Raw genomic sequence first — 143,307 nt, 5'->3', positions numbered from 1 at the left:
TTATACATATATATAAAAAAAAAAGGTATGAATTTTACGGAAAAATAATAAATTTCTTAAGTAAATTGGGAAGTCATATCTGATTTGCAACAAATTTCATTCATTAAATAAAAAATCTCCATTGAAAAAAAAAAAAAAAAAAAAAAAAAAAAAAAAGAAGAAGAAGATGATGCCGGATAGAGGCTGCGCCGAAGCCACCTCCCTCACCATTCACCAACAGCTTTTGAATTTTGATTTGTCATTTTCTTTTGAATAAGAAATAGAAATGAAAGCGATGTTCATGCTATAAAAGATATATATCTGTTGTGCAAAAACACGTTCTTTCAAATTTAATCTTTCATTTATTTTGCTATTTGTGCATAAAAACAATTTCTATTGAAATTCGTGTATTTCAAAAATTAAAAAATAAATTTGAAATAACAGGAGCCTACAATTCTTTTGAATTGCAGCAGATTTATTTTCATAAAAGAGAACGTGTCAATTTTAAAATGTCTTGTGCTTGCAAGTTGCAACTTTTACGCTGTAATTTTTGATAATATAAATAAGATTTGCGTTCACCGATGTTGACCAGACAGACCAGTGGGTTGGTTCGATGAAGCCAATATAATATATCAAGTAGCTGAGTAGCTCCCCTTAAATTTTATTTTTCCTTTCCGAGCTAACGAAGGAAGAGAGAGACTGTCCCACAGCCCTCCAATCAAACCTTGCTATAGGGTGTGCTTCAATGGAGGAGAAATCATTTGTTAAAAGAAAAAAAAAAAAAAAAAGATATGCTCTCAGACCGGAGTTGTCCGTCTCGTTTACTCATTTCAAAAATGAGGAGATCAGAGAGAAGAGGAAAAGAAATTGAAACATGCCCCTACAAACACAGCACAAAGAGAAAGGAGAAGGAAGAGGAAGTAAGAGCCCGAGTACAGTTCCTCTCTTTATGTACAGTAAAATCTACACTTCGATTTGGGGGTACGAATTTCAGAATTTTGTACACTGTCTTTCTTTCGCCACAGTAGCGCTTTCCTCTCCTTCTCTCTTCGATTACCTTCTTCTGAAGTGGATGAACGACATGGACAGATCACGTTCTTCTCCTCTTTCCCTTCGTCGCCGTTCAGATTGGAAGAATTTTTTGCCTATAGAAAATATAAAACAGAAGAGAGAAATAGAAAAAAAAGTATATGTATTTTTTTATGAGTAAAAAGATTTATACTAATAAAAAAACATCCAGCGTTACAAAAGATATGGGAGACAACGATCAATTATGTTAATTTTTTTCAATATTCTTTACTAAATTATAAAAAAATTAAAATAGATAAAAAAAATTAAATATAATAGAAAATTTATATCTATTTTCTTAAAAATATATTGTATTTTAGTAAAAAATAAAAACAAAAAACAGAAGTGGGTTAAGACGGTGTCTCCCATCCCTATTCTAACATTGGGTGGCTTTTGGATTGGTTTCACCCATGAAAATCTTTTTACACATGAAGAATCACAAATATTCTTTCTATTTCTATCTCTTCTTTTTTAATATTTTCTATAGACAAAAAAATCTCACAGTTTGGGGGTCTCAGTGATGAGTTTGTATCCCTGGTACTTGAGGAGCTGAGGTGCAATTTACTTATTGCACCTCAGGTATCTGAGGAATTATCTGAATTCATCAATGATACCATTTAACTGTCTATGTGATTCGTACCTTATTCGATGAGGCGGATATTAATAAGATTTTTAATCAATGTTAACTTATCGAGTATGGATATGAATATCTGTAACAAAAAATTTCGTCAACTTACTAGAAAAGGATATCAATAAGAGCTAATTTTTACCCATTACCTTATATAGTAATTGATTATATAAAATTATAATAATTTTTATATCTATACATATAATTTTATTATTATAATTAGATTGATTTATATATTATCATATATTTTTTATTTAGTAATTTATGATAAAAAATAATATATTAAACATTTAATATAATTTTAATTAATAATTTAAGACAAAATTAATATATCCAACATTTATTAGTAATTTTTTATCAATAATATATTTATTTTTAAATATGAGATGAAAACTATAAATGAGTTAATAATATTATAACTATATAATATTATTAATATAATTAGATTTTTTATATTACATTTTATGTATTTTTATTTAGTAATTATAATAAAATTAATATATCGAACATTTAATATAATTCTTGTTTAGTAATTTATGATAAAATTAATATATCCAACATTTATTAGTATTTTTTATTAATAATTTATTTATTTTTAAATAATGAGATCAAAAATTATAAATGAGATAAATAATATTACAATTGTTTATATTTTGTGATATTAGGACTTAGGTCCATGATGTATTTAATATATATATATAAAGTTCGGCTAGAGTCAAAACGTTTGAAAAATGGCACTTATCCAACAAACTTCAGGATTGTTAGATTAGCTTTTAGATTTGTACTTTTCATGAGATCAGGTCGGTAGTGAGGAGGAACATAACAAAAAATGAAAACTAACGCTCCGTTAATTTTCTTATATAGCTAAGACTAATATAAGTGTGTATGAATATGTAAATATATAGCTCGATCTTACCCATACCATAACAATTGACACCCATAGAACAGTTAATTTGAGCCGAATTATTATTTTTCGGATCGATCTACTGAATCTCAGATTCAGGCTGATATCCTTTTCTCCTGAATTTAAAGGCTCTCTCCCCTTTAAAATCTGAATTTATTCTAACAAATCTGAGTGGATCTGAATTCCAGGCCCCATGCGATGATGCCCACAGATGCAAAAGAGACTACAAACAACGTGACAAATCTTGATATAATATTTTATTGGTAGAGAATAATCTGAGAAGCCGAGCGAGCTGGCCGAATAGCAAAAGCCAAAAGGCAGGGGTCCAATTAAATCTCCTGTGGCTATTGCTGTAGATCATCGCCTATTGCGGGTAAAAAAAGTGACGAAAATCCTACAATAAAATCACCTCTATTAACCTCACCACTTGATAAGGCATGGACTTTGCCCTCGTAAAAGCTAGTGACAAATGAACTCAACAGATTTGTAGCACAACACATGAAAACTATAGTCACGGAAAAATTGTGTGTTATGCTACTACAAAACAAGACCTCATAGAGATGCCCTTTCACCAATGAACTCAACAGATTTGTATAAAATAAAGAAATTCACCAAAACAGAATCTCACTTAATTAATTAATTAATTAATTAATTAGGTGTGCCGCCGAGTTTGATAGAGAAAGTCAATTGGGAAATGAGGAGGAGAGAGAAGAAAAAGGGGCACTCACATCATACTTCCGAGTTCAGTAAATGTGCAGAAGACGATTCAAGCTTTTTTGAGGCATCTACAAACAGACATAATTTCAAGGTGCACATTTTGTATTTTATGTATAAAAGACTTATTTTTTGAAATTTTGAAATTGAGAGCATTAACCCTTGATCATATTACCGAGTTAGATTTTTTATCCAAATGACAGCAATGTCCGTGTCACCGTGTGTATGGCAAATCCAAAATTTCTTGGAAATACCAAACTTGCCCGTTTTATTCATTACGGGCCCTGTTCGGTATTTACTGTTCACGTGAGAAAAAACAAATTCACTCAGACTGAATTTTTTTTTTTCCATGAGAACAGTAATTTTTCAATTCAAAATTTCCCGTTCCTATTCCTATTCCTATTCCCAAGCCTCCGCCGAATAGGCCCTACATGAGTAAAGATTAATAATGTGAGGTGTGACTACTTTGTAATTTCTTGGAAATACCAAAATTGCCCGTTTTATCCAAAATTTCTTGGAAATACCAAACTTGCCCTTTTTTTTTTTTCTTGGAAATACCAAACTTGCCCGTTTTATTCATTTACAAAATAAACAGATAGAGAACTTGCATACTATTTGGTTTGCATAACAGTAACAAGTCCATAATATTGAAACTTTCAACAAAATGAAAAAGTAAATTTTAAGATTTCAAATCAGTGGAAAGAAATCCAAAAATCTGTAGTTCTGCACTCATCCAAAGTTTTTAAGAGACTACAAATTATGTATAGGAATCCATATTTTTATATCATATCCAATAATCTTGCATATCCATATGCACACCAATAACTTTTACACATAAGAATGTGGATTTAGATGGATAATATCTACCTTGGTTGCTAGGTCAAATTGTAAACTTATATTCATTCAAATGCATTTAATTGGTCATCCTCTTACATAAGCCCAAAGTTCAAACCTTTAAATAATTGAAAAGTGATAAAAAAATAGCAAAATTTATAAACAACAAGATGGAGTCAAGAACCTTTACAAATCCCACTAGTATATGCAACTGTGTGCGTACAATATCCACAGACCTTGCAGCTTTCGTACCAGGCAACACACAGCAGTACCGGAATGTGCTGCATACAGCCATTGATGTTTGTACCAACCAGCATATACACTAGTACTTGCCAAGGAAAAAATATGTTAAGCAGAGCAAGGATGGCAAATATATGAGAGGAGGATAACAACATATTATACTTAATCAAGTCGATACAGACTATTAAAATAAAAAAAAGGTATACACAGAAAGGAAAAACAATATTGAAAACCCAATTATATCACCTTAACCCTTCTTAACTACAATCCACTAACTAGATACTAAAGATAACATATTATTGTAATCATAATATAGCATTCACACTAAAAAGGGAAGATGGTAAGAGAGAAAAATGAGTCAAGGTACACCGGGGCCTTGTAAAAGAAATTTTTCAACAATAAAATTTTCTGAAAGAAGGGCTAATCAATAAATTTCCCAAGAGACCAGAATTCCAATAAAACATGCTTAATTGACCTAACAAATATATGGAAATTAACAAAATAGTGAGAACTAATGATCCTACATGACTGGGTCCAATTATGAATAGAGTTTAAACTGAGAGGAAAAAAAAAAAAGCTAAATCAGTTAACCTTATCAGTAAAAAGCACGGAGAGGCTGGCTAATTATCGTGCATTTCCGACAAAAGTTGTTACATCAATATTTAGAAAAAATAATACAGGTGTCAAGCCCATCACAAATAAAAATATAGCTTATTAGTCCAGACAAACCAACAAAACACATTCAATAGACCCTCATTAAAACAGATGCAACCCAGAAACCAACACAAGTACTAACCAATGGATACCAGAGAGGCTGAGACAAATACCAGAAATAGAATAACTACATCCATGAAAAGAAAGGCAAGGCTTCACTTCCAAGTAACCATATACATAACAATGCATTGTTAGATAACTAATGTATGACATTCCATTATCATTTTTTTCTTGACCAGATGATGTGCAAAGGTGCACCCTGAGGTTCGGATGTTATGATCACTCAATTTACTAGTTTATCTTATGAGTGTTTAAGATCAAGTACTCAACTTATCAAATGCAATCTGGAGAATTTTTATCTTGCTACAGAATGCATTGCACTAACCATTTAATAACAACTTGAAAACACAAGAAAACAAAAGGCCAACACAAACCACATCAGGAAACGCTACAAAAATTAGGATATATACTTAGACAACTAGTATCGAATAACAAAAACCTATAATTATTTTCTTCCAATTTATTATAGCATAGTACTATGTTCCTCACAAATCGTAAAGGCATACTGCTAAAACTAAATCCAATTTGAAGTCACCTATTATGATTTATCACTATTCAATTGTTCACCTCCCGTTCGTTCCCTTCCTCAGCCACAGTCACAACTGGAGCTGGTTGCATCAGCATAGAAGTAAAGTACGGATAGAACATAGGCTGCTGTTGCGGCACCTCATGCTGCATCTGCTGCGCCAGATTGATGCCGGATCCAGTAGCAGCGACAATCGAAGGCTCAGCCTGACGGAGAAGCCACTCGATCGTCTCTCCGTCCGTACGATGGTTGAGCTCGCGAGTCAGCTGGAAGAGTCGTGCAGCGACCAAAGCTGGGAGACGGACACGGCGACCACGGCCGCAAACCTTGGTGTGGCGGTCCTTGGAGGAAGTGGTGGAGCGGCGGCGACGACTGGCGGAGACGGAGGTGTCAGTGTCGGGGACAGGTAAGGGTACGATTTGGGAGGAAGAAGTGGCGAGAGCGATCGGGGCGTAGACGAGCAAATCAGAAGAAGACATGGTCGGAGTTGAGATTTAAAAAAGGGGTTTTTGTTTTGGTCTGGTGGTGGGGTCGAAGGAAGTTTTGTGGGGTAGAGACGAGAACTGACACTGACAGGCGACTTTGAAAAAGAAGGATCAATTTTGAATAGAAATACGCACTCTAATGGAAACTCTCAATCAACCGTTCAAATACGTTCTGCACGAATCTCAAAGATCAAATAAGAGCTATCCCCGAATAGGAACCGGACACGTGGGTCACGCAACATATGAGATATCTCAGTGGATACGAACTTATGAATATTAGGGTTATCATCGAGTTAAATGTGGCATTGACTGTTATCTCATTTCATGGAGCAGGTTAATACCAGGTGGCTCAGTTGGCGCTATAGTGACATGACTCGCATATTATACGCGTTTAATTCGTGTATAAAATGTTTTTGAACTGAGTTGTAAATAAAATGAATAAAACGCGAGTCACATATTATTTGCAAAAAAAAACTAAAAAAAAATTTATATTTTCTTTTCAGTTTTTGAAAAAAAAAATGTTGGGTTTTTTTGGCTTACTTATTGTACCGTAACATTTCCGAATTATACACGAATCACGAATTTTTGAATTCGTTGAACCGAATCCGAACTTTTCATTTGTCACTATGGTTGACGCTATTCGTTTAATATGTAAAAATAATTATAATCATCTCCACACCTCTATCTTCTATTTATCTCTGCACTTTTATTAAAAAAAAATTGTACTATGGGCCCCACTAATTATATGGTTTCTCTTTTTTAGTTGCCGCACTCGTTCTGCATTAATCTTTGTAAGTAAATATAAGAAATTAATACTTACAAAATAAGATATTAATACTTGTATGCGTAACTTGATATGACCACCCCTTTTTCAGCTCTCAATGATTCCCGTGTCAACCTTTATCAAATGAAGTAGTGGGGACCCCGCATTCTTGCATCAACATTCCGCAATCGTCCCTGCGTTAACATTTCTCTAACAAAAATAGTTGACCACATAAGTATAAATATGTGAAAAAGTGAGCTATAGAGGCGCCAGCTAGAAGATTCTATCAAGATGGATATGCACTTAAAATGAGAAGCTTGCAATCCTGCACATTTAGTTTTTTCCTTGTATACTTACATTCCTAAAATAATAGAAACTTGGTAGACAATCATGTGTTCTATAAAGGATAGTCTCATCTCCTGTACAAATTATTATTAAAAATAAATAAAATAAGGGAGGGCGGTTTTTGGAGTGCGATGTTATACTGGAATCTATTATGTTTTTGTGACATGGTATCAGAGCCTCACGATGACTTCTCATTCTTCGCCAAAGAAGTCTAGCGACATCATGACTCCTCATTCTTCACCAACGAAGTCTAGCAACTCAACCGAAGCAACCACGTTGCTTGAGCGACTTGCTCAACTTCTTTCGCAATCGCTGCCTCTCAAGACGGAGCAACCATCTCGCTCAAGGACAGCCGATGACCGAACTCCACCAATCTCGGTGAAACTAACCAGGCATAATTACAGCTTATGGGTGCAGGTAGTTGAGATGCATCTTGCAGGCAAGGAGAAATTAAGATACATTAACGACACTTTACTGACTCCACCTACAACTGATGAAGGTTATGCAAAATGGTTTGCAGAAGATTCAACTGTCAAAGCCTGGCTTATTGGATCCATGGATTCTGCCCTAATAGGTAATTTTATACGTTTCCCTTGTGCCAGAGATGTTTGGAAAGCAGTTGTTGTAGCGTATTTTGATGGAAAAGATAAGACCCAAGTGTATAACCTTAGGAGAAAAGTAACTCGACTCAAACAGTCGGGTAGACCACTTGAAGAATATTTCAATAACCTACAGTTTTTCTAGCAAGAAATCAATTTTAGGCGTCCCAACCCTATGGAATGTCCAAAAGATATAGAAAAACATAACTGTCTAGTGCAGGAAGAAAGGGTGTATAACTTTCTTGACGGTCTTGATGATCGTCTGGATAGTATACGAGCTGAAGTGCTCCATATAGAGCCATTTCCGTCCATTGAGGAGGCTTTTGCCAGGGTGAGACAAGAGGATGTGCGACAAAATTATCATCTCGAAAAAGTGGAGAACAACACACCCGTGGCAAAGGAGAACGAGGCAAACCTGATACCCGCGAGAACTGGGCAAACGAAGCCCCGGCCTCCACCTGGCGGATGTACACACTATGGAGGGATCAAGCATACCAAAGAGACCTATTTCAAGTTACATGGGTATCCCGACTGGTGGAAGGACCCGAAGAAGAAGAAACAGCAAGGCAACGACGCTGGCAAAGCCACCATTGCATCAGGTAGCGAAGTTTCATTAGTTCCTTTGGTAAACGGTGAGAATGCCTCATTAATAGAAGGTAATTTTTTCAATAAATTTGATAAATGGGCTGGAATTAATTCTCAGAACTGGACCGAATGTATAACTGAAAAAACAAATAGGCCTGGTCACTTGGTTTCCGCTGCCATGATACAGACTGGGCCTGTTTCTGAAAATCCTGGACCAGATCAAAGCTTGGTCAGTACAAGTTCTGCTTTTTTCACAAGTAGATCCTCCAGAGAAGCATGGATAATTGATTCTAGTGCTTCAGATCACATGACCTTCTGTAAGAATGATATTACAGATAACATAGAACCTAGAAAACGGGAAATTGTAAATGCAAATGGTAAAAGTAGTCCAGTAACTGGTGCTGGAACTGTACACATATCCCCTTCAATGACCTTGTCGAACACCCTCATAATTCCTTCATTAACTACAAAACTGTTATCTGTTGGACAAATCTATGAAGAATGTAATTGCGCTGTACTAATGTACCCAAAATTTTGTCTTTTTCAGGATATCCTCACGAAGGAGATTATTGGGTGTGGTTCTAAAAGGGGAGGGTTGTATCACTTGGAAGACATAAATGAGGGCTGTGCATTTAGTACTTCTAATTTGTTTACAAATTGTAAGAATACAATGCTGATTTGGCACAAACGATTGGGTCATCCATCATTTGGTTATATGAAAAACTTTTTTTCTAAATTGTTTGTGAATTGTGGAGATCATAAATTTGAGTGTGAAATTTGTATCAAGGAAAAGAGCCATATGGTATCTTACTCGAAAAGTCTAAATAAGTTTAGTAGTCCATTTGACTTGGTTCACTTCGATGTTTGGGGTCTGACACCAATTTTCTCAAAAAACCAGCATAAGTGGTTTGTGTTATTCATTGACGATTGCACCCGGATGACTTGGCTTTACTTACTCAAAAATAGAAATGAAGTGATTGATGTGTTCCAAAGTTTCTATAGAATGATATACACACAATTTGGCAAGAAAGTAAATATGGTCAGAAGTGATAATGGGGGGGGGGGGGGGGTTTGAAACGACATGTACTAGAAACTGCAAGAGCTCTACTTCTCGAATACAATGTTCCCAAACAGTTATGGGACGATGCAATTATGGCAGCAATCTATTTAATTAATAATGTCATCCATGGTATTAAAGTTTCAAACTCCTCTACAAAATCTTTCATCTTTCTTTCCAATTCCCTCAATCTTAACCTTACCTCCAAGAATCTTTGGATGTGTTGCATATATTCACATTTCAAAAACACAACGAACCAAACTAGACCCGTGTGTCGAAAAATGTGTTTTTTTTTGTATGGATTACAAAAAAAGGGTTGCATGTGTTATAACCCTACATCAGGAAAGGTATATGTGACAATGGATGTCAAATTTCTTGAAGAGGAAGGCTTCTATCAAAAAACCAAACACCATTTTCAGGAGAAGAATTGTGAGGAAAATGGTTTTATGAATCTGTTCTGCATAAACGTGGGTCCAGTAGATGAGTCTGTTAACCCTGAAATTCGAGTGGAGTTTGTGCATCCTATGCAACCCGCTGAACCATATGCTAGACCAGCGGAACAGCCCGCTGAACAGACACAAGGCGCTGAACAACCCGCTGAACCATATGCTAGACTAACGGAACAACCCGCTGAACAGACTCAAAGCTCGGGTATACAACCTGACTTGGGTCCTAACCACCTCAACTCGGGCTCTCTCCATCAAAGACCGTGTTCTCAGGCCAATACAGATACAGCTGAATTTCACTCAGTTCAGCGCAGGTTTAATCCAGAGAAGGTTTACTCAAGGAGGAAACAGCCGAATATAACCACTGAAAACAGATTTCACGTGCTTGCAGATGAAGAGACAATTATTTATATAAAAATTATTCAAATCATAAGTATTTTATTTTTGATATAAATATTTCTGTACATAAAAATTAATATTTAAAAAAAAAAATCGGTGCTATAAACCTAATGATTTGTTATGCCGGAAATTGAGGATCGAAATCGAGGCTATGCCGGAAATTGAGGGAGTTTGACTGTTGACTTTTGTTGTTTTGTATTTCCTCTTGGTTGATCAGGTCTTTTGCACGTGAGAATGTAATCATATTTTTCTTTTCTTTTTGTTTTCTCTTAGAATTGGCCCACAGGCTTTTACTGTTTTACATGTAATTAGTATAATGTTGACAAACTTATTTAAAATTGAGATAATCATTTAAAATATTTTTTTTACATTTGAATTGTGCAAGAATTAGTATAAGAATAGAAGAAGAAAAATTTAGTGGATGAAAATAGAAAAAAATAGTAATTATTAAATTAATGTGAATGTAATGCTATATTCAAATATGTAAAAATATCTTTTAAATTATTCATTTAATATGGCAAACAACTGTAACCGACTACAAATAGTATTAATGTAGTGTTAATAAAGATGAAAGATAGATAAGAAGAAATAATTTTCTCCCTTTTCAATATTTACTTAGGAACAGAAAATTAATATTGTACATGAACTCACGAGGAGAGACCTTTATAATATGAATACGACTGAGTACTGAGTGCACTCGCGACTATGTAAGTAAATGCCCCCGGGGACCCAACCCGGACCGGTCCGCCCGTGCCCGTGCCCGTGCCCGGACCGGACCGTGCCCGTGCCACGGGTATGCACGGGTACACGGGCACAGGTATTAAACGGGCCGGATCCGGTTTTTTGGAAAAATGCCCGTGAGAACCCGGACCCCCGTACCCGTAACCCGTACCCGTGACGCCCGTGCCTGTGAGCCCGTGCGCCCGTGCCCGTGACCGTGAGCCCGTGGCAGAATTTTTTTTTTTTTTACTTTTGGTCTAAAATTCAAAATTTAAACTCAAATTCTTCCCCCCATTCCCCCCATGCCCCACATCCCCACTTTCTACCTGGACCCCTACCGATTTTTTTTTTCAGTTTTTTTTTTTTAATTCAAAATTTAATCCCTCCAAACAAAATTCTATAAATATACACTCATTCCTTACAAATTTTCACATCACTCTCAATATTTTCATCTCTCATTCTCTCAATCTCAATCTCAATATTTTTATTATTCTCCAATTTTAATTTTATTGTCAAAAAAAATAGTTGTTAATTTAACAAATACGCAAACGCAAACACGCAAACGCAAACGGAATTACGAAGCTATTCTCGAAGATTTTCTCGCGAAATTAAAAAGGTAACATTAATTTTTGTTAGATTAAATTTTGCTAGATTAAATTTTGTTAGATTGAAATATTGAATGTTAGATTTATTTTTGTAGAGTAATTTAAAAATTAGATTTGATGTTAGATTTATTTTTGTAGAAACAATTTAGAATTTAAATTGAATGTTAGATTTAGTTTATGTTAGATTTATTCAATGTTAAGTAATTAGATTTGTTATATTTATTGAATGTTAGATTTATTAAATTTGTTAAGTAATTAGATTTATAAGATTTATTTTATGTTAGATTTGTTAGATTTATTTAGTTTATATTAGATTTGTTAGATGTGTAGTAATTTGATTTGTTTTGAATAGATTAGATTTTATTTTTGAAATTCGGATTTATTTTTAATAGGTTAATGAAAGATGTTAGATTTATTTTTTTGAATATGTGAAGTAATTTGATTTGTTTTGAATAGGTTAGATTTTATTTTTGAAATTCGGATTTATTTTTAATAGGCTAATGAAAGATGTTAGATTTATTTTTTTGAATATGTGAAGTAATTTGATTTGTTTTGAATAGATTAGATTTTATTTTTGAAATTCGGATTTATTTTTAATAGGTTAATCAAAGATGTTAGATTTATTTTTTTGAATATGTGATGGAATTTGATTTGTTTTGAATAGTTTAGATTTTATTTTTGAAATTCGGATTTATTTTTAATAGGTTAATGAAAGATGTTAGATTTATTTTTTTGAATATGTGAAGTAATTTGATTTGTTTTGAATAGATTAGATTTTATTTTTGAAATTCGGATTTATTTTTAATAGGTTAATCAAAGATGTTAGATTTATTTTTTTGAATATGTGAAGGAATTTGATTTGTTTTGAATAGTTTAGATTTTATTTTTGAAATTCGGATTTATTTTTAATAGGTTAATCAAAGATGTTAGATTTATTTTTTTGAATATGTGAAGGAATTTGATTTGTTTTGAATAGTTTAGATTTTATTTTTGAAATTCGGATTTATTTTTAATAGGTTAATGAAAGATGTTAGATTTATTTTTTTGAATATGTGAAGTAATTTGATTTGTTTTGAATAGATTAGATTTTATTTTTGAAATTCGGATTTATTTTTAATAGGTTAATCAAAGATGTTTTTTTTTCTGTTATTTTTATTTCTATTTTCTTAATTCTGTTTTTTTTAATTCTGTTTTTGTTCTGTTATTTTTATTTCTGTTTTTTTATTTCTGATTTTTAAATTCTGTTTTATTAATTCTGTTTTTTTTAGTTCTGTTTTTTTTATTTCTGTTTTTTTTATTTCTGTTTTTTTATTTCTGTTTTTTAAATTCTGTTTTTTAATTTCTGTTTTATCAATTCTGTTTTTTTAATTCTGTTTTTTTTTCTGTTTATTTTATTTCTGGTTTTTATTTCTATTTTTTAATTTCTGTTTTTAATTTCTGTTTTTTAATTTCTGTGTTAAGTAATTTACATTTATTTTTTTGAATAGGTTAAAAAAATGACAACTCCTCATCGCGAGTCGGTGGAAGAAACCAGCAAAAAAAAAAAAAAAAACAGCAAAATAAAACAGCAAAATAAAATAGCAAAAAAAAAACAGCAAAAAAAAACAGAAAAATAAAACAGAAAAATAAAACAGAAAAAAAAACAGCAAAAAAAAACAGCAAAAAAAATAGAACAAAAAAAACAGAACAAAAAAAAAACAGAACAAAAAAACAGAAGAAAAAAACGAAAAAAAAAACAGAACAAAAAAAACAGAACCGAAAAACCGAACAGAAAAACCGAAAAAAACCAGAAACAAAAAACAGAAAAAAAAAACAGAAAAAAAAAACAGAATCAACAAAACAGAACCAAAAAAAACAGAACAAAAAAACCGAAAAAAAAACCAGAAGAAAAAAAACAGAACAGAAAAACAGAAACAAAAAACAGAAAAAGAAAAAAACCAGTCCGGACCCGGACCGGACCGGACCGTCCTACCCCCGAACCCGTGACGGGTACGGGTATTAAACGGGCAGGGCAGGATTTTTGAAAAAAAAACCCGTGACGCCTGGCCCGTTGTACCCATGTGCCCGTGACGCCCGTGACCGTGGCTACCCGTGCCCGGGTTTTGCCCGGACCACCCGGCCCGGCCCGTTTACCAATCACTACTATGTATGCAATGTATTTTTCTGTCAACGCCTAGAAGCATGTGATTGTTTGATGAGGAAGATTTCAATATCTTATATTTTTTATTATATTTTTTATTTTTAAAATTTAAATTGTTGATTTGAACTACTCAATATTACATTCATATTACATAAACTTGAAGATCAAATTCTATAGAAATTTTTTACTATTTTCTAAGATAGATATAAAATTATTGTTTTTGGACCGTTCAAAAAATGTAATTTTGTACTTATCTAAAAAATAGTAACAAAATTTGATCGCCAAGCATATTTTAGTATGAATATCATGTTGAATGGTTTGAATCGACAGTTTAAACTTTAAAAATAAAAATATAAAATGTAAGATATGATGAGGCATAAAAAATATGTCAAATTTGAACCCTTCTCTTGTTTGATATGCCTTATAATAAAATAATAGCATATTTCTAGAAAATAAATAAATTGATTTGGTCTTAAAAGTTTCAGAAAATTGGAAACATGTTTCCAAACATAAATATGGACATCTTTATAGTTCAATTTTTTTTATGGAAGCTGATAATTGTATCTCAAACAAAGTATCAGTGTGCGTTCTCCAACCTTCTAGAATATTGGCGACAAAAAGATTAGGTTTTATTTCATACATCGCAATAACAGTACCAATCTTTCTTTATTGTATAGAATTTCGCTGCATGAAGAGAAAAACGCTCTGTTAAACAAATTTAACAAAAGCACCGCCAAATGCAACGAAACAATCATATAATTTAAACATATAAAGGAAAGCTTTTAATCTGCTGCGTTCAAGTATTTAACTTTCATTGTTAATGAGTTAAATTTTCATTTTTAAAAATAAAAATGAATCGCCGAATTCATCCCCGAGCAAAAATTTACAGATCTAAACTGAAACCAAAATAGGTCAAACAAATCCACATAAAGCAATAAATGGTTGAGGAGCTAGTAATTGTTAAGTGGGGTTCACATAAACCAAAAACAACATAGCATCAGAAAAAAAATGCACAAATAATGTTTGCGTATTGCCTACGTGTCGGATAACATTAAATTTTGTGCAATTTACTTTCAACTTTGTAATTTTTTTACGAGGATGGTTCAAATGCCTTCATTTTTTGTGCCTTCATCATGCCTCCATTTTTAAAAACTTAAATAATTCAAAATTTAAAACTTAAACGTCAAAATAAAACCGTTAGATGTGATCTATATTATTTTCTCTGTATCCATAAAAAATTATCACATTTTGATTTTGCTTTTATATGAATCAATAAGTTGAAAAATCAACGTCTAGAAATTATCCACATTAGTATACATTTTTACAAGCTCAAGATGACAACCAAAACAAAGTTGAAATGCCATAATTTTTTACATGTGCATAGATAAAATAATGTAGTTCATATCCAATGGTTTTATTTTGAATTTTAAGATTTAAATTTTGAGTTATTAAAGTTTTTAAAAATGAAGGCATGATGGAGGCACAAAAAATGGAGGCATTTAAACCCTCCTCTTTTTTTATATGCTAACTCGAGAAAAAGTTCGGCTTTATAGCTCACATAGTTATTCGATTTTTTTTAAAACAAAGCCGGTGATATGTAATAATGCATTAACTTATTTTATTCTAAACCACAAAAATGTTTAAGTGGCGAACTAAAAGTAAATCTCGAAAATTTTATTTCTACCATTTTAAAAGAAAAAAAATAAATCAAAACACTCCGTTTTTTGAGAAATTTTATTTCTATTCAGGTCGCACCGGTATTCTGCAGACCCACATACTGGAGTCCGCATTATGCCGATGTAGCCCCAATTAAAGGGTTGTAGAAATATTTATGAGACTAATATGATTATTTTTTTTACAAAAATCATAAGAACCAAAATGTCATTTCAGTTCCCCCCCCCCCCCCCCTTTTTGGGACCGAATTGTCATTTTGGTCCCAGCCGTTTTCACATATTTGGAAAAAAAATATGTTGAAAAATTGTAAAAATACCTGGAACCGAATTGTTATTTCGGTCCCAAAAAGAAAGAAAAAAAAGTTCGAGACCGAAATGACATTTTAGTTCTTATAATTTTTCTAAAATAAAAAATAATTAAGTTGGTTTTATAAAAAAAAAAAAATCTAATTATGGTTTATAAAAAAAAATCGTCAATGATTGGGGTACATTACATGCGCGCCAATGTGTTTTTTTTTTTTTCAGAGTTCACGTGGCAGTGGAACCCACATCTGTTGAAATTGGATGCAAGGATCGAAAAAACAATAAAAAAAAAAAATGGGGCTTGTCTGGAATTCCGTGGCTCTCTGACTAGGACTACATCGGCATCGTGCGAACCTTAGTTTTTAGATCCGCAGAATGCCGATGTGGTATGAGTAGATTTCGAATTCCCTATAAAATGGAATGTTTTGATTTTTTTAAATAGTATAATTAAAAATTTCGGAAGTAAATCATTCATGAAATCCCATCACATTTCATATGAATTCACCGTATCCGTTATGCCTAAAATAGTAAAATGTGGGCTTGAAATTCGACAATCCAATAAAAACTATTCAAACCGTTAGAATTTGCCCCTTTTTTTTTCCAATATTCTAAAATCTCCTTGGACTGAAAATAATGTTTAGAAAAGAATTTGTGAGAATTTATTGAAGCAAATTATGTAAATTGAACATAAGATGTTGTAATTGGATTCTTCCTCTTGTTAAATATATGCGCATGATAAGAATTTGAGGCCCAAATTACAATGCTGCCTTTATTGATTTATGGGCCTCTTTCCAGCCCACACAAAACGCAATTAAAAATCTACTTGTCCGACTTCTCTCACCTCATATTCAATACCAATGTAAGCAATCAGCAACCATTCATCCAGGAATGTGCACCAATCTTAATGGAATCCAAGGGCGAAGAGAAATGAAAAACTTGATATACATTTAACTTTAACTAAAAATTTATCAGATTCACTTCAAATGATGCATCCACACCGTTAAAACCGATCTACTTCACGAGTGATGCGTTTACATAAATTAACTTAGTATAAAATTAAGCACTAAAAAATTATGAAAAATGAACGCATTAAAATTAACTTATAAGCCATCTTATTTTACCACTTAACTTTATACTAAATTAATTCTAAAATTAACTTATAAACGCATTACTCATGAAATAGATCAATTTCAACAGTTTAAATGTATGGTTTGAAGTTAATCTCATAAATTTTTAAGTTAAATTCAGAAAAAGACTTAGTAAGCTTCAAAACGCCCTTAATTCTACTCTAGTATATATATACATACAACTTATTAGTCTTCCATATCCTTCCATCCTTCTATTTTAAACAGAAATTTTTTTTTTCTGTCCTTTTTTATATCCTTGTTTTTAATAAAATTCTGACGTCTCGCCTTTTACTTTACTTTGTTTGGGTAACTTTTACAGATGCATTTGCCATACAAATTTCTACACAAAAGTGTTCATGATTTGGTATAAACCATTGACTTAAGTGAACCCTTTACCAAACAGTTGAAGCATCCAATTATGTAGATGTCAAGTGCTTATGCATGATAATAGTTATAAACATCTAACATTATCAATATTAGTAATTTGCAACATAGGTATGTTGGAATTAATTTATATTAGGGCTTATATGTGATATAAATATATATTGAATAATAGACTGTCAAATATCTAATTACACCCGTTATGAAGTGATCAAATTAAGTATTAATTTAACGGGTTCAATATGTGTCATGAGAAGTGGGGCCTTTAATGTGTAGAATGCGTATTAATAACTTTATGATTTAGTGATGGTCTAAATTATATAAAGTTTGGAAATAATACAATTATGCTATTGGTCCCTGGAGAACACGATTAAATGTGACAATGTTCTGTAAATAAGGAAATACCCAATACAGGCAAGTTCTGAATTCAGACCCACTAAGAATCCAATAAGATTGTCTAATTAATTAATTAATTAATTAATTAAATAAATAAGGAATGGGAGGAGCCTGCTGAGAAGAGACGTATGTGCCTATTCATTTTAGAAACGAGCCTATTCAAATATTGAATTAAAGATGAAATAAATATATGGCTCTGTCTCTGGCGGCTATGAATCTCTCTCTGTTTGTCAATTCATTCCTCTCCACAAAATAAAAGGTTGAGACTAAGGGAAGAAAAGGAAAAGGGTCTTCCGGTCAAGGACTTGCCATTCGGGTATTTCTCTTGTGCAAACAAAACGTTGTCGGTGCCGCCTCTCTCGCTCTCTCCATCGGACTTGAGAGGGATTGCTCGGAGATCTAAAGGCCTCCGGTGATCAACGGTGATTGTGTCTCTCCGGAAGATCATAGCTATAGATCAAGGTAACTTTAAATTTCAGATTAGGGTTCACTAGAGGATCATGGTAAATCTAGGATTTATGAATTGCGATATGGTTTTGCATGACATTGAAATCCTAACAAGTGGTATCAGAGCCCACTCTAGATGAATCGTTAAATTTTGATTCTGGTTCGGATAAGATAAGGTTTGCGCAAAAGAGATTAATTTTCGGAAGTTTTGATTATGGCGCAATTTTGTTTCTCTGTTATGGTATCAATTCGGTAGTTCTGATCTTCAAGAATTAATGGTCAAAAGTATTAATTTAATCTACCAAAGTTTGGAATTTAATTTTGACCATGAATCTGTTAAGAATAATTTTATTATTTTAATATGGCGCATATATGTTGATATGGTTTGATTAATTTGTTAAGCCAAAATTTCTATTCGGCAATTTGTATATTGTGAATAAATAATGTAATATGCTCAAACGGTTCAGATATTCATAATAATGTAAATTGCCGTATATTTAGGAAATTTTTTTTTATTTGCCACTAAATAAATAATTGCCGCATATTTAATGGAATCTGAATTGGCGCATATTTAATGTAAACAATTTTGATTTGCCATTAACTTGTTTGATTATGCCATTAACTTCCATTAACTTGATATGCGCCTCTGTAAATTCCTGAATGGCTTTTGATTTGTATAAAATAATTAAAAGCACCTCAAACAATTAATTTTGGTATTTATGGCAATTAATTGTTTATGGGCAATTAATGGCGCAATTTTCTGATTGCTAAATCCGATAGCAATTTTGGTAAGACAATTAATATCCGCTAAAGGTTTAATTTTCTGATTCCTTAATGACAAATTAATGCCTTCATGAAATGCCTTGGGTCATACTATTTCACTTATGATTTGGGCTCGTGTTATTTATTGATTGTTTATATCATTACATTCATATAGCATTATAGCGTTATATATGAGCCATCATGATTAATTCGGTTAAGCCAAAATTTGATAAATTTTTTACTTTGGATAATAACAAGTCATTATGAAGGCTTCAGATTAAGATATATTTTGAAAAATGATTGATAAAGGTATCATCTTACCAAAGTAAGCTCTCATACTGGCGTTGATCATTTGCCAATTTATACACAGTAGATATACATATGATGTTTGGTTATTGGACTGGCCCAAAGGAAAGACAATAATCAAATATTGTATGTGTATACTTGTGGTAATGAATGGGTAATAGTCATTAAGTTTTGGATGTAATTAGTTAATCGGCCCAAAGGAAGGTTGACTAATTGACATTAATTGGACTGTTACATTCATTAGCTACACCTATTTATCTTAGAATAATGACTGACTCCAAAGAGCACTTATTATTCGAGGATACTTAGTTGATGGAATATGCCTTATTTTGATTTTTTATTATAATTCGGTAATTTGATTCGTTTCTTTTTGTGAATATTTTCAGCAAAAATTACTGATCTTACAGCCGGCATCAATAGCATTCCGATGCTGACGGGTTCTAATTACAAGGATTGGAAAGATAATCTAGAGATTATCCTTGGGTGCCTTGACCTAGACATAGCGTTACAGGAGGCCAAACCACCTGTGCCTGTTGAAGATAGTCCTGAAAAGGATCAGAATGCACATGCACGGTGGATGAGGTCAAATCGCTTGTGTCTCCGGGTCATGCAAAAGACCATTCCTGAAAGTTTTAGGGGACCAGTTTCTGATTCCACTCTTGCTAAAGACTATCTTAAGGAACTTGAGCAGAGATTTGTCAGGAATGAGAAGGCTGAAATAGGCATTCTCTTAAACAAACTCTGCTCAATGAAGTACCATGGTAAAAGCAATGTCAGGGAGCACATTCTTGAAATGATGCATACCGCTTCTAAATTGAAGGGACATAAGCGAGATATATCGGATGATATGCTAGTATATTTGGCCCTTAACTCTCTTCCTACCTCATTTGGACAGTTCAAGGTGAGTTATAACTGTCAGAAGGATTCATGGACAGTTAATGAACTCATCTCGCACTGTGTTCAAGAGGAAGAGAGGTTGAAGTCGGACAAGAGCGAAAGCGCAAACATTGCTTCTACCTCTAAGGGAAAAGGGAAACAGAAACGTAAGGCAAATTCAGATCCTGCAACTACAAGTTCGCAGAAGAAGCCCATTAAGGACAAGAGACCGGTTACCGGATCGGAGCCGAATAAAGACAAGAAGAAGGGTTGTTTTTTCTGTGGATCTGAAGGGCATGTGAAGAAGAATTGTACCAACTATCACGCATGGCGTGCTAAGAAAGGTATTAATTTTTCTTTTGTTTGTGAAGAAGTTAATGCAGTTTCAGTTTCAATAGACACATGGTGGATAGATTCGGGTGCAACTACTCACATCTCTGTGTCTATGCAGGGTTGCCGAAGTTACCGGAAGCCAAATGATGGTGAAAAATACATCTATGCAGGCGATGGAAACAAGGCAGAAGTTGAAGCTATAGCGCATTTTAGATTACTTTTGAAAACTGGCTTGTATTTGGACTTGTTTGATACTTTTGTTGTACCGTCTTTTAGGCGGAACTTGATTTCTATTTCTGCATTGGACAAATTAGGTTTTACTTGTTCATTTGGAGATAGAAAGTTTGGTTTGTATCAAAACTCCAATTTGGTTGCTTCTGGTTTTCTATCTGTTTTGGATAATCTTTATGCTTTAGATACTATTGCTTCCTATAATGAGACCTTGAACAATGAAACTCGAAACGTTAGACAGAAATTAACACATCAGGATTCAGCTGCACTTTGGCATAAGCGTTTAGGTCATATTTCTCAACAGAGAATAACACGTCTTATTCAAAGTGATATTCTGCGGCCCTTAGACATGTCGGATCTCGGTCCGTGCATTGAGTGTGCAAAGGGAAAACAAACAAGCATGCGCAAATATACAGCCAATCGTATGACAGACGTCCTTGAACTGATACATACGGACATATGTGGGCCATTCCCTACAGCTACTAGAAATGGGCATGTATATTTTATCAGTTTCATTGACGATTATTCTAGATATGGTTATATATTTTTAATTAAAGAAAAGGCTCAAGCTTTGGACACATTTAAATCCTTCAAGGCTGAAGTTGAGTTACAGCTCAACAAAAGGATTAAAGGCGTCAGATCAGATCGTGGTGGTGAATACTATGGTCGGTATGACAGCTCAGGTCAACAACGTCCAGGGCCTTTTGCTAAATTTCTAGAGGAAAATGGGATTGTGCCTCAGTATACAATGCCGGGTTCGCCCGCAATGAATGGTGTGGCTGAAAGGCGCAATCGAACATTAATGGAGATGGTGCGAAGTATGATTTCTCATATCTCGCTTCCATTGAACCTCTGGGGAGAAGCACTTAAGACAGCGGCATATATTCTGAATCGGGTACCGACTAAGGCAGCGAACAAAACTCCATATGAATTGTGGACCGGGCGGAAGCCCAGTCTTCAGCATTTTAGAATCTGGGGTTGTCCGGCTGAAGCTCGGCCTTATAGGCCACAAGAGAAAAAGCTGGACGAAAGGACAGTTAGCTGCTATTTTGTCGGCTATGCGGAAAGGTCCCGGGGGTATAAGTTTTATGATCCCACTAATAGAACAATGTTCGAGACAAAATACAGTTAAGTTCTTTGAGGATGTTATGGTTCAAGGGGGAAATACAAATCAAATTGTCTTTGAAGAGAAACAAGATTCTCCTATACAAGAGGCACCAACAATGGTACCAATTGTAATAAGAATATCTGGAGATTCATTGGTTCAGGATCGTACAGTGAATGAACCTACAGTTAATGAACCTTCAGAAATGGAAGAGAATCCTGTACAAGACAATGTTGATGTTGAAGAGGAACCTATACCACCTCAAGAACTTCAAGAACAAGTGCCTTTAAGACGGTCCACAAGAGAGAGAAGAAGCGCAATATCAAATGATTATGTTGTGTATCTTCAAGAACATGAATTTGACATTGGCATGATGGAGGATGACCCTCTCAATCTCCATCAAGCTTTGGAAAGTGCGAATTCTAAGAAATGGATCGATGCCATGAATGAGGAAATAAAGTCAATGTATGACAACAAAGTCTGGGATATCGTCCCATTACCTGAAGGTGTGAAGCCTGTTGGTTGCAAATGGATATTTAAGACCAAGAAGGATTCAGAAGGTAATGTGGAAAGATACAAAGCGCGACTTGTTGCTAAGGGATTTACACAGAAAGAAGGCATTGACTTTACGGAAACTTTCTCACCTGTGTCTATGAAAGATTCCTTCAGAATAATCATGGCTTTAGTGGCACATTTTGATCTTGAGTTACATCAGATGGATGTTAAGACTGCGTTTCTCAATGGCGACATTGATGAATCCATTTATATGGTGCAACCACCGAACTTCGAGTCTGATGACTCCAAGCAGATGGTCTGCAAATTAAAGAAATCCATCTATGGACTCAAGCAAGCGTCTCGACAGTGGTATTTCAAATTTCATCAAGTAATTATCTCATTTGGATTTGAGCCTAACTTGGTGGATGAATGCATATATCACAAGTTCAGTGGGAGTAAGTTTATGTTTCTGATTTTATATGTTGATGACATATTGCTTGCCAGTAACGATATACACATGATGCGTGAAACCAAGAGATTTCTTTTCAAGCATTTTGATATGAAAGATCTTGGCGAAGCATCATATGTGTTAGGCCTTAAAATACATAGAGATCGAAATAAGGGTATTTTGGGGCTTTCACAACAAGCATATATCGATAAAATTCTCAAGCGATATGGCATGGAACACTGTAAACCAGGAAATACCCCTGTTGCAAAAGGAGACAAATTTAGTCTCAATCAGTGCCCAAAGACAGAATTCGAGAAATCAGAAATGCACCAGATTCCATATGCTTCGGTAGTAGGAAGTCTGATGTATGCTCAGGTGTGTACGCGTCCGGATATTGCGTACATCACAGGAATGTTAGGCCGGTATCTCAGTAATCCTGGTATGGATCACTGGAGAGCAGCCAAAAGGGTACTAAGGTACTTGCAAAGAACGAAGGATCATATGCTGACATATCGGAGATCAGATAAGTTTGAGGTCATTGCATATACTGATTCCGATTTTGCGGGCTGTGTGGATAGCTTGAAGTCAACATCCGGTTATATCTTTATGTTGGCTGGAGGAGCTATTTTTTGGAGGAGTGCAAAGCAGACAATGATTGCTTCTTCCACCATGGCAGCCGAATTCATTGCATGTTTCGAGGCATCGAACCATGGAATATGGCTAAGAAATTTTGTCACTGGGCTGCGTGTTGTGGATACTATTAAGTTGCCACTTAAGATATATTGTGACAATAATTCAGCAGTGCTGTATTCCAACAACAACAGGAGCTCGTCGAAATCCAAACATATCGACATTAAGTTCCTTGCTGTGAAGGAAAGAGTTCAGAGTGGACTTATAAGTGTTGAGCATATTGGTACAGCTTCCATGCTAGCAGATCCGCTGACTAAGGGATTGGTACCCAAACAGTTTCACGAGCATGTCGCTCATATGGGTATCTATGTAAAAAAGGATTGTCAGATTTAGTGGGAGTCTGTATTTTATGTATCATGTTTATGTTTTATATGATATACTTTTACAGATATCATGAATTTAATTTTTATATGATATTCTGTTATTTGTATGTATCATGCAGTTATTTAGCTTTCAGTTATTCAGTTTATTATGCACTCTGAAATTATGATTGACCTCAAATTAAGATAAAGTGACCAAATTGGAGATAGACATGTGGATCACATTGCATGTAATTTCCAAACTACACATCCCCTTTATGATTCATGTCATTCAGTTATATTTACACAGTGATTTATATTGGTTTAGTTTCGCTTTATGAGACGAATACTAATAAGTCCTTGTGGATATGATTAATGGACGGAATTGGTTGATGACGCAAAAGGCTATGACAGCACAGTTTGAGTACTCACTTCAGTTTTATCAATATATATTATTCGGATACACATATAGCCCAAGTGGGAGATTGTTGGAATTAATTTATATTAATTACAACATATATGGGCTTATATGTGATATAAATATATATTGAATAATAGACTGTCAAATATCTAATTACACCCGTTATGAAGTGATCAAATTAAGTATTAATTTAACGGGTTCAATATGTGTCATGAGAAGTGGGGCCTTTAATGTGTAGAATGCGTATTAATAACTTTATGATTTAGTGATGGTCTAAATTATATAAAGTTTGGAAATAATACAATTATGCTATTGGTCCCTGGAGAACACGATTAAATGTGACAATGTTCTGTAAATAAGGAAATACCCAATACAGGCAAGTTCTGAATTCAGACCCACTAAGAATCCAATAAGATTGTCTAATTAATTAATTAATTAATTAATTAATTAAATAAATAAGGAATGGGAGGAGCCTGCTGAGAAGAGACGTATGTGCCTATTCATTTTAGAAACGGGCCTATTCAAATATTGAATTAAAGATGAAATAAATATATGGCTCTGTCTCTGGCGGCTATGAATCTCTCTCTGTTTGTCAATTCATTCCTCTCCACAAAATAAAAGGTTGAGACTAAGGGAAGAAAAGGAAAAGGGTCTTCCGGTCAAGGACTTGCCATTCGGGTATTTCTCTTGCGCAAACAGAACGTTGTCGGTGCCGCCTCTCTCGCTCTCTCCATCGGACTTGAGAGGGATTGCTCGGAGATCTAAAGGCCTCCGGTGATCAACAGTGATTGTGTCTCTCCGGAAGATCATAGCTATGGATCAAGGTAACTTTAAATTTCAGATTAGGGTTCACTAGAGGATCATGGTAAATCTAGGATTTATGAATTGCGATATGGTTTTGCATGACATTGAAATCCTAACAAGGTACATATAAAATCAAAAAGAGAAATAATTTTAAGAGTTAAATGACAAATAAGATATATTCAAGAGTTCAGAGATAAATAAAAAATTAAAGAATTTTTTAAGGGTATGTGAGAAATTGAGTGTGGGGCTAAAACTGCATAAATATTTATCTTTCCAAAATTGCATTGTACATCAACAACATCTCACACAATGCATAATTGTTCATTCAAACAAGAGCAACAAAGAAGGTAAAATTTTGTAATATCCAATCCAAACAGAAAATAACAACTAAATGCATTTTAACTAGATGTACATATAAAAAAAAAAAAACATAAACATATAGAGAACAAAATTTTTTATTTTATTTGAATATTTAACGGACCCACTTTTTTAATTCAAGTTTTGTATAATTTGAGCAAGAGATGAAGATGTGCCTATGCCAGCAGATGCAAGGCCGACAGCAATAATCACAGTGCAAATCGATCCCTGAAACAAAACAAATAATTCTGGTAAATGGAATTGCAATTTTGATTGTGAAGAAAAACACTGCCCATACTATATCATGGCATGCAATTTTGCAGGCTATAGTTCCAATCAAAATTTAATCTGATATTTTATACAAGAGAAACCACAAAAATAAATTAAAAGAGGAATCATCAAACTGGTAAGTGAACTGGTACATGCATGGGTAAAATTGTCAAGTACCATGGAATCAACAGTGGATGGAATTGTAATTTACCTGAAGCCAAGTAATTTTACCCTTGACAATACTCAAGAAGCAAGCACATGGAAGGATAAATGTCTGCAATATTTCAAAATTTACATCAGGTGTGTGCATATTAAAATATAACAAAAGATTTAAAACCGAGAGGATACTTACCACAAGCATTGTAAAGAAAGATCCAACCAATGCCATCACAAGTCCTGTTCAGACCATTTTAATTTTAGTTATGCACAATTATATAGATATCAACGTATACATGTTATTGAAAACATCTAGAAAAGGTGAGATATTCAGGTGCAACTAACCAAAAAATGGCACGGAGAGGGCTACGCAGAGAGTAGATATTGTGAGTGCGCTTCTAATTGCAATAGCATATAGGTGCGAGTTTTGTCGATTTGAAGGTATCAGCTCCTCAAAACTCAGTGCCATAGGCATAAGTGTCAAGGCATATGTGATTACCAGTTAAGGGCTGCATCTACTAATTTCTTGAAACATGAATTTATCAAGCATATCTAGTGAGAATATAAGCTCATTCATTTCTAGTAAGTTGAAAGAGGGGGCTACTAATGGTTATAAGAAGAAGAAAAAAAAAATTATAATATAAAAAATATATGAAGATGAAACATTCAGAGAAGGATATTTGGTAATTGGGTTGACCACCTGCAACAAAGGGAAGACCAAAAGAAAAGTTAATAAAGGTAAGATATTTTTCATTGAATCTGTTTTTGTTATACTTGTATAAATATCTTAGTAGTGGGTAGCAAAATCATAATACAAAAATTTACAGGAATGTGACAGGGAAAAAATACCGTTGTCCAAATACCAATTTTGGATACAACCAAATTATTAGGCAAATTAAGAGTGAATTGGGATGCAGAGGTTTCCCCAAACATCATGTAACCTATTGTCGCAGCCCCCGCAAACAATCCAGTGCATACTAAAAAACTACATAGAATTTGAAAATATAGTTAGAACCTATATGACGAAGTTCAAATTTGAAAAGGTATATTAAAATGTGTCAAATAAAGAAAATCATTCAATTACCTGGCCATGAGTATCGAGGGGAACTGGTTCTTGTTCTTGAGGGAGGAGTAAATGTTTGGAAATACTGCATGGCCAGAAAAGCAATACCCATACAATCCTATTGCTATTGGCATACTGGAAATATTGATAAGTGTGTCATTCTTGCTTTCAAATCCAACATGGTCTATTAATCCAGCCCAAAATAAACAACCAACAACCAACACAGATGCGATCACTCCTCCAGCTGTGAAGAAAAAACAAACATTGAATAACCATTTTAGATTTTTTAGTACAATCTTTGCAGAAGGAAATTAACAAAATGTTTTAAATTCAGGAGATGAAGAAAAATGGCTAACAAAAGAAAATTAGTTTAGAAATAAACCAGAAATGTAGCTGAGAACACTCAGGTCTCGAAACCAGGTGGTGGGAAGCACAATCAGAGTTGTCAAAATGGCGAAGAAGATGTGTGAATTAAGATGAAATCCAGCAATATTTAGGTGTATATTCGGAAATAATGAAGATAAATTGTCGCTCTCTAGAATGATGTATTCCACGCAGCAAGCCTAAGGGAAAAAGTTCAGAACAAATGGCAATAGATCTAACATGTATATTGGCAGATAAATCAATGGCAAACTTGAAAGCATGCATATCATAGAAGTTGAACTCGAGGATTATCTTTGTTAAACTGATCCATTGTTATTTTGTTTGGTATAATCAATTTTCTTTGCAATTATATACAAACAAAAGATGCACTCAGCCAGTAAGAGCAAGTACTTACATACAATTCCATATAGAGAATAATCTGCAAATAAACCAAAGAAAAAAAAGGTGTATTAGTTTTATTGAGGAACTGAAAAAGTATATATAGATAAGACTAAATCACAGAAGCACTTTTGTGCACCTGCACGGGAATCTGAGTAGTTTAAGTTACTGGTACATGTAGATTATTTAGCTCTTCTGTCAACTTATGTCTTGTGGCCAGATCACCAGATTAAACCACAATATATCTGTTGCTACAATGATTTCATCCAGTTTTAGCTAGATTTTTATTGTTGGAATAGTTTCATAAAACAATTTATCAAATGATTGTTGTTCTGTTCATACCACACTGAACTATTGCAGTACCAGCTTTTATGCAAATATGGAGACATGCATTTTGTATCAGACTAGAAAGAACAAAATACATCCATAGTTATTTTCATAATCTGGATGAAGCGAAAAATAAAGCTAAAGGAAGGTGCCTAACTGAAATAGCGATACGGCCATAGGAACCAAAAGCTGCCTGACCAATGTCAGGGTAGGTTTGGAGGCCTTCCTCACTGTCAAGACACTTGCGCAAAAGAATACCAGTGTAGAATGCCAGTATCCCAAATAGGAAGAGTAATATGAGCCCGAGCCAGCCGCCTTGTTTGATTGCATATGGTGCAGAAAGTAGCCCAACCCCACACAGCACATTCACTCCTGCATATTCTCATAATTAATCAATTACAGGTTGAGTATTTAAAAATACATTTATGCATTGCACTTGTAGGCATAGTCACAAGATTTGCGAATTATTCGCGAATTAAACTCAAATAATTTGTTTTTTTTGTGATGTCGAATCAAACACTGAATTATTCGGTTGACCGAACTTTGATTGAATTAAATCCGAATAATTCGCGAATTTTACGATTTTTTCTCTAATTTTACGAACTTTTCCCGAATTTTTCCCACAATATTTTTTTTGTTTTTTTTTTTATCTTTTGCTGGACTGAGATCTCTGATCCGAATAATTCCAAATCATTCTCGAATTATTCCTGAATCACGAATTTTTGACCTCACCAAACCGAATCCGAATAATTCATTTGTCACTATGCTTGTAGGTGCCTTTTTTTTATATATTTTGCTTGTTGTCTATAAAGTTGTAAAGGATTTTCACTTTGTAAACTTAATTGCCCACCCATCAAAAAGGGGAAAAGGGAGAAAAGTTAATAATATTATTGATAATGACGGTGATATGACAATGATTATAATTAAATAAAAATAAGCTACACATATAAGGCAAATAAAAATAGAAAAATGATATAATAAAAGTTCCTTGTGATCATATTGGTTTGATTCATGTGAGTTGTTTTTAGATTCATTGAGCTATTTACACTGAACAGATTTAGCTATTTTTTCTGGACCATAAATGCCTACTACTTCAAAACAAAAACTGTTTTTTTTTTTCTCTGGACCTTTTAAAAAGGAACATTTTAGATTAATATAGTAGATGTGGAGTTTGAATATTGCACAGAACTTCTGTATTTCGAAGAAATATAAAAAAAAAATTATATTTAGTGATCGATTAAGTCTATTGATATGATTTATATATTAAAATTTCTCAAATACTTTTAATACTTTTATAATTTATAATTTTCTATTACACACTTTTTTAATTTTTGAAAGATGGTCTTTATTACCATGCAATTGTTTGTAGTTGATTTTATTAATTTAAAGTATGTCTCTAATATTCAAAATTTAATAAAATTTATTTTATAATTTTTTTAATGTAATATAAGTAAGAAAATCTGATATATCGTTCGAATACTAAAAATTTATATATTTTGAATTATTCATATTCGATTTAAATAGAAATATTTAACTTAATAATTTTAACTCATAAATGTGTATATAATGATTTTTTTTCCTTTAAAAATAACAAGGATCAAATAAATAGGTGGATCTATCATTTGTCACGCTTATACACAATTGGCAATACAAAAAGTTCCAAAAGAAGTTACTGAATTATTGCTTCAGTCTACCCAGGATTTCAAAATCCGAGCATCCTCCCTTTCCTTCTTCCTTGTCTCTAAGAGATCGAATCACTGATTCAATCACCACATGGCTGGATTGAACCATTAATTCAATACTTACTATTTTTAGAGGAAAAAAAACTATTAATATGTTTCTCATAAATTGATTCTTTAATATGAAATAAATATATTAGGGGTTCGATGAAACGGACCAATCTAACTGGTCCAATATGCTCGACTCGAAACCGTGATTTAGATCTTATAATAAAAATAAATTATTATATTTTAGTTAACATGACAAACTAAGTATAAATTATATTAAATTATCAAATAAAACCCGACTTGACAGACATAGATAAATCACAAATTTAATTCAATATTCTTTTAATGTTTGTAAATTTCAGAAGATATAAATTTGCTTGATTTGGTTGGTTTTATATATAAATTTTACTTTTTTTCCCTAGAGAAGTAAATATCAAAAATTTAATATGACTTAATTGTGTTCATGTATATTTCATTAAAATTAAAGCTAACAACTTTTGCTGTCATTATCAAAATTTATGATAGTTAATGAAATCACAAATTTGTAATAATTTCAAAACTCGACTGCGTACATAGAAGTGTTTGAATTGGATGGTTTTAAGATTTACTAATTGAATTTTTTTGTAATTCAACTATTACGAATTAAATTAGAAACTAATGCAAAATCCGATCTAACCTAGCTAGCTTTACACCCCTCTACAACAACTTTTACCTAAAGAAATGTAATGCTAAAATTTGTATTGGCTCCAAAGATATAAGTTTTATAATACTGATAAAATATTTAAAATATTTGGCTGGGTTGCGAAGTTTTTGGAAGGATATAGCAATAAATGTTGATTATATATTTTTTTTAAATATTTTAGTAAAGAATAAATCATTTTTTTTTCATAAACCTCAATTGCAACTAAAGTTTCTAGCCTTCATCTCAAATACAGAAGCTGGCATCTATTTTGAACATTCATATATTGAGTGTAATTTTATGATCACTAGTGAAGTATTCATTTAATCAAGGAAATCAATCTATTTCATAAAGAGAGTTTAAATTTAAGTACTTATCTGAGTTACTATCTTATTCTTTGATTTTTATCTATAAAGTTATAATGTGAAATTTTAAAAATTGCTGAAGTAATTGAAAAAAAAAAAAGAGGATACTTCCAATGAAGAAAGGATAAGATTTTCTACCAATCATTTACCCAAATAAATCAGTCACAAACTTACATTATAATTGGATTGTTAAAAAAAAAATTTAAAATATCAGGCATCAATTGAAAATGAAATGTTAGAGCTGTCACCTCAATTTTGCAATTATTTTATGTTGCTTTCTGTACATGAGAAGCGGAGAAACGCCAGCTACCTTAATTATTTCCCACATGTCTTTGTCAGAATGAATTAATCATGTACCATTTGCCATGTGCCAGTTGATTCAGATAAGTATTTTGTTGACTCTATTTCCTAAGAAAATGATAGCAATTTCTATGTTTTGTCATATAGCATTTCCAGCATTATTATTGGATAAGTATCTTCTGAAAACTGAAAACAAGGGATGACGATAATTCTTCTATATATATGTAAATATTATTAAAAATTCTTAACCACGTATAATGGCTAATATTAAAGGGTTTGTTCTTAGATCTTGGAACAAACGTTTCAGTTCCTACATTGTCAAAGTTCAAATAGTCAATTCAAACAATTTAACATTTAATCTATAATAAAATGTGCTTGGATATCAAATTTTATATATTTTTTAATTTTTTACTATTTATTAATGCAGATTTAAAATTATTGTTTTCAATGATCTAGATATTTTCACTGTATATTAAAATCAGCGATTTTTAAATTGGTTTAATAAATAGAAAAAAAGTTCCAAAAAATGTAAAATTTGGTCTTCAATCACATTTTAATATAGACATCACATCTAATAGTTTGGATCAACAGTTTGAACTTCAAAAATTGAAAAACTAATTGGTTACACCTTGACTTCGGAACAAAAACATTAGCCAACCTCTTAATTTAAAATATGATAAGTTGATGATGCAACGTATAAAATATTTTAAATTAGATATCCAAGCATTAAATCATACCACATGAAAAAATGCTACTCTAATTTAACAATTGGTATCAACATTTCTGCAATGGGACCTAATTAAATTGTGTTAAATGAACATTATTATATATAGCATAGTTCCATTGCTGCAAGGAATATGCTTAGATGATTTCAAAAAATAAAAAGGAATATGCTTAGAATTATTTCAACATGGCAAGGCCAAATTATTGGAGCAGCTGTAATGGCCCTTTTTGTTTTGCTATGTGACAAAATCCCATGGCTTTGTCCCATGTTTTACTTGTCTTATTACGAGGACCTGAGAAGGATATCTCCTCTGTATTATGCATCTTAAATATATATATATATAGAGGAGGGATCAAGTTAGAACAATTTTTGAATTACAACAAGTTACAACAACTATTTTTTATATTTTTAAAGTTTAAATCGTCGATCAAAATGTTTGAAAATCATCACTTTGCTAAATTTTTTATTATTGTTTAGTTTAATTAAAAATTCTGAAAAAATAGTAAAAAATTTCCAAAAAATGTAAAATTTGGTCTCCAAGCACATTTTAATACGAAGAACACGTTAGAAGGTTAAAATCGATTATTTGAACTTTGAAAATAAATATATGAGGGGAGGATGCACGTTAGGAGCACAAAAGGGAGGGTGCATTTTAACCCTCCTCTATATATATATATATATATATATTTGTAATTTTTCAACTTAAAAATAGAATTGAAGTATTTATTTCCAGTACTGCTAGAAATGAATTGAAACTATGAACTTCACAGAAGTTGGACTAGCAAATGAAATAGAGAATATATCATGTGTTACAGAATTTTTTTTTTTTAAATGAAAGGTGAAGATTTACCCTACCATCTTCTTTCAAACCTCTGTTTATGCTTATATTACAAATGATTTCTTCACTTTGTGAGTTTCGAACTCATAACCTCTTACATGAAAACTATGTGTATTTGTCACTAAATCAAAGACTGGTTGTCATGTATTCACAAACTGAACTAAACAAAATTAAATCTAGAATATACCACTAAGCTCATGCGTTTAATCATGAACCTAGCTATTAATTTCACAATGACGTATGATGGTGTCGTTTAATGATGAACCTAGACAACTTTCAAAACTAGAAGAAGAATTTATCATGTGATGTGAATAATATGTGTGCTGTAGATCTAACTGGACTTGGCCAATTTTATGTCCAGGTTCAGTAGCAAGGCAAGGGAAATAAAAACAGTTCAGTCTGTATATGTTGCAGAATTGTAGCCTATATTGGACCGACTATAAAAATTGTCTCTACCTTGTAATATACTATTTGTCTTTCTTATAATATTCGAATTATGTACTTATCAAACTGCAAACTCTGGTTGCAAAAAATAAATAATGCTTACCCCAGAAATAAACTTGATTTGGAAAGATATTTTGAATTTTATGAACATCAATGTTACCATAGAAATGATCCTCTGATCACAGCAAAGTAAAGAAAACACAAAAGAAGGACAAAGAGCAAACGTACCATTGAGCACGCCCTGAGTGAAGGAGCTCTGTTGCGGTATGGGGACCCCATGAGCATCGACTCTCTTATCTTCAGGTATCACACTCAGAGACGACTTTCTAGACGGTGTCGGAATGAGAATAGATTGCGAGCTCTTGATCTCCTCTTGTGTCTGTTGTTGTTGATCATCTGAAGTTGTTGGTAAAAGGGGTTTGAGGATTGAGCTGATAATGTCAGGAGTGTGCTTTCCTCCGAATGAAGAGGTGAGAAATGAGCTTGAAAGTCTGCTCAAACTCGGGGTTCCAAGAAAGCTGATCGTTGGTGGTGTTACACCAGTAAACATGTCGATCGACTGCCTATAAGGAATATAAATCATCTGTTAAGAATTAAAGATTAGAATAATGTATAACTTTAATTCGTTGATTATGCAATTATTAACTAATCTTCATGTTTATCATATAAAACTTTAATTCAGTAAAGCAAATTAATCCACGGATAATCTATTGGGACCAAATGCTCTTTTTCAGAAGTAGAGTAAATTATTTACTTCAATAAAATTCAAAACATATTTTTTATAAATGATAAATAAATTCTATTCTGTGACCAAGTCATACTTAATTGAACAAAATATTATCTTGAGCTTATTATGTATTTATTAACTAAATACATGAAATTGTCCTATCACATCAAAAGTGTCTTCCCCTCCTCTTGACTTGTCAAATGGTTTGATATTTTTTTGGGTATTCATTCACTGGGCTCCAGCAATCAATGAACAGCGGAGCTTTTCTATGTATATATAAATTCTGAATCAGTTTTTCTAAGGTAGAATGAACAACTACTCATTAGTGAAAAATTGGACTTAGCAGCCGATTTATTGACATATTAAGGCAAACTGACGATCAACTATCTACTTTGTGGAATCGAAATTTGAATAAATATACTTTATGAATATTAAATAGAAGTTGAAATGCTACATTTTTTACTTCTTTATCTCGAAAACTACTCTAACTACTCTTAGTAGAGGTCATACCAGCAGAATCTCCCGCTTGGGGTTTTTTTTTTTTTTGCATAATACTATAAATAAAAATTAAATACGTAGGATCAATTTTGTAAAATATTTAAAACTAATGGGGCCGTAATAATTCGTTATGATTCAAACGCTGAAATACAACTCAGTATAATTGGAATAATTGTTTGTGAGTCGTAGAATTTATTGCGGTCTATGAACCACAATAAATTATTGCGACCTTTTTTATTTTGAAATTTTACAAAATAATTATATGAATTTTTTTTTACTTTTTAGTATTTTTTTTTTCAGCAGTAACAAGATTTATGGATGGTTATTTTGAATGATTAATCAATATGAACAAATGTTCAGTTGAGCAAATTATCTCAACTATCCAAATTTTTATAGCCTTGTCTATCCCTTAAACTTTGGCACATGCATATTCGAGTTATAATTGAAAACAAACAAATTGTATTTACTAATAAACATTCAGCCCGAGCTAGTTTAAATAAGAAGTTTGTATTATTGGCAAAAGAAACAATAAGAACTTTATATGAGCCAGCTCAGCAAGGATCGAGGCTTATAAAGATTCACTTTAAAAGTTATTATTATTAGATCGGAATTATTTATTTTAATATATTTTAAGTTAATATTATCTTCCTATGGGAACATTTTAATTTCATTTGACACAAATTTAGAAGTTATTCATTTGACAGCAATTTTTGCATCCTAATTCTTTTTTTTTTCTTTTTTTTTTTTAAAAATAGAGGCAAAAGCCCATTTTCCATTACTAGGAATTCAGTATCCTAATTCTATTAAAGTTATTCGTTAAATGTACAAATTTTCTTAATCAACTTTAACTCATGTTAGCTATATTTATGGAATTCAAAACTATTGACTATCAAGAATTCTATTAAATTGCAGATCCGAATATTAATATACAAATTGCCTACTCTATAATTAAATTCAAGTGTTGCAAATAATTGTGAGGATGATTATGACACAAACTATTTCAACGACAATAATAACATTAAGATTCTTTTCTTTTAATTGACTTCTCATATAAACAAGGATTTTCATTTTGACGTAATCATTACATTAAAAAGAAAAAAAGCAACTTCTTTTATGTGCTGTCATGTGTCAACATTAATTGATATCAAATAGAATAATAATCTAGTAAGATTATTGTCTGATTATACGTGTCAATTTTATTTCAGAAATACCAATCTGATAGTAATTCCACGTCAGTACCAAACGGGCAATCCTTAACGGGTCTGGATCCTCTAAAATAACCCAACTTTTGGATTTTTGATCGGGACCGTCCGATTTAAATCCGCAACATTCCATCCGAAGTGGAGCACACATTCCGAGTGCCAAATCTGAATCCCGAGACAATCAGATCCAAAACCCAAAAAGTTAGATTATTTTAGGGGATCCGAACCCGTTAGGGATTACTTCACTGCATCTAAATTCATCCTTAACGGATGCAAAAAACATTCTAATCTGTACAGCGAAGCCACGGTATGTTCCGAGAATCAATTATCCATTTAACAATTAAATAAATATGCAAAATAATGATGGACTGAGCATTAAATCAAATCTGACCCGACAAGAAACAGACTATACAAGCTGTACAGATCACATAATAATTATATCAGGAGAAAGATCACGAATTCGAGGCGTCGCGTCATTTTTTAGCTAAATACTGTTTTCTGATCCAGATCCAAAGCGAGATCTACCGTTCGATCAAAGATGAGGCTTAGAGCGCCCCCACATGGAGGCGCAGACACCGGCAGCTAGGGACCACCAGTGCCTAATTCTGCGGAACCCTTTTTTCTTGGTCCAAATTCATTTTTGTTATAAAAATATTAGAAAATAAGCTGTTTTTTAATTATTAAAATAAATAAAGGTTAAAATCATTCAAAAAATATTTAGTTAAATTACTTCAGCGGATTCTACTACTGCTTTTCGTTGAGGAAATTTCATATATACCTCTCAAAAATTATCAAATTGTGCATTTTGTCCTCGAAAATTCTATAATTTATCATTGTAATACACAATGGTTTAAATAGCGTTTATCGCGAAATAGCGTACGGGTTAAAAAAATCGCGCTATGCTCAAATAGCGGCGCTATTTGGGCATAGCGCCATAGCTTTTTTGGTCGGAAAACGCTATAGCGCCGCTGTAGCGCGCTATTTAAAACACTGGTAATACATGTCATGTCAAGACCTAACAGATGTGTGTAAAAGACAAAGACTATATGGAACTAAATGAAATAATTTAATTTATGATCTCATTGAAAAAAAATATTTTTTTTCACAAGTTTATGTGAACCGAAATACTATACAATTAAGAAAAGCAAACTCATGATGTGATTGATGAGAGTGAAGGCAAAAAAGTAACTGAGATTGGTTAATTATTTTTTTTTCAAAAAAATAACTTCTCTTTATCCATCTAAAAAAGAAGTGGTACAGCACTTTAATAATTGATTTTATTGTACCCGAGAAAACTAAAGATAAATTAGTCAAATAGAATAATTAAATCATAAATTTATTATAATTGAATATGTGTCAAATTTCATACAATAATTTATTTTTAACATTTTATAGTCATCAATCAAGCAATATATAAATTTAATGGATTGATTTATTAATTTTGTTTAAATACTATAAATATTTACAGGATTGCTGTAATGATTATCAAGTTAGTCCGTTAACAAAACATCAGGTTTGCACGTAGATATTCTGATTTGCCAACGATTTTGATTAAAAGATGAAGTTTCAGATTGAATATCAGCCCTCCGATATAAATATTCTGATTCTATATATTTTTTATGTTTTTTTACGTGTAGAAGTCTGCATTTATGTGGACACGTACTTTTCACATGCAAAGTGTATCATATTTATGATTGATCATGATTTATTTTTATTTTTTTAATTAATATTTGATCAGTCATATCTTCATTTCTTTTTTTATTTTTGATATTATTAAAGGAATGTTATTATTCTGTTTGAGATTTTTTTTAATGAAAACATAAAGCCAATAGCATTATGATGTGTGTGCGGTACAAGTTATTCTTAAGCAAAGGATCACTTACTAATAGTTATATTGATAATTTTAACAATTATTTTTTTAAAAAATTGGAAATTGGAAAGTAAATCTATAATTATGTTATCAAATATATGAATATCCTAACAATGAAATTATGTCAATAATATACCATTTATAAATTAAAACTTTCTTTTCAAGAAAATATCATGATTGTCAACATTTCTTAATGTAGTCAATTCTTTCTAAGAAGGTTTTTTCAATCTAAGGTCCTAAAATAAAGATAAAATAAAATAAACGTAAGATTTCATTTGCTTTATCGGTCAGTAATCCCCGTTCATTTGGTTAGAATCCATCTTTTACGGGAATGGAGAGAAGATCACTGGTTAGTGGTAAATCTTTAGCTAGGCCCTGATCACAACATAATTTCGATCTTATACTACAGCTGGACCCACTCTCAGTGTAAAAACCTAACGCAGGTCTTGGAACCAGGACCAGTCAAAGCGAAGTTGAAATGAAGGATGCTTACCTGTAACTCTGGGGCCATTGGTTGGTGTACGAGTTCGGTCTGCTGCCGCGCGGCCCTTCATCCGATTCATCCGACGAAGAATCTGAGCCGTCCGATCCAGCCTCCTCTTTCGGTCCTTCCTCCACGTCACAGCCATCCACTTCATCATCCTCATCTTCGCTCTCAATAAAGAGGTTCTTATCTGACACCGAATTCTTCATTGCTCTTCTTCTCTGTTCTTCAGTGTTTATATATAAATTATAAAATGTTGAAAATTAAACTGCTGAGAAGCAACTTGCAATTATTTCTTTGTGAAAATAGAAATAATTAAATGCTCAGAACAAATCGAGAAAGAAAATTAAGACTGTCTTTAGAGAAGATTTCACGAAATAATTGTATGATGCTTCGTAAGGAAACATAGAAGAAAATTACATATGAGATGTCGGAAACAAATTTAAAAAGAACAGAGCAAAAGCTTCTAATTGTGTAGGTGATATGGTATTCAAAAATCCATGGCTTATGGATCACAAAGGATAAATCAAGATTAAAAACACTGAAAATCGTAAAGCTAATGTTCTTTTTATCAGTATCAAGGCAATAGATCTGAAACGCAAGATAAGGCGCTAGAATGAATGAAAAATTGGATAACACTAGAAATCACAGGCCATAGTATATAGGTTCGGCGTCAAAAAGAATTTGAATTTTGAAAAAGGTGGAGGGAAAATGGAAAATTATGAAGTTAGAAAATCCAAACCTCGTTTCGTTTCGGTCTAAACTCTTAAGGTCGAAATTGGACAGATTCGCTCTTGTAAGGCAGGGAAGCTTAGCTGGTCTGTCTTTTTGTTCAGACTTGAGAGAGAGAGAGAGAGGGGGTGAGAGATTTGGAGGGATTATTTATAATTTATAATGAGAGCTTGGTGTATGACTGTACGGATGAGCCAGGTTCATGTGTGAGAACTGAGAACAAAGACAGAGAAGATTCAAGACGATAAAATTCATTCGCTTGGATGTATTTACGGAATTAAATAATATGGTGAAAATATAATTTGGGAAAGTTTAATGCACATTTTTCGATGTTCGGCTGGAAGTGGGACCACATACAAAGAATCCATTTATTTCTTTTTCAAATTTGTGAAGTTGAGATTTAAAGGCTTATTGGAGGCCATATACTCTGAGGTAACAGAACATTTCTGTTTAGATCCGGCTCAATCGGGTCCTAGGTAGAATGATCAGACGGTCCAGATCTAAAGAGAAATATTGTATTACCTCAGGTGAATTGAATTCGGAGGCATGTGGGCTACATCAGCTTGTCACATGTGCAAGGTGACAAGCTCTTTTTTTCATTCTATTCTAATATATATTTGTGTCATTTGTGAATGGCCCATGGACCATGAAAGGGTCGTGTTCATTTGCTAGCTAGGCCTTGTCAAGCCCTTAGAAAATGATGTAACTTTGTCGGGTATTGCTGCACTTGTTAGGTTATTGACAGAAAAATATATATATATATTGTTTGAACAGGAAGCGTTTTGAAGAAATGCTGCGAATTCTTAACACCCTTTCACCATGCAAGAAAGCCTCCCATGGTATTATTTTAAATGAGGAGGGTTCAAATGCCTCCATGTTTTTGTGTCTCCATCATGCTTCCATTTCTTTCTATCATTTTCAAAGTTCAAACAGTCGATCCGAACTGCTCAATCTAACCTCCATACTAAAATATGTTTGGATACCAAATTTTATATTTTTAGGAATTTTTTTACTATTTTTTTAGATAGGTACAAAATCAGTAAATCTGAACCATATAAAAACAGTATTTTTGTACCTATCTAAAAAAATAGTAAAAAAATTCCTAAAAATATAAAATTTGGTCTCCAAAAATATTTTAGTATGGAGGTTAGATTGAGCGGTTCGGATCGACTGTTTGAACTTTGAAAATGATGAAGAGAGATGGAGGCACAAAAACATACCCTCATCTTATTTTAAATAATCTATTTAGCTCTGCTATAGCTTTCTATGATGTACAATGTCATGCAACATGATTCTTATATTGGCACCATAATTGGCTGTATATCAACATTTTAATGTATTGATTTGTTGCGTCTTGTGAGGGAAGCAGATCCAAAATGGATAAGGATCTCTCCGACAATTATTATCAGTTTATCTAGTAAAAATGAAAAAAAAAAAAAAAAATCAAATTTTTATCTACTTCATCTGTTTTTTTCTGTCAAATGATAACTAAAAAAATTTGGCAGTCTTCTATAAATTACTGCTTGAGTTTTTCATTTTGTTTAGGCGGTAAAGGATTTGGTTCAGCTAATAATGGCATTTATGGATAGAAATCCCAAATTATGTCTAATTAAGCAGGATTCAGTACATACCATGTCAGATGTTGAATTTCCAGGAAAATCGTTGGTCCTTTAATTTATTTTATATTCACCAAATCAATTCTTTTCACACTTCAGTATAATGGCCAATTTGATACAAAGGAAATTTAAACACCAAATTTGTTATCTTTTTAAAGTTTAAAACTAACCCTTTTTAAAAAAAAAAAAAAAAACTAATTTGATGTATGTAATTTTTTTAACTAAGTTAATTGGTTTGAAAAAAAAAATTCAAGAAACAAAACCCGATTATTATCCAAAAATGTTATTATTCCCGTTCTGGGTATACATATATATTTCAAAATTGTTTCCAATTTAACTATATGGCATTTATGTTATTAATCTATTAAATCTATTTACTTCATAAAGAAAGGTAATTAATGTCAACACTTGTAGAAATATAAAAAACAAAACATAATTGTGTTCTCTACAATTCAATATGTCAAATATAATGTTTAACCCAATTTTAAAATTATTTTAATGTTTTATTAAATAATCTGAATATGCAATTATTATTTTAAACAACTAACCGAACAATTCACAAGTACGTATCCTCTGAGATATCTCATATTTTGCGTGACCGACGTGTCCGGTGCCTATTCGGGGTGACTTAGGGGGCTAGTATTATTTGAGCTTTGAGATTCACGCAGATGGTATTGTAACGGTTGAGATTTTCCCAAAAGTCATGCAAAATATGATATATCTCAGAGGATGCAAATTCTTTACATATCGTATTGAATTTATCATAGTAAAAAAAATTTAGTAAAGTTGAATCAAGTCACCTAATTAAACCTTAGATTTTCCAAAAAGTCATGCAAATGCTTTTATTCTTTTACCTGTATTAATTACCCATGGAAAACTATTGTAGCAAATCGCTAGTAATAATGAGTAAAGGTTGAAAATCAAAAATATAAAATTGAAACTCTCATGTTCAGCAATGAAACTTAGAGTGTTGCAGCTTAAGAGTTTAAGTTGTGCTAAGGAGAAGTTATTCGGTTAACAAATGCTTAGAGCAATGAAGCTTAAAGTATATAAAGATGCTAAGGAGGAGTTCTAAGGAAGCAATGTATCCTAAGTTTGGATTTTTATTGGCTTAAGAATTTGAAAAGAAAAAAAGAGCAAAACTTAAAAGAAATCTTAAAATGAACTATATATCGGAATCGGACCGCATGATTCCATTGCAACAAATTTAAAATAGAAGAAGTTTTGGTGACTTACTGAGGGATTGACAACAAGTAGTGATGATCAAGCATATATAAATATATAGTTGCTTATTGCAGAAGCAGCATCATCAAGATTCACATGCATGAATATTGAATATATATAATTATGAATGTGAATCTTGATGATACCACTCCAGCAAACACCAACTGAGATTAAGTTCGTGAGGAAAAAGACTATTGAGCGCTCAAGGTTGAGAGGAATTGGAAAGTAAAGATATATATATATATATATATATATATATATACAGCAGTTGAACACCGGAAAAAGACAAATAGGATGGACATAAACAAAGTTAAGCGTTTAGTAATAAAAAAACATAAGCAATGTTATTCAACCCCAACCCAACGTACCCACTTGTGGTGGTAGTATTCTCATCATTTAGTTCGACTAATTTTTGTATTGTGACTGAATTATCTTCTAATTTATGAGTTTTCCGACAATTATATTTTCTTTTTAGGGTAATTTAGCAACTTGCCATCGTACGATTTTCATTGATAAGAAAGTTATTTACCATGCCCAAGTAGGCGAATGCTAAGTAAAAGTTTTTTATTTTTTTTATTTTTTTTTAAAAGGCCAAAGGCCCATTCCATTGAACTGGAAATAGATTACAAATCCAGTTTAATGCCGAAGTACCCAAATGCACTCCAACCCATGCAATGTATCAGCACAACAAAACAGTAAAGATACAAGCCACTGACAATATAAGAAACATAACAAGCAAGTCCTATACCAAACTAAAGAGGAGTCGAAAGACCAAAAGTATTCTAGATTAGATGTGACTAAGCCGCACTTTAAGGGGCTAATGAGAGTCAAAATTGAACGGACTTGTGTCTTCATATCGGCAGATTAAACTCAAGGGGCTGGTACACCACCATCTCCAGCGGCATGAACTGATTGAGAGGTATTGCATCCTCCAGAATGGGCATCCAAGCATCCACCTCCTTTTGCACAGCCTCAGATGTATTCCCTGCTCAATAACAAAGTAAAGATTTGATTAGGAAAATAATGGATCTAGCTGATTTTATCTGACAATGATCAAAACATCTTTCGTTTCGATGTTTCCACAGGGTCCAGCACACCGCACTTACAACTAATAGAAACCCTTGTCGTTTAATGGTAGTCATTGCTAACGTAAAGGAAATGAGGTCATCGAAAGTATGCCATTGTTGCATGTAATCTTGGCTTTTATCAAGCCAAAACCACACCCATTGAGCTAATGTACAATTCAAGAATAAATGGTCAATGGTTTCATCTTGGGGACAAAATTGACAATTCGGAGGACCAGTCCATCCTCTACCCAGCAAGTTATTTTTGGTAAGGATAGAGTTATGTGTAACCAACCACATGAATATTCGTATTTTGGGTGGAATTGGTAAAGTCCACCACATCAAGGCTAGTATGGCTGGATTTACTCCTCTATAATTCAAAAAATTGTACAAAGATTTGGTAGTAAACTTCCATGTATGGTCCCATCTCCATATCAAAGTGTCATAAGTGGATGTGAAGGACTGGATGCTAATAATATGTAGAATTTCAGCCCATTCCAGAAGGACTCGATGCTAATAATATGCTGAGTAAAAGTTAAATTACATGCTATATTTATGATTATTGACAAGTGGCTCCCTCAACCCTATTAATTTACCCTAGCAGTGGTCAATCCACTGTCTAATCTCTCTTCTCGTTTCATTAATCAGGATATACAGTGACTTCGTCCTTTGATTGAATATCATGTTATTCCTCTCACGATAATTATAATATATATTATTGTGGCCTAAACAACATTACATAAATATAACCAACATATATAAAATTGATTAATCTTTAGTGCCTACACTATTACCAGAAGTGTAAACATATCAAATATCTTCTGTTTATATCCGGATATTTTACTAATACGAGTATTCATTCGGGTCCATTTTATTTTTAATTCAGATATCTGTTTCAGAATCTTATATATCACCTAAATCTAGGACTTTGAACTATATTATGGATCTTTATACAAACTCAATTAGTTTTAATGGAGTAAAAAAAAATGATTTTTTGTTTTGTTTTTGTTTTGGGATGCGAAACATTTTCCGGAAGTATGGAGACGAAACAAAAATATAAACAAAGATTGCAACAGTTGAAGGGGCCCCAGCACAACATGGAGAAAGAGCACTAAATTTGATACAAAGCTTCCTACGATTAGCACGCGCTCTGTCTGACGTGGACAAATTGCGTTGGTTTTGGTTAGCTTCTACATTCTGGCAGACTGGCACTAACACTTGTAAACACGCCATTCAGTGAAGCCCAATAATTTTGGCCCATTTAAAGCCCAATTATATTAGCCCAGTGAAGCCTACTAAATAAAATCTATCCTCAAGCCCAAATACACTTTTGCGAAGAAAGAGAAGATCACGTGAAATTGGAATTTCCGATCCATCTCTAGGGTTTGCTACTTTCTCCCTCTTCGCTCTCTCTCTTTCTCTATCTCTATCTCCTCGGCGTCGTCGCCACCCCCCTCCGATAAGTTCTCTCTATATCGAATCTTTGTTCTCGTATTTATCAATAAAGGCCGAGCGGAGCTGTTCGTACAAGATCGACGGAGAGGTACGCTTCTATTGATTCCTGCTTGTGTTTATTTTTTTACTTTAGCTAAGGTCGGTTCTAAGGCGATTTTTTCACTTTAGTTTAATTGAAGAGCTTGAGAGGCTTTGATTTTTGTTTTGTTCAATTACGAGCTTTGTTCGTATTGATTTTAAGTTCTCTGGTTTTAAATTAGGTAATTATAGTGGCCAAAAAATATGGGTATCGTTTGTATTTACGGGTAGCTTTATCTGGTACTGGTAAACTCCAGTACTATCTAATGCTGCCTAATACTGGTAAAGAACCTACCAAATTTGTCATATGTTGGGTCTATTTTTCGGTTATTGCATGTTTCATTTGTGGCTATCAGAGACCATCTTATGATTTCTTAGTTTCGGTAGCAGTATGCAGAAAATTGCCTTTATTTACTTGTCTGTATGCAATCCGATTGTTTATCATGCTAACCAGGTTGTCAACATACATTATAATTTTTCAGTACTACTTTTGCTTAGTTGAGTTTATTTTTGACATTTTTTTTTTAATTTTAGCCCCTTTAAGCCGAAATCATGGAACAGCATCAAACTGGAAATGAACTTGTAAGTGATAGTCCAATTTCCTATTTATTATACAATAATCTGCCTTTTTTCTTCATTTGCCTTAATATTTAAAGTGATTATGGCAATGTAGGAAGGTGTGAGTGTTGTCGGGTTTGAGGTACCAAGATCTCCTGATTCAAGTTACACAAACCCGATACCTAGTAATGAAGATGAGGCCCGTGAGCCACCACTGGTACCACCACATCTGCAACATACCTTGCTGAGTTTCCCTCCAAGCCAAGACGAATCCAGTGCCCTGTCTATGCCCCAAAATGTGGTACTTAACCATTTTTACATAGAGAAAGAAACTTCTAGGTCAGTTGTGGCATTAGGTATTACTCACCGCTTCAGGTCGAAGTATGTAACAGTGGTGCTTTACAAACCAGTGCAGAGGAGGTGAGGATGATAAATTTGACGATTAAATAGTTTGGCGGACCAATTGGTATAGCGAAGGGAGTGCTTCACTTTCGACAAGTGAAGCGGTTTTATTGATTTGTGTGTCCCGTTACTCTTGTGAATTTGATGTGGTTTTGGCTGGGGTTTTTATGTTAGCCTTATTGTATACATTAAAAGAATTGAATTGGATTGGTAATATGTCAGGCATCTTATTGCTATCAATAATCCTAACTTAACTACCATACCAGCTAAGCAAAGTGTAAATCATGATACTCTTAATTAAATCTGTTCATTAGATTGCTTTATGAGGCTTCCAATCTAATTTAGCTGATTCTGAGTCTGACAACCCAGCTGCACATCCCTTTTCTTAGTAGTTTGATGTTTTATTATTTGGGTGGGGATTGCTTGACAATTTTGCCAATTATGATAAATAAATTTTGGTTTAAAATACAGCATTTTGAATGTGATTTATACTATAGGGAAGGGATTGATGAATGATGATGGCTCATATTGTCAATCTTGTTAGTATTTTTCAAATCAATTTAAAGATGGTTGAAAAAATTTAAATGTAATTTTATAAGTTGTTTTTGTGGATAGTCTACAATTAAATTTCAAGAGTATCATTTGATAATGTAAAAGGTAAATTTTTAAAAGTTGCAAGGTCGTTTGCTTCTGTTAAGATTTAAAAAAGAATATATTTCGTTATAATCTTCCTAGGACAGTAGTCCGGTCATACTATAAAACAAAGCCATGTAATAAAAAATTGAATTGGTTTGATAATTTGTTGACACGTATTGATTGCTCTGTGGTGGTTTGTTCAAATTTCAAACTGCAAAGTGCAAATAATGAGTCACGGGCCTGACAACCTGGACACATCACATATTCACACATACATAATCGGATCAGATTGGTTTTATTTTATATATCCATTCCAAATTTTTCCAATCCAACCCGGAAATTAATTAAACGCATAAGATTGGTGATTTATTAGTAAATGGGGAAATTAAAGTCCCGGAACAGCAATTTTCCTTTCCAGCTAATAGCAAAGCATACATAGTACAGAGAAATTAAAATGGATCGCTAATTAATGTCGTGAGCATGCCATGCAAGAGTGTAAAGCTGAACCCTTTCCTCAGTGCACTGTCATGTCGTCTCAACACCGAAGAAATGTTACCTCACTCACTTTGACTGCTCCAAATTTGACTCTGCCGCTATATTATATGCCTAACTAATCATGTCTAACTCCAAGGCTTATTTTGTAAAGCTTTTTATAATTTTTGTCAGTTAGTCAATTGGAATTGTTGAAAACTTTGTCTGTTAGTAAATTGGAATTGTTAAAGTACTATATATGCTTTAATCATGTCGCATTCTTATTTTTGTTTTTAAAATCTAAATAACTAATTCCAATTAATCAACATGATCCTTCTTAATATAATATAATGTGTTTGGAGATCAAACTTTTTATTACTTTTAGATAGAGACAAAATTACTGTTTTTTTTATAATACAAAATCTCTTGAAAAATAATATATTTGTATCTATCTAAAACATAGTAATTTCCAAAAAAAAAAAAAATTGATCTCTAATAAGTACATTTGGATCCAAATCCACTACCATTCTAGAATAAAAGAATAATTCTACTTTTCTCTCCTCCTCTCTTTTCTCTCTCTCTAAAAGTAGGACCGTGCTCTTTTTGTAGAAGAGCAACGGATTTGAATCCAACATATTTTAATACAAATATCATATTGAACAGTTTAAATTTACTCTTTTGATTTTAAAAATAGAAATAAGAGTATGAAATATGATTGTGTCACGAAAAAAGAAAGCATTTTAACCCTACTCACATTATTATTATTTGAATTTTGGTACTTTCTTTTTTGAAAGTTCTAACAGTCAGTTTGTATTATTATGTTTGTATCCATACCTTGTACACTTTATTATGAAGAAACTGGAATGGGCAATTGGAATTGTGATATTTGAAAAGATAATATAGTGCATAGACTTATAATGAAGGATAATTCTAGCTTAGATCTAACTATTAAGAAATATCCATTTTATATTTAGAAAAATATTATTTAATTAAACAGATTAAAATTTATAGATATATTTTTAATTTGTTTAGATAAATAGAGTGTGTGCCAAATTTGAGTCAATTTAAAATTTGATTGGTTATTTAACATAAGTCCATTAAAATCCTATAATAAAAACTTTAAATTATTTGATGAAAAAACATAAGCTCTTTTTAATTGATTCAAATTTGATATATATATATATATATATATATTTTTTTTTTTTTTTTTGGAAGTTGGTGGCTTTTATTTCAACTAACAATTTTGATTAATAAAAAAAACGTATTTACAACGAGTCAAATAATTTTAATTCTTAAATTTACTTCTTTATTCTCACGAAATTTTCTAAATAACTCAAAATTACTCTAATCACCCTTAATTACCCTCTAAATCCCTACATATACTATTTTACTAGATCTATATACTCTTCTAATCCTACTTATATACACTTATAATCATCCTAATATCTTAATTCTCGTCTCACTCTACGACCAGATCCCTTTTTTTACCGCCACTACACTCAGGGGCGGACCCATGTGGAACCAGGGGGGAGCCGCCCCCCCTGGATTTTGAGTTTTAGTGGTGATTTATCAATTCTGATCGACTTTGTCCCTCCCTGAAAATTTTTTTGCCCCTCTCTAGATGTTTAATTTGTAATTCGGGTTAAATATAGGGTTAAAATCAAAATAAATTTATTGAATTATGATTGGTAATTAGAATTATAAGTTAGAGGATCAAAAAATTATAAGTCAGAGTATTGGAAAATATAAATCAAAACATTTTTTTTATAAATTACCCAATTTTTTGTCCCCCCCGACGAGAATCCTGAATCCGCTCCTGGCTGCACTCCAATGACCAAATCTACTCACCGTCGCACTCCGATCGAGATGAGGACTCTACTTCTCCAAGAGGACCAAATTTGATATATTTGCATTTAAAAAATGAAAAGCACATCTAAATTATAATTTTCAGATTTAATCAACATAAGATATTTTCTTATTGACTGAATATATACATGTGTAAAAGTTGGATATACATTAGAACTATATATAACCTAACTAAAAAAAATGGATGTCTGATATAATTAAGACGAGGTGGTGGTGGGTTAATTTGACCCCAGAAAAGAAACTCATATATATTAATTGTTGCACGAGTTCTACTGCCGGGCCAGGAAGGGAGAGAGAGATCTAGAGAGAGAGAGAGATCATCTCTCTTGCTGTCTTTGCTCTAGCACTGAGCTGTTTGTTTTGCTTCACGAGACTATTTAATATCCCCTCCTCTCTTGATAATTTCTCAATCTCTCTCTCATCCCTAATAATCAATTACCTACGACGTACACTATGTCTATGACTCTGCTCATACTGTGCATTTTCATCCTCATGTTATCAGCAACTCCAAATCTCACCGCCTCCGCCTCCGCCGCCTCCATAGAATCTCCGTTGCATGTATTAGGAAGGACACGACTGAGAGGCTCGATGCAGTATCGCACTTATGTTTCTCTCAGAACGAAATCTCACTCGAAAAATCGGCTCTTTCATAGAAGCAAGGAGATCAAAGGGTGCATGCCAAGGGGGTCCCGCATACCGGCTTCAGCACCGAGCCGGTACGTCAATTACCACACACTTGGATGGGTTAACTGCAATACAGAAAGACACCACTAAATGAGTTGATACACACACACACACACACTTGTTATGCATTTCATTTGTTTGACAAAATAGGTGATGTGTTATAAGTTATAACTTAATTCTCCTCTATTTTGTTTATCATTATGTATTTTCTTTATTTTTTTCTTGTTCAAAATTAAGTAGTAAATATATGGGATGGATGACGCAAGTCCTCATCTTAATTTATTATTTGTAATTAGTGGAGCAATTAAGTTTGCATCAATAATTTTCTTATTGTACAGTGCTGAATCATCTTTATTTAATTAATTAGTGTTCTTCTATCTGATTATCTGAAATTTTAAACTATATATAGCGGTTTTAATAATAAAATCTTTGAATACTGTAGAAGAGACAAATTAAATTCCTATCGTACATCTATTTTTGAGTCAATGATCGATGCATGGTAGCAAATATTGTTTTTGAAAGTTTCGACCGTGATCATCATTTGGTATCATGGAAAACAAGACCATTACAAAAATTGATATGGTACGCATTTTGAGTAATATTCCACCTGGAGGCAAAGATGCTCAGGGAACAATCAGAATTCGGATCTCCCCAGGTAGAGGTTTGCTATACCCTAAACGGGTAATCCGAACCCGGTCCGCCCGTATCTGTTACCCGAGGCAATGGCGTAACTAGGATTTTCATTAGGGGTAGGCAAAATAAATTATTATTATATTAATAATTATTATTATTTTATTTAAATAATTAAATTGTAAAATATTATTAAATAATTTTCATTGAAAGCAGAATCGGTAATTAACCATGAATTAAAATCGAGAAAATTGGTAGAAATCCACCGAATTAGATCGAAAACTCAATTTTTTTTGAAAGTTTACTTTGAAGTATAGTTCACAAGACTCTTCTATTAAAATTCAGCTCTTTTTGAATAGTTAAACATAATATAAATATTTTAATGCATTATATTAAATTTCAGTATATTACTTTATAAAACATTTTAGTCTATTCCTTTCACAAAAAATAACAAATTTATTGTGGTCCCACTATCATACCATTCTTATTAACATTCTTCTTGTCAGAATATTTCAAAATAGATTGATGAAAGACTATAAAAATTGTAATGACTCGGCCAATTTCACTAATCGAGAGTTTTGACTCAATCAGGAGTAGAAAAAACTCAAATCTAGAGGTAGACAAAACCTAAATCCAACCCAACTATATACAAACTTGGTACCGTATTTCAAAATCCAGGGGTAGGCGGGTGCCTACCCCTGGATACAGGTGGCTCCGCCACTGACCCGAGGTATCCGTACCCGTGCTCGGGTATACGGGTATGGGTTTGAGACGGACCGGACACCAATATTTGAAAAAAAAACCCCGCCCAACTCGTACCCGCCTTACCCGTACCAGAAACCCGCCTACCCGGACCCGTTGTACCCGTACCCACACCCATTTACCCGAACCCAAACCCGCATCCTTTACCCGTTCTACCCGCACCCTTTACCCGTTTAACCCGTACCCATTAACTCGTTTAATTTTGAAATTCAAATTTTTAAAAAAAATTCCCGCTGGTAAAAAAGTAAAAACACAAAAAAAAACACAAAAAAACACAGAGAAAAAAAAACACAAAAACCAGTAAAAAAAACCAGAAAAAAAACCAGAAAAAAAAACCCGTACCCGAGGTACCCGTTACCCCTATCCGAGACGGGCACGGGTATGAAACGGGTAGGGTACAGTTTTTTTTTTTTAAAATACCCGTCCTACCCGTACTCGTTCTACCCGTCCTACCCGACTACCCGTCCTACCCATACCCGCCCTACCCGTTACCCGCCCTACCCGTTACCCGTCCCGGTTTACCCGAGATACCCGTACCCTACCCGAGAGCACAACACTAGACCCCAGGTACCTGGGATGCAATTAGTATATTTGGACCGTTCTTTTAGTATGGTACGAATCTCAAAACAAATTCCCTATAGTTTCTGTCGGTACCGGCCGGATTGAGTTTGGTCTGACTGGAATTAATCTCGATCGTCTGCCTATATAAATTGCACTGCGCGCGGGTACTTAGAGGGGTATAGACCCCCGGGCCCCGGTATCGTAAATGAGAATCAATTAGAATTAATGAATCTAGACCGTTCTTTTAATCTGACATGAATCGTAGAGAGAACCCCTACATCTTCAATAGATACCAAATTGAGTTTAATTCGGTTGGAATTAAATTTTAACCGTACTAAAGTTGTGAGTGAATCCAATTATCTAAGAAGATACTTATTTGAATAATCATTCCTCAATGTAAATCCTAGCTACCAACAATCCAATGAGAAAATTTTGCAACCTTGCTGCTTAAGCCTCTTCTGAGGCGATCTAAAATTCGCCCATGGCGATTTCCTGCATCCATCTCACCCCACCTCTCCTCGGCACCTCTATCTCTATTCATTTTCTCTATACGTCTGATGGATCTGGCTATCGCTCTCGGTGTTTTTGTCTAGTAGATCATCTGACCACCGCTCATTGTTCTGTTTTCGTTCGAGTTAGTGCTTCCATCTAGTGGATCTTGCTATCGTTTCTCGGAGCTTTCGCTCTTCTCTTTGGCTTTCTGGGATTTTTAATTTATTTAACAATCAGTTTGTTTTTTCTTCTCTTCTCTTAAGATGCGTTTGGATGGAGCAAGAATAGCACTATTCTTTTGAGCTATTTTATGTTTGGATGGAGCAAAAATAGCACTAATTCACTATTTTTTATTTGTCTTATACGAATTAGCTCACTATTTTACTAACCCAACCAAAAGTTGGATTAGTTACTATTTTCAAACTTGGAATTAGCTCTATTTTTGCTCTATTCCTTGTTTCAACCAAATGTATCCTAAACTCTTTTTCCCATCTTTGATAATAGAAGAGTGGGTGGAACAAACTGTACATATAGATACTTAGTTTGTACGTTGTTGTCTGTTTTGGTTTGTGTTGGTATTTGTTATGTGTTTTTTTTTTTTCCTCCTCCTCTTCTCTCTCCCTTCTTTCTGGCTCTCATACTGACGGCTCTAAATTAAGACCTCTAAGTTGTGGCTGTTTTGATCCGGTTGATTTAATTCCTGGTTCATTGGTCTGATTCAATGCCTCCATTATAACTCTTGAGTAATAATTGTCTCGGTCTGATTGATTTAGTTTTCAATCCAATTTAATTCAGTACCTTCTACGATAAATAAATAAAATAGCCTACCGACTTTACACCTAACAAAAATTTGCAACCTTTTCATAAAAATGGCATATTAAAAATAGAAGTATGTGGGCATGTCTCTACATTGGATATAACACTACACTAGGCTCTAGTCACAACTTAGGTTAAACTAATCATGGCCATGTATTTCAAATCTGACGACTGATATTGAAATGTTAGAAAGAATGTGGAAATGTAAGGCATGTGTCAATCCTTCTTATCTATCTGCCAAGCTCTAAGATCGATTGCATAGGATCTGAATCTGCTGCAATCTTTACATGTGAATAGTAGCTTACAATTTGTACCTTTTCAAATCCAATTGTTTATTTGTTTTGAGATATGTATACAGAAAAATTAGTTGTTTAGAGATGCGTGCACATAAAAAGTTGAACAGTTAGATTTGAAAAGATAAAATTTTAGAAACACTGTTCATAAAATTCGAATCGCAGCAAATTTATTTCCAACTGCACAGGTTGCTCTGTTTTGCAATGCTCAGTTGATTTCAAATTCAAAGGTTAACGTTAAACCTATACTTTGTAAAAGTGACTAATTATCAAGTTTTTTTCAACACTTTCTTCTCACAATTGATTTTAGTCGTTTGATTTGGGTCCAGATTTGTACACATCAGACGATTAAGATTGATCTTTCTTTTTACCTAAAAATATTTAGTAGTAAAAATAGAGTAAAACTAAAATGTTTTCTTCTAAACTCTATCGAATTAACTTCAAATGACAAATCCAATCTATTAAAACATGCCTACTTTATGAGTGATGTGTCTATATGTAAAAAATTTGAAATTTTGAATTAATTTTATACATAGTCAAATGGTAAAATAATGTTCAAAAAATGAATACATTAAAATAAATTTTATAATTTTTAATTTGGATCGTTTGACTTTAATCGAAGTTAGTTTTAAAATTTAAATTGTTTGCATGTAGACACATTACTCATAAGATTGATTGGTTTAAACAATTTAGATTCATCATCTAAAGCCAATCCGACAGATTTAAGAGTTTAGTTCTCAAAGAGACTTAGTGATTCACGAATTATTCAAATTAATTTGAACGGTTGGCGAATCATTCCGCGTATTATATTCGATATGCCCGAATTATACTCTGGGCCAAAAAACTTCCTAGCATATTTTTTTTTTTGGATCTGTTGTGGGACTAAGATCTCAGTTTCAATTTCAGACGGTAGATTAGTTCTGCTTTATTTTTACTATGTACATGTTATAGGGATGTTTGTAAATAACTTTCTTAATTAATAAAAAAAATATGAAATGGCAATTGCCAACTCAGCCTAGAAATAAAACAATCAATATCGCCAATTTCAGACGAATAGTTGTCAATCGTTGTATCATACAAACTTGAAACTTGACATAATAAGCTCACAATATATTTGTATAATTTATTTAGCATTTTGGTGTCTGTAAAATTAATAATTTCAAAAAATATTAAATATGCCAAGATTTTTTGGATGTATATATGCTTTGCTAAAAAAACAGATTCTACATGATTGGATTTCACGGCCGTATCAAATTTTTAATACATTTTTATACATTGAAGTATTGAACCAATGAGGATTAATATACAAGTGTTATTCAACAAGAAGCCTGAATAACAGTACTAGTTTAGGAAATTTTGAAAAATGAAAACAATAAAAAAAACAGGAAAATAAAATAACCAAGTGTTCTCCCGGGGGATACAATTGATTTCCATATTATTATCATTAATTTGTTACATATATTTCTATTTTTTGTGCATTTTTAACAATTTCCTTTCATTTGAAAATAAAGTTGTGCTTCAGAAACAGTGCGCAGGTAGAAGAAGGAGAAAAAAAATGGGAGGAAAGTGATCAGCATGTCGCTCACCTCCGCATAATATTTTATACACATCGATTTGAAAGTAACAAATCTCAGTAAAATACACAGCATCGTACAGTATCTGCTTCCTTCCGCTCTCCTCCGTTCTCTCTTTGATTTTTCTCTTCTTAAATAGATAAAAGAGTTTAATTACGTTTGGATGCACTCTAGAATAGCTAGAATAGCTACTATTTGAGAATAGTAGATAAGAATAGTAATTTTTGGAAGAGTGTGAAAATAGTGTTGATGTGGTGCTATTCGGAATAGCGAAAATATTGTTTGGATTGAACATTTAGAATAGCGATGGAGGGATTGAACATTTGAGAGAGCACCAATTGCTATTCCGACTTTTTATAAAAATAGCGGAATCTGAATAGCAATTGAGTATATTTGAATGAATCAGAACAACGTTATTCTCGCTATTTTCCGTACATCCAAAAATAACTAAAGGTCTAATTGCTCTTCACCTCTCTCTCTCTCTCTCTCTCTCTCTCTTTTTCCCCTTCAATAACGGCTTCTTCCCCTTGACTAGAGCACGGCCTAAAAAGGGCATCAAGTACGTGGCCCTGCCCGTGAAGACAAGTATATTATAAAATTTGAACACGAATCACAGATGGTCAAAAGCTTTAAAGACAGATTCTGCTCTTCTATTTTTGTATTTTGTTTTTTTCGCTTTCATACGGACACATTGATTAATGGCCTATTCTTTTCATACGGAATCTCTATCAATATAAACTCGATAAAATATAATATACTAAAACTAACAATTAACAATTCTTGTGTTGTGGGCATGATATGATGTTTTGATTTTTTTTTTTATTGTTTTTGTTTATGTTTTGAATAGCTGTAAAGACTTGTCATATTTGATTTTGGTATCAATTTTATGTACTATGTCAAATATGCTATGATTTTTTATTTTAATGAAATCGGTGATAAATACCACTATTTTTCAAAAAAAAAAAATTCTATCCGCCTTTAATTATCGTGGAGTCGGATCCTCAAAACTACTTCAATTTTGAGTTTCAATCTGAATTGTCCGATCAGTATTCATGTCAATTCGGTTCAAGGTGAATTACATGAAGTTTTTTAATATTCGTGTCAAAATAAATCAGACAGTCCGAATCTAGACAGTTGAGATTTATTAATTCAAAAGATTTCCTTTTGAGTTAATCCTTTCTTCATTATCGCCAAAGTACAAACAAATCAAAATGTACAAACTCACTAAAAATATATATAATTATAAGCCGTCATGTATTTCCTCTTGTTTTTAAATAAAAAAGATATTTCGTTATGTTATATAAATTAGTTAAATTATGTTCTAAAATTTTAGTATAAATGATTACATATTCATTTTGATTATACTTACATTTTTCAATTTAAATACCTTTTTTAGAAAAAATAGAGGTCTATTTTTTATTTTAATATTTATAGAAGATCTCCAATCAAATTTCAAATTTACTATACGAAAAATATTGTCTTTTACCCTTTAGTTCTCTCAATCTAAATATCTTTATAATAATATTCGATAATCAAAGTAAATGTTAGCTTAATCCGAACTTCACTACTTATTGAGTGATAATTCTAAAATTTTAATTAAATATGACTTATAAATTTTAATATAATTTGGATATAAATCATGTTCATCGTCACAAAAAAAAAAATGTTGGAGGTCACTAAATTTTGCCTTTAGTCACTGAAGTTTAGTTTGTCCCTCTATAGCTATTGAATTTTTAATTTGTTCTAATCAAGCCACCGATAATTTTTCTATCCAAAAAATTAACGGAATATTCTCATTCCGTTCAAAATATAACGAAATATGTTCATTCCATTCAAAAATTTTAACGGAATATGCTCATTTCGTTTAAAATACTAACAAAAAAGTTATATTTTATTAATTTTTAATGAAAAAGTTACAGAATAATTTGATCGAGCGACTATACAAAAAAACAAACAAAATTTGAGCATCTAATTTGTGATAAAGCACAAAATTTATAAAAAAAAAAATAATAATCAGAGACTTTTGCCAATCCGATCCATCGTCTCCGTGTCGTAGGTAGTAATCATCGTTTTCCGTGCCAAGTTAAAGCGTTTAAGGCCCTTTAATAAAAATTTATTGACGAAATAGTATCGCCAGCTAGCACACTTGTACACTTTGAGTAATACCTATAAATACCGGGGATGTATTTCAAAAATCCTCAAAATCAAAACATAGATTGTTTTCACGAATTCAGAGGGCATCGGACCTACTTTGGTTCGATGGGTGTATTAACCATCCGATGGGCATCAAGATTCGTGTAGTATGCATTAATATCCGTGTGGATCGTTTCAGTTTCCGTGCACACAGATCTTAGTACTAATCGAACGGTACTAGAGCTAATTTAACCTAAAAGTAGGTTCGAGGGAATCAGACCTCCTCCTATCTCTGCTTTCACACGAACTCGAACACTGTGAGCTCACTGACAAGAGTCTGGAGTAAGCCCCATTTGCACTTCTCGCGAGGCAAAGCGCCGATTCTCTCATCTTCCCAGTAGGACCCTTCTCTTTCTCTTTCTCTTCTTTTCTCCATTATTCATTCTCTCTTTCGGAGCATACGCCATTTCGGCGCTTCTTTTTTTTTCTAGAGAAATCGTCATTTGAAGATCTGGCCCCATCTCAAGCAGGTTTTTCCTGTTAATTTCTCTTCTCTTTTGAAGACGCTATTTTTTACTTGTTATTTTGAGCACAAGAAACGGTACAAAATCCATAACATTTCCCTAGTTGTATTGAAAATTTGTTCCATATGGGGTAATTTCAAAGTTAGGCTGGACCACTACACTAGTGTCACATGCACAACAATTTTTCTACTTTTAAACGATTTACAAATTCTCAGGGAAGAAAACTTCTTAAACAAAAAAATGGAAGACACGCCATCTCAGTCAGACAACTACCACTCTTCTTCCTCTTCTGCTAACAGTCCGACAACAAGCCGGCCACCAGGTGGCAGTTCCTTTTACTACGAACGGAAACCGGGCCCCACAATGCTTCGTCGACCCATATCCTTTGAGGACTCTCCTGAGTGGGGTGATGAGACAGAAATAGATGTAAACAATGACGAGCTAGCCGCTGGGTCGATCCGTATGGGGACCACCACTGTCTCTGTCTCCCCTTCTTTGTCAAAGGTTAATAGTGTGTCGGTTTCTGTTGCCTCTCCTGGAAATGGAAATGGAATGGTGCATCCAGAATCTTCTAGAAGGATTGCAGGGGCCTCGATTGTTTGGAGGGATTTGACTGTGAATATCAGGGAGAAGAGGAGGTATTCTGAAAGAGTAGTAAAAAACTCTAATGGTTATGCCATGCCTGGGACGCTTACAGTTATTATGGGGCCAGCTCGATCCGGAAAGTCTACACTTCTCAGAGCAATTGCTGGTAAATGATAAATAAGTTATCCATCCAGTTACAGTTGTGCTTCAGGACTTTTAATGATTGCTGTAGCATCCAAAACCAGTACAAGGTTCTGTATTGTCCATATGGGTTCACTGTTGGATACAGTTGTCTACATCGAATAGTACCTCTAGTGACTACAATGGGGATTTTGCAAATGCTTCCATGTATTTATGTTTTTTCTTAATTTGCTTTTCCTATTTTTTGGCAGGAAAATTGCCTCGCTCCGCAAGACTATATGGAGAGGTGTTCATAAATGGCACAAAGTCTCAAATACCTTATGGTTCTTATGTAAGCGCTCACTTTTATCTGTTTGTGTACTTGCATGGTTATTTTTACAAGTTGCCCCAAACACATGGATCACTTCACAACCAGCTTACATCAAATTAGTACTCAATATGTCCGCAACTATCTGTTTGGCTTATTTGTTGTTTGATTTTGGCAGAAGGAAAGTAGTGTGCTCATTAGAGGTAATGGAAAAATCATCTAAAATGCTTTTAAATAGTGTGCTTCAGAAACAAAATCATGCTAGTGTCCCTAGACCAAGTTGTGGTCCTGGAAATCAAACACTGTCAAGTGCTAGTTGCAACTTGCAAGCACAAGAACCTTTTCTGGCCTATTTTTTGTAAATAAATTTAACAATTTGTTTTATACAACATTTAAGCATGGAAAAATAATTCACTTTTTTAGTTTATTTGTGTGCTTCAGAAACAAAAGAGCTCCTTATATTCATGGACAAACTTCTCAATTTTTACTTGATCATTTATATTTTGCATCACACCAAGTTAAGGTCAATTTTTCTATTTCTTCATTTTATTTTATTTTATTTTATTGATTTTATTATTATTATTATTTTTTTGAGATAAGGGTTCCTATGAACCCTGAAATCCATTTCCTTTTAGATGCCTCTTGTGGAAATCAAACATGCTTCTCTACAGAGGCGAGGCCTATCACAATCTGTGCTGACCAAAATTGTTTTGAAATATTCACTTTCTTGAGTTCACTTGTGCGTTTCAAAAACAAAAGACCTCTTTATGCCCGGGGCAAAATTGTCAACATTAACTTGATCAGTCATCCTTCCCATCACAATAACCAACTGATTGGGTGTTATTCGTAAATGTTTCCAGTAGAAAATTGATCCAGCACATCAAGTTTGTGTTGAATAATTCATAATTTTGTCGAGTGGTTATGCTATGTTATTGAGGCTTCCTGAAATCAAATAACAAGGATATGCAATTTTGTTATAATCCATATTTATTAGTGAATATTTTCTTACTAAATTTAGAAACTAGTCTTTAAAGCAAAGCAATCATTCCCTACTTAATTACTAATTTTCTCTCATAAAATATGGTGTACTGGAGAACAACTCTTCAAATTTTAGTTTTACTTATCTGAAATCGTGGGTTGTGATGTCAAACATTAGTAATTAATGTTGAGCACCATAGTACCAGATGTGAATTACTGGGTATAAATTGCAAAAACCCTTTTAAGTAATTTCTAATGCAGGGATACGTTGACCGTGAAGATGTGCTTGTCGACTCCCTAACAGTTCGAGAAATGTTGTATTATGCTGCATTGCTCCAACTCCCGGGTTTCTTCTCAGAGAAGAAATCGGCAGTGGAAGAAGCAATCCATGCCATGTCTTTGGGGGACTATGCTGACAAATTGATAGGTGGGCACTGCTACATGACAGGCCTGCCACATGGTGAAAGGAGGCGAGTTAGCATTGCAAGGGAATTGGTGATGCGGCCTCATGCCTTGTTCATTGATGAGCCCCTCTACCACCTTGATAGGTTTGGTTTTTTCCAATCATTTGTCAAACGAAAGAGGAACAGAAGTAAGTTATAAAGCAGACGATCGGTAACAACCCAGAACACAATGAATAAAGAAAAGAAAAGAAAAACTACAAGAAAGGGATCTGGGTGCGAATTGTGGAAATCCATATACTATAATGTATACATTTTTTTGAATAGTATGTAAAAGGGCTACTATAATTTTAGTAACCAAAAAGAATACTAAAGGAAAAAATTTACAAGGGTGTAAAAGAAAAGAACGGAAAGACAGAGACAAGCACAATAATTCCTAATAGCCAAAAACAACTACATTAAAACAACACATGGAAAAACTTAGTACCCTACACAGCACATGCAACATCCCCTAAACAACTATAATTTGTACATTACTAAGGAAAATTAATATTTGATTTATTGAGGTGACAAAGGCCTTTAATTTCAGTGTTTCTGCACTACTACTAATGGTGACATTAAAGAAAATCGCAAGTACAGGGTGCACCATAATTTTCACAATGTACCAGAGTAGTACGGAGGTTTTTGGTCTTTTTGATAGAATATGCCTACTCTCAAATGGCAACACATTATTCTTCGGAGAAACATTGGCTTGTTTACAGGTCTGTAGATTGAAAATACTTTTATTACTTGATTATAAATGTGCACCATTCTTGATAATATTCAAATCTTAATATCTTTTTTGTTTGCATTGTAGCATTTTTCAAATTCAGGCTTTCCCTGCCCGATCATGCAGAGTCCATCTGACCACTTTCTACGTGCAATCAACACTGATTTTGATAGAATTATAGCCATGTGCAAAACCTTGCAGGTATTATAAACTTAGCTTGTTGCAAAACATCTTACTGCCTCACATCTCAGCACCAAAATGTCCAGGCATAGCAAATGTACTGGGTACTGTATTATTAAGTCTGTACCAGTTGGGCTAAACATTTTTTCTCCCATTTTTTAATTTATTTTTGTTACCTGTTGTTTTTGAATAAATTGACAGATTAGAAAATTAGTTGAGGCAATAAAAGTGTAGTTATAATAAAATTGTCCAACCAAAGCCTCTGTTCTGTGAGAAATACGCCTAAAGAGTCCAAATTCTTTCCGTTTTCTAGTACTTCGTTTTTCCCATTTTTTGCTTGCATACTTTTTTTCATTTATTGGCTTAAGGTTTGACAAATATCATTTCACAGGATGATCATGGAGATTTTTCATCAGTAAATATGGACACAGCTGTGGCAATCAGAACCCTCGAAGCCACATATAAGTCATCTGCCGATTTAGCTTCTGTTGAATCCATGATTGGGAGGCTAATTGAAAAGGTCCTTATTTTATTTTTGTAAAAATTTTGGTGTCAGAAAGTCTATATTTTACTAGATGACAATTTTCCCTCTTTTCCAGGAACCTTTTGTTCCTCCCCTGATTGAACTAAATTTAAGCAGTTAACATGAAATGATGAATACTATTTTTTTCATATAAATGTTTATGAAGTGATTTACAGTAAACATCTCATGAGCAATTTAACCATGATCTTTAAGTGTTTTATTGTTCTGGTTTTATTTGCAAATTGCCAAGAGAATTGCTAGATGATAGGTGCAGTTTGAGAATGTTTCTTGGCAACATGTAAAGGTATTGGATAAAAATCAGAGAACTCAATCTAACTTTGACATGCAGGAGGGACCTCGGCTCAAGAGTAAAGGCCGAGCTGGTATTGCTACCAGAATTGCTGTGCTGACATGGCGGTCGATTCTGGTCATGTCTCGAAAATGGAATTATTTTTGGATGAGACTGGTTTTATATTTTCTCCTCACGCTATCCATAGGCACCATTTTTACAAACCTTGGCCATTCTCTTTCATCTGTAACTGTAAGTGCTAGTGTGCTTCGTAGCATATGAGTTGGTAATAGAGTAACATGCTAATGCAAATAAATATATATATATATTTTTTTTCTATTCAGGTCAGAATATCTGCTATATTTTCCTTCGTCTCCTTCATGATGCTATTAAGTGTTTCTGGATTGCCTGCTCATATCGATGAACTCAAGGTAGTTGTTTTATTTATTTTATTTTATTAATCAAGACATACATAATATCATCACTCATCAGACAATTTTAGAAGTACATAGAAGTATACACAACACCTGTTCCCTGCTTGAATTTATCTGGTAAAAAGCAAGGTCCAAAGAAGAATTAGAACTTGTGAAACGAAGAATCGTTTATATGGCTAAAGCAATTCTTGCTTGAATTGCACCCTTTTTATTGCCATCTTGCCTTCTTTGGCACCTTTTTTATTTCAATTTTCTTCTATTTCCTATCCTTTCTTTTCACATGTTTCTCTTAATGGCAGGTGCACATACATGAAGAAGCAAATCAACACACGGGTGCACTTGTATTTATTCTAGCAAACCTCTTTTCTAGCATCCCTTTCTTATTCCTGATCTCCATTTCTTCTTCATTGGTATTTTACTTCCTAGTTGGGCTGAGAGATGAATTTAGCCTGTTAATGTACTTTATTCTTAACATATTCATGTGCCTTTTGGCAAATGAGGCACTCATGATGGTTGTGGCCTACATGTGGCTTGACACATTCAAGTGCAACATGACACTAATCTTCTTAAATGTAAGTGTTGAGAATTCATTTCCGGTTTTCAATGTTTTGTTGGTTTTGTTTAAGTTGGTATAATTGTTTTGTTCTTTGTAGGTAATAATGATGCTGGTGACTGGATATTTTAGAATACGCAATGCTTTGCCACAATATCTTTGGAAGTATCCATTATCTTATGTCACATTCCATACTTACTGTGTTCAGGCAAGTGTATTTAGAAACCTCTTAGACGTTTAAATTTTCAATTCTCACACATACAGACACATATGCATAAACACCCACGAGTGCATAAACTTTGGTTCTGCATCTAATTTTACTATATGAAAGGAACTTATTAACCAATCTCAATCATAGTTGCAAGGACCAACAGTGTTATCTATTACTAGATTTAGCAGTGACATTTGGTCTTGTTCCTTTTTATTTAGGTTTTTTGGATCCAACCATGTCACTTTTGTCCCTCAGATAATTTAGGCTGTCTGTATTATATTTGGTTCTGCAGAACAACCCAGCATTTCTTCCATTTGCAAAGCCAACAAGAAACATATTTTGACAAGTTTGCAATTAACACCCATTACTAAGATGTTTAGTCGAGCAAGTTAGTGCTTTGCCCCGTGAGAGAGGAAAAATCACATCATAACCCATTCATTAAACCTTAAAATTAGCAATAAAATCTGCAAATTGGTTTAGTTAGATTCAGCTCATTATTACTATAATAAAAAGGAAGAAAAGACTGGCCTTGCAGCAATATAATAGTCGGTGCTTCTTGCACATGATCCATAAAAGCAGGGTGTTGGCTGCAATTATGAGAAATGTTGGATTTTATTTGCAAATACTGAAACATGTAGTCCATTAATTTGCAAATTGACATTTTTACTTTCCAAGAATGTTATCATTCTAGATACTATGCTGCTTTTGTAATAATAGAAAAACCTGCTTGATTTTTTTTAATTATAAATGTAACAGGGCCTTCTAGAGAATGAGTATGTAGGTACATCTTTTGCTGTTGGTGAAATAAGGTCCATACCAGGTGTTATGGCGGTACGTGGCTCTTATGATATCTCTGCTTCTGAAAACCACAAGTGGTTTCATCTTCTGATATTATTGGTAATGGCGATTGGCTATAGAATCCTCTTGCTAACATTGCTTTGCTTCAATGTAAGACGATGCGCAATAAAATGTGATTTGTGCTGGTTCAAGAAAAACACAACAGTTTAGGCGACTCTTTATTTTGTACCTTGACTAAATTTAGATGCATTTTGTGATATTTTGAGTTGTAAAGTTGTCTTTCAAGGGACTTTATGTTATATTAGTCAATGGAGATAACTGTAGATATATAGATGGCGGGATTGTAATACACTAATACTTGGTGCTCTTTTTTAGTATGTTAGATTTACCAAACAAACATGACAGTGTTGAATGGATTCATTCGTTGGAGCCCAGAATTAGCAAATTTCGTAATCTATTCAGCAAAAACTTAATTTTGTTTATCTTCATTTGTGCATACCTATTCTGATAGTATGTTTGGTTGCAAAACAAAAATAAGTAGAATAGACAAATTAAGAATAGCTATTGTTTGTCTTATTATAATAGCTAAATCTCAAAACCCTTAGGAATTGTCTATTCCGAATAGCCTAACCTCAAGAATAGACTATTCTCAACCCAACCAAACATACCAGATGTACAGTTGAGTTATAATTTTCTAACAAGCGGGTCCTACCTGAGATGAAGTAACCAATCAGCACAAGACTAAAAAAACTGTAGTTTCATTTTTGTGTAGATTTGGTGTTAAATCTGATAATTAGTTCATTTTTGTGCAAATAAGTTGTTCACTTTTCTAAAATTTAGAAAAGTTACTGTAATTTGACAAAAAAATATATTAGAGTAATATAAATTATAAAATATCATAATGGATTAGTATTTTATATTTTAAACGTGCATAATTCAGTTACTAGATAAATAGTTATGCTTAACATAGATGGAAAAGTGATGGGTAACATAGGCTACAGATGCCTAAAACTTCTCATAATTAATTAAGTCACGCAGAGATTTTGCACCTAGTAATATATTATTAATACGAGAATTTTAATTATTTTTTAAAGAACCATTTTTTTACCACAGAGTTGTCAAAATGTAAATTTCCTTTTTATTATCTTCTACTGTATATTATTTGTGTCTACTCACTCTTTTTTTTCTTCTAAAATCTAACCCACCAAATTCACTTAACTAAAAACGGAAATAATACTTACGAAAATTAGAAGAATAAAAAAATAGTTAAGTAATAGGAATTTTTTTTATTATGTTGAATATTAAATTAGAAAATATTCAAGTCTAAAACAAGAATCAAAATTTTAATGTAATAAATGTAAATTTCAATTAAATACCTTTTTACCATATCGAGAAGAGAGTTAAGGAGTGGAAGGAGAAGAGAGAAGTAATAAAAAATAGTTCGGCCATGTTTGGTTGAGTAAGTAGTGGAATAAATTCTTTAATTTGTCTTTACGCAGCTAAATGAGTATTAAATTTGCAGGATTAAGATGAGTAAATATTTGAGTTAATTCAGAGTAAGTTACTAGTTTACTTCATATGATCATGTTTGGTTGAGGAATAAAGTTATTCCATATTAAATTGCTTACTTCAAGCTAATATATATTAAAAAAAATCATGTTTGGTTAGAATTTTGTAGACTAAACTAATGAAAAGAGAATATATTATTACATAATGTTACACTGATTGTGGAATCCACAAGTGGATTAATTACTTTACTTAAAGAGATGAAATAATTTATTTCGGATTAACTCAAATGTTACTCCATTTTATTTTTCAAATTTACTTCTCATTTGACTCCTTAAAAGTAAAGTAGAGAAATTAATCCATCACTTATTCTATAACTAAACATTACCTATTTGAGTCTCACAGTTAGAGTAACATCTAACTTAATAAGTTTTTCTCTCTTCGTCAACCTATTTAATCTATCTCAATTTGAAATAAACAATTTAATTCAGAGTACAACTAAACATGACCAAAAACAAGAATTTAACTGTATGGACTAGATATAGTAACAAGCTAATGATAAAGTATTGCTTTTATTAGCCAAGTAAAAGATAAAAATTGATTTTTTTTTTTCTATCTCATTAGATATTTAAGTCTAGATAGACATGAGATTAATATATTATAAGTTTGTGCATGAATAAATTCGGTATTGCCACCAATCAAGTAGCATAAAATGTAATAAAACAAAAAACAAAATTGGAGAAAAAAAAAGATAGTCTCTATCTCGGACTAAGTATTCTCGCCAATATTGTAAAAGATTCCCTTCAACTCTCAGCCGCTTTGAGATTCGGACTAGCGCAGGGGCAGTATTATTAGACTTTGTGATTCGTGCCAAGTTAAAAAGAACGGTCCAGATCCAATAATTATAAAAGATTCCTATTACGGTACCGGGGAGGATCTGAATTCGTCTGTCTTGTTCTCTCCGTCCTTCCTTTCTATAGTTTCCTCCATCTTCCTTCCCTCCTGTCAGATCTGATCTGGACTTATCATCACAGATCGATCTCCAAATCCATGGTGTTCCAACACTGACCGACCTCCAATGGAGCTCAAACCCCTCTCTCGCACCATCTCCACCACCTCCTCCGTTGATTCCCCATCGGTATCCTTCTCCTCTCTCAATACCACCTCTTCCATCTCCTCTATCCTAAACAACCCCCACTCGTACCCCGCTGCCTCCACCTGGCCTTCTCTCTTCTTCTTCAATCCCTCTGCTGCTTCCTCTTCACTCCCTGAACCATCCACCTCTCCTTCTGTACCTCTTCCCACTGTCTCCCTCTCTGATTTTTCTTCTTACCTTGCTTCCATTTCTGATACCTTTTCTAAATTCGAGCACATAATCAACCACTCTAGTAGACAATTATCTGACTCTGATCCTTCTCTTCGACCTGGTGAAGCTTTGCTCGCTTGTCTACGTGAAGTCCCCTCTCTTTTTTTTAAAGAAGATTTCGAATTGGAAGATGGAGGTACCTTTCATGCGGCATGCCCTTTCTCGCCTGATCCAGAAGACAACTTCTCGCTTCAAGAGAGGCTAACGCAATACCTCGACGTAGTTGAAGTGGGTTTAGTCAGAGAGATTGCATTGAGATCTGAGAGCTTTTATGATGCGCAAGAAAGGTTGCAAGGGTTGGATGGAGAGATTGTGGAGGCGTGTGGAAGGATCAGGGCACTGAAGGAGACGATCAGGGCTCTGACAGGAGATCTGGTGGGGTCTGCTCGTCAGGTGCAGGAATTGAGTGATACAAGGGGCAATATGGTTGCTCTTCAGCAAAAACTCACTGTTATTCTCTGCGTCAGCAAGGAGCTCTCTGACCTGAAACTGGTGAGCTGATTTACTTAGACTCATTATTCAGTAATTCTTGCTTTAAATTGATTTGGTTTACCTAGAATGAAATATTCTGGATAGGATTTTGTTCGATTAATATCTAAGCATTTGAAAAATACAATCAACAACACATGTTCAATTTCCAATTGGAGAAGCATGAATATTAAACATCATTGGAAATTTTTAGAGATGTACCATTATCATTATTTGTGTTGCATTTGCACAGCTTGTTGCCCAAGCAGATTGCGTCGCTGCTCTTGATGTAATTGATGACCTGCAACATTTGCTGGTAAGTTACTGTTTAACATTTTTAGCAACTTAATAAAGAAAATGTAGCCTGTGATGCTGGTACCTGAATAATTTGCAAAATCCGCCTATTGTAAAAACTTTTATCCCCTGGAAGCTCCCTTTCTCTCTCTCATACACGCTTTCTGCATTTTCTGCAGGATACAGATGAATTATCAGGTCTCCACTGTTTCCGGCATATTAGAGATCAGTTAGCAACATCACTGGCATCAGTTGACAGGTAATTATATTAAGCCATTTGTTTTCTGTTAGTTCTAAATCTAGGTTTGATATTGAAATAGCTCAGAATGTAATAGACATTATTATGCCGTTAATCCCTTGGTTTAGTGCATATATTATTTGTCATTTTCTTCAAGGATTTTGAGAATGCAAAATGTGGATTTCAATAGCAAAACTTTCAAATACTTTTTAGCTTGCTCTTTACCTGGAAAATATTCATTCTTGTAGCATTCTGGAAGCAGAGTTTGTGCGAAATGCTGTTCCTGATGCCCAAGCTGTAGAAGAGATGGTTATATCACACATCAAAAGAAAGGACTCGAGTCTTCTGAATGGGATAGAGCTTGAAGTATGTTACCTCTACCAACTTCTTTTTGAAGCACTTCCTAGCATAATTTTTACCTCTTCAACACCCCCTTCCAAAAGAAGATGCACATTTTTTTTACAGAGGGGGGAAATAATCATAATACAACATACGCACATACATACTGATATGAAGCTTATTTCATTTTGCACAGGCAAATCTAGGATCTGACTATTCTGATCTGGAAGCACGCCTTCTTCCACTCATATATTGTTCATCCAGAACAGTTAAGTTTTGCTGCTCTTTAGCCTTTGAGTCTCTGTACATAGGATAACAGGACATACGGTACAGCAAGGAGCACCATCCAGACTAGTACTGCTGTCCCCCACACTTTACCTGTCTTGATCAACCCAGTACCAAATTTTCATATACCAATGCTACTTCTATTGCTCTGTTGCCCTTACCTGGATTTGGTGATGTGCAACTAACTCAGATACCGTGAAACTGTTTTGGTAAACCAAAATAAAAGGGTTAAAGGAAAATAGAGATAGGTGGTACTCAACTGATGTGAGCCAATATAGTATTGTGCTGCATTGCAAGGGTTACCTTTGATGTTTCTATATCTGAATCAATTTATAGATAAAATGTCTTAACTTTTCAGGCTAAACTTCCGGCTATGTTAAGAAAATATCGTGAAACACTTATTACTCTAATGACTGCTGCTATTAAAACAACAGTGGCTGAGTTGCTTCCCATTTTGGTGGCACGTCCTGATTCTGATCTAGAAGGTGGAGAAAGAGCTGTTGATTCTGAAGGTACTTTCCTTTGTATTTTTGCTATCAGTTAGCCTATAATTTATTCAAGAATTGGATTATACTAGACAAATCATCCTTATCACCCATTTCCCTCTTGGTCCTTGATGATATATCTAATTTGCTCCCTAATGCCATCTTCCATTTCTGGGCAGCTCTGTCATGAATGAAATGATTAAATTTAATTTTGATATTTTCCAGACCAAAATTTGTTTATTTCTGCTCTAGAGTTTTCTAAGAAACTTGGCAAAGGTTTGGCTTGAAAGTGTTGGCAGGGCAAATTGAAATGTTGACAAACCGAAATAGGAAATTTGAAACTTGCATGGACCAACAACAGGAAATGTGATATTCTAGGGACTATTTTTGTGATTTCCTTCCAGATTTACATCTCTGGTCTATTAACATCTACTTTTCATGACTAACAGCTGGCAGCCAATCACTTGCGAGCAAATTAAAAAACCTCTCTTCTGAGAGCTTCGTTAAACTTCTGACTGCTATATTTAAGATTGTACAGGTCTGTTCACAGTGTAATTAATTAACCTATTACAAGGGCTTTTTTCTTTGTACACGTTAATTTATGTTCTCTGTAACACCCACGCGCGCACACGCACACAAACACACAGGGGATCTACTTCTGCGACAGTGTATGATTTTCTTTGGTAATAATAGGTATATTTGTCACAAGCTGCTGAGGTAAAAAGGGTGGTCGAATGTGGTATGTTGAACATTAATGTGGGGCCCGCAACTACAGTAACAAATGAGGATAGTGCAAACAATGTCCTTTCGCAAAACTCTTATTCTCTTGCGAAAAACTCTACAAAGCTAATCATACAAGGAAAGACTGATGACAGTACTAGCCCTTCTTCAGCTAAGAACTTCAGGTAGAACTTTTTAACTTTTGAATTTATGAAAGATTTCTCTGCTTCTGTTATTTGAGTCAACTATTAAGGCAAAATGTGTTCCATGCAACAGTTTGTAGAATATCTAAATGTGCCTAGGTGATCCAAGTATTGTATAATCGAGATTCATTATACCCACATTTACTTAAATTAACTCTACAGCGCTCTGCTAATTTTAAGCGCCATATTTGTGCTAGGGTTCATATTGCTGTCAAGATCCACAAAATAGCATAATTTTAATGTGTTGGTAAAAAACGCCCTAAACCTTGCTAAAACTGCTATGACACTGCTATTAGAAACTTAACTTTTCCCAATTTAGCATTGGTAATGCAGTTAACCTCTACGTGAACTCAACCTGATTAGTGTAGTACAGTGGTAGAAAACTGAATGCCTTCTTTGATTTGAATTAAATAGCCTGACAGCAGTTGAATTGGTTAATATGTACAGAGCTGATGTCTTGAGCGAAAACACAGAGGCAGTTTTTGCTGCCTGTGATGCTGCTCATGGGCGGTGGGCCAAGCTCCTTGGAGTTCGCGCTCTACTCCACCCCAAACTCAGGCTTCAGGAATTCCTCAGCATTTACAATATCACTCAGGATTTCATTTCTGCCACTGAGAAGGTAACCCTCCCATAGTCTTATCTCATATGATTGATTATTCCATAGTCATATTTTGTGAGTTTTCTTCTTACTAAACGTTTGTTTTGTCTTTTTCACTTTGGTTGGCAGATTGGAGGGAGGTTAGGTTATAGCATCCGTGGAGTAATGCAATCTCAGTCAAAGTCCTTTGTTGACGTCCAGCATGAATCTAAGGTTTGTCAACTGCTGTATATGCTTTGTATAGACTTTTGTAGTAGTTTATGTTCCTTATTGTGTTATTTGTTCCTTTTAAAGATGACTAAAATAAAGGTGGTGCTGGATCAAGAAACCTGGGTTGCAGTGGATGTGCCAGAAGAGTTTCAAGCAATCATTAACTCTCTTTCGTCAACTAGTTCAGTAGAAAATAGCATAGAGGTTGTTGAATCTGACAATAGTTTATCTAAATCAGCGGATTCTGATGTTTCTTCGAGCCAAGAGAATGGTAGGGATGAGCAGGGGCCCAGGGAGGACAAGAGAAATGAATCTGCTGGCCCTGTTCGATCTGAGGAGAATAATGCGAGGTCTACTCCACAATCCATTGTGCATGGAGGTGTTAGCTACCATATGGTAAACTGGTAAGTCATCTCTACACTGTAAAATTCTTTTTCCGGATAGATGCATAAAGTTTTAAGTTGCTATCCTCTTCATTACTTATTCATATATAAGCTGTTACACAGCTGTATAAGACATGCTTGTTTGTTTTGTACACTGTTAGCTAACCAGTAACCACTACAAAGCTCTAACATAGGTAGAAAAGAAGTTCACATGTAACTTTTATTTAGAATTCCAGATGTTTCAACTGACCTCACTGCTAGTGTGGTGGTATAAAGGGCCATGCATAGATGAACTTTTGGGGTGATTAAATGTTTGTGCTCAATTAAGCGCCAAATGATGTTTTTTTTGGTAAAAATGTAATTAAGCTAAAAGAAAAATAGTTCTCTGCAGAGCTGCTTCGAGCTCAATTAATTAAGCTGCACTTTACCTTCTAGGTAATTTTTTCATTTATAATTGTTTGGAATTACAGTGGATTGATACTGCTGAAGATGCTGTCTGAGTATGTTGATATTAGTAAATCTTTGCCAACACTGTCGTCAGAGGTGGTCCATCGTGTGGTAGAAATACTGAAACTTTTCAACACCCGCACGTGTCAACTTGTCCTTGGCGCTGGTGCCATGCAGGTATTACTAGCTTGACTTGTTTTTGTTGGATACTGCTTAGATGTTATTCTCTGTCAGTTTGTAGTTGTTTAATCGAGGTTTAAAAAGGAATTATATCTTTATTAAGGTTAAACTATGTTCTGAATAATATAAAAAGTATTCGTATGAGTTCCCAACTTCAATGAGTAATTCAAGTTTGTTCTGCAGAATAAAATTTGAACCTTTTCGTTTCAGGTGTCAGGTCTGAAATCCATCACCTCCAAGCACTTGGCTCTTGCAAGTCAGATTATTAGTTTTATATTTGCCATAATTCCAGGTATTATGCTTGGTTTTGACAGAAATTTAACTTTTTTTGCTTCTCTTAGCTTGATATCTTATTTGAAACTGCATGTTATGTAGATGTCAGAAGAGTTCTTTTCATGAAAATTCCAGAAGCTCGAAAGCCAATTTTGACCTCAGAATTTGATAGAGTTGCTCAGGTGTGTATTGTAACATGAAAGGTCATTTTATCAAATTAATTTTGGAAAATATCTATGATGGGATGCCTGATTCAATTGAGGTCGGTTCAACAATTTTTTTTTTTTTTTGGAAAATGGAATATTGCAACTTTGTCATATCACATACTTGTAGATGTTGGATGAGGAAATTTATTTGCACTGAAAGGACTTGTATTGTCATGTTGTATATATATTTCTTATTTTAGTTATTTTATTCCTTGTCATGGTCAAAGTGAAAAAGTTTATCATGACAACATTCTACAGGATTACAAAATTCACCGGGATGAAATTCATACAAAGCTTGTTCAAATAATGAGAGAGAGATTACTTGCAAATTTACGTAAATTGTCTCAAATTGTTGAGGATTGGAATAAGGAGGATGTTGATTCACAACCCAGTGCGTTTGCTAAATCGGTCACTAAGGTACCTTTTTCATTGATGTTCTCTTTTTCCTTGTTGCATAACATATTTTCCTTCAAGCAACTTCCTATTTCTTTTTCATCTGATTAAGCATTCAATGTTTTTAACCTACAGGAAGTTTCTTTTCTTAATCGCATTTTATCTCAAACACTGCTTGAGGCTGATGTTCAAGCCATTTTTAGGTGAATTTTCATACAAACCTATCTGCCTATTGCATCCAGCATTTTTGTTTATATAAAAAATCCAAAATCCAAAATTTGTTAATTTTTATTTTATTTTTCCAGGCAAGTGGTACAAATTTTCCATACAAATATTACGGATGTATTTTCGAAGCTGGAATTGAGGACTCCTCAAGCCAACAACAGGTATTTGCAACATAAATTGACTCTGTAAATGAACTTGTATATCTAGAGAAAGAAACATTTAATTCAGGTACAAGCACCAACACCATCTCCAGAGCAAGCTCTCAAGGAATGGCAATTGCAAGTGAATTGTTCGAATAGCTACTTCATCATATTGCAATTTGACTCTATTAATAATTTTACCTTTTTAATAATATTTTGCTGCTATTATTGTAATTGCACACAGGCTTTGTCGAGATGCTCAACATATTCTTGCTTGTATCCGAAAGCTTCCAACTGAAAATTTCAGCGGTGATGCAGTGCCAAATTACGGGCTTTTAGATGAATTTTTGGCTGAGAAATTTGGTGGAAAGGTCGGGCAATGAGAACTGAGAAACTACGAGTATTTAATCAAATGTTTTGGTGAACAATTTTTTTATTGCTGGAAATTATATTTGTCATGGAAATCAATTCTTCATGCTTCAGCAATGCCATGTTGCACAGGTAAATATCATTTCAGATAGCTTTTTTTATTTTATTATTCTTGCATATTGAAATTTGTCATGGTTTTGTTGTTATTTCAATTCCATTACGACTTATGAGTGATTTATTTTATTGGGGAATTGTGCAGGTAACATACACCGGAAAAGAAACCAAAGTTATACCAGGTATTGCACAGGATGTATACTTAATTTGATTTATCTTTTTTGGGGAAATCAGAAACTTTGTTATTCCATTTTTTTCCTTCTCTGTTAGCTTTTCTTTAGGTCCATTTTACACTGTTATCTTGGTGTTCAATGTCAAGTAGTATATTTTATAGATGAGGGTTTTTTTGTAAAGTTTGTAATTGTTTTGAGCAATTTAGTAACAAGCAATTGAAAATTGTATTATCTTTAGCGATAGAAAAGAAAAATAACAGTGAGGCTATTTGTAATGCTGCGAGATCCTTACTATATGGAGCAATTTTCTTTTGTTTATGTTTCAATATCTTTATTGAGATATAGAAAACTTCGTATCGCTGCTTTGTGTCACGTGGTCCTACTTAATATTAGTAGTCGAAATATTGAATTCCGGATAAATAATGTGTTAACTATTGTTATGTAGTCGAAATATCGATTTGTGGCAATCAGAACTTGGCGAAACTTTTACTAGGCATTTCACCTGATAATTGGAGGTAAAAACAGTGCCAGCTTGATATTTACAAGTATCGATTGTGTTTAATAAACCAGAAGGTTAATAACAGAGTCATTGAAATTTCCATAAAGTCAATCTGTAAGTATTGTTAGTGCACTGGTTATGACATTTGAGACAACATTAGCATCTTCTTTTATAATAAAGTCTATTTTAGTTATTTCCATTAAATTCATTACGTGAGCAGCATTTAGTCAGGAACAACTCTCATACAAGTGGATAAGGAAGCAGCGCTTTGGATCAAATGTCGCTCGTAAAATCTCAGTCATATGCTAATGAAATCTTTTTTTTTTTTGGGCTTAAAAGCCCGTAGGCGCACCAACAATTTTGGGATCATCCGACGGCCTTGACGCTTCCACGTCAGCTATCACATTCTGGCCGAACATTTTCTCTCTCTCTCTCTTTTTCCGTGAAGTAGAAGTCACTAGCAAGAACATTAAGCAAAAAAACAAAAAAGGAACATGGCATTAGCACTTCAGTCTTCTATCCTTCCATTAAAATTACAACTATCGTTTGCACCACACGGGAAGCACCAAGTTCGCCGCACTTGTGTTCCTTTAATTATCGCTTCCTCTACCCAACAAAACTCTTCTCATTTTCAGAGACGGTTTCAAAGTATTACTTCCAAAGCACTTCAGCTCACACTTTCCAGCGCTCTCGCTGTTGGAATCTCTCTTTCCGGTAAATTCCTCATTTCTTGGCTTAGTTCCTGTTCCTGTTCCTGGTGGAATTGTAATTCCTAGAAAATGAAAATTGTAGGTGCTCAGTTGGTGGAGGCCAAGGTAGGGGTAAACAAACCCGATTTACTCCCAAAGGAATTCACCACTGTGATTGACGTTGCTGGATTTCTCTCTGCTGGTCAGGTCAAACAACATTCCTTATTATGACAATTGATTTATCGATCTAGCAGCCTTCTTGTGTTCCCCTTGCAGAAAGTATAATGTGTTTACCCCAAAAAATTAAGTATTTCACACTTAGAAAGATACTTTGGCAATTTTGTAAGGGCACGTACAGGAATTCGTATCGCCTAAAGGTAACAAAATATTTCTGTTTAGATCCAGACCGTCCGATTAGAACCTGCACAAATATTAAAGGGGCCCCATGCATTTCACCTCCGGCCAGATTGGCCCGGATTCTGTTACCTCAGAGGATATGTATAATTTTTTCCACATACAGGGGAGCAGTGTATGAAGTGCTCTTTTTCTTTTTGATGGGTATATATGAAATTACCCTTGGCTTGCCTATATCATCTTTAATTCTTTACCAATTTTTTCTTCAAAAATTGTGAATTGTTTTGCATACCCATATGTCGTGGTGATTATTATTTATTTTCTTAGGAAAAACGCCTCTCTCAAGAGATACAAGATCTAGAGAAGGATACTGGCTATAAATTGAGAATCCTTGCACAAAACTATCCTGATACACCAGGTTTATCTTCCAAAGTTTTTGTAAATATTGTTGTCTTAAGTTCTTTATTATATTTTATTTGCTTATAACCCTTTGTGTTATTCAGGATTAGCAATTAAAGACTTCTGGCAAGTGGATGACAGAACTATAGTCTTTGTGGCTGATCCAACTTTTGGTAAGAAACTCGATGAAAAACAGTACAAGCATACTTTTTATTATGCTTGTTTAGTATCCTATTGATTAGAGTTCGAACCAGGATGTTACCAGCATGTACCAGTATGAATAAGACCAATGTTGCTTATGTAATGCCTAAGATTTCTATTATAACTACAGTATTATCTCTCTGTTTGTTTATTTTCATCATTTATGTCCTTCACTGCAGTTTTAGGTACATTAAATGGTCATATACTGAAACTAGAGAAGGCCTGGTAATTTGACCTGGTAGTTTTCTATGTTTCAACTAGTTATAGTACTAGCATGTACCTATGCAGCAGGTACAATAGTGGGTGCCTTGTTCTGTCCAGCTTCTTTTCAGCGTAACTATGGAGGGTAGTACATGTAGTCAATAATAACATGATGATGATCATCTATATTATTCTTAATGTTGCTAATCATCCAGGAAACATAATAAACTTTAATGTGGGCTCCCTGGTTGATCTGGATGTACCTAGAAGTTTCTGGAATCGACTAGCTGGAAAATACGGCAACATGTTTTATTGGAAAGAAAAGGTAATTTTTACGTATATCCAAGTCTACAAGTCAACATTTTATTTTATTATATATTATTTGGCCTTCCGTTTAGTATACTCAACCAGTGATGTAAATAACGGTACGCGGTCGTCGGACGGACAGGGTACCGCCAAGCAATTAATCGGGAATAATCGGCCATAATCGGAAATAATTGGTCAATTAGTTGGAAAAATCCATGACGGTTTGGTCATCGCCAATGACTAATCGGCCTAAACAGACGTTTTTTACAACACTACTCAACAAAGTAGCTCCAAAGTTGGATACGCTATGGCCTCATCTTTTTCATTCTTATTTTAACAAATTCACCACATAATATGTCCGGTTTGCTTGAAACCAGAATTAAAATAAGATTTGATTACATTTATAGTTTCTAAATTCAAGGGCCCACAACAACCAACAAAACCAATTTTATCAGATCCTGTACAAGTACAATGATTAGAGGAATTTAAGCATTTCAGATAACTAATGTGATAGAGTAGCTGGTCATCATAGGTTATCCATTATTTATGCGAAGAAGGTATAAGAATGGTATGCTGAGAATTAAAAGAGATGATGTCTTCAGATCGGAGTGATTTGCATTTATGAAATAAATCACAATTGCATAGTGATTTTCCCCTTGCAGAGGATATAAGTTGCTATTAGAGTGTTTAGAAGTGTTGAAATTTGAAGGTGTCCGAGTATAACATATGTATACAGCTGGGCATAAAACCTAATTACCTTTGATGAACTACATTTCTCAACAGGGGGAGGATGCATCCATTGAGGCTGCTGTTATGGCTATATCACATTGTTTGCGAGAGCCGGTAGGGCCCAATAATTGCTCTGAATTACTATAGCGCCCCTTGGTCCCCAACAAAATGGTTTCTTTGTGGAGTGCTAGACTTCATGAGTTTTCTGCTCTCGTGTGCCTGATGTTTTTGTAAAGAAAAAAAGAAAGCCCTTGATTCAAAATGTAATCCTGCAATTGTAACGAGTATAGATGCTCTTTAAGAGGATATATTTGGACTCAGAGAATCTGACAAAGGAATCATCTCATCCTCACAAACGTCCATGTAGCAATATCTGAAGTGCACCAAACCACTATCTAAAATGAGACATGTCTATGACCCTTTGTAGAAGCTGGCTAGGAGCCTGCCTTTCTATGCTTCTTGACCAACATAATTCCAGAATTACTGTCCTATTGCGAAACATTCAAGCTAACTGACAAAGTAAATGTATTAGTTAAACGAAAGTTTGATCGTAGAAAGTGCGGAAATCCATTTTTTTTTTCCAACATAATGCACATAGGTTTGTGCAATGAATCCATATATCTTTTTTTTTTCTTTTTTAAAAAAAAAAAAAAAAGTTCAATCAGTTGCAAACCATTCAACATGATCTCCATGTGAAAATGTAATTGGAGACTGAATTGTGTATCTCCATGAATCGACTCTCATATCCGTCATTGCATGTATTACATTTTCCTACACACCCTGCATAATGGTAGACAATAGGCGAGCTTTCAAGGGACAAAAGTTAAGCATTTAAAGAAAAGAGATACCCCCTATTTAGGTATTCTATCCTTTTCACGATACAAAAAAAATTAACTGTAATTGCAAGAAAATAACTCATGAGGCTAGTCAGATTCCATATTTGCTCAATCCATAGCATAAATAAAATACAAGGCACAACAACAAAGACCTCAACAAAGACAAAGAAATACGTGCATAAAAGTTGCACCATCTATCTTCCTCTGTACAACGAGTTTAAATATGATTAATAAAATTCAACACAAAACTTTACAAACCCCGCTATCATAGCTTAATTTGGTATTGTATTAACTGCTGTTTCCAACAATTGCTTCCAATATTGAGTTCCCATTCACAACTCTTGTTGTTCCAACAATAAAATCATACCCCATCCCTTCCTGCACCACCACATATAAAGCAAATATGAAAAAAAAAAAAGAATCAAGTCAATTATGTCGGGACAGTGTACTGATATTTACTTTGGTATAAGACTAGATGCTACAGCCATGATTCACAGTTCTTTTTTCTTTTCTTTAAATTTCTGACCTTCCTTAATTGTTCAGAGGTATTAATACTGCATTTTACTAGATATACTCACATACCTGTGAACTTAGAAACCGTAAAGCAGCTATTTCAGCAAAAGTTACGCCCCCAATAAACACTACAAAAACCAGTGAGCGGCGACCATCAGGTACCCTAAAATAATGCCAATTATCACCAAACAATCAGCATATTGCCTTTATGTAATAAAACAAAATGTAACATGTGAAAATACAAAATGACACTGAAAATACAACATGTTTAATACATGTGAACATTGTACCTATCAGACTGAGCTCCTGTAAAAGTGTCAACATGGTTAGGAGTACCCTGTAAAATTGAAAAAAAAAAACTCTAATAAATCAACACAGAAGAGCATAAATACAAGTAAAAGCCCCATACATAAAATCTGCATCTTAAAAACTTAGAATAATCATTGAGCACAAACACTTTACCCTTTTCAAATCAAGATGTGGACCAGGCAGGAGCTTTAGTAATTCCTCAATTGATCTCCTAAAAGTAAAATTCAAATTCAATGTTTGAAATGCAAATAAAAAATCAAACTTGAAATTTAAACAATCAATAGATCCCCATATTCCTTTATTTGATATATATAAAAAAAAGGATTACTAAGGCCGATTTGCTACCAGAAAGACATGGTGCCATATCCTATGAAGTTCGGGTGCTAAAGGCCATGTTTTGCAAGTGATCTATTTTTGTTGGATAAAACTTAATGCTTAAACATTATTTAGGATTTCATATCAATCTAAAACTTCAATAATAAAAAAAGTAGCAAAACATTGAGACCAGAGAGGGACTAGACACAGCTGATAAAAATAACAATAAGAGTTGTTGTGTATTCTCTTTGATAAGTACAACATTATTATTGTCTTCCTAGAACAAAAAAATATACCATCCAGATCTAATTGCATGCTGAACAAGCCGAATGCTGAGAGGTGCATATCCAGAAAATATGTACGAAATATCATTTGGACTGTAAGATTAAAAAAAAATGACAAAAAAGAAAATATCAATATCTTTGTTCAGATCTGGATATGAAGTGTCAAGTAGGAAATATTACTTTACTGCAAAATTCCAAAATATGCAAAGTATTAGACCAAGCAAATAATATTGAAAAATAACTCAAACTAAAATAGAACACGATCCTGCTGATTACAATTGGCAGAGACTTTAATACTATACCAGTCAGGAACATTTTAGTTGGATTTACAAATGAATTGTGAGAAAAAAAGAAAGCAATCTGAGAAGCCTGTTACGTTAAGAAAATGATAATAAGGAAAAATAACTTTTAAAAAAATCATACTTTGCAGTGTCAGTTTCTTCATTTATTAGTTGAAGACCTTTCGTTAGAGAAAGCCAGTTAGTTCTTGCCTCCTAAAAAAACAATAGGGGAATGTGAAAAGGCTAGTAAATTAATGTTCAAAGAAAGCTCAATTGCCTGGTCAGATTCTATTTGCATGTCCAATGTTCATGCAACAAGTAGCACAATTAACCATTATAGTTTAGGCATAGTATAGTTAGTATTAGTATTATTATTGTTGATACCATTATTACTTATTATTATTATTTTTTTATTTTTTTTACTATCTACCTTGACTTTGTGACTATGATTGGGTTTCATTTCTAGCCTAGCCCAACTTGTTTGGGACTTAAGGCTTGGTTGTTGTTGTTGGTGGTGGTGTTGTTGTTTGTCTCTCTCACACGTACATATAAGAAGAAACCATATCTTTCAAACAAGGAACCTTACCTGCCTTTTGAAAAGACCTGCCTTTTCAAGATTATATAACAATTGCATGTGCTCAAAACCATAGCTATGGAGGATCTCACGCCTGAGGAATAAATGCACATTTCAGAGAAGGTATGCTCAAAACAACTGATATGCATAAATGGGCTATCACAAAAATGTAAAATAATATACCTCAAATAATCGAAATGTTTCTTGGGCAAGCCAGCATTAGTCAGAGAGAACAGAACTAGTAAGCGAAGTACGCTAACAATTGACTCTTGCTTGTGAATCATCTCCTCAATATACTCGAAGCATCTGATAATTTTTTTTTTCATTAGAGATAAAACCATCTAATACATTAACTTCGTAGATAAACCATAAAAAGGAGGAAAAAACTGTATAGAAAGTCTTACGAATCGAAGTCTTGAAGTTCTAGTATTGTTTGCTCTATATCAAGTCGAGCATGGAACGATGGTTTGCTTGTGAATGATTGCAAATGTTGGGCCAGATTAACATGCCTCTGTCAATGCAAACCATTGTTTGTATAAAAATCATAACAACATAATTAAATTAAGAAAATAACAAAAATAGGTTACCGATATCTCAGGTAGCGAATTCAACTTCTTCACAAAATCCTTCAGCTCAGATATCTCTGTCTACAAATTTTCAGTAAAACAAAACTATAGCATAGTTAATCTTAGCAATCGAATCCTATTTAAATAGTTTCTATAAACAGAAATATAATTTAATACCGTGGTTTTTACTCCCGCATACTCTTCCTTTATGGAGGTGGTTTTTTGACGCAAGACCTGCAATTAGAGAAAAGCTGAAAGATAATAAAATGTGACATGATATATATTAAATATCTAAATACAATATTTTTCTTTTGATATCAGCAATTAGTTTTTTAGATAATAAAATAGTGGAGAGACAGAGAGGACCTCTGCCAACTTTTCAGAAAATAAAAAGAGGTAGGGAGGGGGGGAGAGAGAGAGAGAGAGAGGAACTAACCTGAACAACAACTTCAAAATTGAGGTCTCGAATTTCCTTGTACAACTTATCACTATAACATATCCCATAAATATAATGTTTATGAACTGAGAAATAAACATAAATACCTCACATTTATTAACAATAAACTACACAAAGGGAAAAATGTCAACTAGTAATAGGAAAGAAGACCTTGAATTTAGTGGAACCTTCATCTTTTTTGCATCTTGCGGAGCTCCCATGATACTCGCATCAACCTCCACAGCACCGTTATTAATTTGCAAAAGCTGAATAACAACTGTAATAGTCAGTTCATATCAGTGCAAAGAAAAATAAACTCAAACAATTACAAAAAAGACTAGTAAGCCCCAAAGACAGATATCAAACGCCAGAAAGGAAAACAATAACTAGGACTAAAAATGGATAAATAAAAATTGATAATCCACATTAAAAGTATTCTGCTAAAGTGCTAATGGTACATAGTGCCCATACTTTTTTATTTTATTATGAATAATAGCCACGAGCTAACAAGAAAGGGGCCTACGCCTGGTACTGATGGGAAGTTGTATTATACTGCTACAGTGATGCCAGTATGCATTGATTTCTAGAAGGATTAAAAAAAAATTGCACTTCAAATCTCACCTCATCAAGCAATCCTTCATAAGTTAACTGTAAACACATTGGTGTCACCAAATCCACCTAAAGAGAAGAGAAAATTTTAAAATATAAATAATCATACATTTACAGTTTAATTTTCTCATTTACAATATGATTTTAGAAAGGTGAAAAGTAAGGTAGTGCAGAATTACCTCTCTGTCTAGTAAAATGAGAGTATTTATCTCTGGAGCCCCCTGACAAATCAAAGGAACATTTTGTTGCTAGTCATAGTGACTCGAAATAGAAAAAAAAAAGGAAGAGAAAAGGAAACATGATGAAGTCTTACATCATCAACATTAACTGGATCTTCATTTTGCAATTTGTTTAGAAGCTCAGCAACTTTTGTTGAAGCTTTACCTTTGGCCCTGACATTAGGTATAACCCCAAAAGAAGACTGAAATTATAATAAAAGTAGGTAAGCACGCTGAAGAGCTATGACCTAATTATGATACACAACGATAAAGTACAGGATAAATTGAAATCCGTATCTAGCGGAGACGGACCTGACAAGTAGTTTCAGGTGATTTTAAATTCTTTCCAGTGATATACTTGGGTTTCAGTAATTTAGGGGGTAATCAAACTTACATAATTCTGCAGACCCTTATAAATTTTTTCATGGATAGTTCAGTGTAATACCTCTAATTTATGTATTGCTTTAGCCACATGCCATACTGAAGTTGTATCTCCATCAAAAAGATTTTCCTAAAAAGTGGAGCATATTAATTCAGAAGCTTAAACACCAAAAGCACAATAATGACATATCATATAGTGTTCACAGTGCCTACCTTCAGCGAAAGCTCTAGTTCAAAGGAGATAACATCTTCATCTAGCGGTACCATATATAATGGGTATTCACCCAAACTCACAAGGTTATGTACCTTTTCTTCCTCAAGGATCTGCACATAAAATATAATTAAAATATAAACTATGAGGTAATTCCATTTCTAACCTTGCTCTTTTTGTAGAAGGTACAAATGACATTCTAACATTTTGTAGGGCCACATATGATCACAATTCCAATAAAAAGCATGAAGTAATGACCAGAATTGAAGACAAGTCAGGCGCAGAAAAGCACAAAAGAGAACAAAATATAAGCTGAGAATAAAATGTTTATAATAGTAAGTACCTTTTCACAGGCAACAGTTCTTCTAGGCACAAAATATATGAAATATTTCTTTTGAATCCCTTTTGAAATGTCATTTTGTATATGGGATGCGATTGTTTTCATCACAGTAATCTGGGGCCGAATTAGGTATACAACATTTGAAGAGTCAGTTTGAACCGGGTCTGCTGACAGGTAGCGCAATTCACCATCACCCTCCTGTTTTCAATAAACCACAAAAATATTAAATTTTCACAAATCACTGCACAACAGATACTTCATCTTTATTTTGGTAGTTAAGTGAGGTCCCACTAAGAGTCAAGATTACGGTAACTCATGTTTGGACATTATATTATGTTTTAATAATTAGACAAATTAAAAGATAGCTTTTTATTGTACTAGATTCCAACTTTAAGACATATTGAGTACCTTGAGACGTGAAAATTGAATCAACATAGAAAGAGTTCCACCAAGCTTAGGATCAATCACAAGGCATTTTTTGCCTCGAATCTGTCACAAATTAGAACAGTAAAATACAAAGGTTTAGAAAACAAATTGGTCTTTTTTTAAGCAGTTGAAAAGAAAGGTTTAAAATACTATTTGTGTATTGTTTAAAATGGATGTGAAGTCATGAACACTAAATTTGACAGAAACTCACAGTCTGTAGTATATCAAGAAGGTCCTTTTGGGACTTCTCCCTGCCAAAAACCAAACCAACCAATAAACACCAGAACCAAGACAAAAGTCATAGACATTACAAACCTCTTAATAGCCATTATTGACCTTACAAGCCTCTTAATAGCCATTATAGATCTCATTATTACTAGATACCATAACCATTTATGCAAATTACCCTCGTCGCAGTGCAATGACCATTTACCAGCAAAGTAAATTTGCCGAAAAAGAACAATGGCTCTGCAAAAGTTTCCAATCAACAAAAGATAGAATTTGCAGAGGAGATTGAAAGGAGAAAGGGGTTGAAACCTGATTGCGTTGAAATTAAGGGGAGCGTTGTCGAGATTGGGGATCTGAGCCATCAGAATCAGATCCTTCGCCTAGGGTTTTAGAATTGGGATACGATATCGCCGTTTTAGCTTGGTTTCCCTTTCTGATCGCTGTCGCCGGCCGAATGATCTTGCAGTGGCCTCTACCTCCAACAAACGAGAATGAGAATTCTCTTTCTCGTCGATTTTGATGATTGGAACAGAACGCTGAGAGGAACGAGAAACGAGATGATTCGACGGGATTTCAAGAGCCTCAAATCCCGTTGAGAAATCGGGATTTGGCGAGAATCTGATTCGTCAGAGTGAAAAGTCGCATGCACCCTTACCTTTCTCCGATAATGGAAAGCGAGGAGTTTCTGCTTCGTCGCGATTTTTCTGCCGAAAGATTCTCATAATAACAATAAGAATATTAATATTAATTTTCTCAGGTCTGCATTTTATTTTATTTTATTTTTTTTATAAATTTGACAAGTTTTCTAAATTCAGAAAAGCGTTAATAGTACAGAGTCACAGGCTTACAGTATGAATTTTTGGGTTCCACAAATTTTGACAATTTAAGCTTAGTTTGATCTACTGTATTCGTACCAATTACTATTTTGATTGATTTTCATTACCTGCATATAATTTTGCAATTTGTAATTGACGGAGCCTTCTCGATTTAACATTTTATTAATTTCCATTTTAAATCTCCTCTCTTTGCATAGTCAGTATGAGATTAAGAGGGGTAATTTTGACATCTTCAGAAGAAACTTGAGGCAGAGAATTAGAGAAATTTCTATACAAACCAAATTTGTAATTAATTTTGAGGATTTACAAAAATTACTCTGCTTAATTTCCTATTTTATTCATATTATTTCAAGAGTCAAAATTATTCAAACAAAAGTTGGTACTGGTATGCAATACAAAAAACTGTGAACCATATAATCTCCGCAAATGCACAAAAATAAAAAAAATCAATAATTTTCAATTTTGTGTACATGTAGCTCTTGCAAAGTTACATTCCAATTAATAATACAGAAATTGAAAATTGCGAGATTTTACAGTAGCATACTTAGTAAATGATGAAAATTATAACCTTTTTCAATATATCTTTAAATGAATTCTTCTTTTAAATTCAACCGTTCTAATCATCAAAATTCAAATCTAAATCATCTCTTTTCAACTCTATTCTCTTGAAATGAATTGAACTCTCATTGTATTTTCATTCCAATCAGACGTGCCGTGCTGTGATTTCGATTTCGCGGGTGAGTTTCTCTCCAGTTTTGACGAATTGGAGGAGCCTGCAATTTGTTAGGCCAATATTAGTTGATCAATTTGGTAATGGGCCGAACAGTTTTATGTCCTTGCATGCAAAATTCAAATTGGGCCGAGAAATGTTAAAAGGACCAGACACGGGCCGCAGGGCTGGTTAATTGTGGGATTAGTAATAAATGGCCCGCTGTTTAAACAAGACTACAAGAGGTCATTATTTGAAACTTTTGAGACTATCTTATTTATGAAAAAGTTAGTAAGTAAATGAATTGCTTAGGGTGCTCATCAAATTTAATAAAATTTTAAATATTGTTTGATAATGCACCAACAATTGATTATGCGGTTGAAAATTTCGTTGAACATGTTCAACCAATAATAAATCTACACTAAACTTTACCATGTTGTATATTCCTAATATGCACCATACGTTTTATGTCTAAAACATTCTAAGATCTTGTAAAAGAAAATTCTTCAGTATACAGTATAAATCAACCATATTTTATGAGAATTCAAATTTGAATCTTTAAAATATCAAACTTGAATATTTAAAATATTCAAAATAAATATATCATAGACATATACTGCAGACTCGAACCATTTAGAATTCAAATTTGTAAGAACTCGACAAGCCAAATTTGATAACAATCAATGATACAAATTCAAGAGAGAACATTAATTACCCCTTTAACACTCCACAAATAAACACAAATTAAATGTTGGATGCTATAAACACTCATTATTTCTTCTTAATTAAATTGGACTTTAATTTTCTCAATGTTTCCCATAATTAATTATCATCAAATGTCCTCTCTTCTTCCAAATCGATCATCAGCCGTCTTTTTGTAAGTGAACCAATTTGCAACCAATAGATAGAACAAGAAGTTGACAAAACTCATGATGGCCAAAAGCCAAAATAAATAATCCAAATGGCCCCTGTTCAAGTTATCAGGAATCCAACCCAAGTTCCCATTCCTCGCTGTGATATTGCTCACGATCGTCACCAAGAGTGAGCTCAGGTACATACCCAATGCAACGGTTGTCAGTGAAAGTGCTGAGCACATGCTGCGCATGGCATCTGGCGCCTGGTCGTAGAAGAACTCCAGTTGACCGATGAAAGTGAACACCTCTGCTGCACCAATAAGAAAATATTGTGGTACTTGCCAGAAAATTGACATGGGAAGATAATCTCTCGAATCGTACAGGTTGTCGCGGTTTATGATGTGGAGACGAGCTACTTCCAGGAGCCCCGCTACAATCATAGCAATGATAGATATAACTAGACCGATCCCCATACGAGTTAGTTGGCTGAACCCTCTCTCCCGACCAGTAATCCTGCATAGATATGAATCTTTATTAGGCATCTTAGTTTGAACCAGAAATCTACAATCACAAATAAATAAATAAATAACTTCTTACTATAACCAAAACCATTGCCCCTGCATGCTTTTGTAAGATGGAAAACCCACTCTTCAATCTACTTATCATGTTTAGTATTTCCACTAGCTAGTAATCGAGACCAGTGCACATTTGGTACTATATGCTAACTTCTAGCAACCACTGCTAGTTGATTACACTACAGTACATGGGAAAAAGAGATCTTTACCTTCGAACAAGTGGTACAAGGATGCGATCATAGAAAGGAACCCACACAATGACGCTCAGAGTATCAAAAATAGACAGTGAGGCAGCAGGTATCTTGAAATGTGGGCCAATGTGTGGGTCAATGGTATTCCCTTGTAGCACAAACATGGTGCTCATCTGGCCATATACTGTAGAAAATATTATACCGCCCGCCCATAAGGGAAGCAGCCGTAATATACTTTTCAACTCCTCTACTTGAGTGACAGTACAGAGCCTCCATGGATTTACGAGGTCAACCGTCTTTTCCTCTTCTGTCTCCACACAAGCCTTGTCTAGGAACCTGAAACAGAAATTGTGAATTTTTCATTTCATTACTTTTCGAGTTTTATTTTCCAAAAGCCAATTAACTGTATAGATGAAATTTTTGCATATATCACAAGTGTAATACTGTGTATGATTACCAAAACCCTATAGGATTTCTGAAGCCAATCATCCGATGATCATTTTCTTCCAAGTTTCCACAGAATCAGACCAACAGAACTTACAAGTTACCAGTAAGTCAACTAAATTTCACTTGAATTGAACCTTGAAAATGGACTTACTTGAATTGACTGGAATGTTGTATCTTTCTGCTCCCTACAATTGCCGATTCCTTGTCAGTTATTTCGTACAAAAGTGAAGCATCTTCTGGCACATGGACCCGCAACTTCCATACACTCGCAACCAAAACTTGTGCAACACGGGTAAGTGGACTTCCAGCCGGTCTCTGGTTCCTGTAAAGCGGGGTGCCCACAAAGAAGCACACCACAGCAATAGCCATGCAAACAGCTGGTATACCAAGTCCCCAACCCCAGCCGACATTTGTTTGTATATATACCAACACTGAAGAGGCAATTAGTGCACCAATATTAATGGAGAAATAGAACCAGTTGAAGAAGGAGCTCTTGCTCTTCTTCTCTCTTGGGTCAGATTCATCGAACTGATCCGCCCCGAAAGAGGAGACACATGGTTTGATGCCACCTGTACCAAGGGCAATTAAGTAAAGCGCTGCATATACAGCAGCCTTCTGGCCTTGTGTCGGGTGGCAGAAGATGCCCCCGGTGCATTCTGGTGTTAGTCCATCAACGGAGGATGTCAGAGTTAACAGTGTAAGACCCTGCATAAAAAAATCAGGATTTGTTAATTGTATTGTAAATACTCTATATTTCCAACGCATACAAGAATTTAATAATCTTCACTATAGAACATCAAAAATATCATGCAAATGTTGAAAAATCTTAAAAAAAACATATGACAATAACACGAGCACTTTCTGTCAGTTTCTCAATTCTAAATAATGAGAAATAAGGGCTACTATTTCAATCCATTTTAGGTAAATTTGGATGTACAGACATACCAATCAACTCTTAAGCCGGGGTACGTGTTGTACTTCTTGTTTTGAGGTGCTATATGTGAAATTGTCCTAAAGTGACACATTATCACGATTGTACCACATCTTGCATATTACCCAGTACTTTTGCAGTACTAACAGTACCAATACAAATTTAGTATTGGTAAAATCCACTGATCATCCATATGAAGTATACCCCCCCTACTGTTACGATGCCTGGTATGAGCAAAGACAATCTGCATTATTCCCAATTCAAGAACTGTTAATAATCCATTGTAATTCCTCAACGAATGAACTTACGAGAACATAGACCATCATGAAGATTGAAATTGTCCAATAGCGTCCCAAATATGAGTCTGCCAAAAATGCACCGATCAGAGGGGTGATATAACAAGTCCCCGCCCAGTTGGTGACATTATTGGCTGCAGTAGCAACGCCTTCACCCATCCGGCCTACCATGTAGTTCACCAAATTTGTGCTCATACCATAATATGCCAACCTCTCACAACCTTCATTTCCTATAACAAGACAGCAATTGGTAAATAATTATTCTAATAAATTTGGGTAGTTAATTATAAACATCACATATTTGCCCTTGCACCCAGCTAGTAGACCTTTGCATTTGCTCTTGTTTCTTGTCAATAATTGACATACGATTGAGTGAATCACATATACATGTTATCAAGTGCATCTTTTTTTTTGGGTGTGTTTGGGTGCTTTGCCAGTCAGTTCGTATGCACCATATCAGAGGTCATGTGTTCATGTTTTGACCCAACATTGTTGAAAAGTCCGGCTAGTATGGCATGCACATACAATTTAAGTGTTAGTATTGGTATAAACATTCTTATATGTACCATGATCTATCTAGTTATCTGCCACCTAGCACATAGTAACCTGCATGAATCTTAATTGCATACCTAAAATATATGGGCATGCTTTCCATGTTCCTGTTTCTTTCTTCACACAAGGATTTCCTTTAAGATTAGTTGTGCCATCTTGTGTGTACCTATCCTCAATCTCCCCCTTTCCCATTTGCTTCCTTGTTACTACATACATGACAAAAGGAAAAGTTTTGTTCTCTTTTAAGTAGTTGTGTCGCTTTGCACCTTGTCAGCTAATATCTTATTTGGTAAAACTCGTAATTCTCGGTAATATATCATACTTGCTAGCAATTTCAATAGGAGATTTTTATTATGAAATTGAAGAAGGATAAATCCCAACTATGCCTAATCAAACCACCAACTCAAAGAATTCAATCCTAACTATTAATTGGCAAAAATAAATAAATAATCAGTGAGGAAAGTAAAATAATCAGGTCAGCTGGCACCCCTTCAAGTAGAAGAGAACCAATGCTAGAGCAAAAACTGTTCTAAACAATTAAATATTGATACAAAATAATTTAGAAGAAAGGTTCATATTCTAACCTTAAGGCAGATGCTTCAACTTCAGTTCAAATTGGGTTGATACAAAGCTGGCTGGCTATTGCTTGTATATATAGACACTTAAAAGAGTGTGAATATTTCTTAAAAAAAGTTGAAACTGTACCAAGTTGACCCCGAAGAAGATTCTAAACTTCTGACAATTTCATTATGGCTTGCAGCATATATATTTTTTTATTTTTAATATTTCTTAAGAAGTTGAAACTGTACTAAGTTGACCCCAAAGAAGATTCTAAACTTCTGACAATTTCATTATGTCTTGCAGCATATGTTTTTTTTTTTTTTTGTTCCCTTGCATCAGATTGTTACTCCAAAATTTTCAATTTTTTTCTTTATTTTTAGTTGTCAAATCAATATAGACCATCTCGAATTTCATACCTGAGGTGGTGGTTATGGGATATTGCTTGGAGTTGACCTAATCCGGTCAATAACAATTCATTTTGAAAACAAAACTAGAATAAAAAATTGAGTCAAACCCTTTCCTTGTCGAATGAACTTTCACATCTCCATACAAAATGTAGCATACAAGCTCCAACAAAACATTAATTTATATTAGTCATAAAGAACAAAAAAAAAATGAAAGCTGATCAACAAATAAATACCTCCTTTGATAAGATAGAACAATTAGAAAATATAAATATATCCTTAAATAATATTAGCTTTCAGATTGGTTTGGTGAATCAAAATGAAATAAAGAATCCAGGAAAATTAGAGAAATCAAATGCAAAATGTAGATTTTCAGAAATGGTAACCGAGTCAGATCTGGTGTATCATAGGAGGTTTGCCCCTTCTATTGATTCCTACAAGTTTGATAAAAAATAATTCTATAATAGATTGGTTATCTTGACAATATTTTTTAAGATCAATAGAAGGGGCAAACCTCCTATGAAAAATAAATTCACAACACTACTTGTTGTTATCTTATAGATTGGTTATCAAATTTCCTGCAATTTGTGTGTCACATGATATTCTGGCAGAAGCTGCTAAATATAGACTGTTGAAAAGTAAAAAAGATGCATCAAATTCCATCACTTTTTCTTGTGCGTGATGTTATGATATAATATAAATATGAGTAGAACTAGGGTGTTCTTAATTTCATCAAGTTTTTTGGTGAACTCAAGTCTAAAACTTATCGAATCGGCTTCAAATGACGAATCAAATCGTTGAAACCCGCCTACCTTACGAGTGATGCATTTACATGTGAAAATTTTAAACATTCGAATTAATTTAGTATAAAGTCAAGCGGTTAAAATTAGAAGATTAGTATATTAATTTTAATGCATTTATTTTTTTTAACTTTTTTGACCACTTGACTCTATTCAAAATTAATTTTAAAATTAAAAAAGTTTACATGTAGACGCATCACTTGCGGGGTAGGTGGGTTTCAAACGGTTTGGATTCGTCATTTGAAGCAGTTCGATAGGTTTTAGACTAGAGTACTTCACCAAGGGTCTTAGTGAACTTAAGAACACCCTAGTTCTGCTCTATAAATATAGTATCATTTTCAAATGTCAGATTTCAAATTATAGTTATTTTTGACAATTTTGAAGATTGCCAAGGTAATCTATTGTAAATAAATCTCAACCGTGTACTATATGTGTCACACCCCAAACCAGGAATTCTAGATTAAGGTGTGATCAACCTCGCCTCGTGCTTAATTAATCATTAAGCACGCAAGGCTAATCATCAATAATAAATCAAACAACAGCGGAAGCAAAATAATATAAATATCAAGCATCAGTCACATAGCAAATAAATAAACATACACATACATAACATATAATTCGATCCATCTCGGATCCAAATCACACCATTTAACAAGGCTTTGAGATTCGTGAAGTTGGTGTTTGAACGGTTGAGACTTTTCAAGAAGCAATCAATCATAGGTCAATTTATATGTGGTGCGAATTCAATCCGACGAAAATCAAAAGTTATAAATTTTCAATTAACTTTGTTATAAGTTTTTCTTCTAAATGAGTTCCAAAGTTTAATAATTCATATCATGTAATTATCCACAAATCATTCCTTCATTTCATGACTCGAATCGAGGCTTCATAAAATTTTCATAATGTCATACGAATATTTTCAAGTGTTTATAATTCGATTTTAGAACCCGAAAAATTTGATATCAAATAGTGTATATATAAATATCAAATAAAATATCTATAATTCATAATTGAACGAAATTCGTAAGTTTTATATTAATCTTATTGGTACAATAATTTTGTATATTTATTCTCTAATTATAACCCCATATTTTTATTTATTTTCACGAATCATTTTTAATTTGATTTTATTTTATTTTTAAATCTCTAAATTTTAAAGTACATAATTTCATAATTCATTTATATTTCAAAATTCTAGTTTCGTTTAAATAACCAGATTAATCGAATCGATAATTAATTTATTTAGAGATTTTTATTTAGTGCAAACATCAATTTAGCAATTAATCGCATTTTAAAAGTTCAGAATATAACAATACGTGTGCACGGCCAAAAACAAGTATATATATCTTGATCAATTTAAAACAACTGCAAACTTTGTTATATATTTACTATATTTTTTGAAGCACTTATATTCAAGTGTTGTTCAAATCAAGAGACTAGATACACTAATCAAATTTAGTCAACAAATTAATAGGAATCAATTGTTTGCTTTGCAAATCATCTGACCTTGGAAAGTGCTTAGCTTTATGATGAGATTTGGAGTATACAGAAACTTGTAAATTTTATTCTTTAGATTGGTCTAGACTTACCGAACAATGAGATTTTTCAAACTTAATTATTCTTAAAATTACACCTAAAATATTTAAATTCCGCTTGTTTATTTTTTTTATATCTTCCTTAGAGCATCTACATCCCTAAAACTCAACCGGATTTCTAAATAACTGTTAACTACTTTTTAGAAATTATGGTCTTTAAAGTTTTTAACTCTCACATCCCTAAAACTCATTTTAGAGTTTCTATTAAGCCACGTCAGCAACAAATTAAATAGGAGAAACAATTTGAGCCAATCATTTGACCAACATATAGTTTATAAACGGTTTCTTAATAAGAAACTTTCCTGCATAGTTTCTAAATAAGAAACTCTCTCACATCTCTGAAACCGGGTTAGAAACTACCACGTCAGATTAGAAACTCTAATAGTTTCAGGGATGTAGATACTCTTATTGGTAAAACCAGTACCTATGCATGCATACATTTGGAGCTTCATGAGGAATACTGTCCCTTTTTGTTGTTGCTGGTATGCTTGTCTCGATCTTTTCTTTCTTTCAGTCTTGTTTATGGATTCATTAGCATATATATATGCCTTAGCTCAAACACAGCGGGATCCTCTCCGTATGCGATTGGTCGTGGTTCGACCAAACGCGTCCCTGGCCACTGATTTTCACCCCATCGGAGAGCATCTGCTGCGATCAATTGCCAAGATTTACCCTGACGAAGTGGTCACACTGCCAAAATTAAAGAGGACAAAACGCCGTAGGAAAAGAGAATCTGTATCATGCATGCAAGTGATAATCCGGATCGTTTTTTAACTCAGCGCGAATCTTAAAAAAAATACTCCTCAGTCCTCACAGTTTCAGTAGCCACCGATTATATTTGGTCCGTTAAAATTAATTTGAACCGTATCCGTTCCTTTAAATTACACCTCAGCTATCTGGGGTAGGGGTGGCAAAAAAACTCGTAGCTCGTGGTTTGATTGTGACTCGTACTTGACTCGCTTGCTAACAGTTTGCTCGTTACTGAACCGAGCTGTTACCAAGTCATCAGCTTGCCGCTAGCTCGATACAGAATTAACAAGTTCAAGCTGGGACCTAGCTTGCTCGTCAGCTCGTGAGCTAGCTCGGCTAGACATCAATTTGTGAATTTGTATGAATTTGTGTACATTTTATATTGTCTAGCTCGGTCTAGCTCAGTTCAGCTCGATCCAAAAAGTTTGTAAAATTCATTATCTTTATAAACAAGATCGAGCCAGACCCAGCTCGCCAGCTCGTCAACTAAGCTCATGAGCTAGCTCTAGCTGACGAGCTAGCTCGGGCTGACTTGTCACGATTTCAAGTTAAAGTTTTAGCTCGGATGCCCTAAGTCCAGCTCGTTCGGCTGTAGCTCGGTTCAAAATTAACATACTGGGTTAGAGCTAGCTCGAACTGAGCTAGCTCTTTGCCATCCCTAGTATTAACCTCCTTTGTATATAATATACTAATTTTGAGGGATCTGAATGTAAAATTTGAAAATCATAATGCCAACCGGCAATTCATTTTCATTTGCGTGCTTCGTTTTTTCGAGACGTGCGTTGTGAAAATAAAAAATTAAAATAAGTACGCTGGAAAGTAGCAACGTTGTAAAAAAAAGGAAAACTATCTAATCGCTTTCCAATTGAATTATTAGAAGGATAACAAATAAAAAAAATAAAATAAAATAAAAAGTCTCCTAAAAAAAAGCAAAAACAAATCTCCATTCTCTAATTAGCCTTGGCCAGTTGGCCTTGTGTGCTGTGCAAAAGAAAACAACAAAAAAAGGAACATTTAGCGAGCAGAGAAGAAAAAAAGTGACTTAACCACAGCAAAAAAGAAAAAGAAAATTCACTTACAAAGAAATTTGATTTTTCTTGAACAAAAATCATATTTTCTATTTTTTTTTATGAAATTAAAATAATGAAATATCTTATTATCTTGTGTTATATTGTGTTATACTTTGTTATATAAACCTTATTATTATTATTATTATTTTAAATAATGTGTAGCCGACACAATCAAATTTAATACTGTTGGAGATGATGACATTTTAATTACTAAATTCCAATTCAAATCCATCTCATTTCATTTTTTCCTATAAAAAATATCTCCCCGGATAGCTTGATCCTGTGTTACTGTTCATGTGAGATTCAAATTAAAAAGACAAAAGAAGCGCTTCACATTGAAATGATTTGACAAGATATCTACACGGTCCACCGACTTTTTTTTGTCTTCCATTGAACTTTGATATTTACAATTGGCAGCACGTGCGCAATCCTAGTCCAACATTTTTCTTCACTCTGTTTTTTTTTTTTTTTTTCTTTTTTTTTCTAGAGTCCTTGCGGTACTTTTAGGAACGAGATGATCTGTTCTCATGGGTGTAGAAAATTTCTGTCCCTAAAGTCAGATGGGGCCCATCTCGGACCCACCGGCAGTGACTTTAGAGGTAGAAATTTCCTGCCCCCAGAGGTGCAGGAGATTCGCTCTCGTACTCTTAGGTCCACAAAACTCACACGGAGAGGAACAAGAAGGAAGAGGAAGGAAGGAGGCAGCCATCGTTTTTCTCGCTACAGTAATTTCTACACCCCAATTTGGGAGGTAGAAATTTGAAAGATTTGTATTGAGCGTTACCCTCACTACAGTAGCGTCTCCCCTTCTTTCTCTCTCCATTTTGAACTTCTGGAGCGAGTGAACGGTGTGGGCAGCATGCGTTCATCTCCTCTTCTACTTCACTCTCCTTCCTTCCCTAACACCTTGTTTGGATGGAAAGTAGAGGAAGGGAGGAAATGGAAAAGAACAAAAACTTTACGTTGAATCGTGTTTGGTTGATAAAATTATGTCAGAGGTGAAAGATACAGGAGGTAAAAGGTTTAACATTGTATCATTATAATTAATAGAATCGGTTTCCCTCCCAAATTAGAATGTAACAGATGAAAAAAAAATTTGTTACAAACATTTTTAGAAAAAATCACACAAATATCTAACTCTATATCTTACACATATAATTTTCATACAAATTTTTTTCCTCAAATCTACAATAGTCACCGAATTTCTCATTAACCTCCTAAATTTTAATCAACCAAACAAGAAATAAAAGGGAAATGAAAATTAAATTTATTTTCTCTCATTAATCATTCAAATACGAAGAGGTTAAATATGTTAATCTTTATTTCTATTTCATTTCATTCTCTTATAGTCTTTACCTTCCATTCCTTCCTCTACTCTCTATCCAAACATGGTGTTAATGAAGGGGCGTCTACCCCTCTTTGGAGCACAACGTTAATGTCATGACATGGTGTAATTGTGACCTAACATGAGCATCTGAATATCAAATCTAATTAATGCATGGACAAGGAACACTAAACATAGGTTTCAGAGTTCAAATAAAGAATTTTTTCCAAACACCGTAGTTAGAAAAAAGATAATTTGGAAACCAACTTGATTGATTTTTTTTTATATATATATAAAACTATAAATACAGAGTAGGCTATATTGTTGCAACCGCTTCTGACAGCTGATTGGCGCTTATAACAATACTGACAAGGGTAATAAGATACCTCAAGTTTCACCCATCATACTGCTTCTACTACATTACAAGAAAAGAGAATCAACAGGCCAATAATCTTACAAAACTAGCGCGATGACAGCAATTCGCAACTGTTGGTTTTACGTTTTCTTTATTTGCTTCTCACTGGCAGTTGAGCATGCACAAGTAGTTCAGTGCATAAGTGTCTCTCTTTGTAATATATAATAAGTGTGCCTACGCTGAAACAAGTTTCTAATGACTTGTTTCGTAATGCAATTGTCTAAGGGCTTTCAATCCAAAAAAAAAAAAAAAAAAAAATAGGCTATACTTTTATTTACATTTGAATGCTATCGAATACCCTATTTGATACCATTCAATTTTACTCTTTTATTTAACAGAAATTATGAAAAAAATTGTAAAACTGGGAGGTACCGAATAGTCTATTTGATACTTGTGATTTTTGTAAAAAAATAATTAATCAAATTGATTCTCTAAATTTACTTTTTGTAATTATAGTTTAAAAAAAAAAATCCCAAATAAAGCTTCGTTAAAATCCATTTTTTACTCCTATATATCCAGTGTAAATGTGTGCTAGTAGATATATTCATTCAATTAAGTTACAAGAAGTGGCACTAATTAAGTGTGACAATTAAACTATTGACCTTTTTGTAACCATCGCACTGGCCGGGTTACGTTATTCATTGAAGTAGCCGGTACACAGATAACTTGAGAAAAAGCGTAACAGAATAATAATCCATCTAGATCTTGCTTTGAATAATTAAATATTTTTATTTGTAAAAATAGAAGAGAAGACAACAAAATATGCTTTCTTGGATCCGTGTGGTAGTGCCAAGTGTGCATGGTTACACTACAGCTGGTTAATTGGTGAGAGTGAGATGGCACATCCCACGTGAAACCCCCCCTGCATCACGTGACAAGCAGGCACTTCCTGTCTGTCCTGTCCCCGCCCGTCCCAGATCGAGAATATCAGGCTGATCGAGAACCTTCATAATTAACACAAGTAAACAAACAAAATAGAAAGAAAGAAAAGAAAACCGGTCAACGAACAAAATTAATGTGCACGGTCTATATAAAGCATACGGTAGCTCTACCTATTTTCCTCACACCTCTCTTAATTATATCTCTTCTTCTTCGATCTCCTTCAAAAACTTAATTAAAGCCGTGTTGTTTCTACACAGCTGCATTTGCACCTGCACCTACAGACGAAAGAGCAAGACAGGCACATGCAGCTGCATGAGAATTTTTGTTTTGCTTTTGTTTAATTAGGTGCAGTGCATATGCAGCTGTGTGCATCACGGTACGTACGTATATATATGCTTAGCTAGCTAGCTTCATGCATGTTGCTCCGTTAATAGGTCAGATCAGTTTGCTTTTGCTATAATTTATTTGAATTCTTGGGGGATTTATGATTTATTAGAACAACGTATACAATTGCTAGATGTTATATCTATCTATCTATAGAGAGAGAAAGAGAATGGTTAAGTTCAAAACGTTTTTTTAGTTCCTGGAACAAATAATTTTGTTTTTCGATTTTCAAAGTCCAAACAGTCGATCGAAATTATTAGATGTTAAATATATATTAAAATGTGTTTGAAGACCAAATTTTACATTTTTGAAATTTTGTTTTTTTACTATTTATAAAGATAGTTTGAAAATCGTTGTTTTTCAATGGTGTAAAATTTTAATAAAAATGACGATTTTCAAATCATCTTAATAAATAGTAAAAAAATTCAAAAAAATATAAACTTTGGTCTTCAAACACATTTTAATATAGATTGAACATCTAATAGTTTTGATCGACTATTTGAACTTTAAAAATCAAAAACCGAATTATTTGTTTCGAGACTAGAAAAATTAGCTACACTCTCTCTATGTATATATATATATAACGACACTTCTTTTTAGATTTTACGTGCCATCCAAAAAGTTTTTCGTTGGCGTATTTTATGCGTTTTGGTTTCGCTGGTAAAAAAAGCATAACAAATTAAGTAAGCGTGAGAGAGGAATAATTAAGCACAAAAGTCAATGTTGAATTAAGGTTATCTCTCCCCACGTCTTCAACTTAAGCTTGTCAAAATACTTAACACCTTAATTTTTTCTTCCCGTTAGATGCTAGCTAGAACAATATTAAGTCAATAAAAAAAAAATATGCAATCGCTTATGGGATCTGAACCGAAACTGTTTGATACTTGAAAAACTACAAAATCTATTTAGGTGAAGAGAAAAAGATCTATAGCTAGGAAAGTTACAACGGGCCATGAAAAATCAATTTCCATCTCAAATATTGAATTTTTACTTAAACCTGCACAATTAATCTAGATTTGATAGAATGTGAGATTAACTTAAAACTATCAAAACAACACAACAAATTAATTATTAGTACCGTTTGTTGCGTCGAGGAAAAGATAATCAGAGTACTTGACAAGTTGGATTCATTTCATTTCTTCCTCGGTGAGATAAATCAATTAACTCTTTCTGTTTTGTGATTAACGATAATCAATTCTCTTCTCTAAAATAAACAATAATCAATTCTCAAACGAATTATTGTCTTATATATATGAGGATTTAGATTCTGATTTTTATTTTGAGATCGACATTTCTCAGATCATCCTTGCATTTAATTCTCTGTTAGTTTTTATTCTATATGAGAAAATATTTTAACATTTTAAAGACACTTGTGTTTCTTTTTTATGCACAAATTAATTAAGCAATGGCAAACGATGACCAATCAGGAACTGGTATTCAATGCCGAATGAAGACATTTACAAAATATATCATTAATTCCTACTCACTAATCAAACAGCTCAAGTCAGAAAATGGCATGGCAAGGTGCATGGTCAGCACTTTCGATCTTGAAGTTGGAGGCCCTCACACACGGGCCATTACATTAATTACATTCTTGTCAGCAGATTAGATTTCGGAAATTTATAAAATGATTGTTCAAATAATACCAGTAAATCGTTGCTAATGATTTATCGATATATATAGATATATCGTTAGTTTTGGGGAGATATCTGGTATGACACATGCTCCTTAGCTATTAGATACTCTCAACTATACAATGCTTGTATTACTAAAAATATTTCTTTTACAGAGATTGTTTTCTCATAGGGACAAAGGGTGAAATTCTATGATATTTTAACTGGCATATGTTTACAGGAATGAAATCAAATTTTACTTCTCTTAAGTCAACTCTTTTTCACCCATGATTTTGACAAATTAGCATGGAGATAGGATCACACAGGAGGCTTTACTGTTAAATCTCTCTACCTTTTCCTAAATCATAGAGGGATCTTGGTTATTAATCCTATGCTTTGGTGGAACCTCCCAATCCCACCTAAGATCAAGATCTTCATGTGGTTAACTTTTAAAAACAGGATACTGACAAGGGTCAATCTTAAGAAAAGAGGCTGGGAAGGAGATGTTACATGTGTCTTCTGCTCACACCAGGAGATTGTCAACCATCTCTTTCTTAATTGTCAATTAGTATCTCAAATTCTCTTTTGGTTAGGAAAACATCAATTACAATGTTCTCATTGGCATACTCTGGAAGAGGTCTTTAATTTTGCTATCACCATGCCTCCTTTAGAAAAACAGCTTTTTTAATAGTGTTTAGTGCCACATGTTGGCCTGTCTGAAAATATAGAAATGAGATTTGTTTTAATAATGCTCAACCTAAAACAGCTAGATCATTGATTTATCTAATAATCTCTTTGGTGCTGTATTGGACATGAAACAAGAAGACCAAGGCCAAGACAGCAGGAGGCAAAAACATGGATACCTGATGAGGAGATCATGGATTGCATCCCTCTGAGGGTGATTTTCCCAGGAGAAAAAGAAGCCATTTCCATTCAGCTAGACAGTGAAGACTCTGCTCAAGGGAGCTTTATCACCAACTAGAAATATGACTATAGATAACTAGAGTAGTACCAGAGTGACAAAGCAAGAATTTTTGATTTGTAAGATAAACCTGCATAAGTGTTTGTTTAGAGAGTATTATGCTGACCAAGTCAGAAGTTCATTTTGTTTTAGCAAAAAAGAGGCGTATTGCTGTCCTCTCGGGATCACCCCTGATGTTGTAACTGAACAATTAGTTTCGTTTTTATTAATGAAACTGGGCCGTAGACCTTTTTAACAAAAAAAAAGATATATCGTTAGTTACTAATAGTGGATTCCAAAAAGTAGAAATTATTGGGACAGTTTATAAAATCTTTGGTTTGTTCAACAGTTCATTGACTTAATTAGATGAGAAAATCATTAACAACGGAATAACCAATCCATGCAACGGTTCAAACGACTAGTATGACATCGGTGTCATACTTTTTGAAATAGTATGACATCAGTATCATACTAGTATGATGCCAGTGGCTAGTATAACATCGGTGTCATATGACACAAACTACAAAATTGATTAGATACACTTCAAACGACTAATTTAAACCGTTCAAACCAATATACTCATATGTACTGTTTACATGCAAAAAAAATTAATATTTTCTAATTATTTTAGTATCAAATCAAGCGGTCAAAAATGTTGAAAAATAATTAATGCATTAAAATTAACTTAAAAACTCACACATTTTGACGCTTGACTTGATAGTTGATACTATATAAATTCGAAAAATTATAAATTTTGCATGTAAACACACATTTAATGAAATAAATCTGTTTGAACGGTTTAGGTTCACCGTTTGAAGTCGATTTTATAGGTATTGAAGTTGGTGCTATATAAGCTGAAATGATACTGATATCATATTAGCCAGACTCTTTAATAAGTTCTACATTAGAAATCGTTAGTAACATTTTATGTTGAAATTTAATCTTTGACTAACTTTATTGAGGGTTTGGTGTTTGGATTTCTAACATTAAATTATCAAAACTGTGTGATAACCTAATTTTATGCATAAGAGAACACATATATTTGGCTCTTAATTTGTTTTACTTTGATTTCTGTCTGTTGGAGAATAATACGTATGTAATTGCTATTATCATTTGATATTGTTTTGAAATTCATTTCCAAAATCATAACTTTTGTAATTTCTCTTAATTATCATTTGATATTGTGACGCAAGGCGGTCCCGTTACAATATTGCCCGTTAAGCTCATGTTTCGGTTTAGTAGTAAAAGAGGAGAAAATAAGGAATAAAGTCACAAGATAACAACCAAAATAAACTTTTTTTCATTCAATCAACGCTCCTCCAACAGGGAGTCTCCTTACATATTTATAGTAAAAAACCAAAATTAAAAGTTCTCCTAAAACAAGAAATACTATTAATTTAAACTTTAGTAAAAGAAGAATTAAGATTTAACTCCTATCACAAAACCCGTGCAGTCAAAACCATTTAATTGATTTATTGCTTCATGACTTCTTGAAGACCGCCCATTCACGCATCCATCCAGTCAGCAATTTATTTGCTTCTTTGAAGACCGCCAAAACACTTAGATTACCACTATCCAGTCAACATAATAAAATATGTTTAATTATTTAAAAGACCGCACCTATGCCATTTAATTATATGGTTCACATTTCAAGTTGCACATATAAATCTTTGATCGGTATGGATTTGTTGTGGCCATCATTTACATCCGAATCCGAATCGGATGTCTTCAATACGCATTGCATCATATTGTTTTGAAATTCATTTCCAAAATCATAACTTTTGTAATTGCTCTTAATTATCATTTGATATTGTTTTGAAATCATCAAATTAAAGTCACGTGTAATTGTCCGTTTTAGTCATGTTCTAACTAAATGTCTTAAACTAAGTTAATTTGATTATTTCACGTGTGACTTCATCATTTGATTAGGAATCTAAATGTGTACCACACTGTGACTAAAATCACATGTTATGACATGACTAAAATTGTGAGAAATGACAATGATATATATATATATATATATGTTATTCATGTTGTGACCATACATGTCATGATCAAATTTGATAAAAAATTAGAAAAGTTGTGGAAAAATAGTATAAAATAATATATATGTTAAACAAATAGGTGATTCCCGGATGACATAATAGGCAAGTATTGGTAAGTACAAAGCAAATATCACAATTTAATATCTCATACTTAAACTATATATGAATTACTTTTGCTTTCCATTTTTCTCTTTATAACCAATGCAAAAAATTGCCATTGAATGTGGATTATAATAAACAGTACTGGTGAAAACAATAATCAGATGTCAAATGCTTCAACCTTTGGAAGAATTACAAGGGGAAATCAAATCCAATGTGTTTATAAAATAAATAAACAGTAGAAAATTTTACCGCACTACTCGACTGAATCAACTCAGTATTCGCATGAAATTCTTACGCTACATTGACAGTGGAGATTCCATGATCTCCCTCAAATGATCTAACACCATGTAAATCTCATCAGACTCAGGATGCGCCTTGTCACAGGAGTAAAACAACCGAGTCTTTTTATTTACCTCGACCCAGCTACAGCCCGGCAATTTTTTACCCTCTATATTTCTCATAACCTTTCTTGTTCTTCTCATGTCATCCCACATGCCATTTTCACTGTACAAATTGGCCAGCATTGTAGTATAATCAGCATTATCCGGATTTAGCTTTAGCAATTTCTTAATCGCAAGTTCAGCCAAATCCTTCTGCCTATGGATCCTACACCCGTTAAGAAGAGAACCCCATACCACCTCATCTGGCTTAATTTTCATGTTATTAATGATATCTATTGCTTCTACAAACCTCCCAGCTCGGCTAAGGAGATCTACTATGCAGCCATAGTGTTCAATTGATGGCTCAATGCTGTATTCATATGTCATGTCATGAAAATAATTGAGACCGTGGTTTACAAATCCACCATGCGTGCATGCATTTAGGAGACCCACGAAAGTAATTTCATCGGGTGGCAACCCTGCTTCTAGCATCTTTTCAAATGCCAAGATAGCACTTGTACTGTGCCCCTGAAGTGCAAAGCAGTTGATCAGAGAATTCCAAGTAGTTAAACTCTTATCTGATAAGTTCTCAAATATCCATTGCGCCTCCTTCAAGCTCCCGCATTTCCCATACATGTCAATCAATGCATTGACAACAAAAGAATTAAAGCAGGTATGGTTTCTATAGGCATAACCATGCACTAGTTTCCCAAGCCGAAGCATCCCAATATGACCACAAGCTGATAAAATGCAAAAGACAGTCGTTGCATTAGGTTTTACACAAGATTCCACCATCTTTTGAAAAAACATTACTGCCTCAGAGTAAAAACCATTTTGTGCACAGCCCGAAATAATAGCATTCCAAGAAGGCACATCTCTCTCAGGCATTTGATCGAACAGTTCAATCGCATTGCCCACCTTACCTCCCCTAGCATAACCAGAAACCAAAGCAGTCCAAGAAAATACAGTTTTCTCAGACATTCCATCAAACAACTTGCGTGCGATTTGCACATCACCTAATTTCGCATACCCATCAACAAGCGAGGTTTGGATTACATCAAATTCGCCAAAACCACTCTTAATAGCATGACCATGAACTGATTTAAACAAATTTAGACCCAATTCCGCTGAGCAAGCCCGCAAAACCAGAGGGTATACAAATTCATTAGGCCGGGCACGACCACGGCAAAGCATGTCAAGGAACAATTCAAGTACAGAAGAAGAATCAGAGTTTTGTGAGTGGGCAGTGAGCATGGCTGTGTAAAGATAGACATTGGGAAATCTGAGGCTGGAGAAAATAAGGCGGGAGTATGAGAAGGAGGAGAAGGAGAGGTAGGAGAGGCGAAGCAGTTTAAAGAGAAAGACCTGGTTGTGGCCATGGCCATGGGTTATGAGGTGGGAATGAATTTGGTTGAGATGGGAGATACTGGCGCAGCGGTCTACAAGGGACAAGATGCGGCATGGAAGAGAACTTGGTTGCGGCGTCAGTTGCGGTTGCGGTTGCGGTTGCGGTTGCGGTTGCGGTTGCGGTAGCATTAAAAGAGAACTTGTTGAAGCTTATTTTGTTTGGTCAAATTCTCGCAAAGTGCCAAATCAAACTCATCTTCTTACTTACCGAAATTTTTATTCATACCATATTAAAAAATCAAAAATCAAATCAAAATATTTCAAAAAATACCAGAGTCTCCAAATCAATCTGCAGCTTCATTATTTGAGGTCACAGATTGATTTGAAAGCACCCTCAAAAATCTAAATATATTTAATATTATAATATATTTTTGAGTTTTTGTGAGACTGCCAAGCCAATCTGCAACTCCCCAAGAATGAAACTGTGGATTGGCTTGGAGACCCTAGTATTTTTTCGAAATCCCTCAAAACATGATTTTTGGTTTCATTTTTTTTAATATGGTATAAATAAAATTTCGGTCTTACTTACAATTGAAAATCCATCTGATCAATTCACATGTTAATTATTAGTTATATTAAATATTACTTTAACGAGAGGGTTAAAATGTTTTTAATTTTGACAGAATTTTGAATATATCCATTCAAACCTTCTAAATTGTCTATTTCTTTATCAAAACACTCAAATTTTTATATTTGTATTTTAAATTAAAAAGTTTTTTTTCTCTTATATTCAATAAATCTTAAAAAATTGAAGTTAATTAATCATTTAGTTCTATTTAATAGTTGAATATATGTTTGTCTTATTTTTAAATGGTATGGGTCGGGTAAATGGATAAAAAAATGTTATTGACATTTCAATTTGTGCTTTTCATAAATATTTTTCAAAACAAGGAAAAATAATAATAATGAATACAACTAATTTGTATTATGAAAATTTAATAAAATACAAAACTTTATTGTATCACGGATCATCTTCATACAAATATATATATTTATATATATAATTTTAAATTTAAAAACTATCTTATATGAAAATGGGTAAGATAACAAAAAAAATCGTTATTCTTACCCATGCCTCATAAGCTAACGAATTTTTTTTATTATTTTTACCTGTATTTTCAGATACATTATGGATAAAGTAAACGGGTAAAAAGGTGTCGTTGGGCGTTGACACCCCTAACTATAATAATTACTTATATTTTAAAGTTTAATGTAAATAGAAATAAGAAAATATTTGAGTGTTTTGTTGGAAAATAGACAACTTAGAATGTTTCAATGTGTATACCAACAATTCTCTCTTTATTTTTTTTGTCTCTCTTTAGTATCAAATATTTTAAAATTTATATGTCAAAATAAAATTATTAGATATGATCTATATTTGTAATTGCACATAAAATATATTACTTTTTTTTTATTTTTTTATATAATTAATAAGTCGAAAAATCAACGGTTGAAAAATATTCATATTACTGTATTTTTGTAAGCTCTTAATAATAAACAAAACAAAGTTAAAATATCATAATTATTTATATGTACATTGAAAAAATAATACAGATAACATTTAACTATTTTATTTTGATATTAAAGTAAATTAAGTTATTAAAATGAAAACATAATAAAACACCACAACTAAATGTATTTGAACTTTCCACTAGTTCAATATAAATTTCTAAAAAAATATTGATGTTGAGATGTGAAATACAAGTTACAAAATAAATTGCACTTAATTAAACTGTGAGAGCTTCCGGAAAAAAGTCCAGCAAACATTCTGCGTTTAAATCTGTCATGGTTCAAAGAAGTTATATAAATTTTTCCGATTTTTTTATTTATATCCAAAAAATCAATCAAATTACAAAAAATAACCACTATGCCGTTGAAATTTGAAAATTACCCAATCCGGTTAACCAGTAACCGGATTTATTCTTTTTTTCCGGTTAACCAATTCCCGGAATTGGAAAAAATGTCCGGTTATTGGATAACCGGAAATATGGTTTTGGTCCGGTTATCCAACAACCGGTTTTTTATAATAATAATATGTGCCGAATTGGGAATTCAGCACACAATTTTTTTTTTTTTTTTAAAAACAGAAATTTCTAATTTTTTTATTTTTTGTATTAAAATATTAGAAATGTTGCATATATTTCTTTGAAAATAGATGTAATACAATATGATTTGATTTATTAGAAAGACTGCAACAAATAACCCGGATCAATATTTTTCAGGCCGGATTTTTCGCGGCTGTAAGAAAAATTAATATATTTCTTTATGTGTTATTGGAAAAAAATAAAAATGTTTAGATTCTGAGTTATTGATCCCGGTTCAAAAGTTACTTCTAGGTAATCCAGAAAATATTGTGATCTTTCTAGTACATTTAATTTATAAAAAGTTGTACCTATTTTGAAAATTCTTTTTGAAAAACAATCATTAAATAAATTAAAGTTTTTATTTTTTTTCAAAAATAGATACAACTTTTCATAAATTAAATGTACTAGAAAGATCACAATATTGTCTGGATTACCTAGAAGTGACTTTTGAACCGGGATCAATAACTCAGAATCTAAACATTTTTATTTTTTTCCAATAACACATAAAGAAATATATTAATTTTTCTTACAGCCGCGAAAAATCCGGCCTGAAAAATATTGATCCGGGTTATTTGTTGCAGTCTTTCTAATAAATCAAATCATATTGTATTACATCTATTTTCAAAGAAATATATGCAACATTTCTAATATTTTAATACAAAAAATAAAAAAATTAGAAATTTCTGTTTTTAAAAAAAAAAAAAAATTGTGTGCTGAATTCCCAATTCGGCACATATTATTATTATAAAAAACCGGTTGTTGGATAACCGGACCAAAACCATATTTCCGGTTATCCAATAACCGGACATTTTTTCCAATTCCGGGAATTGGTTAACCGGAAAAAAAGAATAAATCCAGTTACTGGTTAACCGGATTGGGTAATTTTCAAATTTCAACGGCATAGTGGTTATTTTTTGTAATTTGATTGATTTTTTGGATATAAATAAAAAAATCGGTAAATTTTTTATAGCACTTGCGTGTTAAATTTCTCTTACTCTCATCTATTTACAAGTAATTACTTGATTGTGGTTTGACTTGTTAGTTTAGAGAAATTACACAAAAAGTTAACGAGTTAGCTGGAGCCTAACTCGTTCGCGAGCTAGCTCGGTTAGGCATCAATTTGTGTATTTTGTATGAATGTGTGTGCATTTTATACTGTTCAGCTCAGTTCAGCTCGGTCCAAAATATTTGTAGAATTTATTTTCTTCTTAAAACAATATCAATTCAGACCCTACGAGCCAGCTCGTCAGCTCTCGAGTTAGTTCAATTCAACTCGGACACCTAAAATCAGCTCATTCGTAACTCGAATGAGCCAATTCGTAACTCGAATGAGCCAATTCGTAACTCGAATGAGCCAATTCGTAACTCGAATGAGCCAATTCGTAACTCGAATGAGCCAATTCGTAACGAGTTTAAGCTAAACTTAACTCGTGATGAGCCAACTCGTTGTCAGCCGTACCCAGCATGGTTACACGGAGTGTCATACAAAATATATATATATATATATATATATATATAGAGAGAGAGAGAGAGAGAGAGAGAGAGAGAGAGATGGGCTATGGTGCATTGCAATGCATGGAGGGGTTTATGCATTGGACCATAAATCTAAAATTCAAAATCTAAATGGCCGATCCAAACCGTTCATCTTGTTCTCCATATTAATATGTGCTTGGAGACCAAATTTTACATTTTTCTGAATTTTTTTACTATTTATTAAGTATTTTACAAAATTGTTGATCCAACGGTGGCTGCTGATTTTACTGTTTTGTTAAGCCACCGTTGGATCAACAATTTTGTAAAATACTTAATAAATAGTAAAAAAATTCAGAAAAATGTAAAATTTGGTCTCCAAGCACATATTAATATGGAGAACAAGATAAACGGTTTGGATCGGCCATTTGGATTTTGAATTTTAGATTTATGGTCCAATGTACAAACTCCTCCATGCATTGCAATGCACCATAGCCCATCTCTCTCTCTCTCTCTCTCTCTATATATATATATATAGATATAGAGAGAGAGAGAGAGAGAGAGAGAGAGTGACTAATATGCATTCGGTTGCATATGGACCGAAGTGCTACCGGTCCAAATTTGATTTTTCAAAATCCAAACGGCCAATCTGAACCGTTCATCTTGTTCTCCATATTAATATGTGCTTGGAGACCAAATTTTATATTTTTCTGAATTTTTTTACTATTTATTAAGTATTTTACAAAATTGTTGATCCAACGGTGGCTGCTGATTTTACTGTTTTGTTAAGCTACCGTTGGATCAACAATTTTGTAAAATACTTAATAAATAGTAAAAAAATTCAGAAAAATATAAAATTTGGTCTCCAAGCACATATTAATATGGAGAACAAGATGAACGGTTCAGATTGACCGTTTGGATTTTGAAAAATTAAATTTGGACCGGTAGCACTTCAGTCCATATGCAACCGAATGCATATTAGCCACTCTATATATATATATATATATTATGAGCAAGGATAGATACGGCCATTATTGTTTTTGCTTTTTTTTTCACCCTTCTTATACAATATTATCAGCAAGGATGGGCAGATCAAAATGTGGACCAGATGATGTTTCTATTTCCAAGAGCCTTGATATATAGTTGGACTGGAATGGATCGTTTTGAATCTCTGACATGATGATAGATTTAAAAAAAATCTCCAAAATTATAGAATTCATATGACCTAACTGAAAATTTGAGTTTAGATCTAGATGATGGCCCTTTGGTCAGGTTTTTCTAATTTACTTAAAACCTTAACCTAGATCTATGTAAGAATTAAATAAGCACAGCGGAAATTACTTACTTTCCATCTTTATGGCCTTCCGTCTATTTCCTCTCAAGCAATATCAAAGGAATCAATGTAGATGGCTTAATTTACTTGCTCGCACGCTCAACCTACAAAATTACTTGGCTAGCGAGTCCTTCCACAACTCTTGAACTCTCTCTTACTTGTTTCTGTCTCTCGAATTGAAGGCAGAATATCTAGTCTTTTATGGAGCAAGACGATGGAGAATGATCATGATGAGTCCAAGGTTATGGAGACCCAACCCTTTTATAGCAGTGCAAAACTTGTGTTACAAGTTTGCCTAGTTAAAACTTGTGAGACAAGTTTGCCTAAATTTATCACTGCTATTATTTTAATCAACTATAATCGGTCCATTAACAATTATAATTGATTAACATTATTTTATATGTATTCGTATCCAAAACCTTATTTAAATACGTATAATGCCATGACTTAATTAATCACATTGTTTGGCATATTTTAATAATTACATAAATGTAATCTTGCGACAGTATTTGATATCATAATCATAATGCACGTATGTCCAACTTAATTATTGTAATTAGACGTCTCTAAATCCAACACTAGACTGTCCTATATGTTTTAACATTTTATATTAAAAAGACCTTGTGCATTCTACTTTGGTAAGATTGATCCCAGTTATAATTAAATGGTATAAATTGCAACTCAAGATTCAAGCTACATAGAATCCAGACTCCAAATCAAAGTAGAAATACTTGTATCCTTTTCTTTTCTCTAATGTTTCTGAGTTCATATCTTTTGAGGCTGTGTTTCAGACGAGGGGACGCAGAGGGAGGGAGTGACAAATTTACTGTACGGACATGAGAATCGCAAAATTAGGACTGATAAGACAAACTCACCTGCTCCAGAAGGGGAGAATCGGAGAGGGAGTGGACAGGAATGAAAGAGAATGAGTATTGTTCAGAGGAGAGCGTCACGTGAATTTTAGTAAAATCTATCACCTCCAAATCGGAATATAGGTTTTACTTTTCAGAGGATTCGTCTCCCCCATCGCCGTCCCCTTCCCTCCCTTTAATGAGTTGTTTTCCCTCTGATTTTGGAGTACACCATATATAAGGTAACAAAATCCGAACAATTTAGTCAAAATTCGGTCCAATTTGATGTGAAATGAAATGTATGAAGCTCTTTTAATATCGCGCTTATACTGATCTAAACAGTCCATTTCTACACAAGAGATATAACATTAACTTAGGGTATGATTCGTGGAATGGGCTGCCAATCAAGGCCATAAAAAATGATGGACCGCGACCGTCGCTTCAATCAATCTCATTACGTGATATGATCACACGGTGACCTAGATTATTTCCATTTCCGGTCCATGAAATACCTGAGTTCACAGATCATGAGGATCGACTAATTTGGTACTGGAGTAGAGATGGAATTTATTCATCCAACTCGGTTTACAAGGTTATGGCAACAGGAGGATTGATCAGATGGCAATACAAGGATATTTGGAGCAGCTATGCACCAACCAAAGTTAAATTCTTTATTTTCTTATGTCTTCATCAGAAAATATTAACCCATGATACTATGTGTACAAGAGGAATGAACTGCCAATTGGAGTGTGCAGTATGTTAAGATTATCCCCTCGAAACAGCCTTCCATGTCCTATTCCAGTGCATGTATGCTTCTCGTGTTTGGGGTTGTATGGGACTGCTTATTACTCATGCGAATTCAATGTTTGAAACATGGGACAAATCATGGGCTTCATATAAGAGAGTGGTGAAACAAGGTTTATGGCGGTACTGTGGAATATTTGGAAACAAAGGAATGATACTATATTCAAAGGGAAGAGAGTGCATCCAGTGGTACTTGCAGCGCAAATTCGAGAAGAGACTGAATTGTGGTTATCTTGTTGTAGGCGAGGTAGTGTGGCAGTTGCCAATGTTGTGTAGTTTAGTAAGTTTTTAGGAGACTGTTTTTGTTGTTTTTAGTAAGTGTTGTAAATTACGGTATGCGCTCATCGAACAGATAAAGTATTTTTTTTAGTAATTAATCGGAATTAATTAGTAACGATAAGTTAAAATTAAAAATAATTAGTTAATTAATTGAAAAATCCGTAACTGATCACCACAACAACAAATTAGCTAATTAATCGATCTAAATGGATCGTTTTTTTACAAAACTGCACCCCACGATTGGAGCAGAAGGATCAATTTCTTGGCGGAATATTTGGAGTGGTATTGTGGAATCTGACTTGTACAGATCCGGTGCTTCGTTTCTTTTTAATTCCTTCTCTAATTTCGATATTTGCAAATTGCAAGTGATTATGTTTTGACTTCTAGAAGAAATAATAAATAATAAAAGGAATCGCCAATAAATAAAATAAATTATATAAAAAATATAACCAAAGAATTTAAAACCACAACAAAGCCCGTTCCCTCGAATAGAAAGCAAAACCAAAACCAAAACCATCAGTGCGTATCCTCTGAGGTATATCATATTTTGCGTGACCGACGTGTCCGGTGTCTATTCGGGGATAGCGCAGGGGCAGTATTATTATAGCTTTGAGATTCGTGTAACCGTATCTGAACAGTTGAGATTTTCCAGAAAGTCACGTAAAATATGAGATATCTCAGAGGATGCGAATTTTTGATTCATAGCATTTAGCAACTGGCTGTGTGAGAAAGAAGCAAGCAACAGTCTTTTATTCCCTTTTTGATCATTTTTTTATAGTCCAACTTTTCGTCTAAATAGAAATAGAAGAGAAGGAATAAAGAATAGGAGCCTCGCTCATGGCTTCTACAGCCTTTCGTTTGAGGCGCATCGGTGCCATCATAACCATCTCTGGCGCCACTTTGGCCGCCACCGCGACCGCTGCCTCAGCTCAGTCAAACGGCGGAGATGGGACGGCGCTGGTGGCAGCGCGGCAGAGAGTAGCTGATCCGGCTGCGGTTGTGCCACGGCGGAGCGTGCAAGAGGCAGCGCTTGCAGGTACTAGTCGAGTTAACCCGCTTGATGTGCTTGTGATCGGAGGTGGCGCCACGGGATGCGGGGTGGCGCTTGACGCTGCCACCAGAGGGTTGCGGGTTGGTCTGGTTGAGAGAGATGATTTCTCTTCTGGTACGAGCTCGAGGTCTACGAAGCTCATCCATGGAGGTCAGTGCTTTTTGATCTGTTTCACTGGCAGAATAACATTGGGATTTGTTTACACAATTAAATTGTTGCTCTTGTTAAGAAGGAATTTTTGCATTCCTGATGTATTTCCAGTTGTATAGAAAGACCTAACCATTTAATTATCACCACCTTTAGATTGGTTGTGGTCCATTCCTTATTCTTGTTTTCTTTTTAATATAATATCATGTGCTAATGCAGATTGGAATTTAAAATCTCTCCAAACCGACAACTGAAAGTAAAAAATAAAATAAAATGCACTAACTGATAATTCATTGCTGGGATGCAACAAAAATTTCATAAAGGCCTTTAATATCTGCAATTTTTGTTCCAAAATAACGTTTAAGCCAGACTGCATTGAGAACTAGATTAAATTATATTAATATTGGTAGAACCACCAAATTTCCCTGGTATGTGACATTACTTATATTTTGCATACGTCAAATTCAGGAGTTCGTTACTTGGAAAAGGCTGTATTTAATTTAGACTACAGCCAATTAAAACTTGTATTTCACGCGCTAAAAGAGAGAAAGCAAGTGATCCAAAATGCACCACATCTCTGCCATGCTTTGCCGTGCATGAATCCATGCTTCAGCTGGTTCGAAGTAGTGTACTATTGGTCGGGCCTAAAGCTCTACGATCTGGTGGCAGGCCGACAAATGCTCCACCTGTCGCGATACTATTCAGTGGAGCAGTCAGCACAGTTATTCCCCACACTAGCCACGAAAGGAAAGGGTAGGAGCCTGAAAGGTACGGTGGTTTATTATGATGGTCAAATGAATGATTCAAGGCTGAATGTGGGGCTTGCATGCACTGCTGCTCTGGTGGGTGCTGCAGTGCTAAATCATGCTGAGGTCGTTGAGCTTATAAAGGATGAGGTTGATGAGAGAGTGGTTGGTGCGAGAGTAAGAGATACGATTTCAGGTTAGAGAAAGTCAGGTCTTTGCATATTTCATCTCTTTTTGTTTCTTTTTAGGTGTTACAATGCTGGAGCTTGTTACCCTGCTATAAGTATATGTACCAACCAGATAAATTTTATTCAGCTTTTTTCGTGGGCCTTTGGTTTTACAAGAGGTTGTAGACATGAATTGAGGCCTAATGTGAACTCAGTATAAACTGGTCAATACCAGCATTTGAAACTTCCGAGTGGTGACTGATAGGCACGATTCGTCCATGCATATTGCTTCCAACATACAGTACACTAACTTTTTTCTTATTTGGAAAAGAGTTTTAAGTAGTGCTTGGTTTTGTTGAAACAAACAATTACTAAATATTTCCCAAATCAGAAAGCGACATTGCTGTTCGAAATCTGGAGTCCTCACTGGTTATCGTTATTTTCTTCTTCTTATATGTATAACATACAACATAAACTCTAAATCATATCTGTCAGGGAAAGTGTTTGATACATATGCAAAGGTTGTGGTCAACGCGGCAGGCCCATTCTGTGATGCAGTTAGAAAAATGGCGAACAAAGATGCAGAGCCCATGATATGCCCAAGTAGCGGGGTCCATATAGTGTTGCCTGACTACTACTCCCCAGAAGGGATGGGTCTGATTGTACCAAAAACAAAAGATGGTCGAGTTGTGTTCATGCTTCCCTGGCTGGGTCGGACCATAGCAGGGACCACTGATTCGAGCACCACAATCACTATGCTTCCTGAGCCTCATGAGGATGAGATTCAGTTCATTTTGGATGCCATTTGTGATTACCTCAATGTCCAGGTTTGTTGTTTGAACATTCATGTTCTCCTTTAGTTCAAGTGTAGGATCAGGAGCATAGGAATTACCAGTCCTTTTTGTTTAAATTTCTTAGGTGAGGCGTTCTGATGTTCTCTCTGCATGGAGTGGCATACGGCCATTGGCCATAGACCCTAATGCAAAGAGTACTGAGAGTATTTCTAGAGATCATGTTGTCAGTGAAGATTTCCCTGGATTAATCACAATTACCGGTGGAAAATGGACCACTTATAGAAGGTTAAAAGAAAAACTAACATATTACTTGACATTATTTTTTTTTCTTTATGAGTTGCTTCTGGTGTTTTGCTGGTTTTTACATTTTCAAAATTCTCATTGACTTTTTCCTCTACTTAAAATTTAAACTTTTGTATGCAATAGCATGGCTGAAGATGCAGTTGATGCGGCTATAAAATCAGGCAAGCTAAAAGCACAAAATGGGTGTGTGACCGATCAGCTCCGTATTGTAGGTGCTTATGGGTGGGACCAAGCATCATTCACTGTCCTTGCTCAGAATTATATTCGCATGAAGCAGACTAAGGGGAAAGTTATTCCAGGCGCAATGGGCACTGCTGTTTCCAAGCACTTATCTCATGATTATGGGTCTGCATCTGAACATGTCGCAGCAATTGCTCAGGTACATTTTTTTTGGCACAGTCAGACCAAACAAGCTGTTTCAGAATGGGATCTATGTATCATTGTTTTCTACTGTTCTATGTTTGCATGTTGTAATTGATTGCTTCCCTCAAATTTGGTACCCTGTCAGTCAGTGACATTATGGGTACGAACTGCTCCCAACTGGTTGAGTGTTTTTGTATGTGGTTCTTTTCACTTTTGTTTATCCTGCTTGACTTGTGATATTTACATGCCTTATTTTCTGTTTCTTTTGTTTGAACTATACATATATTTATTCTTACTTGCCAGTAAATACAATATATATTTCTTCTATTATAGAATGAGAATCTAGGGAAGAGGTTAGCTCATGGGTACCCGTATCTTGAGGCAGAAGTTGCTTATTGTGCGCGTAACGAGTACTGTGAATCTGCAATTGACTTCATTGCCAGGAGATCCCGGCTCGCATTCCTTGACACGGACGCAGCCAGACGGGCACTGCCACGGATAATCCAAATCCTAGCCACTGAGCACAACTGGGACAAGTCCAGGCAGAAGCTGGAGTTGCAAAAGTCAAATGAGTTCTTGGAGACCTTTAAGTCTTCAAAGAATGCACAGTTTAGGGATGGGAAGCACAATGGTAAGTTATCTTCTTTCAATTATCTTAAAAGCTCTCTCATTGCATTTTATTCCAAGGAAGGCTGATAATTGCTGCAAAAATAAATCACCAAAAGTTAATGTCTGTGCTATGCTGATGTTTTGCGGTCCAAAAGGTGTTCCATATCAATGATACTACAGGGAAGAAAAACATGGTTATACTATTACAAATGAAGTTCATTGGCTGCAGTTTAGTGATATTTGGGGCTGAAGTCAGGGGAGAAACTAAAAAATTTAGATTCGGGGGGGGGGGGGGGGGGGGGGGGGGGGGGTCGAAATGTAAATACAAAATATATGTAGCCACTGAAATTTGAACCCAAGTCTCTACAATCACAAAGCGAAATCCTGACAACTAGGCTACAAGCACACATTTAACATTTTACGTAGGAGGCTAAATATAAAATCTTTAAAAAAAAAGGAACATCAATGATTAAAAAAATTTAAAATCATGGAGGTGGCTAATCATCACTGGCTTGATTTTGGATTTTAGATTTGCCCTTGGCTGAAATTATTTCCCTTTGGGTTTTTTTTTCTCTTGCTACTTTTTCTAATCCCTTGTATCTTTCTTATTGTTTTTGAAGGGAAGTGAGTCAAAATTGAAGCTCTGAAGAGTAGAGGATCTCCATAGAATTTTTTTTTCTTGCCTTTTCTTTCTCTTTTTGATGAAACCACGAAAGAAAAGTTGTCAATAAATTTGTCTCTAACAAAAGTAACTGATGCACATAATAATAATACAAAGCTGAAGCTAATGTGCAGCTGAAGGAGAAAAGAGTATGTAGATGCTGATACTAAGCTTTCGGCAATTTTTTGTTCTTATAGAATCAATTCAACACAGTTTGTGAATGGATCTCTTTGAAAAAACAAATGAATAAAGTTTCTGAATGACAAAGCATTTCTAGTTGCGTTTTATGGTTATTCAAATCTTGTCATCCTGAAGGATTTGCATTCATTGGTTAAATTCAAAAAGTGTATGAATAATTTACATTATCAACTAACGTTTCATCTCCATTCCATTATTAAGCACGTTGGGCGTCCGATCCGCCAACGGTTACGATTGATAGATGAAGTTTTGAATTTAATCTCATCCATCTAATCACATAATTGGCCTTCTATTAATTAAATGCATATTTTTTATGTGTAGAAGTTTAAATTTAGTTAAAATAAAATTCGTCACACGTATAACCACATACTATGTTACAATTAAATTTGAGCCAACTAAGTCTTTTAGGAAAAATTTTTATATGAAATATGTTTCCTTATTTCTTCTTCTTTAATTGAGTAAATTCTGCATATATATTTCCTTACTCCTTCAATTAAACATAATGAAAATTGATATTTCTTTTCCTTATATCTCCTTATTTATTTCTATACAAATTTTCACGTCCTAGGTGCCGATTCTAACAAGTTTTTTTTTTTTTTTTTTCAATTAGTGCAAAGCAGTGGTGAGAGATTTTTTTTTTTTTTAGGCTATATTCCTCTCATCGTTAAAGAAACTATTGTGCCAAATCAATTAGAATAATCAGATAAGTAATCATTGTGGCCTTGTGGGACCCGCCAATATTTATTAGATCTCCAAATAATAATCAATACAACCAAATAGAATTGGAAACATATTGTTCATACAATTTTTGCTATGATTTAAGCAATCAATAAATATTTATTAATATCCATACGAATCAAACTATGAAATTGACAAATAAAACACAAAAATAGAAAACAAAAATAAAATGAAAATCATACGGCCCAAAGCCCCAAACTATGAAATTGACAAATAAAACAAAAAATAGAAAACAAAAATAAAAATCAATATTCTTAATTTAATAGCATAAATTCAAATGAAATCTCTTATGAACCGTTTATTATTATTATTATTGTTGTTGAAATCTCTCATGAACTGTCTATTGTTATTGTTATTTATTATTACTATTACTATTACTATTACTATTACTATTATTATTATTATTATTATTATTATATCAATATAGCTAGAATAAAAAAAATATAAAAAAAAATCATTTAAACTAAGCATAATAATGACATTATTTTCAGAAGTCATATTAAGGTCTTCATTTTCATTCACTGGTTCATTAACTTGAGGGGCTTGATTGTGCGTTCATAGTTAATTTGTGCTTTTTTTATGCTTTGACAAGTTCAAATTTAGAAGAATCTCATTTGCTAGAACTTAATGTTTTTAGTTTTCTTTGTCGTTGAGACCTGTCCTTGTTGAGTGGGACTTTTGATTCGAGTATCAACTTAAAGCTTCCAAATGAAGTCTCAAAATTCAATTTTTTCATCAGTTTGTAGAATGACTAAAAATTTTCCAAGTACAAAACTTGTTTGGAATTGAGTCTTGGAATTAGATTTAAACATGATTAGAGTATCTTGTTCAGCAAAATAAGTTTCAAAACTTTGAAAACAACATATAGACATGTAAGAAGTGGATCAAATTTAAGGAATAAAATAATGTTTTTATGCATCAAGTCAAAAATTTTGCTAATTTTATTAGTTTTCATTTGGAGCAATTATAATATACTTTTTTTATTTTGTTTGTTCATTTTCATAAATATTGAACTACATCGAAGAAGATCACACTGACAATGATACTTCAAGATTTTTTTCATGTTATATTTGATTCATTTTTTTTTTGGAAGTAGAAACGTGGAGGTTAAGCCTTCCTATATCATTTGTTGTTGTTTCTTTTACTGTTATTTATTATTTGTCTCTTCGTTTTTTGTCATTTGGGTTTTTTTTAATTTCATTCATATTTATTAATTCTATGTGAATATAGCTTTTATCCGTTGAGCGATGACCCTTCCACTCGGCAATGTCGGGTCACTAAGAATCTCTTCATATTTTATTCAATCTCATAATATATCCTCAAAGGACACGATACTAATCTTTCATAATGCACTCATTGTCTGATTCCCTCTGATACTCTTTTCCCAATTATCAAAGTCTTTCGTAGTTGCTTTTCGTTCAAAGTCAAAAGAGTATTTTAAAATTAGTGAGGATATTGCTCTTCCATTTGATGAAGAGAATGATTTTTTCATATTTTATGTTATCGGACATATATAACTGCAATACTATGTTTCTGTGGCTGGTATAATTATGGGCCTTCTTTGTTATTAAATGAGCGTGGATTAATTATACCTATGCAACTCAACCGAAGTCTAGGCCCACATATATCTTTTTGGGCTGGGTCTACAGAACTGGAAGCCCAATTACCCTGATCTGCACTCGATCTCCATTTGAATTGCACTGGAGAGAACATAGTAGAACCGAACCAGCTTTGCTCATGGCAGCAATCTCGTCGCTCACTTCTTATCTCCGTCTCACCTCTCGACACTTCTCCATCTCCTCACGATCTATTCCTCCCTCGACCCGAATCCAGGTAGTACTAATTCGAAGGCAGTCGAAATTTGTTCTTGCAATTATTTGGGCTACTTAGCTGTTGAACTGTTTCGTGCATCGAGTTGCAGAGATTTGGTCGATTGCGTTCCTTTTCTGCGATGGCTTCTTCTAAGGAGTCGCCCTCCAACAACCCTGGCCTCCATGCAGAGGTTGATGAGGCCACCAAGAGCTACTTCTTGCAACAAACGGTATCAATTGCTTGCTAATATTATCTTATATTGGTTCAGGACCCAATTATTATAGATTTTATTTGAAAAACTCTAAAATCATCATAAACAACCGAAACAGTAAAACTGTAAATTTATATAGTCTCTACATTTGAGATGTAAATAATTGTAATAGAGTGGAAAAGAGGTTCTATTCCTACCGAAGAAGAAGGCCCTGTTCGGCTGCACAGTGGGAATGGGAATAGGAACGGGAATAGAAAAAGTTTGAACTGAAATTTACTGTTCACGTAGGAAAAAAAAAATTCAGTCTGAGTGAGTGGAATTGGGAATAGTGGAATTGGGTTTGAACTTTTGCAGTCAAACCCCTTGTTTTTTACATTTGGGTCCCTCCTCTATTCCTCCATGAGCCAATTCCCTATTCCATAGGAAAGGTGGAATAGAGGAATTAGCATTTTTCATGAGATGGATTTAGCTCATTTACCTATACTCTTCCACTCTTTCACCATCAACCGAACACGACCGCAATTGTGAGGAACTGAAGCCTATTCCAAATTCCACTTTTCCTCACTTTTTCTCTATTCCAATGGTTTGCCGAACGGGCCTGGGTGAACTGATTGAAATTAGATGGTATGGATAAGATTTATCGGGCCACATTAATTCAAATGAACTGGATAATTTGGATTGAAATAACATTGTGGATGAGCCAGAAGTTATTCTAATGGCAGTCAAGTATCATACCAAATGTTGACATCAATATAATGATCATGTCAAAAACTTGGATTCTAACTATGGGTCTAAAAAAATTGAACTATCCTCACAATTTTATGGGAGTGAAATATAACTTTTCTTAAGAAAAATACATTTATAACACCAAAAGTACATACATGTATCATCAGATAAAAAATTGGACGCACATTGACTTCCATTTTTGTACTAGATCTCCCCATGAATGACACAATCATCCCAGGATAACAACGGTAGCAGATGAGGAAATGTCTCTTTTTATAAACGAATTGAAATTTACAACCATCTGTGTCGATGTGTTGCAGCTGAATTCCAAGTGATTCTTAAGTTGCATAGAATTTGACACAGAAGCAATGTATTGGAATGACTATGCTCCACAAGTTACTTTTTAGGTTTACAAATTCGTTCATCTTGATTTGAAATTTAATCAGGACATTGTCATTCTATTCATTGTTGATTTGATCATATCACTTCTGCAGTTGTATCCCTGTGTGGATGTGAATCTTTAGCAGTACTGTTATCTTTTTTACTGGTGCCTTGCGTATATTAATTAATCGTGTAACACAGAAAATAGCTAATAAGTTATTAGTAATGTATTGTTGATGTATTATTTTTGGAGGCATTATTTCTAGAGGATACGACCTTTATTGGGATAACTTAGCCTAAGGTCATTAATTATTCCCATGGTTCAGTTTAGTCAGATAATTTTGATTTGTTGTTGAATTAGGGTTTGGGCTGTCTTGGGTTGTTGCATAGGAGTGGAGGGGTTTTATGGGGTGTTTTAATTCAGATGTGGACTTGCTGATGCTTTCATTGTATGGGTGTATACATGTTTCTTCTTCAATAGAAGCGGTGGCAGAATTATGCCACTATTATTACAAAAAATACTCTGATTTGTTCTTCTACAGGCAATAAACTTTCCTTCATCTACTTCATATCAAATTCAATTTGTGTAAAATATTTAGGAATCAGTCTGTCAAGATATTTCTTCACCAGTAATAAATCAAGAAAATTGTTTCAACAGTGATCTTTGGGCAAAACATATTTTACATATTTACTTGGTTTTGAAATTTGAGAAGCTTTCACAAACTAATTCCATGCATTTGTATGAAAAGTGACGTATTAGGTGCACGATGCGTAAAGTTCATGACTTAAAATGCATGTTATGGAATGGTTCACTTGGCTAAAGATTTTTTATTATTGCGTGATTAGAATTTGGAAAAACAAACCAATTCCAACAAAATTTAAAGCATAGTGCTTTTGGAAGTCAAATTGAAGTTTACCGACGACCAAAATGAAACATAGATTATAACTCATTGACCTCTTGTGAAATCAAGTTATCTATATTTTGCAAGTACTCACATGGTCACACCATGCCACCTATATGCGCTGAAAACCATCTTTTTATTGTGATTTGTAAATTCTAGAAGGAAGCAATGTTTTTTTCCTAGTGTCTTTGTTTTGAAGTATATTGATGTGTGTTAATTTCCTTAATTGGGGTTACTTTGGTGTTATTTGTAGATGTTCCGAGTAAAGGATCCAAAAGTCAGCCTTGACTTCTACTCCCGTATATTGGGCATGTCGTAAGTTTACATCTCAATCAGTCATAGATTGTGTTAGATGCTGCCTACATGGGTATAGCTTCTAATTTAGTTGAGAATAAATCAACTCAGGTTGCTTAAGAGGTTGGATTTCCCTGAAATGAAGTTCAGTCTATACTTTCTTGGCTATGAGGTGAATCCTCTTATCTGACTATTTTTTTCTTAAAAAGTTGATCTTCTTATATACTTAATTAGTTATATTCTTTGCTTTTATCAGAATGTTGCATCAGCTCCAGTCGACCCAGTTCAGCGAACTGTGTGGACCTTTGGTCAGAAAGCCACCTTAGAGCTAACACAGTATGAATTTTTCTTTTTCGTTTTGGGTTTCTTTTGATACAGTTAGATTTTCTGTAATAAAGATATTTAACTAAAACCAATTATATCATTTATTCTGGCTTGACCTTGATTTAGGAGGTAGAACTAGGGTCTTCTTAAGTTCACCAAGCCTCTTTATGAACTAAACTCTAAAATCTATCGTATTCAAATGATGAATTTAACCCGTTGAAACCACCTTACGAGTGATGCATCTACATGCAAAAATTTAAACTTCCGAATTAATTTAGTATAAAGTCAAGCGGTCAAAATTAGAACGTATATAAATTAATTTTAATGCATTCATTTTTTGAACTTCTTTTGCCACTTGACTCTATAGAAAATTAATTAAAAAATTTAAAATTTTCGCATGTAGACGCATCACTCGTAAGGTGGATGGATTTCAACGATTTGGATTTGTCTTTTGATGCCAATGCTATAGGTTTTAGAGTTAAGTTTACAAAGGGACTTGGTGAACTTAAGAACACCCTAGTTCTACTCTTGATTTAGCCTTTCGTAATAGGTGTAAAGGTGAGGCTAAATTGGGTTAATTGAAGGCTGTGCTGTCCATTTGTGAGAAAATGAGCAAAATTTATTAGGCTTTACAAATGAGGCTTTAAGGAATTCTTGGATACTTGGAAAAAATTACTTGGGTTCAATATTCTCTCTGAGTTTAGGAAACATGTAAATGATCTTAAATAAAAGTGACTCAGCTAGGCATGAATTGCTCTTATACAAGGTAGGTATGGTGGTCCGGCATTGGCTATTTTACTCCAATACTTCATATAGGTATGTATCCGATATGGATACTTGTATGAATACGCATCGTAGGCATACATCATTACTCTAAATGGTTTGACTTGAGGATACGGTTAACAATACATGTATCCATGCATGAAAGAACAACTTCTGTTTACTTTGCATGTACTATTTGTAGATCCTCTAACTTCTAATTTTCTGTGTCAATAATTTTACAATGAAAAGTTGGATGTGGTGTATATTGTTTACTCATGTATTTTCATTTATTAAAAAGAAAAAAATACTATTAGAATTTTCAAAATAAAATATTATTTATGCATAAATATAATAGAAGGAATAAAATAACATATATAGAAGACATTGCTGTATCTGCATCATATTAGATATGATACTATCTGTTTTATGCAACTTGGGTCGTCAATTTTATGGATAATGATGTTATAATTTTCTGTTAATCATGTAGTAATTGGGGCACAGAAAGTGATCCTGAGTTCAAGGGTTATCACAATGGGAATTCTGATCCACGTGGCTTTGGTAATTCTTCATAAATATTTGTATCTTTATCTACTTCTAGTTTTTTACTCCTATAAGCCCCTCTTTAAATTATGTGCCTGTACATAATATCAAAACTGTTGTTGTTTCAGGTCATATTGGCATAACAGTGGATGATGTAAACAAGGCATGTGCTCGCTTTGAGAGTCTTGGAGTTGAATTTGTAAAGAAACCTGAAGATGGTACTTCTTTCTATGCGTTTTTCATTTAATATAATTAATTATAGATGCTGGAACTTCAGAGTACATTGTACCAGTACAAAAGGGTGGTTTGCCATTATTATTCGTTACAATGTATACAGTTGTTGATATTGTGCTGTTATTTGTTAAGCCAATTACGTCATGCATTCCTTGTTTTAATGAAAGATTATTTGACAAACTATGTGGAAATTTGCTTGTAGGGAAAATGAAAGGGATTGCATTCATCAAGGACCCTGATGGTTACTGGATTGAGATTTTTGACCTTAGTAGAATTGGAGGCGTGACTGCTGATGCATCTTGAGGAAAAAGCTGCTTTGGAAAATAAATTGCAGTGTTTTTAAATAAAATATCTTTTCTTTGCTATATTTAAAGCTTTATTATTTCTTTTTTCATGAACTCAAAAATCTCGGTTGGATAAATTTTTGAATTATGTGTTCACCAAAGTTGCTTTGATTAATGCTTTGTTTATGTATGTCTCACATTTGTACTTATTTTGTATGTTATTGTGGTGATCTAATTCTGATATAATTCCTCTGAGCAATTGTCTAAAGATTTTAATAGAACAAAAATAACTACATAAAAGGGTTGGTTGGTTGGTTGGTTGAAAATCACCAATATTATAAGATGTTCAAAACTACATCTGCTAACGAAATGATCTGTTAGCTTAACTTTTCCCAAGTAATTAATGATAAAAAGTCAAAAATATGCAACTTAGGTTTCTAAATTCTAATCTATCTTTCCAAATAAATACCTATTATAATAAGCTAATACTTACATAAACAAATGTTGGAGAAGACTTGGAGTGTTAAATTTAGAGCCTAAGGGTCTTCCCTTTTTCTCTAGTTAAGACTTCACCTTCAGCTTTGAAAACAAAGCCAATCATTAGAGACCAAATTGTAAAAGATTCAATCTTCGGCGGCATCTGCATGTGAAACACACTATTTATTGTCTTTGACGTATATGTCCATATAGTTCCATTATTTATGTATGTCTGCTCCTCTTGAATATGATTTTGCTGGTACAAAGCCTGCACAACCTCTCTGCTTCGCAATTTTTTAAATGGAGTATGGTTTGGATATATAATTATGTTTGGTTGTTGAGTAAGAGTAAGAGAGGCGAAGTAATCTTCTTTACTTCACACTTTAGCTGTTAAATAAAATAGATAGAATAAGAGGTGAGTTAATTCATAGCAAGTTACGCCACTTATTCAGATGGATTAACTTACTCTATGCTTATTTTTGTCTGCTTAGTTTTTCAAAATCTTACTCCAGATGAATTAATTTAAGCCATCACTTAAGGAAACAAATGAGAGGTGTAAATATATGAGAAGCAAGGTAGAGTAACCAAATTAATACTTCTTAAGATTTAAGTAGCGATCAAATATGACCTAAGAGAATAATACTAATTAGGGAATGTAATAATTATTATTATTTTATCTGCAATCTAAACTCATTTCCGTCTCCTCAGAATAATATAAGATTAGTGTTATTTTACAGATACAACATTTTATAGAAGAATAACAAATTATTATTTTTGAATTAACATTATTTCGAAGAATACAATCTAAATAACATTTGCATTATTTCAAATAGCACAAAATCATTACTCTTTTCGGAATATTCGGATTAGAACTCTTGTCATACAAAGCTTATAAGGGGCATGCATCACATGAATCAGGAGAAAGCATTTTGCTACAAAATTCTGTTCGAAAAATGGACGAAAAAAAAAATTTCAGGATACATTATATTCCTTATTCTGAAATATATTTAGCATGAACAAAAAAACAAAGCTCAATTTTGAATTAAAAAAAATGGTTTGAGAGGTTCGAAAACCGGTCGAAATCATTTTTATAAATATTTAAAACCAAAATGTCTGATCTCGTTTTATTTTAGGACAAGTTCATACATTTTGTGAGAAACGTTACAATAAATATGGCTTTCGAGAACTAGTTTTTAGTCTAGTGACAAAGACACATGACTCCTATGCAAAAAGTCATGGATTCAAAATTCACAAAGTGAAAAATTCTCCGTAATATAAACAAAATTTTTAAAAAAACTGATAGGTAAGACCTCCATCTTTTACTTCAAAAAAAAGATATGGCTTTGAGGAGGATATGTGCGCAAAAGCATTTTTATAAGTTTTAAAGGAGTGGAGACAAATGGCAGTCCACTTGGGTGGCATTTATAAATGTGCCAGCATTTAAAAATCAAGTGTTCCGACAATTGATTTTTTTAGTGCTTTAATTTATACAACTGCAAGACAATGGTCAATTATGTCATTAGAATGCCAAGTTTGTAGTCTTAGATCTTCTGTTAGTAATAACTATATGGACTCATGCATTTGCAATGTCTGAGACCTACATTTAATTCATTCTAAAAGAGGAGGTATCAAATTATACTTTTTTTTAATGACTCCGAATTACACTTCATATTTTACATTTTTAAAGTCCAAACAATTGATTCAAATTGTCCACATGATGAATATGTTAAAATGTGCTTGCAGATCAAATTTTACATTTTTTTTTGAATTTTTCTACTATTTATTAAGATGAATATACAATAATTTTATATGACAAATATATTAAAATGTGCTTTCATATCTCACTTTTTCTTTTAATTAGTTATACAATAATTTGTAACTTTTTAAATAATTCACCTTGCATAAAATGCCATATGGATTTATGACAAAGAATCAATTACAGTAATGATCAATATGATGACACAAGGCAGATATACGTCAAGATATATAAAAAATAAATAATTTTTTTGTTATTTTTTTTTCATTTCTACAGGCGTACTTGCAGAACACGCCTCTTTCAATTTTCTTAGTCCATGGTCCATACTAGGAGGTACAAAATCTGACTAAAGAAACAGAGAAACTAGGTAAGGTAGGTGAGGTTGTACGACTTTTGGCTTTGAGGCTGTTTATAGAGAGGGAAAGAAAAATACCAGTAGATAGTTAGACAGTTAGTTAGATAGGCCATGGACTTAATTCTATCTGTATGATTGATTCTACTGGCACATACTATTGCAGATTATTGAAAAATTTTTATCTGTAGAAATTATTAAAATCAGACGTATGAAAATAAAAAAGAGTATATTATTTTTAATAAATATAGAAAAATCTAGTTTATTGAGTATGATCCAAATATTATGGATCGGACTCGATGATTCAGATTCATGTTTTTTTTTTTTTAGTTTGGATTCAGATCGTCCGATTAGAGAAGAATCAAGCTCTGGTCCACATATGATCCTAAAAAAACATAATATTTGGATCTGGATCATTGAGTTAGATCCATATATTTTGGATCGGACTTAATGAGTCAGATCTTTCTATATTTATTGAAAATGAGACACTCTTTTTATTTCGGTACGTCTGAATTTAATAATTGAAAAAATTTCCAGTGTACCCAAGGAAACTTTGAAAATAACCATTATCCTCATACAAACATCTTAATATCTATTATTGAGTCCGGCTAGTATAACATCGGTGTCACACAACACTAACTTCAAAATTGATTGAATAGGCTTTAAATGACTAATCCAAACCGTTCAAACCAATTTACTTTATGAGTGATGCATTTACATGCAAACCTTTTCTATTTTCAAGTTATTTTAGTATCAAATCAAGCGGTTTGAAAATTGAAAAATGAATGTATTAAAATTAACTTAAAAACTCACCCATTTGACCTCTTGACTTGATACCAAATAAATTCAAAAGGTTATAAACTTTACATGTAAACGTACAACTAATGAAGTAGATCGGTTTGAACGGTTTGGATTCATCGTTTGAAGTCAATTCGATAGGTTTTGGAGTTGATATTATATAGACTGAAATGATACTGATGTTATAGTAGCCATACTCTCTAATATCTCCATAGAAATTTATAATTCTTTTCTTTATTCTCTTCTAATCATTAAATTTGTATTTTAGACAAATATGCCCCTTCTTTTCAAATGGAGATGTCCCTTTACATCAACAAGGGGATGAAATTGAACAAGAGAAAAAGAAACGCATTGCATTCTTTACAGAATTGAAGAAGCAGTAACTCAGGCTGTATGTCAGGCATCTCATTTCTTATGAAATCGCTGCTTAATCAAGCTCAACCGCAGTAACACAAAACCTGCGCTGCAAACCAGAACATGGTAGGAAATGTAGAATTTGTATCATCTACATTAACTCAAAGGGGAATCTTTAATTTGAGTTAATGAATCTTGATCATCCGATCTGTTTTTAAAATTCGTACAGACTAAATCCACATTAATATTAAAGGACTCCCTATATCATAAGCAGGGAACAGATTGACTCCGTTTAAAATCAGACAGTTGAGATTAATTGACAAAAGATTTCTTTTTGAGTTAAATATAGAGGATACGCATTCGGAAATGTGGCACAAAATAACTGAAGAATTTTGTTGGGTTCAGAGAATTGGGGCTCAATGAGCTTAATTCTGCCGAAATTTTTATGAATATCCAAAAAAAGAAAATTACGAAATCTACCCAAAAATTGAATGGATTTCAAAATCTACCCAATCCGATTACCAAATAACCAGATTTTCATCTCCTTTCCGGTTACTTAAATCCCGGCTACATGAAAAAAGTCTGATTACCAAATAACCAGAAAGAAGAGGATTGTCCGGTTATTTGGTAACCGGTTTCCGGGTTCGGTTATTGAGGAACCGAAAAGAATTTTTTTTTTCTTTTATAACTTGTGAAATTTGGTTTGTTTGTCCGTGAGGTGAGGTAGGGTATGCAGAAAGGGAGAGGGCAAAAGCGAGAGGAGAAAGGGTAAAAGCGAGAGGGAGAAAGGCAGAAAAAGAAGAGAAGAGAGGGTTGTGTCCGAGTAGCAAAGAAAAGAGAAGAGAGGCATCGGCATCAGCATCAGTTTTTTTTAATTTAATCTTTATCTTTTATTTCTAGAATATTAGAATAGTTCTGATTAGAATTATTTGGAATATTGTTTAGATTGTTTAGATTGAGAATATTAGTTCAATAATTTAGAACAGTTTAGATTGTTGTTCGAATAATTTAGAAAATTTCAAAACGGTTTAGATTATTGTCGAAATAATTTTGATAATTTCGAAATGGTTTAGATTAGTTTAGAAAGTTCCAAAAAGGTTTAGAAAATTGTAAAATAGTATAGAATAATTTAGAAAATTGTAAAATAGTATAGAATAATTTAGAAAATTTTAAAATGTTGCCCGAATAATTTAGAAAGTACCAAAATAGTGTAGAATAATTTAGAAAAGTTCCAAAATGGTTTAGAGTAATTTATAAAATTTCAAAATGATGAAGAATAATTTAGAAAATTCCAAAATGGTGTCCAAATAATTTAGAAAGTTCAAAAATGGTGTAGAATAATTTAGACAATACCAAATTGGTGCACGAATAATTTAGAAATTTTCAAAATGGTGTTAAATAGTTTAGAAAATTACAAATTGGTTCTGAAATGGTTTAGAATAATTTAGGTAATTTAAACTGGTTTAGAAAAAAAATAGAAAAATCTAAAACGGTTTAGATTAGTTTAAAAATTTCAAAAATAAAGAATTAATTTTGTAGTACGACAGACGAAATCAATGATCAAGTAGAGAGGGAGCGGGATAAATTTAGTGATCTGGTTTCTCAGGAGATAAGCATTTACTTATTTCATTTTTTCGTGACTTGTTCAGAAATCTCATCATGTTTTAATTTCTAATTTTTATTTTTGGTAATGTAGAATATGAAGGTTATAAACTGTTGGGGTTTTACGGTGCTGGTAACCAAAACCCGTTTAGACTTAAGTTGCGGAAAGAACGTAGAACAAAAATTTTTACTTCTAACTTAAGCCAAGGATTAAACGGGGCATGTCAGGAAACTTTCCAAGGCGGTCCACCTTCAGTATTCCTTTGGCATCAAAACCCAATTTAATCCTTTTACAGATCTACTCCATGATTGATTTCTAAAACTTTAATCTACTTACCAATTAAATAGATTAATATAACATATTTATACCATGTTTCCAAATCACAGTTGGAATGCAGACCGAGCGAGTAGAGCCTCACCAGGGAAGGAATCGACTCGGAGTATCACACGTGTGATACCTCTATAGGTTATCCACCAGGACTAACCAGAGAGTGGTTTATTTCTTTTGCCAGAAATACTATAAACCGCGGAATTCTGCAAAAACACTATTCACAGGGAAAAAGACGAAAACCCGTAAACACGAATTTTCGGTTACTCAGTTTCATCAATAAGCAAAAACTGACATATCGCGAAATTCGATAAAACACTATTCATCGATCCCGTAAATATACTCCACAACAACCCGCAAGATTATACGTCAACTACGTATAACTTTCTTTTCTCAACCGAAACACTATTTGGGAGAGAAACTGAGAAAGAGAGAAAATACCGATTCGATTCTGCACGAAACGATACAAGTGAATTAGCGATTTTTTCTCTCTACATGCACCCCTCTATTTATAGGCTTTTGAGGAGGTTCACAAAAGACCGAAATACCCCTCAACATATGCCTATTTACAAGATATGCCATTGAATGGATAAGGATGACATGTCATGTGGATAAGATCGATGACGTGTCATCTGAATAGGATCGATGACATGTCATGCGGATAAGGACGAATCTGAAAAGACCCGAATGCCCTCGGCCCGAATACAAATAATATTCGTATAATTATTCTGAATAATTATATATATTTTTCTTACGGTTGTTATTTCGGTAATTTATACAACGTGTCATGCACATTTATAAATTAACCGGTTAACTTTTATACAACGTGTCACACACGTTTATAAATTAACCAATGTTTTTGCTTGTTATTTTTACATAACATTTATAATTTAATTATAACACGTATAATTAATTATAACCATCTTACTATTGATCATAACCAATTTATAATCAATCACAATAAGATTCTCCGATTAACTCCTACATGGTGTGACCCGATAGGATCTGTGTTATGTTGGTAAATAGAATTAAAACTATTTTAACTTCTATAATCATGAGAGGCATCTGGCAAAACGCATCATGACCATCCAATTACACAGATGATGCTGTACAGTACAATATCACGATCCAGTAAACAATTTACTTGTGTCAGTTCTTTTGTCACATAGCTATCAGATTAGTTTCAAGGTAGGTGTGTGTCATCCTTGTAAACTTAATCTTTTCTTGATCTTGAGCAGATTATCAAATATGATTACTCTTGTAATCATACCGCGCGCTGATAATCTTACTCTATCAAGGGGCCCAGTGATGCTATAGCTCGTATAGAGATACGAGGGACAATAGTACTTTTGGTAAACCATCACTACCTCAGCTAAGCCATGTATACCGAAGAGCTACCGTTATAACTGCATTTTACCGACAGCGTTTGATAACAATCACACATATACATTTCTTAGTAGGAAAAATGAATACCTCATACTTTAGAACTTAACACTGAATGAAAGCATTAATGACACGAACACAATTCCGTATAATGTTTCATTCGGGGTCTGTCAGATATCATGTTCCTGGAATATATATCTATGTGATTAAAATGACAACTCCTTGTCTATGGTATGTAAAACTTGACCATCATTTAATCCACATACTAACTTTACAACGGTAATTAGTGTTCCTGCTAATTACCTTGGTCAGTGACATTTTAAGAGTATATATCATCTATATTATGGAGTTTCACAATTTCAGTCATGAACTCGAAATGATCCATAAATGCAATAATACTCAAGGCAACAAAATGATATTAATCATCCAATTCATGAAAAAAGCTTTATATAATCAAAATTATCGTATTATTGATTTCTAGATTATTACAAGCTAACATAAACGTGAAGCACTACCATTACCATACTAAGTACCACGGTTCATACTCTCAATTTTTGATTCGATTGTGCTTATACCAGATTGCATGCATGCCTCACAAAATGATCGATGCAGCGCTAATACATGGACTTGTGGAGCGGCGGCGTCCTGAGACGCACACCTTTCATCTTCCATTTGGAGAGATGACATGTATTAATTACTAAACTACTTCAAATAAATTTATTATTTGTGATAATTTGTTGACAATTCTAATAAAGAAATTTATATTTTTGTATTTAATAAATTACATTTACGTTGGAGGACGTGAACTGTTTGTGGGGTTTGCCCATTACGGGAGTCCCAGTGATGGAGAGTACAGACGGGACGAATGCAAAAGGCCGCCTCTTTGAGAAAAATGAACTTATGAAAAAATGGGGGCCTCAGGGGAACAAAAAAATACATGAGTTGACTTTCCTGAAATCTAAGTTCCGTGATCGATTTAAGAAGCTACCGGCCAAGCGCGATGATCGAACGCTGAAGTGGTAAGTATTATATATATATATATATATATAGAGAGAGAGAGAGAGAGAGAGATGGGCTATGGTGCATTGCAATGTATGGAGGGGTTTGTGCATTGGACCATAAATCTAAAATTCAAAATCCAAATGACCGATCCAAACTGTACATCTTGTTCTCCATATTAATATGTGCTTGAAGACCAAATTTTACATTTTTCTGAATTTGTTTACTATTTATTAAGTATTTTACAAAATTGTTGATCCAACGGTGGCTTAACAAAACAGTAAAATCAGCAGCCACCGTTGGATCAACAATTTTGTAAAATACTTAATAAATAGTAAACAAATTCAGAAAAATGTAAAATTTGGTCTCCAAACACATATTAATATGGAGAACAAGATGAACGGTTTGGATCAGTCATTTGGATTTTGAATTTTAGATTTATGGTCCAATGCACAAATCCCTCCATGCACTGCAATGCACCATAGCCCATATATATATATATATATATATAGGGTCTGTCTAAATTGCTGCTGGCAGCAGATCTGCCCAGGTGCTGCCGGGGCTATTTTTAGCCGTGTGATATCCAAACAACAAATCCAAACCATTAGATGTTTAATCTATATTATAATCTACTTGGAGACCAAATTTTACATTTTTGGAATTTTTTTTACTATTTATTAAGCTGGTTTGAAAACTGCTGATTTCAGTAATTTTCTACAGCATTGAAATAAGCAGTTTTCAAATCAGCTTAATAAATAGTAAAAAAATTCCAAAAAATGTAAAATTTGGTCTCCATGTAGATTATAATATAAATTAAACATCTAACGGTTTGGATTTATTGTTTGGACATCACACGGCTAAAAATAGCCCCGGCAGCACCTGGGCAGAACTGCTGCCAGCAGCAATTTAGCCACAGCCCTATATATATATATATATATATATATATATATATATATATATATATATATATATATGAGGTGGGCTACGGTGAGTTGCGAAGTAAAATGCGTTTCTACTTCACGCCGTATTTTTATTTTGAAAGTCCAAACAACCGATCCGAACCGTTAGATGTTTAATCCATATTGAAATGTGCTTGGAGACCAAATTTTACATTTTTTGGAATTTTTTTACTACTTATTAAGCATTTTTGAAAACTGCTGTTTTGCTGTGAACAGTAAAAAACAGTAAAATTTTCTGGACCATCAGATCAGCGGCATTCAAAATTGCTTAATAAATAGTAAAATAAAATCCAAAAAATGTAAAATTTGGTCTCCAAGCACATTTCAATATGGAGGACAAGATGAACAGTTCGGATCGACGTTTTGAACTTTAAAATCGCAAAATATCAGCGTGAAGTGAAATATATATATATATATATATATATATATATATATATATATATATATATATATATATAGAGGTGGGCTACGGTGAGTTGCGAAGTAAAGCGATTATTTTACTTCATGCTGATATTTGGCGATTTTAAAGTTCAAAACGTCGATCCGAACCGTTCATCTTGTCCTCCATATTGAAATGTGCTTGGAGACCAAATTTTACATTTTTTGGATTTTGTTTACTATTTATTAAGCAATTTTGAAAGCCACTGATCTGATGGTCCAGAAAATTTTACTGTTTTTTTACTGTTCACAGCAAAACATCAATTTAAAAAAATGCTTAATAGATAGTACAAAAATTCCAAAAAATGTAAAATTTGGTCTCCAAGCACATTTCAATATGGATTAAATATCTAACGGTTCAGATCAGTAATTTGGACTTTCAAAATAAAAATACGGCATGAAGTAGAAACGCGTTTTACTTTGCAACTCACCGTAGCCTAGCTCATATATATATATATATATATAGATGAGTGATTAAGTTACAACAATTTTTGAGTTACAACAAGTTACAACAATCATTTTCTATATTTTCAAAGTCTAAATCGTCAATCCAAACCGTTAGATGTGATCTTTATAATAAAATATACATGGAGACCAAATTTTACATTTTTTGGAATTTTTTTACTATTTATTAAGATGGGTACAAAAACTAGTCAAATTCAGACCATTGAATTTTGTACCCATCTTAATAAATAATAAAAAAATTCCAAAAAATGTAAAATTTGGTCTCCAAGCACATTTTATTGTGAAGATCACATCTAACGGTTTGGATAGACGATTTGAACTTTGAAAATATAAAAAATGGTTGTTGTAACTCAAAAATTGTTGCAACTTGATCCCTCCTCATATATATATATATATATATAAACTTATTCGTGCTTTAGTCTACCAATAATGTACTCACATTCTCTTGAAATTTGTTAGGTATGTTCGTGTATTTATCTTGGACCTATTGTCATCCAATTTGTTCCTAGACAGTGGCGAGGACGGGATACCGCTGTGGTATCTCGATCTAATTGTGGATTTGGACCAGCTGGTACAATACAATTGAGGTAGAGCGGTTCTTGCATATCTGTATTGACATCTATGTGTCGCTACCGATCCCGAGAGGAGATCTATGCATGGTTCAATGATGCTTCTGTAGCACTGGTCTTGGACCCGCTTTCCAATTCACCGGCCAAAACCTAAAACTAAAGACTGGGAACCTGCTTGAGGCACCCTATCAGTTGATACACGCGCATCATTTGCGTACAAATGGTGTTGTCCACACAAGTACGATGCATCCTCCCACGCCAAGACCATCGGTGCATGTATCCTGCGGGGCCAGTTTCAGGGACTGACGAAGGATCAGGTGAATTGGGAGCAGTTCGGGAGTGTCTACAACAAGCTTCTGAAAATGACTCAGGAGGGAAGGGTATGTTTTAATCAAGTTATTTATTTAGTTATATGTCACCATACTTATAAATTATAACTCACATTCTTAATAAATTTATCAGCCCTACTACTTTTATCGCGATCCACTGATATTTTATTGGATCGTTGAGCATACTTATCCGGATCGCTGCATGCAACAATTCAGATTATTTCAAGAGATTTCGGTGCTGGATCCACTGAATAGGCATACGCACGGTGAATTACAAAAGTAAGGTTTACTCACTGTTATTTTTCTTATTTATGTTAGTTAACTTTGTGTGTTAAATTGTTATAAAATTATGAACAGGTTGATGTTGGGCTCAAAGAAGAACGAGTTCTAGGCCACAAAATACGTGATTTATGTTCAGGAGGCTACTGCATATCAGGTGCAAGTAATCAGAGAAGGTTGCACGTTTGACCGAAATGACTCAGGTATTTAGAAATCATAATTGCTAAAATTGATGCTGTTTGTGTACAAGCAGTGTTTCAATATTCGGCCCAATATTTGGTTTCGAATATTCAGTTTCAAATATTCAGCCGAATATATTTTTTCGCATATTATCTATTCGGCAGAATATTTTCAAATAGAGAATAAGAATCCAAATAAGAACTGAATATTTTCTAATAGAGAATAAGAATCCGAATAAGAACCGAATAAGTTATAATTTCATTTATTTAAATTTGAACTTATGTTTTATTTATGCTTATTTGTAGTTTTGTAATTTGTACTGAAGGTTGTTAACTTGTTCTAACTTGTGTTATGTTTTATTTATATTTATTTGTAATGTTTATCTATGTTTATTATAGTTAGAGTGCCTATGATTTTTCATTTGAAAATCCAAATATATAAATCCGAATAAAAATCCGAATATTCGGCCACATACTGTATATTCGGTATTTGGTGGCTTTCCGAATACCGAATAAGAACCGAATATTAAAACACTGTGTACAGGCATTGCCTGGGATTGAGGAGTTGGCACACGGTGTCAAGATGTTCTTCACCAAGGGGTGGCGAAAGATTGTTAAAAAATTGATGAGGATAGGCTGGCGCCTCTGTGCGGCAAATGAAGGATGAGGTGAAGATTCTGGAAGATTGGGAAGCGGTCCCATCCAACGAGACTACTCCTGTTGGGGTGTATCCATATCCAGATCCACCTAGATTTGAAGGCCCAAATCCTTTTAAGGACTGGTTATACGATGACACCGAATGGAGAAAGTACATCCAAACAAAAGCATTTGCACTGGTAAATACACCACATCCAATCGCAGACCCCGGACATGTATATGCTATTGTACTTGAAAAAATTTGTTTGTAAACCATAACTTACCAAACTAACCTCTAATTATAGGTATCTCAGGATCAGAGGACGCAGTCAGGGATTAACATGTTTCAAACGCATGCACTGGGTTACGGCTTAAATTCGTCAGGATTACAACTTTTTTTTTTTATGAATTGCATAACTTTTTTTTATGAATTACAAGTATTTTTTTAGGAATTAAAACTGTGTATGAATTGCAGGTCAATCAGGATCAGAATAGACACAATCCGTCTTGGGCAGATTATCAGGAGTTGGGAATAGGCATATGCACCATTGATGATTTTCTGGAGTTTCAGGAGCAGGAGAATATGGAGTTTGCACGACGAGCATCTATTGAGAGTTTGCAGCATGAGCATGAGCATGAGGTTCCGATAACTAGTTGGTTGTTTGGAGGGCTATCTATCGATACTGGTGACACAGGGCCATCGACATCCCGTCCACCTGGTGGTGACGCAGGGGCATCCCCATCCTATTCACCTATTGGGACCCAGGTGCATCCACGTCCATCTAAAGGTAGCGCAGGTGAGAGAAGCCCACCACATGCTAACCAAGAAGAACAACTAGGAAATGGTCACAAGCGTCGCGTTCAGAGACAGCGCTTCTCGCATGGAGATTATCCCGGCCATATGCCCGGCCTTTGATCTATTTTCTTATCTTTTATCTATATCTGTATAATTCATCTATTTTAGTTGCACTGCCCATTACATTTGGCCTTTGGTTAATGGATCATCGAATGTTCTCGTTGAGCTGCCGAAAAAATTGACATCCGCAGGCCAAAAATTAGATATGTCATTGAAACTATCAACCGGATGTCTGATATCTTCCCGACTAGTTATCGGGTAACATGCTTCACAGGACTGTGATTGTGACTGTCTGATAGGTCCAATGTCATTATCGGAACCTCATGACTCATCTGAGAGCATCTCATCCCCGCTCTCCAAAATGTTATCATCAATCGCATCCATAGGTAATGGATAATCTGGAACCAGTACCAATATACGGACCCGACTTGTACTGGGTCAGGATTGAGTTGTGGGTTCAGGGTTTTGACTTGTACTGGGTTGGGATTGAGTTATGGGTTCAGGGTTCCGACTAGTACTAGGTCTGGATTGAGTTTCTGGGATCTGACTGTTCATATTTAATTGAAAATGAAAACCGGTATGGTTCGGTTCCAATTCTACAAATAACTATAGAACTAGTAACCTTTATGGAAAAGACGCCACAATTCCTAAAATTATTTCGAACGATTGTTTGTTTGTTATCGATAATAATTGATAGTCACGTTGGTCATCGTTAGACATGTTAAACCTGGCTTGGATTTCCAGATTTGCTTCACTAACAGTATACCCAACCAGTTTATAAATCTCATTTTGGATATAATCAAAGTTATAGTTTGCGGTTATAGGTAAAGAGTATTTAGGTCGGGTGCTGTAAAAAACTCCATCATCATTGTACATGATTTCTCCTCCAACAAAAATTATCACACAGATGGCGATTATTTTTTATTTTGATTGGTATGGATAACAAACTACAATTTAAAGAAATAATAATTCTAAAAGTACAACATACTTTCAGAAATTAAATAATTTATAAATAATTTATAAAAAAAATACTTTGCTCTTCTTTTTCTGTTTGAATATTTCCTTAATACATTCAAAAATTGGGTAGATTTCGTAATTTCATTTTTTTTGGATTTTTATAAAAATTTTGGTTTATATTCTTACAAGTATAAATTTGGTTTTTTCTTTACAATAACCATTTTTTTCTTTATAGAAAAATACATTTTGCATTATACTCTCCGTTTAATAAAAAAAATGAATGAATGATAGTACATGAATGAAAATGGTAATTGAGAAAAAAAAACTTGAATATTTTTCTTCATTTCATGGCCAAATACTCTATTTTAGATGGATTTATTTGTTTTTATTTATTTTGTGTTTTATGCTTTATAAAAACATTAACCATAGTAGAAAAAATAATATACGGATGGTAAAATAAAATAATCTAAATTTTTCTATATGTATGTTAAAAACATAAATTATAATTAAATAAAATATAAAATATTGTATAAATCAATATTATCATATATTATTAATAATAAACTATGTAAAATATTAAAAAAAAAACAATTTTATCATAAAAATATAAAATATAAAATATAAAATAAATCAATCAAATTATAATAATAAAATTACCTCTTTTTTCTTTTCTTTTTCCTCTTCCTTTCTCTCTGTCTGAGTGTCTTCCTCTCACCGTCTGAGTGTGATACGAGATGTTAGAAATTTATAGGCAGATTATGAAACTGGGTACTAAATAACCAAACCAAAACCGGTTATTAAATAACTGGAAAATTATCCATTGTTCGGTTACCAAATCACTGGACCAAAACCGGTTATTCAATAATCGGAAATGTTGTTCCTTTCCGGTTACCAAGTAACCCGACTTTTTCTCCACATCCAGTTATTAGGCCACCGGAAATTTATTCCAAATCCGGTTATTTGGTAACCAGAAGGGGCGTAAATTGAAATCCATTCAAAAATTGAGTAGATTTTGTAATTTCGTTTTTTTTTTTGGGTATTTGAAAAAATTTCGGTTAATTCTGCCTAATAGATATAATCAAATAAATATTTTGATTGGTGGAAAGTTCAAAGGGATACTAGCGAGGGTGATTGTACTTTGAACAATGAGATTATTTTTCAGTAGGTTGGATCTGCGGATCCGTCATCCTCAAACTTTCTTGCTGCTTTGACCAAATACAATGTATACACCATTGAAAAGAAAGGGAGCCCCAAACCTGACCTACTCTTTGGGACTTTGGGTTGAGCTAGAAGCTAAAATAACATGATGAAACTTGATTATCAGAACGCCCCAAAACAACAAAATCAAGGTCAATTTGATATTTGTTGATCACCAGAAAAACGTGGCCCCTTTAGACATGCACCAGGGTTTAAAAAAAAAAAAATAGGCATCAATTGGATTTTTTTTTTTTTTTTTTAAATAGAACTGAACTTAATTATTTCAGCGAAACAAACAAGCTTGATTTTTTATTTTTATTTTTATGAAAAACAGCTTCATCGATCCTGTGGATCGGTAGAGGCAGTTTATTATACTTATTTTGTATGCAGTGAATCAATTTTTTTTTGCCTCCACCAATGTACAGAATTGGTAGAATTGTTTTTCATAAAAATATAATTCAACATGCTTGTTTTTTTGAAATATTTAAACTTAGTTCTATTTTAAAAAAAAAATCCATCACTTGCATGGCAGAAGATAAATCCAAATAAATTAACTGTGCTAAAATGAGAAACAAAAACATCATAACACCTACGTAAGATTAGCAGTAAAGGAAATGGCCAGAAAATGAAGAAGATGAAAAGTCTCCTCTCTTTTCTCTCTTGCTCAATCCAATCTTGTTTTTAATTTAAATGATATCTCCATTAAAAAGGAAGGAGTATATTTGTCTCAAAAAAACAATTTTAATAACTAGAAGGGGATAAAAGAAAGAATGATATTTTTTTATGGAGATATCAGATATTAAGATGTTTTTATGAAGAAATTGGCTATTTTAAAAGTTTCTATAGGTACACTAAAAAATTTTCCTTAATAATTTATATAAATAAAAAAATTTCCAGATTACTTGTCTTCTTGGTTATTATATGAAAACGAAAATTCAGTTCGATGTTAAGATTTGAGCCTATCTGATATGTATAAATATTTTCTAAACAATTAAAGATTTGTGTTAATCAAGTGTGGTGAATCTTAATATGGATCAGGCAGTTCTCACTAATATTGGATCGAATTTGGTTTAATACCCATTAATTTTTCATTTTAAATTGATTTTGTGTGCAGTAATAATTTCAAAATCATGTCTGAAATAATTAATTAAGACATTATTTTCTTCAAAACTCAATGTTCGCACTGAAGTGAGTTAAAACTCTGTAACTCTTACATTCAAACAAATTTTTTTCCTTCTAAAATTTGAAACTTTAATTGTAAAACAAACAAAAAAATTCTTATTTCAATACAGATGTTTATACGCATATTTGAATTTACATTACCATCTGCTGCCATACGACATAATAATTATAGCATGTAATAAAATTAGGGGTGCAAACGGGTCAGATAATATCCGTACGTATCTGAATCCGTATATGAAAATTAAATATGGATATCCGATATCCGAATATAAGTGCGAATACGGATACACATATAATTTTAAATTTTGATTATCTGTACTCAAATTCTGGATCATAAAAAACAGTGATTTTGAAAAATTCTAAAAAATAGTAAAAAATTTCCAAAAAATATAAAATTTGGTCTCCAAGCATAATTTAATATGGATATCAACTTGAACAGTTCGGATCAACATTTTAAACTTTGAAATCAAAGATATGAGTGCAAATTAAAACACTCACTTTAATTTGCAAAGCATGATAGCCTTGCTCTCTCTCTCTCTCTCGTAGGTATCCATCTAATATTCAATTTGTATTTATATCCAAAAAAACAAAAAAACAAATATAAATATAATTTCACCACTATCCATGTATATCCGATCCGTTTGTACCCTAATCGAACCATATAATGCCATACATAACTGTAACGTCTCGAATGCCTACGTGGCGGGGTTAGATAAGCTTGTCTTACATTTTTGATTCGTGACAAATATAGTCCGAATTCCGAAAGTTTTCTGTGAGAAGTATCTTTAAAATAGAGATATAAAATTTTGAGAAATTTAGATATATACCCATCATAACTTCATCAATTAGATATTTACCCATCAAAATCTTAAAATTAATTATTTCTCCATCCAAACTCACTCAATTTATTAATATCCCCATTTGATGATTTAATTCATTTAAAATGTTGATTGATATTAATAAAAATATAAAATGACATTTTTGTCCTCACCTTCAAACCTGTCGTCCCCTCCTCTTTCCTTGGTTGATTACCTACCCTTTCATTTCTTTTTGCGCTTCTCCACCTTTCTTTTTCCTCTTCCCCTACACCTCCCGTCTCTAATTCTACTCATTTTAAAAAAAATGTTGGCAGGAGCTTCTCAAACTATATATATATTATAAATGACAAATGTAAATTAATTACAAATGCGCAGCCTCATGATCTCCGGTACAACATAAATCAAAAATAGAAAAATGAAAAGAAACTTGGTTGCATTCCAACTGAAATCATAAAGCACCCTCTAAAACTGAAAAATTACAACTTACGCTCTGTAATGGAGTAACAGCATGTAACTCAGTTAACTCAGTCAATAGTGTATGAAGATTCAATAACAGCTATATGCATAGAGCTGGTTAGTTAGGTTGTTAAGATGTTAGTTAGCATTAGTAAGATGGTTAGAACTATATGATTAAATAGTCTAAACCATAGTTAGTTGAGGTAATTAGATTTGAGCTGTTATCTATAAATAGGAGACTCATCTACTGTAATCTATAAATAGTCTAAACCATAATTAAGTCATGCAACACATACATGGTTTGTATTAGCCATGATCTCAGTCAGCCATATTTCCCACTGTATTTGTTTGAGGCATAATTAATACAAACCAAATACAATGGGATTTATAAATTGATATTAAATCTAACCCAAATGAGTATCAAATTTAAGATATCAATTTTTACGTACATTCCATATTAATCCCTTACAAACAAATTAAGTCATTGATGAAGAAATAAATCAGAGCCGCTACAATAGATGAAGGATAAGTCTTTGATACTATCCTCCATTTTTTCTGGATCACTGATCCATAAAACAAAAAAAAAAACAAAAATTGGCTTTCTGAATGCTGATTGGATGAATTTTTTAGGTCGACGAGACATCTGGTTTGTAGCAACACTTAGAGGAGCATCTGACAAAGACTGTTGTTCTAGAAGGGGTGCTGGAAAAAAAATGAAAGATCAGCCAAGGGAAGGAGGCAAAGGACAAAAATGTCATTTTATATTTTTGTTAATATCAATCAACATTTTAAATGAGTTAAATCATTAAATGAGGATATTACTAAATTGAGTGAGTTTGGATGGAGAAATAACTAATTTTAAAATTTTGATGGATAAATATCTAATTGATGAAGTTATGATAGATATATATCTAAATTTCTCTAAATTTTTTTTTTGATTCGTGACAAATATAGTCCGAATTGCGAAAGTTTTATGTGAGAAGTATCTTTAAAATAGAGATATAAAAAAAAGTCATGTCGTGATTATGTAACAGTACGACACTTGACTGAGCGTATTAGGTACAGTGTAATGATTATATGTGTGACTTGATTTATTTGAAAATTGACACGACATCATATAATATGCGAATTAGTTTGCTTATGGTACGAGAATTTGGTTGCAGGAGTTATAGGTGATTAGAATTGTTAGATTGTAATTATCAAACAGTTAATTTTGAATAAATTAATTGAAATTACAAAATGATAGTAAAATGTGACCAACCATAAGGACTCATGTTTGAACAAAACAAGTGTGGTCACGGCGCTACTAATTTGCTGTGGCTTCTGCAAAGTAAATCTGTTGTTATTCATTGGAAATAACAGGGACGTTCCGATTCCAACCATTAAAATTTGTGCATAAAAAAATTATCTCGTTGAGATTCGCACATGAAAAACTTTAAACGGTTGGAATCGAAATAACAACAGATTTATTTTCACATATTATGACCGTTTCTCCAAATTTAATCACAACACATCATGTATATAAATGTTGACTTAATTACAACACAGCATAACATAAATTTGCATCGCTACTCCTAAACTTTTCAAATCCATAACAAATAACTCTTTAGTAATCTAGCATAATCAATATTCTAAATAGCACAGGTTTATAGCGCCGCTATAGCGTTTTCAGACCATAAAAATTATGATGCTATTGGCAGTATAACGATGATATTTGAATATAGTGTTGTTTTTTTAGCCATTACGTTATGACGCGATAAACCTTTGGGCATAATATATTAATATTCGATGTGAAATCTTCTGCTACGTTTATGTGACCAATTTCATCATATGATATCTATCCCTTTATTGGATTTCTTCCATAAAATCCGAAGATAGCAACAGTTAACAGATTTCTATTGAAACTTGTTATTTATTACTAGGTGTAGGCCTTAAGATTAGCTAGTAGGGCGGTAAATTAATTATCAAGTAAGAGACCATCTAATTTAATACTCTCTGCACTGCACATATGAAATTAAGTACTTCAATTAATTAATATATATTATATTAGAATAATTATAACAAATTCCCCACTCTCATCCCCCATTTTCCCCGCACTCTCTCTCTTCCTTAACTGCCATATATCCCCCCACTAATTTTCCTAAAAGTTTTCTTTTATCCCCCACTAATTATAAGAAACCCCCCACTCCCATCCCCGCATTAATTATGCCTTCCTCTAATATCAATTCCTGCATTAATTATTCCTTTAAAAACAATATCTACATTAATTATACTGTTATCTAGAAACAATTTCCGTTAATAATGCTTATCTGTTAATTGATGTTCAAAAAAGTATTTATCATTATTTCTGAGAAGTATTTATCCTTGTAACATAGAGTATTTATTCATGTAACATAGAGTATTTATCATTATGTCTGAGAGTATTTATCATTGATGTTTTACTGTAAGTTGCAATTATGTCTGAGAAGTATTCATCTATGCAATACAAAGTATTTATCTATGTAACATAAAGTATTTATCATTATGCATGAGAGTATTTATCATTGATGTTTTACTGAAAGTTGCAAGTATGCATGAGAAATATTTATCCATGTAACATAAAGTATTTATCCATATAATGTAAAGTATTTACCCATGTAACATAAAATATTTATCATTATGTCTCAGAGTATTTATCATTGGGTGGGGGGATTGTTTATTTAATGGTCTCCAGTTGTGCGGGGACGATTCAAAAAAAAAAAAAATTTGTGCGGGGACAATTAATGGATTGATTTATTCTTTCATAAATAGAGATCATTGCATAGGGTTTAATACCTGACAAATTCAAGTTAAATACTTCGATGCTTCAAGTTAAATTCTAACAGTTTTTTAAACGTTCATTAATGATTGAGTGGTCCCTCCATGTTTAATGGTCCCCAGTTGTGCGGGGATGATTAAAAAAAAAAGAAAATTTTGTGCGGGGACAATTAATGAATTAATTTATTATTTCATAAATAGAGATCATTGCATAGGGATTAATACTTTGAAAATCGAGAATAAATACTTTGATGCTTCAAGTTAAATACTAATAGTTTCTGCGGAGTATTAATTATTGAGCGGTCCCCCTCATGATATTTTTGGCAGTTTGTGCGGGGTTTTTTGCGAGGATAAACCTGCGGGGATTGTTATCAGGGTCCATTATATTAATATGACGATGTAAAATAGATTAAATAATGAGCAAGTTGATTTGGGTTCACAATTTCACATGCATTGGATAATTGATTGACTAAACAACATTGACACTTCTTGGTGGACAACAAATTGATAATTTGAAATGTAGCTGTCAATTAAATTTGTTAATTCCACAATTGTGTCAGCAATAGTTTAGAAATGTCATATCGTTTAGTACCTGTCTGTCTTCATCGCTGCCTCTCAATCATTAGCCTTGTAACAAGGATTTTTATGGCCACTAAGTAACGGTATATATGTATATATACAAACACATATTAACACACACTGGCAACGAGTACCTATCGGCACAGCTACATGGATGAAACTAGATATGATAAATCAATAAATTTAGTATTTTTTTTTAATACAACAGCTAAATATAAAAAATAAAATAGTAAACTAGATATGATAAATCAATAAATTTAGTTTTTTTTTTTTAAAACAACAGCTCAATATAAAAAATAAAATAGAGTTCATAATAAGGTGGAAAGATATATATAGGAAGCAACTAACAGTCCTCCAACTTCAGTCCCCCAAAATTCTCCAGATATTTTCAACTAATTCTGTAAACATCAATACTAAATCCTATAAACATCAATACTAAATTCTGTAAACTAATTCAACAAATCATGTCAACATAAAAACGTGTGAAAGCTGTTAAAAACGCGTGACAGCTGTTAAAAACGCGTGAAAGCTGTTGAAAACGCGTAACAGCTGTTGAAAACGCGTGACAGCTTTGGGGACCACCTTCTGTGAACATACACATAGTATCATGTGAACATACACATATTATCCTGTAAACATACACATATTATCCTGTAAACATACATATTGTACTTGAAATTATGACAATTGAAATTATGGCAGTTGTGGTAGTTGAAAGCGCGTCAGAACTAAGCTAAAAAGGGAAGGCTTTTATACACGGGGATTTTTGGGGGACTATAGCCCGGGGGACGTTATCTTTTCTCATATATATATATATATATATATATATATATAGAGAGAGAGAGAGAGAGAGAGAGAGGTTGGCTAAGATCAAAGTGGTAGTTCCTGAGCTTTGGTGCTACCAATTAGTTTTTTTAATTTTTAAAGTTCAAAACGTCGATCCGAACCGTTCAAGTTATTCTCCATATTAAATTGTGCTTGGAGACCAAATTTTACATTTTTCTGAATTTTTTTTACTATTTATTAAGCCACTTTGAAAACAGCTAATCCAACGGTGGCTTTTGATTTTATTGTTTTGTTAAGCCACCGTTGGATACATTGCAATGCATAGGTATTTTTTTACATTGGACTACAAATCACTGGATTCAAAATCCAAATTGTTATACTAAATGCATCAATAATAGCTTAAGATTGAAAAATAATTGCTATTAAAAAGTAAATAGATTAGTTTAGAGAAATTTGACACTCGGGGTGATAACGAAGTTCGGCAAAACAAAGGCCTACGTTTCCGGAGCATCGCAATCTCTTCTAGGTGCGTCTTTCTATTACCCAACGAAAAATGTTTACAACTTGTGAACCGATGAGCCCTTACAACTAAGGGAAGTCACACGACCAACTAGAGATGAGAGCCGGCGAGCCCTTACAACCAAGGAAAGTCACACGGACAACT

At 33.4% G+C, this 143,307-nt stretch overlaps 13 protein-coding genes and 1 long non-coding RNA gene across 23 annotated transcripts; 9 read left to right on the top strand and 5 right to left on the bottom strand.

The window, feature by feature from the left end:
- Positions 1-5,519: 5,519 nt before the first annotated feature.
- On the bottom strand, positions 5,520-6,261 carry LOC144562429 (uncharacterized). The gene has a single exon (XM_078311650.1). It carries the CDS (start codon positions 6,144-6,146, stop codon positions 5,697-5,699), a length of 450 nt encoding a protein of 149 aa, XP_078167776.1. The 5' UTR covers positions 6,147-6,261; the 3' UTR covers positions 5,520-5,696.
- Positions 6,262-7,178: 917 nt separating this feature from the next.
- On the top strand, positions 7,179-9,212 carry LOC144562180 (uncharacterized). Its single transcript, XM_078311351.1, has 2 exons — positions 7,179-8,515; positions 8,992-9,212. Exons 1-2 carry the CDS (start codon positions 8,035-8,037, stop codon positions 9,027-9,029), a joined length of 519 nt encoding a protein of 172 aa, XP_078167477.1. The 5' UTR covers positions 7,179-8,034; the 3' UTR covers positions 9,030-9,212.
- Positions 9,213-18,021: 8,809 nt separating this feature from the next.
- LOC144562232 (uncharacterized) lies at positions 18,022-20,574 on the top strand. The gene is made up of 3 exons (XM_078311416.1): positions 18,022-18,153; positions 19,593-20,426; positions 20,534-20,574. The coding sequence occupies exons 2-3, from the start codon at positions 19,634-19,636 to the stop codon at positions 20,560-20,562; spliced, it is 822 nt and encodes a 273-aa protein (XP_078167542.1). The 5' UTR covers positions 18,022-18,153; positions 19,593-19,633; the 3' UTR covers positions 20,563-20,574.
- A 4,636-nt stretch (positions 20,575-25,210) lies between these two features.
- LOC144562322 (amino acid transporter AVT1C-like) lies at positions 25,211-38,607 on the bottom strand. 5 transcript variants are annotated; one of them, XM_078311522.1, is made up of 13 exons: positions 38,444-38,607; positions 37,711-37,927; positions 33,149-33,483; positions 28,001-28,215; positions 27,533-27,556; positions 27,137-27,317; positions 26,776-26,998; positions 26,541-26,676; positions 26,372-26,391; positions 26,037-26,182; positions 25,888-25,931; positions 25,747-25,809; positions 25,211-25,493 (listed from the first exon to the last, which is right to left on the bottom strand). In XM_078311522.1, the coding sequence occupies exons 2-13, from the start codon at positions 37,908-37,910 to the stop codon at positions 25,398-25,400; spliced, it is 1,683 nt and encodes a 560-aa protein (XP_078167648.1). In that variant the 5' UTR covers positions 37,911-37,927; positions 38,444-38,607; the 3' UTR covers positions 25,211-25,397. The 5 variants fall into 5 exon arrangements, with proteins under 5 accessions (XP_078167648.1, XP_078167649.1, XP_078167650.1 ...); XM_078311523.1 differs by having other exon boundaries at positions 37,711-37,922; positions 38,444-38,606; XM_078311524.1 differs by having other exon boundaries at positions 37,711-37,912; positions 38,444-38,546.
- Positions 38,608-43,663: 5,056 nt separating this feature from the next.
- On the top strand, positions 43,664-45,160 carry LOC144562314 (5'-AMP-activated protein kinase beta-2 subunit protein). Of its 2 annotated transcripts, XM_078311516.1 has the most exons (4): positions 43,670-43,880; positions 44,053-44,152; positions 44,405-44,452; positions 44,544-45,160. In XM_078311516.1, exons 3-4 carry the CDS (start codon positions 44,423-44,425, stop codon positions 44,850-44,852), a joined length of 339 nt encoding a protein of 112 aa, XP_078167642.1. In that variant the 5' UTR covers positions 43,670-43,880; positions 44,053-44,152; positions 44,405-44,422; the 3' UTR covers positions 44,853-45,160. The 2 variants fall into 2 exon arrangements, with proteins under 2 accessions (XP_078167641.1, XP_078167642.1); XM_078311515.1 differs by lacking the exon at positions 44,053-44,152 and having other exon boundaries at positions 43,664-43,880.
- Positions 45,161-56,112: 10,952 nt separating this feature from the next.
- ABCG3 (ABC-2 type transporter family protein) lies at positions 56,113-62,886 on the top strand. The gene is made up of 12 exons (XM_078311289.1): positions 56,113-56,278; positions 56,488-57,023; positions 57,250-57,329; positions 58,545-58,831; positions 59,274-59,445; positions 59,541-59,654; positions 60,025-60,153; positions 60,506-60,697; positions 60,790-60,876; positions 61,179-61,451; positions 61,533-61,640; positions 62,400-62,886. The coding sequence occupies exons 2-12, from the start codon at positions 56,513-56,515 to the stop codon at positions 62,649-62,651; spliced, it is 2,205 nt and encodes a 734-aa protein (XP_078167415.1). The 5' UTR covers positions 56,113-56,278; positions 56,488-56,512; the 3' UTR covers positions 62,652-62,886.
- Positions 62,887-64,896: 2,010 nt separating this feature from the next.
- VPS54 lies at positions 64,897-72,374 on the top strand. 3 transcript variants are annotated; one of them, XM_078310493.1, is made up of 19 exons: positions 64,897-65,805; positions 66,035-66,097; positions 66,255-66,334; positions 66,562-66,679; positions 66,849-66,920; positions 67,296-67,449; positions 67,872-67,960; positions 68,116-68,327; positions 68,793-68,964; positions 69,073-69,156; positions 69,238-69,557; positions 70,007-70,160; positions 70,374-70,455; positions 70,539-70,618; positions 70,901-71,059; positions 71,171-71,238; positions 71,341-71,421; positions 71,645-71,901; positions 72,029-72,374. In XM_078310493.1, the coding sequence occupies exons 1-18, from the start codon at positions 65,026-65,028 to the stop codon at positions 71,781-71,783; spliced, it is 2,907 nt and encodes a 968-aa protein (XP_078166619.1). In that variant the 5' UTR covers positions 64,897-65,025; the 3' UTR covers positions 71,784-71,901; positions 72,029-72,374. The 3 variants fall into 3 exon arrangements, with proteins under 3 accessions (XP_078166619.1, XP_078166620.1, XP_078166621.1); XM_078310494.1 differs by having other exon boundaries at positions 70,539-70,627; positions 70,878-71,059; XM_078310495.1 differs by lacking the exon at positions 70,539-70,618.
- A 619-nt stretch (positions 72,375-72,993) lies between these two features.
- On the top strand, positions 72,994-75,775 carry LOC144562321 (thylakoid lumen 15.0 kDa protein). Its single transcript, XM_078311521.1, has 6 exons — positions 72,994-73,269; positions 73,348-73,451; positions 73,926-74,016; positions 74,102-74,170; positions 74,615-74,724; positions 75,489-75,775. The coding sequence occupies exons 1-6, from the start codon at positions 73,050-73,052 to the stop codon at positions 75,579-75,581; spliced, it is 687 nt and encodes a 228-aa protein (XP_078167647.1). The 5' UTR covers positions 72,994-73,049; the 3' UTR covers positions 75,582-75,775.
- Positions 75,776-76,376: 601 nt separating this feature from the next.
- On the bottom strand, positions 76,377-82,450 carry ATVPS33 (Sec1/munc18-like (SM) proteins superfamily). Its single transcript, XM_078311520.1, has 22 exons — positions 82,271-82,450; positions 81,945-81,984; positions 81,716-81,796; positions 81,311-81,505; positions 80,970-81,080; positions 80,821-80,886; positions 80,471-80,578; positions 80,337-80,378; positions 80,170-80,226; positions 79,720-79,814; positions 79,549-79,600; positions 79,290-79,346; positions 79,134-79,193; positions 78,951-79,057; positions 78,730-78,852; positions 78,559-78,640; positions 78,115-78,185; positions 77,704-77,784; positions 77,246-77,303; positions 77,074-77,120; positions 76,853-76,946; positions 76,377-76,648 (listed from the first exon to the last, which is right to left on the bottom strand). Exons 1-22 carry the CDS (start codon positions 82,321-82,323, stop codon positions 76,559-76,561), a joined length of 1,770 nt encoding a protein of 589 aa, XP_078167646.1. The 5' UTR covers positions 82,324-82,450; the 3' UTR covers positions 76,377-76,558.
- A 1,867-nt stretch (positions 82,451-84,317) lies between these two features.
- Positions 84,318-88,106, bottom strand: LOC144562467 (protein NRT1/ PTR FAMILY 8.1-like). 3 transcript variants are annotated; one of them, XM_078311701.1, is made up of 6 exons: positions 87,937-88,106; positions 87,430-87,558; positions 86,813-87,030; positions 85,725-86,278; positions 85,145-85,462; positions 84,318-84,873 (listed from the first exon to the last, which is right to left on the bottom strand). In XM_078311701.1, the coding sequence occupies exons 2-6, from the start codon at positions 87,542-87,544 to the stop codon at positions 84,339-84,341; spliced, it is 1,740 nt and encodes a 579-aa protein (XP_078167827.1). In that variant the 5' UTR covers positions 87,545-87,558; positions 87,937-88,106; the 3' UTR covers positions 84,318-84,338. The 3 variants fall into 3 exon arrangements, with proteins under 3 accessions (XP_078167827.1, XP_078167828.1, XP_078167826.1); XM_078311702.1 differs by having other exon boundaries at positions 87,367-88,106; XM_078311700.1 differs by having other exon boundaries at positions 87,430-88,106.
- A 12,331-nt stretch (positions 88,107-100,437) lies between these two features.
- On the bottom strand, positions 100,438-102,114 carry LOC144561811 (Pentatricopeptide repeat (PPR) superfamily protein). Its single transcript, XM_078310906.1, has one exon. It carries the CDS (start codon positions 101,890-101,892, stop codon positions 100,555-100,557), a length of 1,338 nt encoding a protein of 445 aa, XP_078167032.1. The 5' UTR covers positions 101,893-102,114; the 3' UTR covers positions 100,438-100,554.
- A 7,449-nt stretch (positions 102,115-109,563) lies between these two features.
- Positions 109,564-113,967, top strand: SDP6 (FAD-dependent oxidoreductase family protein). The gene is made up of 7 exons (XM_078311602.1): positions 109,564-110,067; positions 110,533-111,006; positions 111,473-111,804; positions 111,896-112,056; positions 112,198-112,453; positions 112,771-113,068; positions 113,667-113,967. The coding sequence occupies exons 1-7, from the start codon at positions 109,704-109,706 to the stop codon at positions 113,672-113,674; spliced, it is 1,893 nt and encodes a 630-aa protein (XP_078167728.1). The 5' UTR covers positions 109,564-109,703; the 3' UTR covers positions 113,675-113,967.
- Positions 113,968-116,349: 2,382 nt separating this feature from the next.
- LOC144562153 (lactoylglutathione lyase family protein / glyoxalase I family protein) lies at positions 116,350-121,304 on the top strand. The gene is made up of 8 exons (XM_078311315.1): positions 116,350-116,476; positions 116,565-116,684; positions 118,929-118,990; positions 119,081-119,141; positions 119,226-119,305; positions 120,543-120,613; positions 120,724-120,813; positions 121,032-121,304. Exons 1-8 carry the CDS (start codon positions 116,381-116,383, stop codon positions 121,130-121,132), a joined length of 681 nt encoding a protein of 226 aa, XP_078167441.1. The 5' UTR covers positions 116,350-116,380; the 3' UTR covers positions 121,133-121,304.
- Positions 121,305-131,822: 10,518 nt separating this feature from the next.
- LOC144561567 (uncharacterized) lies at positions 131,823-132,341 on the top strand. Its single transcript, XR_013513884.1, has 3 exons — positions 131,823-131,973; positions 132,056-132,201; positions 132,280-132,341. It is a non-coding gene; the product is annotated as an uncharacterized LOC144561567 (long non-coding RNA).
- The last annotated feature ends 10,966 nt before the right edge of the window (positions 132,342-143,307 follow it).

Source organism: Carex rostrata, chromosome 11 (assembly GCF_964058835.1).
Source record: "Carex rostrata chromosome 11, lpCarRost1.2, whole genome shotgun sequence".
Taxonomy (NCBI): Eukaryota; Viridiplantae; Streptophyta; class Magnoliopsida; order Poales; family Cyperaceae; genus Carex; species Carex rostrata.
This window is presented reverse-complemented; position numbering and strand designations above follow the sequence as displayed.

What these genes read in the sequence shown, in the direction of transcription:
- LOC144562429 (XM_078311650.1), bottom strand. Translation starts at nt 6,146, where the DNA reads ATGTCTTCTTCTGATTTGCTCGTCTACGCCCCGATCGCTCTCGCCACT.
- LOC144562180 (XM_078311351.1), top strand. Translation starts at nt 8,035, where the DNA reads ATGGAATGTCCAAAAGATATAGAAAAACATAACTGTCTAGTGCAGGAA. An exon ending in GAATGCCTCATTAATAGAAG is followed by an intron (nt 8,516 to 8,991) that starts GTAATTTTTTCA and finishes TGTCTTTTTCAG; the next exon opens with GATATCCTCACGAAGGAGAT.
- LOC144562232 (XM_078311416.1), top strand. Translation starts at nt 19,634, where the DNA reads ATGCTGACGGGTTCTAATTACAAGGATTGGAAAGATAATCTAGAGATT. An exon ending in CGCATGGCGTGCTAAGAAAG is followed by an intron (nt 20,427 to 20,533) that starts GTATTAATTTTT and finishes GTGTCTATGCAG; the next exon opens with GGTTGCCGAAGTTACCGGAA.
- LOC144562322 (XM_078311522.1), bottom strand. Translation starts at nt 37,910, where the DNA reads ATGAAGAATTCGGTGTCAGATAAGAACCTCTTTATTGAGAGCGAAGAT. An exon ending in ATGGCCGTATCGCTATTTCA is followed by an intron (nt 27,557 to 28,000) that starts GTTAGGCACCTT and finishes GTTTATTTGCAG; the next exon opens with ATTATTCTCTATATGGAATT. An exon ending in TGTTCTCAGCTACATTTCTG is followed by an intron (nt 26,999 to 27,136) that starts GTTTATTTCTAA and finishes TTTTCTTCACAG; the next exon opens with CTGGAGGAGTGATCGCATCT.
- LOC144562314 (XM_078311515.1), top strand. Translation starts at nt 44,423, where the DNA reads ATGGAACAGCATCAAACTGGAAATGAACTT. An exon ending in ATCAAACTGGAAATGAACTT is followed by an intron (nt 44,453 to 44,543) that starts GTAAGTGATAGT and finishes ATGGCAATGTAG; the next exon opens with GAAGGTGTGAGTGTTGTCGG.
- ABCG3 (XM_078311289.1), top strand. Translation starts at nt 56,513, where the DNA reads ATGGAAGACACGCCATCTCAGTCAGACAACTACCACTCTTCTTCCTCT. An exon ending in CCCCTCTACCACCTTGATAG is followed by an intron (nt 58,832 to 59,273) that starts GTTTGGTTTTTT and finishes CTTTAATTTCAG; the next exon opens with TGTTTCTGCACTACTACTAA. An exon ending in CTCATATCGATGAACTCAAG is followed by an intron (nt 60,877 to 61,178) that starts GTAGTTGTTTTA and finishes TCTTAATGGCAG; the next exon opens with GTGCACATACATGAAGAAGC.
- VPS54 (XM_078310493.1), top strand. Translation starts at nt 65,026, where the DNA reads ATGGAGCTCAAACCCCTCTCTCGCACCATCTCCACCACCTCCTCCGTT. An exon ending in TATATTTGCCATAATTCCAG is followed by an intron (nt 70,456 to 70,538) that starts GTATTATGCTTG and finishes CATGTTATGTAG; the next exon opens with ATGTCAGAAGAGTTCTTTTC. An exon ending in GATGTTCAAGCCATTTTTAG is followed by an intron (nt 71,239 to 71,340) that starts GTGAATTTTCAT and finishes TTATTTTTCCAG; the next exon opens with GCAAGTGGTACAAATTTTCC.
- LOC144562321 (XM_078311521.1), top strand. Translation starts at nt 73,050, where the DNA reads ATGGCATTAGCACTTCAGTCTTCTATCCTTCCATTAAAATTACAACTA. An exon ending in GATTTCTCTCTGCTGGTCAG is followed by an intron (nt 73,452 to 73,925) that starts GTCAAACAACAT and finishes TTATTTTCTTAG; the next exon opens with GAAAAACGCCTCTCTCAAGA. An exon ending in AAACTATCCTGATACACCAG is followed by an intron (nt 74,017 to 74,101) that starts GTTTATCTTCCA and finishes TGTGTTATTCAG; the next exon opens with GATTAGCAATTAAAGACTTC.
- ATVPS33 (XM_078311520.1), bottom strand. Translation starts at nt 82,323, where the DNA reads ATGGCTCAGATCCCCAATCTCGACAACGCTCCCCTTAATTTCAACGCA. An exon ending in CTTAATTTCAACGCAATCAG is followed by an intron (nt 81,985 to 82,270) that starts GTTTCAACCCCT and finishes GGTTTTTGGCAG; the next exon opens with GGAGAAGTCCCAAAAGGACC. An exon ending in AAGCAATACATAAATTAGAG is followed by an intron (nt 80,579 to 80,820) that starts GTATTACACTGA and finishes TTATAATTTCAG; the next exon opens with TCTTCTTTTGGGGTTATACC.
- LOC144562467 (XM_078311700.1), bottom strand. Translation starts at nt 87,568, where the DNA reads ATGTATGTAGTAACAAGGAAGCAAATGGGAAAGGGGGAGATTGAGGAT. An exon ending in TCATGATGGTCTATGTTCTC is followed by an intron (nt 86,279 to 86,812) that starts GTAAGTTCATTC and finishes TTTTTTATGCAG; the next exon opens with GGTCTTACACTGTTAACTCT. An exon ending in CAACATTCCAGTCAATTCAA is followed by an intron (nt 85,463 to 85,724) that starts GTAAGTCCATTT and finishes TTTCTGTTTCAG; the next exon opens with GTTCCTAGACAAGGCTTGTG.
- LOC144561811 (XM_078310906.1), bottom strand. Translation starts at nt 101,892, where the DNA reads ATGCTCACTGCCCACTCACAAAACTCTGATTCTTCTTCTGTACTTGAA.
- SDP6 (XM_078311602.1), top strand. Translation starts at nt 109,704, where the DNA reads ATGGCTTCTACAGCCTTTCGTTTGAGGCGCATCGGTGCCATCATAACC. An exon ending in AAATGGACCACTTATAGAAG is followed by an intron (nt 112,057 to 112,197) that starts GTTAAAAGAAAA and finishes TGTATGCAATAG; the next exon opens with CATGGCTGAAGATGCAGTTG. An exon ending in ATGTCGCAGCAATTGCTCAG is followed by an intron (nt 112,454 to 112,770) that starts GTACATTTTTTT and finishes CTTCTATTATAG; the next exon opens with AATGAGAATCTAGGGAAGAG.
- LOC144562153 (XM_078311315.1), top strand. Translation starts at nt 116,381, where the DNA reads ATGGCAGCAATCTCGTCGCTCACTTCTTATCTCCGTCTCACCTCTCGA. An exon ending in GCCACCTTAGAGCTAACACA is followed by an intron (nt 119,306 to 120,542) that starts GTATGAATTTTT and finishes TTAATCATGTAG; the next exon opens with TAATTGGGGCACAGAAAGTG. An exon ending in TTCTGATCCACGTGGCTTTG is followed by an intron (nt 120,614 to 120,723) that starts GTAATTCTTCAT and finishes TTGTTGTTTCAG; the next exon opens with GTCATATTGGCATAACAGTG.